This window comes from Salmo salar, chromosome 06 (genome assembly GCF_965601325.2).
Source record: "Salmo salar chromosome 06, fSalSal1, whole genome shotgun sequence".
In the NCBI taxonomy this organism is placed as follows: Eukaryota; Metazoa; Chordata; class Actinopteri; order Salmoniformes; family Salmonidae; genus Salmo; species Salmo salar.
This window is the reverse complement of record NC_138296.1, coordinates 11013790-11138047: the sequence shown is the minus strand read 5'-3', so window position 1 is coordinate 11138047 and position 124258 is coordinate 11013790. Positions and strand designations below refer to the sequence as shown.

The following is a 124258-nucleotide window of genomic DNA, read 5'->3' as shown; positions in this document are numbered from 1 at the left end:
AGGGTTCTTCAAAGGGTTCTCCTATGGGGACAGCCAAAGAACCATTATCGGTTCTAGATAGCACTTTTTTCATAACAATTAAATATGTTACATTTATCAGTAAAGATCTCACCTCTTTTCTTGAAGGACTGAAGCAATTCCCAGCAATGTATTGGTGTCAAATTGTATTTTATGTCCTCCAGCTGAACATATTCAAGGTCTTTAAGCTCTTGCCCAGAGCCTGTTGGCTTCGCATGTGGACATAACCTTGCTGAGCAATCAAATATGAGCTTATTCTTATCATTAAAGGTAATACAATCAAGCTGTTTCAGTGCTTAGGAACTATAATGGTTCGACCACACTATGGCCTCCAGTCTCCTCTCTCAAGCAAAGTAAATTTATCAGAAATAACGAGTCTACAAGGCTTGATCTCTAAATGTGTTTCTCTGTAGGCTACATACTGAAGCCTTAAAGCTAGAATCCTTAGGTGCTAAACCCATTATTGGACGGTTAAATGTTGCAGGCAGGATCAGCTGCAGAAGATATTATTTTATTTAAAGATGTCAATGGTGATCTAGAGGTTCAAATTATAATATCTATTGATATTTACAAACTACACAACTAACAGGTCAACGAAAAGACAATACTTTGGAGGAAGCAAACCTGTCTATTCCATTAGACTCAGGTTGGGGTATACCAGGCTCACTTCATAGTCATTATCCTCATCCACTTCCTCGATGTCCTCCACTTCTAGCTTTCTGCCACTGCCCTCAAAAAAAGCTTGTCTGAACAATTCACATTGTCCTTCTGCATGCTGGTACTCATCAAGCTTTCCAGCAAGGACAGCTCTTGCCCCAAGAGAAAATCCATCTTGCTCTCATTATGTTGTAAGGCCTCGACGATCAGTTCCTGCTCATGTGAGTAGAACTTCTTGACAGTGAATACATCCTCAATGTAGCTCTTCTCTTCACACGGCCACTCTCTGAGGGAATGGAGCACAAAGAGACATGAGGTGAAACTCCCATCATCCTCTGCTCACCAGGACCAAACAGTGATGTCCACCTGCATTGCATCCTCATACACCAGGGCCTGTGGGAGCTGTGAGGACAAACCTTGTCTCCTTAGGTTGTAGTCCTTCACATTTTGTATGCTACTACCCACTGTGGCAAGGCTTTCGGACAGGCTGTTGGCAATACCTTTATCATCTATTGATAACGGAAAATACAGATTTAAAAAAAGGTAATCTAATCGAAACATAAAAACAAAAAAATGACATATGCTGCTATACAATTGCTCTTACATTGCAATGGTATGTTGCTGGGGCATTGCAACATATTGCTCCCCCCAAGACAGAGTAGGTTTTTGCCTCTAAAGGGTGACACTGACACTCCTGCTCCAATCCCTAATGGTGTCCAGTGTTTTTCCTAAAACATAACAACAGTGACAGATGTAACAACATTTATTTTATTTTGAATGTAACCTTTATTTAACCAAGTCAGTTAAGAACAAATTCTTATTTACAATGACGGCCTACCAAAAGGCAAAAGGCCTCCTGCGGGGATGAGGGCTGGGATTCAAAATATAAATAAATGAAATAAAAATATATGACAAAACACACATCACGACAAGAGAGACAACACAACACTACATCAAGAGACACCTAATAAAACAACACAGCATGGTAGCAACACAACATGACAACAACATGGAAGCAACACAACATGGCAGTAACACAACATGGTAGCAGAGAGTCCCGAGTGTGGAAACAAACTTGGTCTGTCCCACGGTTGGGTAAACAAGAAAGTTCATAGTCAACAAAGCATGCAGGAGTCATGAGGCAACTAGCAAAATAGCAAACTGCACAAGAAAAAATATATAATGACTTGGGGCTAGCCGTTGTAAGTTCACAGTCACTCGCCCCAACAGTGCCTGTGTGCTGGGAGAGAAAGCTCGGGAGAGAGGAGGGATTGTGGTGGGGGTACCGGTACCAGACAGGGGGAGACAAGCCAGGGCTGACGGTGAACAGATCGCCAGGTGGAATCCAAGCAGCAGTGCAGCAGGCAACGGAAGTAGTGGTCACCCACTTGGGAGTAGCTTTTATTTCTGGAGGCAGATTTCTTGTAGAAAATGGCAGTGGATGGTCTCTGAACAGCTTCAAAGGCCTCTGGATTTGGGATGGGGTAGCCTGTGATACGCCTGCCATTTGTTGGGCTCAAAGGCTTCAACACCTCTCACTTCACACCTCACTGCTAATTGAAGTTGTATCTGGTCTGTCTCAGTTCTAGGTTCTCAGGTCTCTGCTGTTTGTTTGCCATCGCTGGAAAAAGGAATACTTGGTAGATCTAATCCTTCCAGGTAGTTTTGTCCAAAATTATGTTGTAGACTTGGAGTTTTGATCTGGAGTGAAGGTTATGCTGTAGAGGGTAGGATCCTGTATAAGTCCCTGCCCGAAAAATCCAAGTTTATCTAACTCCAAATCTATCTTTTTGTAAAAAAAAAAACATGTTGAAAAATGCGAGAGCTCACATGCAGCTGTGTCTCTCTCTCCCTGGAGCACTCCCCTTCGAGGATCCCATTTCTAATCAATACTGAAATTCTATGCTTAGATTATTGATACAGTGGTTTACCTGGAAGAGACTGTGCAATTTCTGCCATTTCCCTTTCTGCCTCTGTTGCAACTTCTGTTGCTTGGGAAAGCCTCTGTGGCAGAGAGTCCACTAAAACAAAAAACAGGAAATGTTAGGAACATCACTATAGTCAACCAGCATAAATTAATAACGATTCCAAGTGTACAATTTTTGCCTCTGGTGCATCTTTTTCCCATGGCGGAGAAGTGCATCAGTCAGGAGGTCAATACGATGGGACGGAGTCATCATGGTAAAAGGGTTATTTGGTTAAACCTTATAAAATATGAATAAATACCTACTGACAATATAATGATCATGTTCATGTGCCTGACATGGCAAGTCCTATCCATAAGCATGGAAATCTGGCACAATGAATTTGGTCCCATGATTCAATTCAGGAAGGTTTCTCTATACAGTTATGTACAAAATGTTCATGTTAAAACTATTTTTGGTGAAAACTGCTATTCAAATGTTACAGTCAATGAGATCGTGAATAAAAAAAGGTTAATTACTTGCACGTGTGGCTGCATCTGCCATCAATGTTTTCCATGAAGATGAGATTGATCTTCTTTCCTTTCAACTCCTCCTTCATCATCTCTCAGCAGGTACACTGCATTTGACAAACTACTGTAGAGATACATCATTATTTGCAAACTAAATGAATCAAACACTGCAAAAAATATGGAAAAAGAAAATGAAAAACCCTCATTATTACTGCATCCCACCTTTCACCCTTTTCTATGTTCAAGAAGTGAAGTGGGGGCTGATGCTTGCAGCAAACCCCCCCAACACGCCAGTCTCATCCAATTTCCTTGCTTTGGGTTTGGACCTGATGGTGTTGCCCGCCTGAAATCTATGGTAACCCTAAACATTTGTTTTTATATCAAGTACAGTACAGGTATACCGTACTGAGCTGTTGCCTGAAGCAGATCACAGTTGTACCAGGTTCAGTGTCTAAGTGGATGTTGCATGAGACAACCAATAATATTACATTCAACATACACAATACCAACATACCGTCTCCAACCATAAGACCACTGAGTTAAACAGATGAAGTGGAGGGACAACTTCATCATTTAAATATGAATTAGTGGCCAGGTTTGATATCATGACTTCAAAAAATTATAGATTTCATTCGCATTCCCTTCCAGTTGTGCATAAGGAAACAATGGAAGGTGTCCTTAAAATGCAGCTCATATTACATTCAGGCATAATGTTATCACTTTACCTCTGTTGGTGATATGGGCTTACAAATGAATCGATCCACATCAGCTTGGTTGGCAAAGTGCTTTTCCCCATGTTTTGGTGGCTCATAACTTGATCCAGATGACTTTCTCCAAGGCAAACCAAAAAGCCCATCAACTGCTACCACCACTGTTCCCCTGTCCTGTAAAGAGATGTCTAATATACTTGGATACAACTTTAGAGTGTCTGGACCCCAGGAAGAGTAGCTGCTGATTTGTAACAGATCATGGGGATCCCAATAATAAATAACATGAAAGACTAGAAGTCTGTTAGTCTGTACAATTGTTTGACAAAAATGGAACAGATTATTGGCATTGTTGCATCACTGGCAGGAGAGAACATTTTGGAACTCCCAAGAATGGCTGAATTTACCAACTACCTCTGAGAATGAGTTTATTACAGAGAATGAAATAATGTTAGTTAGGGAGCCAATAAGCCTACTGAAGCCGTTCATGTTTGAGACGATCGTTGCTCCAGATTAATGAGTTTGTTCTCGTAGCAGTAATTACACAGACACGCCTGAAACACCTCAGCTAAAGGGTCTGCGTAGCCAAACACAAACAGGTGTGAGTGGGGGTTGTAACGGCTGTCTTCTTCGTCAGACGAAACAGAGAAGTCATCGTCTGAGAACGTGGACCAATACGCAGCGGAGTTAGTGTTCATCTTTGAATTTAATTCAGCAAGAACACTATACAACAACAACAACAACAACAACAACAACAACAACACAACAAAACAAGGAAACCGACAGCCAAACAGTCCTGTCAGGTGCAAAACACTAAACAGAAACAATCCCCCACAAAACCCAAAGGAAAAACAGGCTCCTTATGTGTGACTCCCAATCAACAACAACGAACTTCAGCTGTGCCTGATTGGGAGCCACACACGGCCCAAAACAAAGAAATACAAAAACATAGAAAAAGAACATAGAACGCCCACCCAATGTAACACCCTGGCCTAACCAAAATAAAGAACAAAAACCCCTCTCTATGGCCAGGGCGTTACAGGGGTGCTGCCAGATAATGGCTAGAGTAGGAGCCAACTGGGTACATGGTAGTGGAAACAGATCAGGATTACAATTTTGATATCATGGATGGTCAGTCCTTGCAGATTTTTACCGAAAGAGGAGCAGGGAGACACTGTGTTATTATTTCTACTGCTGATTGCCACTTTAAGAAGTTAAGATGCAGCAGTCGTTACTATGGCAATTTAAAATGGCGCTGACCATAGCTCAAATAAACCTGGTCGGCGATCAAAATACTAAATATAGAGATGTTTTTATGTTAAATGCACATGTTTAGTATTAGTGGATTGAATACATCTCTTTACTTAGATTTACTTCCTAAACTGTTTCCATTCCCCTTTAAGTGCTGTCAATCAATAGCAGTAACATAGCAGCTCTGACTGACTGTAACTGGGAACAGGGTTACAGAGTCTGTCTGCCTGCCTATTGGCTCTTTCGCTGCAGATATGATTACACTGCCTGTGCGCTTTGGCTAAACTCAGCAGTGAGTTAAACAATGGACTCTGTTATGGCTTTCATAAACTTTATCTGATCAACATTTATCCTTCAACATGGCTTGTTTCGTAGTCTGCTGAGCATCATGATCTACTTTTACATAATGATGTTAGGTAGCTAAGTAAGGGTAGGCCTAATGCACTCAAGAGAGTATGTGAGTTTAGGGAGGAGATAATTGCTTTACTCTGCAATTGCCGCCACAACAAACCCAACACATACTAGTGTAAACTGTTGATGAGGAGTAACATACCTTACCGCCACAACAAACCCAACACATACTAGTGTAAACTGTTGATGAGGAGTAACATACCTTACCGCCACAACAAACCCAACACATACTAGTGTAAACTGTTGATGAGGAGTAACATACCTTACCACCACAACAAACCCAACACATACTAGTGTAAACTGTTGATGAGGAGTAACATACCTTACCGCCACAACAAACCCAACACATACTAGTGTAAACTGTTGATGAGGAGTAACATACCTTACCGCCACAACAAACCCAACACATACTAGTGTAAACTGTTGATGAGGAGTAACATACCTTACCGCCACAACAAACCCAACACATACTAGTGTAAACTGTTGATGAGGAGTAACATACCTTACCGCCACAACAAACCCAACACATACTAGTGTAAACTGTTGATGAGGAGTAACATACCTTACCGCCACAACAAACCCAACACATACTAGTGTAAACTGTTGATGAGGAGTAACATACCTTACCGCCACAACAAACCCAACACATACTAGTGTAAACTGTTGATGAGGAGTAACATACCTTACCGCCACAACAAACCCAACACATACTAGTGTAAACTGTTGATGAGGAGTAACATACCTTACCGCCACAACAAACCCAACACATACCAGTGTAAACTGTTGATGAGGAGTAACATACCTTACCGCCACAACAAACCCAACACATACTAGTGTAAACTGTTGATGAGGAGTAACATATCTTACCGCCACAACAAACCCAACACATACTAGTGTAAACTGTTGATGAGGAGTAACATACCTTACCGCCACAACAAACCCAACACATACCAGTGTAAACTGTTGATGAGGAGTAACATACCTTACCGCCACAACAAACCCAACACATACTAGTGTAAACTGTTGATGAGGAGTAACATACCTTACCGCCACAACAAACCCAACACATACTAGTGTAAACTGTTGATGAGGAGTAACATACCTTACCGCCACAACAAACCCAACACATACTAGTGTAAACTGTTGATGAGGAGTAACATACCTTACCGCCACAACAAACCCAACACATACTAGTGTAAACTGTTGATGAGTAACATACCTTACCGCCACAACAAACCCAACACATACCAGTGTAAACTGTTGATGAGGAGTAACATACCTTACCGCCACAACAAACCCAACACATACTAGTGTAAACTGTTGATGAGGAGTTTGTAGCTGAGGTTTGTTTGAGTGACATTTTGAAATCCCTTGAATGGACTTAACTGGGGACTACAGGGGAGGGGTAAAACAGTTTTTGGCATGCTTGAAAAATGTATTGCTTTTCAAAATACCTTTGTTATTGTCTCCTCTGATTTGAGCCCAGAACAAAATCATCAATTTCCCTACAGCGCGTAACTATTTCCAGTCATCAGTACAGATGACTCCCGTGATGTCAGAGTTTTTAGTTAAACTGAAAGATAACTTTGAAACAAGATTTGATGAGTTTAGTCTCCCCACAGAGGTGATGCAGATTGTTAGGGACTCTGTTCTATGCTGATCAAGACGGGAGACTTCTCTGCAAAAGCTAAACAGGTGCCGATGACACATGATGAGGGTTCCCTCTACCTAAAGTTCGTAGACATGCAAGCGTCTTATCTGAGGCAGGCAGTTCTGTCTGTGCAAAGTTTTGGACTGAGCATAATATTGCAGAATAATTCTCAAACATACAGGTGCCAATGTTTTGTATTCTCTACAATACAACAATATACAAACAGCACAACTAAAGAATAATGTGTGGGTAGATTGTGTGTGTTTGAGTGTGAGAGAGTGCACGTTTAACTTTACTTGTGGGGACCAGAAGTCCCCACAAGTAAACTAATAGAAATTCGACCAACTGGGGACATTTTGCCGAAACCCAAAAGGAAAAAGGAAATTTCTAGGGGGTTTAGGGTTAGAATTAGAGTTAGAATTAGGGTTAGGGTTAAGGTTAGGTTTTGACATGGTCTGCCTTATTGGGATAATTATTTTGTCCACAGTTTGTCAAGACGTCCCCACACGGGATGTGTGCAAACAGTTCAATGTCCCCATAAGGTCAGCACAACAATTCATGTTTTTGATTTAATCAACCTGGAATACCAGGTGTGTTGAATTTAGGCAATCACTGAATTGATCAATTAGGTCAGTTGGTCAGGTATGAGGCCAAGTTGGATCAAAATCCTGCTGTAGGCTACCTGCTGTACTCTATGAAACGGGTTTACCCCGGAGGAATGTAAATGTTTCCTGGAGACAGGACCAGCTCTTGATAACGTGTTGTTGTGCTGTTTGTATTCTGTTTTTCCTACTGCTGCCTTCTTGGCCAGATCTCCCTAGCCAAAGAGACGGTGTCATAATGTGTGTGTAGATTGTGTGTGATAGAGTGTGATAGAGTGTGTGTGTGTGTGTGTGTGTGTGTGTGTGTGAGTGAGTGAGTGAGTGAGTGAGTGAGTGAGTGAGTGAGTGAGTGAGTGAGTGAGTGAGTGAGTGAGTGATAGAGTGAGTGAGTGAGTGAGTGAGTGAGTGAGTGAGTGAGTGAGTGAGTGAGTGATAGAGTGAGTGAGTGATAGAGTGAGTGAGTGATAGAGTGAGTGAGTGATAGAGTGAGTGAGTGATAGAGTGAGTGAGTGATAGAGTGAGTAGAGTGATAGAGTGAGTGAGAGTGATAGAGTGATAGAGTGATAGAGTGAGTAGAGTGAGTAGAGTGAGTGAGTGAGTGAGTGAGTGAGTGAGTGAGTGAGTGAGTGAGTGAGTGAGTGAGTGAGTGAGTGAGTGAGTGAGTGAGTGAGTGAGTGAGTGAGTGAGTGAGTGAGTGAGTGAGTGAGTGTGTGTGAGAGAGAGAGAGAGAGAGAGTAAATACCCAGATAATGGTAAGAAAGATAAACAAAATATAGAAATAATCGCTATCATAAAAATAATGACAGCATTGATAGTAATACAAAGCCAAATATTTATTAAGTATGAACATTCTCCGTGATTAAATAACCTTATGGATAAAAAAAGCTTGAGGGTTACGACAATATAACAGTCAAAACATGACAACACAACTACAAAACACCATTGATACAGTTGAGGGTTACTACAATACAACAGTCACAACATGACAACACAACTACATAACACCATGAAATACAGTTGGTTACTACAATACAACATTCACAACATGACAACACAACTACAAAACACCATTGATACAGTTGGTTACTACAATACAACATTCACAACATGACAACAACTACAAAACACCATTAAATACAGTTAAGGATTACTACAATACAACAGTCACAACATGACAACATAACACCATTAAATACAGTTAGTTACTACAATACAACATTCACAACATGACATCACAACTACATAACACCATTAAATACAGTTAAGGATTACTACAATACAACAGTCACAACATGACATCACAACTACATAACACCATTAAATACAGTTGGAATGTAGTTAGAACTCTCAAACTGTTTCCATCAAACAGAAAAACAATGTTGGATCGACACATTTAGAATTCTAGATACTGCACTTAGCTTTTTCAATTCCCATATAGCTGATAAAGGTCATACCAAGGCAGAGTGCAGTATCAGTATTTTAGGGGTTATCAGTATTTTAGGGGTCATTTATAGGAATGTTTTTTCTGCAGTGAGTGTAATGCAAGTCAAGGTCTCCTTGGATGAATGTCAACAATATTTATAACCAGCATTGTTAAAATAACTGCTGTAATTCAATCAGACCATACCAGTTCACACCCTAAAACAAGACAATGTTCAACTGTAGTCGATGAAGAGGAATTAGGATTATGTACACAGCTATTCTACCATACAATTGCTAACTGCTGCTACACATTTGGTCAAAGATGAGTTCAGACTGAAATCAGGCTTAGTAGTATCTGTTAAATCTTGTGACAAAGTGTCCTGGTTCTATTACCTTCTGTTTCAGAGAACATGGAGTGTTAAATTTGCTGTAACTACAAAATCTAAGTTAAAACCAAGGCAAACAGCAGTAAGTGAAGTTACTGCCAGCTGGCTTTATTCCACCATGTTTTACTGCAGTTACAGTGGTTTTCCTTGGTATTCTATCAGACTCTGAGTTCAGGCCATCCCACCATGACACCCACTCTCACACTCTCCATGAGACAAGCAGTGATCCAGTTATCCAGGTGCACAACTTTTACTGGGGACATGTCCCCTCCACATTCTGAAATTGCATTTTTGCCCCCCCCCCCCCAGTTTTATCATTGGAATGTGATACAAAACAATGCAACAGTGTGGTTTAAGACCATGCAGATTCCTCCAAGTGGTCTGGTAGGGTGTTTGGAGTGATTATCCAACAATTCTTTAAATAATAATTACAAAAATTATGCCCCCCCCCACTTCTAAAACTAAAGTTGCGCCCCTGCAGTTATCACCAGAATTTACATGACAATCCCACAGAAAATGTATGGTTACATTTACTTTTTTTTTTTAACTCACATTGAAATGCAATTACCCAGATAATGGTCAGAAAGATAGCTTTTAAATATTTTATTGGCTAGCTAACATAAAGAAAATGACAGCGGTGATAGTAATACAATGTCAAATATTTTATAAAAGTATAAACATTTTCCGTGATTAAAAAGTTCTTAGCTTATGGCTAAAAAAAGCTTGAGGGTTACTACAATACAACATTCAAAAAATGAAAACACAACTACAAAACACCATTAAATACAGTTGGAACTCTCAAACTGAAAAACAACAAGAAAGTTGAATCAACACATTTAGATTTCTAGATGCTGCACTTTGCTTTTGCATTTCCCATATAGCTAGGTGTCTGGTTAGACTGTAAACTCTCCTTCCAGACTCATATTAAACATCTCCAATCCAAAATTAAATCTAGAATCAGCTTCCTATTTCGCAAAACAAAGCCTCCTTCACTCACGCTGCAAAACATACCCTCGTAAAACTGACTATCCTACCGATCCTTGACTTCGGCAATGTCATTTACAAAATAGCCTCCAACACTCTACTCAGCAAACTGGATGTAGTCTATCACAGTGCCATCCGTTTTGTCACCAAAGCCCCATATACTACCCACCACTGTGACCTTTATGCTCTCGTTGGCTGGCCCTCACCACATATTCGTCGCCAAAACCACTGGCTCCAGGTCATCTATAAGTCTATGCTAGGTAAAGCCCCACCTTATCTCAGCTCACTGGTCACCATAGCAACACCCACCCGTAGCACGCCCTCCAGCAGGTATATTTCACTGGTCATCCCCAAAGCCAACACTTCCTTTGGCTGCCTTTCCTTCCAGTTCTCTGCTGCCAATGATTGGAAGGAAATGCAAAAATCACTGAAGCTGGAGTCTTATATCTCCCTCTCTAACTTTAAGCATCAGCTGTCAGAGCAGCTTACCAATCACTGTACCTGTACACAGCCAATCTGTAAATAGCACACCCAACAACCTCATCCCCATATTGTTACTTAACCTCTTGCTCCCCAGTATCTCTACTTGCACATCATCATCTGCACATCTATCACTCCAGTGTTAATGCTAAATTGTAATTATTTCACCTCTATGGCCTATTTATTGCCTTACCTCCCCACTCTTCTACATTTGCACACACTGTATATAGATTTTTCTATTGTGTTATTACATTTACATTTTTACATTTTAGTCATTTAGCAGACGCTCTTATCCAGAGCGACTTACAGTAGTGAATGCATACATTTCACTTCATACATTTTTTTTTGATTATTTTTTTTTTTGTGCTGGCCCCCTGTGGGAATCGAACCCACAACCCTGGCGTTGCAAACACCATGCTCTACCAACTGAGCTACAGGGAAGTTGTTATTGACTGTACGTTTGTTTATGTGTAACTCTGTGTTGTTGTTTCTGTCGCACTGCTTTGCTTTATCTTGGCCAGGTCGCAGTTCTAAATGAGAACTTGTTCTCAACTGGCCTAGCTGGTTAAATAAAGGTGAAATAAAACATTAAAATAAACTGGTGTTCCATCCCTGCGGCATCCACAATGGATAAGTCCACGCAGACAGGTGTGAATCAAACAGCTGTCTCACGTGCCGTAACATTTTACATATATTTGCCACTGCTTGACTAAATAAATCTTGGCTGACCAACAGCCTATCGACCAGTCGACTAAATGGGGTCAGCCCTACACCTGACACAGGGACACTGAGGTGTCATAGTAAAACCTAAACCCTGGATAGAGGGGCTCAGTGAATGTAGTGTGGAATGTGTACAGCTGGGTCAGTGTGTCAGAGGAGACTCTGTAGAAGGACAGAGTGCCGGCTGGCCAGTCCAGATACACTCCTACTCTGTGGGAGCTGGAAGAGGGGACGGCTATGGTATTCGAGTTATTATTGTGCCATGCAGTGTAACTGTTGTCACAGCAGAGCAGACTCCAGGACTTCTCATTTAATCCAATCACACAGTCATTACCTACTCCTTTCCTGCTGATTCCTTTATATGTCACTGCTATGTAAGCCCCTCTCCCACTCCACTCTACCTCCCAGTAACAGCGCCCAGTCAGACCCTCTCTACACAGCACCTGTTTCCAGATCTCAAATCTCTCTGGGTAATCAGGATACAGCTGCTTGTCTCTCCTACGTGTCGCCTTTCTGTTGTCCTCAGACAGAGAGAGCTGTTGGTTTGCTGTATTTGGGTCCAGTGTGAGATCACAGGCATCTGATGGGAGACACCAAGACACAATATATTGTAAATCTTCATATAAAGTTAATTTAAGACTTATTTATCAGTACTTTCAGAAAGTATTCACACCCCTTGACTTGCTCCACATTTTATTGTTACAGCCTGATTTCAAAATTGATTAAATAGAGATTTTTTTGTCAATGGCCTTGTTAGGTTTTAATTTTTCAGAGTAAATAACTCACGGACGCTAGAGAAGCTTAACCAAGTTTAATTCTTCCCAAAGGGCCGACACAGCTGTATTCAGACAAAGACATGTTCCCACCATTACAAGTATATATATGCTCCACTTTAGGCACTCCTCCCTCTCTCCAATCCTTACATCTTATGGTTCCACAGGAAGAGGGTAACAGGATACTAAACCCTTATTACTCCCTTCAGGGGATCTGACCTGACCTCCTGACCTCAACCCCTCCTTCCCCTAATCCAAAGATGTCCTCTCTCTTATCACCTATCACACTCCTGTGACTCCCTCCCGTCCACCCAGCACATTTCATAGCCACTCTCTCTTTCTACAGAGAACCATTTACTTCTCACTCCTTTATATACTATGCGTCTGATCTATCATGTCTTTAATATCTCAATGTTCAAAGTTTACCCCGAATCCAACAGCCTATACACAATAACACATAATGTCAAAGTTTTTCTTTTCTTTTTTTTACAAATTAATTAAATGAAAAGATGAAAATCCTAGAGGAAAACCTGGTTCAGTGTGCTTTCCACCAGACACTGGGAGATTAATTCAATAACCTAAAACACAAGGCCAAATCTACACTGGACTTGCTTACCAAGAAGACAGTGAATGTTCCTGAGTGACTGAGTTCCAGTTTTTACTGAAAACTACTTGAAAATCTATGTATGACCTGAAAATGGTTGTCTAGCAGAGAGCTCAAAGACTTTTGAAAAGAATAATGGGCAAATGTTGCACAATCCAGGTGTGAAAAGCTCACAGCTGTAATCGCTGACAAAGGTGCTTCTACAAAGTATTGACTCAGGGGTGTGAATACTTATGTAAATTAGATATTTCTGTATTTAATTTTCAAAAAATATGCAAACATTTCTAAAAGCATGTTTTCACTTTGTCATTGTTATTTTTTTATCACTGTTGAATTCTGGCTGTGGCACAACAAAATGTGGAATAAGTCAACGGGTATGAATACTTTCTGAAGGCACATACTCTATGGTCATATAAAGCACACGCATCAAAATATAACCACAAAAGAGTGAAGTCCTATTAGTGTGTAACCACACATGCATAACTCACTTATCAAGCTCTGAAACAATATATTTATTTGAATCATCTTGAAATAAGACTGAGTAATAACAAGCTAATTCTTCACAGCAGTCAACACTCACATTTTCTAGGCCAAGGTTTGATTGTTTCCACTCCACCAGGTTCCACACTGTAGGGGGAGCAGGAGAACAGACAGTAAATGTACACACTCGCACACAAACGAACACACAGGCAGACATTTTATTTGGATTCCCATTAAGGCGTCCCATTAAAGCATCTGCTTCCCAGCCGGAACAGTTCAGAAGAGTTCATGCATATATTATGACAACACTGTGACATTTATTTTTTGGGAGGGGGGGGGGACTTCGGTAAGGTTTTTCTTTTAGCTGTTCGGGCACACAAGCCGAAGTTCGGGAGCCAAAGTCTACTCCCCTTTGTCCATGATTGGTCAACTGTAGGAATTCTTCAATAAAGTCTTTGTTGACATTCGTTCATTGAGAAATACTGCACCAAACATCGTAGTTAGATGTAAAACTGCGCGACTAAGATCTCCTCTGCAAAAAACGTAAAAATGTATGGCAGATTTGAGTTATTTTAGATTAATTCTGACTACTTTGAGGCTACGGAGTCTCAAAATGGACAAACAGTACTATTGCCACTTTTTCTTGTTTTTCAAGCAAAGGTCTTTAAGGGAGTATGTGAGCACTCGTTCGGTTCGCCTAGCAAACTTTGGTTAGCTGCCAGCTGAACTGAAGCAAGATGAGGCCTTTAAAGGCGATGCACAGTCAATCCGATGTCTGCATTGGCCGTGCAGCATTTACAGTGATACGGCCTGTGCAGAAGTCAGGGCATTCATACTTCTTGCGTTTCGACGAGCAGCGCAGAGCTGTTGTGAAGGAAGTTTTCACGGAAGTGAGCTTGTTTATACAGGACCTCCCGCCCCCACCTACTGTCAACCAATCATGACAATTCAGAGCTATACGGAGCCCCCGCATTGTTACAAAATTTGGGAGGCGTATAGCGATGCGGTATGGAGCTCAATTTGGCCTCGGCGAGCCTCCGGAGGCTCCACAATTGCATCAGACCCTCCATATGAAGTCTCCAACCACATTTTCAGATCAAGGATAAATTGGCTCTTAGCTGACGCCAATGGCGATAACCTTACTGGGATCTGACACGTAACTAAAAAGACATTACAGACAAAAGACAACAATTTATACTGAACAAAAAATATAAACGCAACATGCAACAATTTCAAAGATTTTACTGTGTTACTGTTCACATAAGGAAATCAGTCGATTCAAATAAATTCATGGGAGCCAGGCCCAGCCAATCAGAATCCTTTTTTCCCCACAAAAGGGCTTTATTACAATCAGAAATACTCCTCAGCAGGATGTAGAGGATCTGGGCTGGCGTGGTTACACGTGGTCTGCTGTTGTGAGGCCAGTTGGACATATTGCCAAATTCTCTAAAACAACATTGTAGGCAGCTTATGGTAGAGAAATTAACATTCAATTATTTGGCAACAGCTCTGGTGAACATTCCTGCGGTCAAAATGCCAATTGCACGCTCCCTTAAAACTTTAGACATCTGTGGCATTGTGTTGTGTGACAAAACGGCACATTTTAGTGTATTTGGTCAAACAATTATTTTCCAAAAGTTTGCCAAGAGCTGGCAGCAAGTTGATAGGTCAGCTGTTAGAACCAGTAAAGGCCGCTTTACCATTCTTGGGTAGAATGACTTTGGCTACCCACCAGGCCTCAGGACAGATATGACTGACAGGAGTGGCTATATAGTCAGCTACCATCCTCTGTAGCTTTGCATACAAGTTGTCAATGCTAGGAGTTTAACAATATTGCTAGATTTTTTTTTAAATCCACCTCTCCCACACTAACTTTACAAAATTAAAACTTACAATGCTCTTTTTTTTTCATTATTAGTTTTTTTAATGCATGAATACGATGGCTCACTGTTTGTTGTTGACATTTCCTGCCTAAGTTTGCCCACTTTGCCAATGAAGTAATCATTAAAATAATTGGCAACATCAAATGGTTTTGTGACGAAAAAGCCATCTGATTCGATGAAAGATGGAGTTGAATTTGTCTTTCTGCCCATTATGTCATTCAAAGTACTCCAAAGTTTTTCCCATCAATCTTTATATCATTGATCTTGGCTTCATAATACAGTTTATTTTTCTTCTTGTTGAGTTTAGTCACATAATTTCTCAATTTGCACTATGTCAGCCACTCAGATGTGCAGCCAGACTTATTAGCCACTCCTTTTGCCTTATCTCTTTCAACCATACAGTTTTAAAATTCCACATCAATCCATGGAGCCTTAACAGTTCTAACAGTCAGTTTCTCACAGATGCATGTTTATCAATAATCAGAAGAAGCAATGTCATCAAGTGCAGCGTCTGGATGCTCCTTATTAAGAACAAATTCTTATTTACAATGACGGCCTAGGAACTGCCTTGTTCAGGGACAGAATGACAGATTTTTACCTTGTCAGCTCAGGATTCGATCTAGCAACCTTTCGGTTACTGGCCCAACGCTCTAACCACTAGGCTACCTGCCGCTCATGAGGAAGCTTCTCACTGTGCCTGTAAACCAGTGCCTGTAATCTGGTTCAGGCTATTAATCAACCTACCATGGTGTTTACAAACACTACAGGAACTATATCATCCACATGTATTGATTACATTTTTACTAATACTGAAGATCTTTGTTCTTAAGCTGTATCAATTCCCATTGGATGCAGTGATCACAGTGGCTATATCCAGGAAAGCCAAGATTCCAAAAGCTGGGCCTAAAATAGTTTATAAGAGATCATACAAAAGAGTTACCTGTGACTCTTATGTGGATGATGATAAACATATTTGTGGGTCTGATGTGATTAACTGACTTGCCTGGTTAAATAAAAAAAATTGTGGACAGCTTGATGAAAACCAGTCCACATTCAGGTCCCCAAGAAAGTAGACCCCTCCATTTAGTTGGATTCTAGCTTGGAAGAATAGCTTATTTTTACTATTTTTATAGAAGACATCAAAACTATGAAATAACACATATGGAATCATGTATTAACCAAAAGTGTTAAACAAATCAAAATATATTTTATATTTGAGATTCTTCAAAGTAGCCACCCTTTGCCTTGATGACAGCTTTGCACCCTAAATATATTTTGTTTTGTTTAACACTTTTTTGATTACTACATTATTCCATATGTGTTATTTCAATGTAGAAAATAGTAAAAAAATAAAGAATAACCCTGGAATGAGTATAAGTGTCCAAACTTTTGACTGGTACTGTATATATTTGCCCCTGTCTGTAAATGTACTTTCTGCCAGTGTCGGTGTGTGCTAAGTTGAGGGTCTTAAATTTGAGTGATAGATTCAACGTGAAGAACTAAGGACTGTCATTCTAAATTTGGTTTGGATAATTTATCAACAGTTCTAACGATTCGGAAAGGCGAGAAGGAGAGACAGAGCACTGCTCTTAGACCACAAAGTGAGAGGGGTTGCACTGCTCATCCTGCAGGTGGTTTCTAAAACTAATTAAATATTTGTAAGAATCCAGTGAGTCTAGGGAGGGTTCCTCAGAGGAAACCTTATCTTTTTGTGTCCTCTGAGAGGGAGGTTTTCAGAAAACCCACTAGATTGTAACTTGGGCTAACCATTATTGGAACACTGATACTATGGGCTTTGTTATAAGATGCCATCAGAATCCTAATGTTGAAGCGCATTAATACATATGGCTTTCTGGACAATACGGTCCAATGAATTACTATCAAGGCTCGTAGTCTGAGTCTTGCTTTGACACCTGAGGATGAGGATGAAGGAGAGGGTGCTAGTGAGCTGTCTCTGATGATCTGAAGTCGATTGGCAAAGACTGAGTAGAAGTGAGAGGGATATCCAACAGGGAACAACTTTTCATGGAGCCCAGTGAAGATCTAGCGTCACATTGACATAGAAGAGATCGGATGGAAGGTCTTTGCCCCAATCTCATTCTCATCAAAGGTGGTGTGAAATGATTAAACATGTATTCTCTATCTTCCTGTTCAAGTCAATATGTATTCTAGGTGGCGTGGAACATGTGAATGATCATTGTTCCAGATGAGGGACTGTTGGAAACTGACTAATTGACTTGAGCAAGTTTTAGTATGTTTATAACTATATAATTGGCCTTGCAGTAGTGATAAACATGTTATGAGTTAGATGGAATGATCTCCCTAAGGGTGAGATAGGAGTCATATGATAGAGCTAATACTATAGATTGTGAACTATTGCCCTACAACACTGTCTTATCGCTTCACTGTTTTATATTATTGTATTCTCTCTACGTTTTGCATCATGATATTCACTTGAGTAGGAATGGGTTGCTTATTCTCAAATAGCTCTGTGTATGAGTCTGGGTAATTAACAATGGACTGAGGCAAGGTGCATTAATGTATACTCCCTACTGATAAGAAGAGATGGACGTGTGGAGGAGCACCAAAGGCTCTGGACTCTGGCTGGGACGATAACACCACCAGCCTAGCCACAGTGATTCATTGTACATCCTAGACTCAGGAGGGGGGAGGGTTTATCTGGGAAACAGAGGCGAAGTGAGGATGACATTGCGTCCGAACACATGTAAAACCGGCAGCCTGAGGGGAAAGGCTGGGTATAAGTATAGAGTCTTCATTTTTGTGGACCCCAACAGAACAGTATCCCAAAGGTATGGAGTCAGGCTAAGGGAGAGTTGGAATCGTCATGTTATCAAACTTTGGTTTTTGCCATATACATGCATTCAGAAAGTATTCAGACCCCTTGACTTTTTCCAAATATTATTACGTTACAGCCTTATTCTAAAATTGATTAAATTACTAAAAATCCTCAATCTACACACAATACTCCATAATGACAAAACGAAAACAGGTTTTAAAATTCTAGCAAATATATAAAAAATATAAAACAAAAATAATATTATTTACATAAGTATTCAGACCCTTTGCTTGAGACTTGAAATTAAGCTCAGGTGCATACTGTTTCCATTGATCATCCTTGAGATGTTTCTACAATTTGATTGGAGTCCACCTGTGGTAAATTCAATTGATTGGACATGGTTTGGAAAGGCACACACCTGTCTATATAAGGTCCCACAGTTGACAGTGCATGTCAGAACATAAACCAAGCCATGAGGTCGAAGGAATTGTCTGTATAGCTCCGAGACAGGATTGTCTCGAGGCACAGTTCAGGGGAAGGGTACCAAAAAATTGCTGCAGCATTGAAGGTCCCCAAGAACACAGTGGCCACCATCATTCTTAAATGGTCTCTGGTCTGATGTAACCAAGATTGAACTCTTTTGCCTGAACGCCAAGCGTCACGTCTGGAGGAAACCTGGCACCATCTCTACGGTGATGCATGGTGGTGCAGCATCATGCTGTGGGGATGTTTTTTTGGAGACTAGTCAGGATTGAGGGAAAGATGAACAGAGCAAAGTACAGAGAGATCCTTGATGAAGATCTGCTCCAGAGTGCTCAGGACCTCAGACTGGGGTGAAGGTTCACCTTCCAACAGGCCAACAAGCCTAAGCACACAGCCAAGACAATGCAAGAGTAGCTTCAGGACAAGTCTCTGAATTTCCTTGAGTGGCCCAGCCAGAGCCCGGACTTGAACCCGATCGAACATCTCTGGAGAGACCTGAATATAGCTCTGCAGCAACGCTCCCCATCCAACCTGACAGAGCATTGGCAGGATCTGCAAAGAAGAATGGGAGACACTCCCCAAATACAGGTGTGCCAAGTTTGTAGCATCATACCCAAGAAGACTCGAGGCTGTAATCGCTGCCAAAGGTGCTTCAACAAAGTACTGAGTAATGGGTATGAATACTTATGGAAATGTGATATTTCAGTTTAGAATTTTTTTATAAACTTGCAAAAAATTCTAAAAGTGTTTTTGCTTTGTCATTATGGGGTAGTGTGTAGATTGATCAGGGATTTTTTTATATTTTTAATACATTTTAGAATAAGGCTGTAACTTAACAAAATGTGGAAAAAGTCAAGGGGTCTGAATACTTTCTGAATGCACTGTATGATTATGCATAGCTTAATGCATTACTAACACTTGTCATATTTGGTGTTTTCTTTTGTTTTTCAAGTCTTTTTCTATCACTCTCTCAGGAACCCGAAAGAGGAAGAGAAAGTCAAAAGCTCCAGCTGAAATGTCATTATCAGTTGTACAACAGGAGGGGTAATGGCAGATAGGGGGGGGGGGGGGGGGAGTAAGAGTGTGTTTCGTGTGATTATAAAGCCATGGAAGATTAAGCCATGGAAGAAGATTACATAGTCAGAGGCCATAAGTCTCGAAAGTGTAAACATACAAATCAACTGAGAATATGAATCATGTTTTATTTTCTGTTCATTTATAAGTCATTTCAAAGTTTGTATAATATTGAACAGTGTGGAGTTACTATTCAAAAAGGAAGGACTGTTGGATTTTAGCTTAAAAATATACTTATTCAAGTTACCATACTAAAACTTACTGATTACTTTCCATGTATAAGGAATATATGTTGGGGTTAATGAAGGGTGGATAAGAATTTGGTGTATGGAAAGGTACTGTGTGAGACAAGGGGAAGTCCAGAAAGTTCATATTCTGTTCCTAAGGAGGGAGGCAACAGGCAACACTTTCAGTTCCTGATAAGGCAGGCCAGCTACGGAACTAGGGAGGAGTGAGGAATTCAGCTCGAGGTCAAGTCAACAGATGAAGTGAGAAGATACCTATGGGAGGGCTGCCAGAGGGGCCCACCCCAACGACCCTCCTACTACAGTCCTATCTCACATGCATACACTTTAACTCCCACAAAGGTTCTAGCATCAGGCAGGGCCATGACTACACCAGTGAAAGGAACCACTTAAGTTCCTGCCTCGCAACAGAGATGTATTGGCTGTCTAGTTGTGCAGGGAGTTGACTCCGTCTAGTAGGAGGGTATAAATATATGTGCTGGTGTAATCATGCTTTGTCTTTGCAGCTGTTTGACCCAGTGGGTGAATAAACTTGGTTTGATCTTTTTCTACACGTCTATTTGAGTTTTTACTTTGTTTGTTCATAAACAGTTTACATCACATACTCTAACAAGCATTTCACAAACATTATCTAGATACTGACTGTTAGCACTTGGTGGCCCATAGCAACACACCCCAAAAATAGGCATTAGATGAGGCAGATGAACCTGCAACCACAACACTTCAATAACATGTCAAGTTGTGATTACAGCTTTGCGAGGAATGACGACATCACCAAATCCTTAAATAATTGCTTGCCAACTTTGCCTGGGACTCTGAGAAACTTGTATTGTGCTTTGAGGAAAGTTGGGTTTCATAAACTTTGCAGGTATCTGTATTGCACTCACTCTAATGGTGGGAGGTTGTCGTTCGCTGCTGGGTAGGGCTGCTGGCGACAAAGACAGGTAGTGAGGGGGAATTTGGGGACTCTAGAAACCTCATGGAGTATCAAAGGAAGAGAGTGATGGCGAGAAGAACGATTAAGACAGCGAAAAGGGAGACACGACAGGAATTTTTCTCCACTATTGGTAGAGGGACCGAGATTGGTGCGGTTTATTAAAACGTAGACTGTGTATTTTACAGTGGGCTGGGTCCTATATAACTATAGTGGAGGGTTGTTGTAGACTGTGTATTTTACAGTGGGCTGGGTCCTATATAACTACAGGGGAGGGTTGTTGTAGACTGTGTATATTACAGTGGGCTGGGTCCTATATAACTACAGGGGAGGGTTGTTGTAGACTGTGTATATTACAGTGGGCTGGGTCCTATATAACTATAGGGGAGGGTTGTTGTAGACTGTGTATTTTACAGTTCTAACAACTTCTTGTAGCAGGCATTAGACTATAGAAAATTAACACAGGTCTCATCAACAATCTCTCAAGCCCACGGGCTAGTGATTAGCCAGTTAATCTTTATATTTCAAGTTTAGCCAACTTGGATCTATCTGCTAGCTAACCATGTTGAACAGTTGAATTGTTATGAACACACCCTTCTGTCCGTCTCCAGCTGTTTGAATAGCATGCTAGGTTGTCCACTTTGTTCAGATGTTGAAATCAAGTTGCCTAGCTGATTTATCAGAATGAGAACGAGTTGCCAATTCCTTATATAATTGTGTTTTATGCGTATTGCACATTTATAAAACACTGACCAGACAGCTAGTATAACAGTCTGGCTAAAATGCTGCTAGTGGTATGTGGTACCCCAACACGAGACAAACTGAGCATTCATTTTCCAGAATCAATGTTCAGATACTCCTGTTGTAGTAGTGTCTGCTCTGCTCTCAATCTGAGGAGTTGAGACATAAACAGGGTTTCATTAGGAAGGTTAACTTCTCCTCTATTACAGTATAATAATGTCTCTGTGTTGTGGTGTCCATATGACCCATTCTGTTGGACCAAACCTCAAATGCAAATAGAGAGTTGAAAACGCTTGTCAGAGAGGAAGATTTGATCTCTCAACTTTGTTGGCGTGAGAGGCTGGGGGAGGGGCTTAGTGTGTGTGTGTAATGTAAACCAGAGGAAGAGGCGAAGCGAGATTTTTCACTTTCACTAAAATCTGTCCAAAATAAGGCGAATGCGTTTCTATGAACTTATTTTAAGCTTGTCGTCTGCCTTCCCAACTTTGAGACAACGACTCCTATTAGGGCGGAGACATGAACATCTCGACATTATATACAGATCTCTGGTGTAAATGGGAAGGTGCACAGCAGAGAAGGAGCGAACGAGACCAAAAAGACAACATGAAAACAAGCGGACATAAACACTCATGAAAATGAAAAATACAAAATTCTTGATTCTGCAATTCAAGCATTTGAAATATTGCGCAACATTTTTTATTTGACATTTAATAGGCAACCTCACATTTTATCCATGTTATCCTATGAACTTGAAAGTAATGAAGTATTTAAATGTTTTTTCTCAGGTTGTGGTTTGTGTGTTCAGACCTCTGACGCCGGCCCATACTGGTTAATGCAAAGATGGTGATAGCGCTATGCTACTCTGATCTACCAGTACTTGTCCCTCCACACAGGTGGTCTACCCTGATTAATCCAGTACCTGTCCCTCCACTCAGGTGGTCTACTCTGATCTAACAGTACTTGTCCCTTCACTCAGGTGGTCTACTCTGATCTAACAGTACTTATCACCACTCAGGTGGTCTACTCTGATCTACCAGTACTTGTCCCTCCACTCAGGTGGTCTACTCTGATCTACCAGTACTTGTCCCTCCACTCAGGTGGTCTACTCTGATCAACAGTACTTGTCCCTTCACTCAGGTGGTCTACTCTGATCTACCAGTACTTGTCCCTCCACTCAGGTGGTCTACTCTGATCTACCAGTACTTGTCCCTCCACTCAGGTGGTCTACTCTGATCTACCAGTACTTGTCCCTCCACTCAGGTGGTCTACTCTGATCTACCAGTACTTGTCCCTCCACTCAGGTGGTCTACTCTGATCAATAGTACTTGTCCCTCCACTCAGGTGGTCTACTCTGATCAACAGTACTTGTCCCTCCACTCAGGTGGTCTACTCTGATCTACCAGTACTTGTCCCTCCACTCAGGTGGTCTACTCTGATCTACCAGTACTTGTCCCTCCACTCAGGTGGTCTACTCTGATCTAACAGTACTTGTCCCTTCACTCAGGTGGTCTACTCTGATCAACAGTACTTGTCCCTCCACTCAGGTGGTCGACTCTGATCTACCAGTACTTGTCCCTCCACTCAGGTGGTCTACTCTGATCAACAGTACTTGTCCCTCCACTCAGGTGGTCGACTCTGATCTACCAGTACTTGTCCCTCCACTCAGGTGGTCTACTCTGATCTACCAGTACTTGTCCCTCCACTCAGGTGGTCTACTCTGATCAACAGTACTTGTCCCTCCACTCAGGTGGTCGACTCTGATCTACCAGTACTTGTCCCTCCACTCAGGTGGTCTACTCTGATCTACCAGTACTTGTCCCTCCACTCAGGTGGTCTACTCTGATCAACAGTACTTGCCCCTTCACTCAGGTGGTCTACTCTGATCTACCAGTACTTGTCCCTCCACTCAGGTGGTCTCAAGGTTTATTACAGTATGTTAATCATCAACACATATTGACATAAACCCTCTACATACTTGAGTTTCTCCAGTCTCCAGTGTGGATCCTCCAGTCCAGCAGAGAGCAGTCTGACTCCTGAGTCTCCTGGGCGATTGTTACTCAGGTCCAGCTCTCTCAGGTGTGTGGGGTTTGACCTCAGAGCTGAGACCAGAGAAGCACAGCCTTCCTCTTCAACTCCACAGAGCGACAACCTGCAGATTTGAACATGATATAAAACTGCTATTTTTTGGCGGTGAAAAGAAAGTGGCAGCTTTATTGTCAGTCAAAGGGAGTGGATTGTCAGATTTCATTGAATTGTGTATTTTAGTCCTTTATAAACACATAAACACAAGGATCTGGTGAACAGTTATCACTTGTTGACCAACTACAGCAATATTGACCTCAGAGTCTCCAGTTTACAGTGGGGATTCCCCAGTCCAGCAGAGAGTCGCTTCACTCCTGAATCCATCAGGTCATTGTTACTCAGATTTAGCTCTCTCAGGTGTGAGGAGTTTGAGCTGAGAACTGAGGTCAAAACTTCACAGGACGTGTCTGTGAGTTTACAGCCAGCGAGTCTATGAACACAGAGTAAACATTTTAATATAAAACATTACATTTGGATCTGATTAAAGGTTATCACCTGTTGACCAACTACAGGAATACAGACCTCAGAGTCTCCAGTTTACAGTTTGGGTTCCCCAGTCCAGCAGAGAGATGCTTCACTCCTGAATCCTTCAGGTCATTGTTACTCAGATCCAGCTCTCTCAGGTGTGAGGTGTTTGAACTGAGAGCTGAGGCCAACACTTCACAGGATGTGTCCGTGAGTTCACAGTCAGTGAGTCTGCCAACACAGAGGAAATACCATGACAGACAGGTTGTATTACAATGGTACGTTTAGCTTTCCCTGCTAACCCTGTTATCGTGCAAGACTAATGTGAACACTGTGCATACAACTTTATTTGATCAGTTTGTATTGTAATTTGTTCAAGAGTTTTCAGCTCATAGACAATCTATTCAGCCAATTCAGCCAATTATCTTTGTGGGAACAAAGATAATCTCGGAACCACAGAACTAAATCTTACGTAGATGCTTGATTAAGTTCTGGGGGAGACGTGTTAAAAATATTCTAGAATGAGGAGTGGAAGCAGGGCGGTAGCTCCACCCACCTCTGCAAGTTACGGTCAAGTCTATGGCCCAAATGAAAATCAAAAGATGCGAACTTCTGCGAATTTGTGATTTGCCAAAATGATCATTGATGAAAAATCTGTGTACCATAAAAAAGTTTCTCGTTAGTCGTCACATCCCAGTCTGTTGACAGACAGTACGATACCAGTTATGTTACGTGCGTCATTCCACGATAGATTACAAAAAAGGTAATTTGATCTGTGTGATAGTATTTACAGGGCTTTTCTGCAGCACTCCAAAACTGGGCCCAGTCTCCAACGTCCCTCCTCTAATTTGGATTTAAAGCTGATAACAGGAGCAGTAATACTATTGTAAAGCTGGGGTAAATAATGATCCACTTTAACGTCAGATATAGACATCCAGGTTTAATTAGAGCAACACAACGTCAGGTATAGACTCCAGGTTTAATTAGATCAACACAACTTCAGGTATAGACTCCAGGTTTAATTAGAGCAACACAATGTGAGGTATAGACTCCAGGTTTAATTAAATCAACACAATGTCAGGTATAGACTCCAGGTTTAATTAGAGCAACAAAACTTCAGGTATAGACTCCAGGTTTAATTAGAGCAACACGATGTCAGGTATAGACTCCAGGTTTAATTAGAGCAACAACTTCAGGTATAGACTCCAGGTTTAATTTGAGCAACACAACTTCAGGTATAGACTCCAAACCATCCAAGATGAACATAGCTTTACAGGCTGTGAGTTTAAATAAAAGTCACTAAATTAAGGCCCATTATTATATTAGAAACACATGGATTTACTGAACAGTTATCACTTACTGATCAAGTGAAAGAACACTGACCTCAGAGTCTCCAGTTTACAGTGGGGATTCCCCAGTCCAGCAGAGAGCAGCTTCACTCCTGAATCCTTCAGGTCATTGTTACTCAGATCCAGCTCTCTCATGTGTGAGGAGTTTGAACTGAGAGCTGGGACCAACATTTCACAGGATGTGTCCGTGAGTTCACAGTCAGTGAGTCTGTCAACACAGAGTAAATACCATGACAGACAGGTTATTATAATGGTACGGTTAGCTTTCCTTCCTTACACAGTTACCAGTGCATGACTAATGTTTACACCATTCATACATGGTGTTACATCCTGATCTGTTTCACCTGTCTCCGTGCTTGTCGCTCATTTTCCCCATTATCCCCTGTGTATTTATACCTGTGTTCTCTGTCTGTTGACAGTTCTTTTTGTTCGTCAGACCTACCAGTGCTTTTCCCTTGCTCCTGTCCTTCCTATAGTTCCGGTTTTTCCCAGTTTCCTGGTTTTGACCATTCCTGCCTGACCTGACCCTGAGCCTGCCTGCCATCCTGTACCTTTGCCCCACTACTCCGGATTACCGACCTCTGCCTGACTTGACCCTGACCGCCGTCCTGTACCTTTACACCCTCGCTGGATTATTGACCCCTGCTTGCCTTGACCTGTCATTTGCCTTGCCCTGTTATAGGAATAAACTTTTGTTTCTTCAACCTTGTCTGCCTTTGGGTCATATCTTAAAACGTGATACACGGCTTGATGCGGCAATTTTATTTCATTTTAATTGTTTTCTTTTTTTTTATTGTATTTCTTTTTTCACCCCTTTTTCTTCACAATTTTGTGGTATTCAATTGGTAGTTACAGTCTTGTCCCATCGCTGCAACTCCCATATGGACTCGGGAGAGACGAAGGTCGAGAGCCGTGCGTCCTCCGAAACACGACCCTGTTAAGCCGCATTGCTTCTTACACACTGCTCGCTTAAACTGGAAGCCAGCCGCACCAATGTGGCGGAGGAAACACCGTACAACTGGCGTCCGTGTCAGCGTGCATTGCGCCCAGCCCACCACAAGAGTCGCTAGAGCGCGATGGGACAAGGACCCATCGGCCGGCCAAACACTCCCCTAACCCGGATGACGATGGGCCAATTGTCCGCCACCTCATGGGTCTCTACGGTCGTGGCCGGCTGCGACACAGCCTGGGATCAAACCAGGATCTGTAGTGATGCAGCGCCACTAGGGAGGCCCGCAACAACTTTTTTTTTAAATCAGTTTTAATTATAGTTTAAGAGTTTCTTTTGGTGTACGTTATTTACATGAATACTTACAGAGCTTTCCTGCAGCCTCTCACAGCTGGCAGCAGTCTCCTACGACCCTCCTCTGATGTCTTGTATTCCTTCAGGTCAAGCACATCCAGAACCTCCTCTGATATCTGCAGCATGTAGGCCAGCGCTGAACACTGAGTATGGGAGAGGTTTTTGGATCTGTCCTCTGATCTCAAGTACCCTTGGATTTCCTCCTGTACTGAATGGTCTTTCATCTCTATCAGACAGTGGAAGAGATTGATGCACCTCTCAGGGGAGATGTTCTTCCTCTGCATCACCTTAAGGGATCGGATTGTTTTCTGGATGCTCTCTGGACTGCATTCTGTCTGTGTCACCAGACGTCGTAAGAGTTTCTGATTGGACTCCAGTGACATGCCATGAAGGAAGCGGACAAAAAGGTCCAGGTGTCCATTCTTACTCTCCAAGGCGTCATCCACGGCACTCTTCAGCAGCTCATGCAAGGTTAGCTCTTCAGACACAGCTCCAGACTTTCTCTTGAGGAAGGGCTTCAGTGCATCCATGTTCTTGGTTGTGTAACAATGGTAAATGTAGACAGCTGAGAGAAACTCCTGAATGCTCAGATGAATAAAGCAGTACACCACTCTCTGAAATAACACAGACTCTTCTTTAACGATTTGTGTGCACACTCCTGAGTACACTGAGGCTTCTTTGACATCAATGCCATACTCTTTCAGGTCTTCTTCATAGAACATGAGATTACCCTTCTCCAGATTTTCAAACGCCAGCTTCCCCAGCTTCAAAAGAATGTCCTTATCTGACTCCATGAGCTCCTCTTGACCCATCTCATCTCGTCCATGATACTTCTGGTTCTTCAGGCTGGTCTGAATGAGCAGGAAGTGTATGGACATCTCAGTCAGAGTCGTGGGCATCTCTCTCCTCTTGTCTGTCCTCAACATGTGTTCAAGGACTGTTGCAGAAATCCAACAGAAGACTGGAATGTGGCACATGATGTGGAGGCTCCTTGATGTCTTTGTGTGAGATGATTCTGCTGGCCAGGTCCTCATCACTGAATCTCTTCCTGAAGTACTCCTCCTTCTGTGGGTCATTGAACCCTCGTACCTCTGTCACCTGGTCAACACACCCTGAAGGGATCTGATTGGCTGCTGCAGGTCGAGTAGTTATCCAAAGGACAGCAGAGGGAAGCAGATTTCCCTCGATGAGATTTGTTAGCAGAACATCAACAGACGATGCCTGTGTGACATCAGACACCCTTTCAATGTGCTGGAAATCCAATGAAAGTCTGCTTTCATCCAAACCATCCAAGATGAACATAGCTTTACAGGCAGTGAGTTTCTTTGCATTATCTATGTCTAGTTCTGTGTGGAAGTCATTTAAAAGTCTGAGAAGACTGTACAGCCGATCTTTAATCAAGTTCAGCTCCCGGAAAGGAAGCACAAATATGATATCCACATCTTGGTTTGCCTTCCCTTCAGCCCAGTCTAGGATGAACTTCTGCACAGAGACTGTTTTTCCGATGCCAGAGATACCCTTCGTCAGCACAGTTCTGATGCTTCTCTCTTGGCCAAGTAAGGGTTTAAATATGTCATTGCAGTGGACTGCTGTGTCATGTGAGGTTTGTGTCCTGGGTGCGGTCTCTAGCTGCCACACCTCATGTTCATTGTTAACCCCTTCACTCTCTCCTTCTGTGATGTAGAGCTCTGTGTAAATCCTGTTGAGGGGAGTTTGATTCCCTGCTTTTTCCATGCCTTCTATCACACATTCATACCTCCTTTTCAGACTGTCTTTGTGGTTTATTATAGCTCTCTGCAGGCTGTCATCCACTAAGAGGGAAGAGTAAAAAGGATGTGCATCAGACACATTCATTGGCGGGATGAAATGTGGGCCTTCCACAACTACAGTAATTTATAATCTCTCATATTATTGCAGTTAACTACTGTAAATCATAATGAGGTATTGACTTAGCACACGTGTACAAGTGGTATTACTGTTTTCAGAGCCTCTTGCATCATTGGGTTCCCTCAGGTGCTGTAGTACAGGAAGTGTTCTGGATCTCTTTCTACACTGAGGACAGTCATAGTCTCCTGAAGGAGCAGGTTGCTCCCAGTATCTGGTGATACACTGTCTGCAGAACTTGTGTCCACAGGTGATAGAGACGGGATTCCTCAGCACCTGCTGACACACTGCACACCTGGACTGATCCTCTTGCAGAGTAGACCATCCACTGCAGAGATAAAGGAGAGGGAGAGATACTGATCCTCTAACAGAGTAGACCATCCACTACAGAGATAAATGAGAGAGAGATTGTAGATGGTACTACTGATCCTCTAACAGAGTAGACTATCGACTACAGTGATAAAGGAGAGAGAAAGACTTCTAGATGTTACTACTGATCCTTTGGCAGAACAGACAGACAGAGAGAGAGAGAGAAAGAGAGAAAGAGAGAGAGAAAGAAACGTAATAGTGATCCTCTGGAAGAACTGCAAAAAGTTTGATGTTTGGAGTCATACAGTATGAATCAGGACCTTAGCGATGTTTGGAGTCATACAGTATGAATCAGGACCTTAGCGATGTTTGGAGTCATACAGTATGAATCAGGACCTTAGCGATGTTTGTATTCATACAGTATGAATCAGGACCTTAGCGATGTTTAGAGTCATACAGTATGAATCAGGACCTTAGCGATGTTTGTATTCATACAGTATGAATCAGGACCTTAGCGATGTTTGGAGTCATACAGTATGAATCAGGACCTTAGTGATGTTTGGAGTCATACAGTATGAATCAGGACCTTAGTGATGTTTGGAGTCATACAGTATGAATCAGGACCTTGACATTTACAGTAGATGGACCTCCAGTAACACCATTAATGTTTTAATGATCAGAATGGAACAAAGAACTAGATTGATTTGTAGATGGGTTTGTTAATCCATGGAAATATCTTAATGATAAATCACAATCTTGACTTTTCAGTTCTTACCCTGGATCAGTTGTACAATCAATATCAGTTGTAAAATCAATATTTGTGAGAGGAATCCATGAAGTAGTAGTAGTAGTAGGAAGAAGTAGTAGTAGTAGCAGCAGTAGTAGGAATTGGTCGTAGTAGTAGTAGTATACAGTGCCTTCAGAAAGTACTCAGGCTGAATTTTTTCTTACCCATCTACACAGAACACCCCATTATGACAAAGTGATATAGATATATAGATATATATATATATATATATAATGAAATATATATATATATATATATATAATGAAATATAGAAATATCTCCTTTACATAAGTATTCACACCCCTGAGTCAATACTTTATTTATGCACCTTTGGCAGTGATTACATTGACATTTTAGTCATTTAGCAGATGCTCTTATCCAGAGCATTTAATTTCATATATATATATATTTTTTTTCATACTGGCCCCCCATGGGAATCGAACCCACAACCCTGGCGTTGCAAACACCATGCGTTGCAAACACCATGCTCTACCAACTGAGCTACAGGGAAGATTACAGATGTAAGTCTTTGTGTGCAACATTTGCCCATTATTCTTTAAAAAAGAATTTAGGTTATTGTCCTGATGAAAGGTGAATTCATCTCCCAGTGTCTGGTGGAAAGCAGACTGAAGCAGGTTCTCCTCTAGGATTAAATTTTTTGGGCCTGAAAAAACTCCCCAGTCCTTAACAATGTATAAGCATACCCATAACATGATGTAGCCACCAGTATGCTTGAAAACATGGAGTGGTACTCAATAATGTGTTGTATTGGATTTGCTCCAAACATAACGCTTTGTATTCAGGACAAAAAGTTAATTGCTTTGCCACATTGGTTTGCAGTATAACTTTAGTGCCTTGTTGCAAATAGGATGGATGTGTTGAAAAAGTTTCATTCTGTACAGCAGGGGTTCTTAAACCTTTTCAGCTCAAGACACAAATTACAAATGTACCGTCTTCCCATGATCCAACTCTTCCTCCAACGACCCAAATTAAGAAGAAATATTGTGTTAGTGTAGATGTATTCTAGTAGTAGCAGTAGTAGTAGCAGTAGAAGTAGCATTAGTAGTAGTAGTAGTAGCATTGGTAGTAGCATTAGTAGGAGCATTAGTAGTAGTAGCATTAGTAGTAACATTAGTAGTAGCAGTAGTAGCATTAGCAGTAGTAGTAGCATTAGTAGTCGTAGCAGAAGTAGTAGCAGCAGCAGTAGTAGCAGCAGTAGCAGCAGCAGTAGTAGCAGCAGCAGTAGTAGCAGCAGCAGTAGTAGCAGCAGCAGCAGTAGTAGCAGCAGCAGCATTAGTAGCAGTAGTAGTAGCATTAGTTGTAGCAGTAGTAGCAGTAGTAGTAGTAGCAGTAGTAGTAACAGCAGTAGTAGTAACAGCAGTAATAGCATTAGTAGTAATAGCATTAGTAGTAGTAATAGTAGCAGTAGTAGCAGCAGTAGTAGTAGTAGTACCAGTAGTGTTAGCAGCAGTAGTAGCAGCAGTAGTAGCAGCAGTAGTACCAGTAGTAGTAGCAGCAGTAGTACCAGTAGCAGCAGTAGCAGTAGTAGTAGCAGTAGTATTAGTAGCAGTAGTACCAGTAGTAATAGCAGTAGTACTAGTAGCAGTAGTAACAGTAGCATTAGTAGTCAAAGTAGTAGTAGCAGTAGTAGTAGCAGTGGCAGTAGTAGTAGTAGTAGTAGTAGTACCAGTAGCAGTAGTACCAGTAGCAGTAGTACCAGTAGCAGTAGTACCAGTAGTAGTGACAGCAGTAGTAGTAGCAGCAGAAGTAGTAGCAGCAGAAGTAGTATTAGTACCAGTAGTATTAGTAGCAGTAGTAGCAGTAGCAGCAGTAACAGTAGCATTAGCAGTAGTAGTAGCAGTAGCAGTAGTACCAGTAGTAGTAGTACCAGTAGTAGTAGTACCAGTAGTAGTGGCAGCAGTAGTAGCAGTAGTAGTGGCAGCAGTAGTAGCAGTAGTACCAGTAGTAGTACCAGTAGCAGCAGTAGCAGTAGTAGTAGTAGTACCAGTTGTAGTAGTAGCAGTAGTAGTAGTAGCAGCAGTAGCAGTAGTAGCAGCAGTAGCAGAAGCAGTAGTAGTAGTAGTAGTAGTAGTAATAGTAGCAGTAGCAGTAGCAGTATGTAAAACACTGCCACATTTTTCAATTCTTACCCTGGATCAATGGTACAAGCTCCTTTTCTGAATTTGATTGGCTGCTCCATAGATGAGTCACTCTTCATGGATACACAGCTGGGTTCAGGTGAGTCTGGTCTCTTCTGCTGGACCCTGGCAAACATAGTGATTTTAGTTTAAAAACTAAGAGGATTCCACCTAGTAGTAGTAGTAGTAGTAGCAGTAGCAATGATAGTAGCAGCAGTAGTAGTAGTAGTAGTGGTAGTAGTAGTGGTAGTAGTATTAGTTGAAGTAATATTGCTGGAAATTAATTGCCAGACAATGTGTTAGGTTTGGCTTCTTAAGCCAATTGTGGCTAACCAGAGGTGGGATAATGTCAATGTAGAGTTGATGAGATAGTAGCTTGCGCTGTCTGATACTTGTGAGATTTGTTAATGACAGTTTGTGGTGGAACACGTGAAAACGGCAAGTACTTTCAGAATTGTTTGGCGAGATACTGGTAGCTCATGATCGACCTGTTGGAGACCCCTGTGGTACAGGTAGTAATAGTAGTAATAGAAGTATCAGTAGTAGTAGTAATATCAGTCGTAGTAGCATCAGTAGTAGTAGCAGTATCAGTAGTAGTAGTAGCAGTAGTAGCAGTTGTACTAGTGGCAGTAGTAGTGGTGGTAGTAGTAGTAGTAGTAGTAGTAGTAGTAGTAGTAGTAGTAATAGTAGTGGTAGCAGTAGTGGTGGTAGTAGTAGTAGTAGCAGTAGTAGTAGTGGAGGTATTTGTTCATTTTTAATTTAACGAGGTGTTGGATTCGGGCTAAACTTTGAACATTGAGATATTAAAGACATGATAGATCAGACGCATAGTATATAAAGGAGTGAGAAGTTAATGGTTCTCTGTAGAAAGAGAGAGTGGCTATGAAATGTGCTGGGTGGACGGGAGGGAGTCACGGGAGTGTGATAGGTGATAAGAGAGAGGACATCTGTGGATTAGGGGAAGGAGGGGTTGAGGTCAGGAGGTCAGGTCAGATCCCCTGAAGGATTGGAGAGAGGGAGGAGTGCCTAAAGTGGAGTATATACACTGCTCAAAAAAATAAAGGGAACACTTAAACAACACAATGTAACTCCAAGTCAATCACACTTCTGTGAAATCAAACTGTCCACTTAGGAAGCAACACTGATTGACAATACATTTCACATGCTGTTGTGCTAATGGAATAGAGAACAGGTGGAAATTATAGGCAATTAGCAAGACACCCCCAATAAAGGAGTGATTCGGCAGGTGGTGACCACAGACCACTTCTCAGTTCCTATGCTTCCTGGCTGATGTTTTGGTCACTTTTGAATGCTGGCGGTGCTTTCACTCTAGTGGTAGCATGAGACGGAGTCTACAACCCACACAAGTGGCTCAGGTAGTGCAGCTCATCCAGGATGGCACATCAATGCGAGCTGTGGCAAGAAGGTTTGCTGTGTCTGTCAGCGTAGTGTCCAGAGCATGGAGGCACTACCAGGAGACAGGCCAGTACATCAGGAGACGTGGAGGAGGCCGTAGGAGGGCAACAACCCAGCAGCAGGACCGCTACCTCCGCCTTTGTGCAAGGAGGAGCAGGAGGAGCACTGCCAGAGCCCTGCAAAATGACATCCAGCAGGCCACAAATGTGCATGTGTCTGCTCAAACGGTCAGAAACAGACTCCATGAGGGTGGTATGAGGGCCCGACGTCCACAGGTGGGGGTTGTGCTTACAGCCCAACACCGTGCAGGACGTTTGGCATTTGCCAGAGAACACCAAGATTGGCAAATTCGCCACTGGTGCCCTGTGCTCTTCACAGATGAAGCAGGTTCACACTGAGCACATGTGACAGACGTGACAGAGTCTGGAGATGCCGTGGAGAACGTTCTGCTGTCTGCAACATTCTCCAGCATGACTGATTTGGCGGTGGGTCAGTCATGGTGTGGGTTGGCATTTCTTTGGGGGGCCGCACAGCCCTCCATGTGCTCGCCAGAGGTAGCCTGACTGCCATTAGGTACCGAGATGAGCTCCTCAGACCCCTTGTGAGACCATATGCTGGTGCGGTTGGCCCTGGGTTCCTCCTAATGGAAGACAATGCTAGACCTCATGTGGCTGGAATGTGTCAGCAGTTCCTGAAAGAGGAGTAGTAGTAGTAGTAGTAGTAGTAGTAATAGTAGTGGTAGCAGTAGTGGTGGTAGTAGTAGTAGTAGCAGTAGTAGTAGTGGTTAACACAGTGACAACTAAACAGAGATCCAGCATGTTGGTTGTGGTTAACACAGTGACAACTAAACAGAGATCCAGCATGTTGGTTGTGGTTAACACAGTGACAACTAAACAGAGATCCAGCATGTTGGTTGTGGTTAACACAGTGACAACTAAACAGAGATCCAGCATGTTGGTTGTGGTTAACACAGTGACAACTAAACAGAGATCCAGCATGTTGGTTGTGGTTAACACAGTGACAACTAAACAGAGATCCAGCATGTTGGTTGTGGTTAACATAGTGACAACTAAACAGAGATCCAGCATGTTGGTTGTGGTTAACACAGTGACAACTAAACAGAGATCCAACATGTTGGTTGTGGTTAACATAGTGGCAACTAAACAGAGATCCAACATGTTGGTTGTGGTTAACACAGTGACAAGATAGTCATGAATATCAATTGTTCTCTATTATTCATAACATCTATTAGAAATTAAACATTTACCAACAGATACTGCATAATATTTGACTAAAACAATCATTTCAAACCTTGTATACAATCACATTTTCTTTAGAATTTTATACCAACAGGTTGTTCACCATGATAAAGGACCATATCACATGCCTGGAACTATTGAATTATTGAATGTCCTACAACTTATCATCCTCACAGGTGGCTTTTTTACATTTTAATTTAACCTTTATTTAACTAGGAAAGTCAGTTAAGAACAAATTCTTACTTACAATGGCGGCCTACCCCAGCCAAACTCAGACGACGCTGGGCCAATTGTGCACCGCCCTATTGGACTCCCAATCACAGCCGGATGTGATGCAGCCTGGATTCAAACCAGAGACTGCATTAATCCCTCTTGCATTGAGACGCAGTGCCTTACACGGAACCCAAACCGGCTGTGCGCGTGTGCCATCGTGCATCATCTTGCATACATTTATTTTGTCCCTCCACACCAAACGCGATCACAACACGCAGGTTAAAATATCAAAACAAACTCTGAACCAATTACATTAATTTGGGGACAGATCGAAAAGCGTTAACCTGTTGGGGATAGGAGGCAGTATTTGCACGGCCGGATAAAAAACACGTACCCGATTTAATCTGGTTACTACTCCTGCCCAGTAACTAGAATATGCATATAATTGTTTGATTTGGATAGAAAATACCCTAAAGTTTCTAAAACTGTTTGAATGGTGTCTGAGTATAACAGAACTCATATGGCAGGCCAAAACCTGACAAGATTCCAAACAGAATGCACCCTCTGACCATTTCTTAGCCTTCTTTGTCATCTCTATCCAAAACAAAGGATCTCTGCTGTAACGTGACATTTTCTAAGGCTCCCATAGGCTCTCAGAAGGCACCAGAACGTTGAATGATGACTCTGCAGTTACTGTCTGAAAAACAGTAGCGCATTTGGTAAGTGGTCGATCTGAGAACAATGAGACGGGTGCGCGCGTGCACGTGAAGAGTCCATTTTACTTTCTCAGTCTTTGAACGAAAACAACGACTCCCGGTCGGAATATTATCGCTATTTTACGAGAAAAATCGCATAATAATTGATTTTAAACAGCGTTTGACATGCTTCGAAGTACGGTAATGGAATATTTTGAATTTTTTTGTCACGAAACGCGCCGGGCGCGTCACCCTTCGGATAGTGTCTTGAACGCACGAACAAAACGCCGCTATTTGGATACAACTATGGATTATTTGGAACCAAACCAACATTTGTTGTTTAAGTAGAAGTCCTGGGAGTGCATTCTGACGAAGAACAGCAAAGGTAATCAAATTTCTTACGTTACGAACCGGCTCAGAGTTCGCAACAAAAGGGAGACAACGTGGAGACAAGGAGTATCAAAATATATATTTATTAAATAATGTAACTAAGTAATTAACAATGGTGTGTGTAATCAGTAGTGTAAGTGAGTGTTTTGCATACTTGAATGTAATAATGCAGGGTGTTGAAAAGTGCCAAAGCAAATAACCAAAAAGCCACAAAACTACACAACCAAAATCAACAAAGTGTCTGCGTGGAGAGAGTCTCCTCAATGACTGTGGAAGAGGTGCCTTTATGCTGGGACACACCCGAGCCCAGGTGTTTCCCATTTAGCTGACGACCCTTCCAACTCCGCCCACCGGCATCCTAATAAAGAAACAAGAACAAAGAGAGAGAATACGGCAGACAGAGTGGGAGGGTCGTCACACTTATAGTAAATCTGAGTTTGGTGAGTACCAAACTTGGTGGGTGTCAAAATAGCTAGCCTGTGATGGCCGGGCTATCTACTCAGAATATTGCAAAATGTGCTTTCACCGAAAAGCTATTTTAAAATCGGATAAGTAATTTAGTAAATTCACCGGAAGTGTTCGGTGGGAATGCTAGTCACATGCTAGTCACATGCTAATGTAAAAAGCAGTTTTTTGATATAAATATGAACTTGATTGAACAAAACATGCATGTATTGTATAACATAATGTCCTAGGAGTGTCATCTGATGAAGATCATCAAAGGTTAGTGCTGCATTTAGCTGTGGTTTTGGTTTTTGTGACATTATATGCTAGCTTGAAAAATGGGTGTCTGATTATTTCTGGCTGTGTACTCTGCTGACATAATCTAATGTTTTGCTTTCGTTGTAAAGCCTTTTTGAAATCGGACAGTGTGGTTAGATTAACAAGAGTCTTGTCTTTAAAATGGTGTAAAATAGTCATATGTTTGAGAAATTGAAGTAATAGCATTTCTAAGGTATTTGAATATCGCGCCACGGGATTCCACTGGCTGTTGACTAGGGTGCCAGAGAGGTTAAACATGTATGGTAATTTAGCTAGCTAGCTTGCACATGCTAGCTAATTTGTCCTATTTAGCTAGCTTGCTGTTGCTAGCTAATTTGTCCTGGGATATAAACATTGAGTTGTTATTTTACCTGAAATGCACAAGGTCCTCTACTCCGACAATTAATCCACACATAAAACAGTCAACCGAATCGTTTCTAGTCATCTCTTCTCCTTCCAGGCTTTTTCATCTTTGAACTTATATGGTGATTGGCATCTACACTTTCATAGTATTACCACGACAACTGGCAAAACAGTTCGTCTTTCAATCACTCACGTGGGTATAACCAATGAGGAGATGGCACGTGGGTACCTGCTTCTATAAACAAATGAGGAGATGGGAGAGGCAAGACTTGCAGCGCGATCTGCGTCAGAAATAGAAAGCACTTCTATTTTAGCTCTTGGCAACGCAGACGCTCGTTGGTGCGCGCGAGCAGTGTGGGTGCAATAATTGAATAACATGGATTTCAACATTTATTTTGCAATGCTCGCGCACGCGACATTTAAGGTCTGGTCAGCATGTTAGACCTCTGCGTCACTCGGGAGCCCATACAATGTGGAGGCCATAAAAATAGGGAATCTATTCGGCAAAACATTTCAGGGGGTTACCAATTGTTTCCGATAAATCTATTACTGAAGGGATATCTATAATCCGTGACTCATTCCTAATCCGGATTGTTTGTGTGGATATCTGTATAGAAACCGTCTGAACCTAACTTTTTTCCAAACCGGCTGTTATAACTGGGCTGTGTAGGTTAAGGAGAAACGTGTCTTGGGCAATGTCTACCCCAGCAACCTGGTCGCCACACAGTCGAGTCGTGGCTCCGCATTGTAGTCACCTATACACGGCACCCTATATAGAGCTAATGACGACTCACATTTATAATAGTATGTCTTGGGCGATGTCTACCCCAGCAACCTGGTCGCCACACAGCCGGGGTCGTTCCACAAAACGAGTCCTTTTTGATGTAGTGATTTTTTGTCTCAATTCGATAAAATAATAAGGATTCCGATTTTGACACACAAAACCATTCACACCATGTCTGATGTGGTCCCCTCCCCCTTTTTACAAAATATTTGCATGATGTCACAAAAATTGAGACAAGTAGCAGCGAACAGGGCTGCCAACTTTTGAAGAATGCCTGGTGTGAGATTTGCTATGTGAATTTCATTGCCCACTGGCACAACCCCTAGAAGGGTCAATGTAATAGTCCTGTGGCCATTTGATTAATTGTTCAGCAGTCTTATGGCTTGGGGGTAGAAGCTGTTAAGGAGCCTTTTGGTCCTAGACTTGGCGCTCCGGTACCACTTGCCGTGCGGTAGCAGAGAAAACAGTCTATGACATGGGTGACTGGAGACCTGGGGGACAATTTTATGGGCTTTCCTCTGACACCGCCTATTATATAGGTCCTGGATTGCAGGAAGCTTGGCCCCAGCGATGCACTGGGCCGTACGCTCTACCCTCTATAGCGCCTTACGGTCAGATGCCGAGCAGTTGCCATACCAGGCGGTGATGCAACCGGTCAGGATGCTCTCGATGGTGCAGCTTTAGAACTTTTTGAGGATCTGGAGAACCATGACAAATCTTTTCAGTCTCCTGAGGGGAAAAAGGTTTTGTCGTGCCCTCTTCACGACTGTCTTGGTGTGCTTGGACCATGATAGATCGTTGGTGATGTGGACACCAAGGAACATGACGCTCTCGACCCGCTCCACTACAGCCCCGTTGATGTTAATGGGGCCTGTTCTTCCATGGGCACAGGGACTATGGTGGTCTGCTTGAAACCTGTAGGTATTACAGACTCAGTCTGGGAGAGGTTGAAAATGTCAGCGAAGACACTTGCCAGTTGGTCCGTGCATGCTTTGAGTACACGTCCTGGTAATCCTTCTGGCCTGCGGCTTTGTGAATGTTGACCTGTTGAAAGTTCTTGCTCACATCGGCTCCCGAGAGCGTTATCAAACAGTCATCCAGAACAGCTGGTGCTGTCGTGCATGCTTCAGTGTTGCTTTCCTCAAAGCGAGCATAAAATACATTTAGCTCATCTGGTAGGCTTGCGTCACTGGGCAGCTCGCGTCTGGGTTTCACTTTGTAGTCCGTAATAGTTTTCAAGCCTTGCCACATCTGACGAGTGTCAGAGCCGGTGTAGTAGGATTCAATTCTAATCCTGTATTGACGCTTTGCTTGTTTGGTGGTTCGTCTGAGGGCATAGCAGGATTTCTTATAGGCATCCGAATTAGTGTCCCGCTCCTTGAAAGCGGCAGCTCTAGCCTTTAGCTCGATGCAGATGTTGCCTGTAATCCATGGCTTCTGGTTGGGATATATACGTACGGTCACTGTGGGGACGACATCGTTGATGCACTTATTGATGAAGCCGATGACTGAGGTGGTACACTCCTCAATGCCATTGGATGAATCCCGGAACATATTCCAGTCTGTGCTGGCAAAACAGTCCTTTAGCGTAGCATCCGTGTCATCTGACCACATCCGTATTGAGCGAGTCACTGGTACTTCCTCCTTTAGTTTTTGCTTATAAGCAGGAATCAGGAGGATAGAATTATGGTCAGATTTTCCAAATGGAGGGCGGGGGAGAGCTTTGTATGCATCTCTTTGTGTGGAGTAAAGGTGGTCTAGAATTTTTTTTCCTCTGGTTGCACATGTGACATGTGACATGCTGGTAAAAGTTTGCCTGCATTAAAGTCCCCAGCCACCAGGAGCGCCGCTTCTGGGTGAGAATTTTCTTGTTTGCTTATGGCCTTATGGAGTTGGTTGAGAGCAGTCTTAGTGCCAGCATCGGTCTGTGGTGGTAAATAGACAGCTACGAATAATATAGATGAGAACTCTCTTGGTAGATAGTGTGGTCTACAGCTTATCATAAGGTACTCTACCTCAGGCGAGCAATACCTCGAGACTTCTTTAATATTAGACATCACGCATCAGCTGTTAATGACAAAAAGACATCCCCCCCCCCTCGTCTTACCAGACGTAGCTTCTCTGTTCTGCCGGTGCATTGAAAATCCCTCCAGCTCGATATTATCATACCACTACACCAAGGTTCTACATATGCCAGAGAGTGTTACCACTACAACAAGGTTCTACACATGCCAGAGAGTGTTACCACTACACCAAGGTTCTACACATGCCACAGTGTTACCACTACACCAAGGTTCTACACATGCCAGAGTGTTACCACTACACCAAGGTTCTACACATGCCAGAGTGTTACCACTACACCAAGGTTCTACACATGCCAGAGTGTTACCACTGCAACAAGGTTCTACACATGCCAGTGTTACCACTGCAACAAGGTTCTACACATGCCAGAGTGTTACCACTACACCAAGGTTCTACACATGCCAGAGAGTGTTACCACTACACCAAGGTTCTACACATGCCAGAGAGTGTTACCACTACACCAAGGTTCTGCACATGCCACAGTGTTACCACTACACCAAGGTTCTACACATGCCAGAGAGTGTTACCACTACACCAAGGTTCTACACATGCCAGAGTGTTACCACTACACCAAGGTTCTACACATGCCAGAGTGTTACCACTACACCAAGGTTCTACACATGCCAGAGTGTTACCACTACACCAAGGTTCCACACACGCCAGAGAGTGTTACCACTACACCAAGGTTCTACACACGCCAGAGAGTGTTACCACTACACCAAGGTTCTACACATGCCAGAGAGTGTTACCACTACACCAAGGTTCTACAAACGCCAGAGAGTGTTACCACTAAACCAAGGTTCTACACATGCCAGAGAGTGTTACCACTACACCAAGGTTCTACACATGCCAGAGAGTGTTACCACTATAGCAAGGTTCCACACACGCCAGAGAGTGTTACCACTACACCAAGGTTCTACACACGCCAGAGAGTGTTACCACTACACCAAGGTTCTACACACGCCAGAGAGTGTTACCACTACACCAAGGTTCTACACATGCCAGAGAGTGTTACCACTACACCAAGGTTCTACACATGCCACAGTGTTACCACTACACCAAGGTTCTACACATGCCAGAGTGTTACCACTACACCAAGGTTCTACACATGCCAGAGTGTTACCACTACACCAAGGTTCTACACATGCCAGAGAGTGTTACCACTACACCAAGGTTCTACACATGCCAGAGTGTTACCACTACACCAAGGTTCTACACATGCCACAGTGTTAATACTACACCAAGGTTCTACACATGCCAGAGTGTTACCACTACAACAAGGTTCTACACATGCCACAGTGTTACCACTACACCAAGGTTCTTCACATGCCAGAGTGTTACCACTACAACAAGGTTCTACACATGCCAGAGTGTTACCACTACACCAAGGTTCTACACATGCCAGAGTGTTACCACTACAACAAGGTTCTACACATGCCAGAGACTGTTACCACTACACCAAGGTTCTACACATGCCAGAGTGTTACCACTACAACAAGGTACTACACATGCAAGAGAGTGTTACCACTACACCAGGGTTCTACACATGCCACAGTGTTACCACTACACCAATGTTCTACACATGCCACAGTGTTACCACTACAACAAGGTTCTTCACATGCCAGAGTGTTACCACTATACCAAGGTTCTGCACATGCCAGAGTGTTACCACTACACCAAGGTTCTACACATGCCAGATTGTTACCACTACACCAAGGTTCTACACATGCCAGAGAGTGTTACCACTACAACAAGGTTCCACACACGCCAGAGAGTGTTACCACTACACCAAGGTTCTACACATGCCAGAGAGTGTTACCACTACACCAAGGTTCTACACATGCCAGAGTGTTACCACTACACCAAGGTTCTACACATGCCAGAGTGTTACCACTACACCAAGGTTCTACACATGCCAGAGTGTTACCACTACACCAAGGTTTTGCACAGGAAATTGTTATATTAATGGTTGGTGGCAGTCGGTAACCAAATCATAGATTGCAGTCTGCTTGTCCATAGACTGCTTTCAAGGTAAGTACACAAACATTTTATATTTTGTAATTAGTGGGTAACCAAATTATAGATATAGGGCTGGAAGAAAATCCTGCTTGCTCTCCAGGAGGGTTGCTCACCCCTGATGTGTTTCTAGTGCTGGGTGTTTGAAAATGTTATTGTTATAACAATGAATTTTTAAAAATCACCAAATCTTCAAGAAAAATCGAATGAACTTAAAACTATGCGAGTTTGTTATCTGTGTCAGCCAATTGCAACTCAATAAAACGTGAAACTGGTTCCGGCTGCTCACTTGACGTGCGCCTGCTGCTGAGGAGAAAGAGAGGGAGTGAACGGAGCCTTGGCCTATGTGAGTGCGAAGATAGAGGCCTTTTTCATTTAAATAAAACAAAAATTAGAGGAGAAGACCTGTACCCTGCACAGATACTTTATTTTCAGTTTCAACTGTCGTCACGGCGTCACTCCTTTATATAACAGTAACCAGAGGGTGGAGCTAACAGTCAGTCGCATGCAGTAACTCGTGACATTGTTTCGAATCTTGCTTCAGTTTATTTTATTATTTGTAGTCCTTCTTCAATACATAATTTTAGCTAAATGTATAATTTACTCGAGAACAGATTTAGCTGTGTTTTTTCATAATAAAATGTGAATTACTCTAGGCATATAATTGTAAACAGGCCTACAAACCCAACATGTTTTAATTCGACAATGTTCATTTAACTCGAGACATAATTTTAGCTAAATGTATAATTTATTCGAGAACAGATTTAGTTGTGTTTTTTCATTAAAACATGTGAATTACTCTAGGCATATAATTGTAAACAGGCCTACAAACCCAAAATGTTTAAATTTGAGAATGTTCATTTAACTTATATGCCTCAAATATTAAACTCTTAAAATATTGTATTATTAGTTGAATCAGGTGTGCAAGTGCTGGGCAATAACCAAAATATTAAGAAACCCTGGGATAAACATAAAACCCTATAATTTAAGAGCTCCACCATCTTTAGCAGACTTTTGACTGATAACGCGTAGGATTAAATGATTCGTTTCCACATTGAAAACTGCTGTTTGTCAGCAACTAAGCCCAAGTAGCAGTTCTACTAACTAGTAATATCTCATTCCAGATATTCATTCTCTTACTCTGTCCTTTAGATTGTTCAGAAATACTTACTTTATTTTCTACTCTGCGAATAGTGGTTTCTGCTGTCGTCTCAAAATAGATCCTGTACAAAACAACAAATATACTTTCGGTTTCATCTCAGCAGTCTCCACACACTCATAAATGTGTTTATTGGTATATTCCACTAGATGGGAGTAAACACCTGCTATAGACTAGACTTTACAACAATGACCACGTTTATGCGCATGGTATTATGATAGTAGCTCATATTCCAGTTTTATTCGGGATAAACTGTTTAAATGCACCTTTGATATCCCGCTCACGAGTATCCCTGTATCCCTGAATAAACAGAATATTCCTAATTTAATTTGGGTTAAATGGAATAGTAACTAAAACAGAGATACTGACTGTAGGCCTGTAACCTCTCACTTGTAGCAAATTTAATATTAACTCCTGCAGAACAATGGATTTTTTTTTAAAGTAAAATGATACAACAAATGCCAATGTTGTCTTGGGAACAGGAGTGAAGAAATATGATTTATTTTGGAATGGGCATGTAATGTGTTATCTTTGATTATGTTATTCAAGCAGACAGTATTTCAACTACATAAAATATGCACCCAATATTAAACGTATTTAATCGTTTCTCAGCTTTTCATTTCCTTAAAACCGGTCAAACTGATGACATTTGGACATTTTACACAGGACCAATCTTTCCACTGTTTTGGAGTTAATGCGTCCCTAAACAAAACAGACAACTTTACCTGTGTTAACTAGATTACTAATGCATTCATTCTATCGATGTAAAACATTATTCTGCTGAGCACTACTTTATTAAGTCTTCTGGGGCAACAAGACAGAAGAGAAGCTGCATGTATCTAACTATAGTTGACAAACAAATGGGCTACCAAATGTGGGAAATTATAATATGGCCTACCAAATGTCAGAAATTATAATATGGCCTACCAAATGTCAGAAATTATAATATGGCCTACCAAATGTGGGAAATTATAATATGGCCTACCAGATGTGGGAAATTATAATATGGCCTACCAGATGTGGGAAATTATAATGTGGTCTACCAGATGTCAGAAATTATAAAATGGCCTACCAAATGTGGGAAATTATAATATGACCTACCAGATGTCAGAAATTATAATATGACCTACCAAATGTGGGAAATTATAATATAATATATACTGCTCAAAAAAATAAAGGGAACACTTAAACAACACATCCTAGATCTGAATGAAAGAAATAATCTTATTAAATACTTTTTTCTTTACATAGTTGAATGTGCTGACAACAAAATCACACAAAAATAATCAATGGAAATCCAATTTATCAACCCATGGAGGTCTGGATTTGGAGTCACACTCAAAATAAAAGTGGAAAACCACACTACAGGCTGATCCAACTTTGATGTAATGTCCTTAAAACAAGTCAAAATGAGGTTCAGTAGTGTGTGTGGCCTCCACGTGCCTGTATGACCTCCCTACAACGCCTGGGCATGCTCCTGATGAGGTGATGGATGGTCTCCTGAGGGATCTCCTCCCAGACCTGGACTAAAGCATCCGCCACCTCCTGGACAGTCTGTGGTGCAACGTGGCGTTGGTGGATGGAGCGAGACATGATGTCCCAGATGTGCTCAATTGGATTCAGGTCTGGGGAATGGGCGGGCCAGTCCATAGCATCAATGCCTTCCTCTTGCAGGAACTACTGACACACTCCAGCCACATGAGGTCTAGCATTGTCTTGCATTAGGAGGAACCCAGGGCCAACCGCACCAGCATATGGTCTCAAAAGGGGTCTGAGGATCTAATCTCGGTACCTAATGGCAGTCAGGCTACCTCTGGCGAGCACATGGAGGGCTGTGCGGCCCCCCAAAGAAATGCCACCCCACACCATGACTGACCCACCGCCAAACCGGTCATGCTGGAGGATGCTGCAGGCAGCAGAATGTCCTCCACGGTGTCTCCAGACTCCACAGGGCGCCAGTGGCGAATTTGCCAATCTTGGTGTTCTCTGGCAAATGCCAAACGTCCTGCACGGTGTTGGGCTGTAAGCACAACCCCCACCTGTGGACGTCGGGCCCTCATACCACCCTCATGGAGTCTGTTTCTGACCGTTTGAGCAGACACATGCACATTTGTGGCCTGCTGGAGGTCATTTTGCAGGGCTCTGGCAGTGCTTCTCCTGCTCCTCCTTGCACAAAGGCGGAGGTAGCGGTCCTGCTGCTGGGTTGTTGCCCTCCTACGGCCTCCTCCACGTCTCCTGATGTACTGGCCTGTCTCCTGGTAGCGCCTCCATGCTCTGGACACTACGCTGACAGACACAGCAAACCTTCTTGCCCCAGCTCGCATTGATGTGCCATCCTGGATGAGCTGCACTACCTGAGCCACTTGTGTGGGATGTAGACTCCGTCTCATGCTACCACTAGAGTGAAAGCACCGCCAGCATTCAAAAGTGACCAAAACATCAGCCAGGAAGCATAGGAACTGAGAAGTGGTCTGTGGTCCCCACCTGCAGAACCACTCTTTTATTGGGGGTGTCTTGCTAATTGCCTATAATTTCCACCTGTTGTCTATTCCATTTGCACAACAGCATGTGAAATGTATTGTCAATCAGTGTTGCTTCCTAAGTGGACAGCTTGATTTCACAGAAGTGTGATTGACTTGGATTTACATTGTGTTGTTTAAGTGTTCCTTTTATTTTTTTGAGCAGTGTATATCTTTTTTTTTATTTCACCACGAAATTGTTGCAACCTCTATTACTAGCCTGTTCAACCTCTCTTTCGTGTCGTCTGAGATTCCCAAAGATTGGAAAGCAGCTGCGATCATCGCCCTATTCAAAGGGGGGGACACTCTTGACCCAAACTGCTACAGACCTATATCTATCCTACCCTGCCTTTCTAAGGTCTTCGAAAGCCAAGTCAACAAACAAATTACCGACCATTTCGAATCCACCGCACCTTCTCCGCTATGCAATCTGGTTTCAGAGCTGGTCATGGGTGCACCTCAGCCACGCTCAAGGTCCTAAACGATATCTTAACCGCCATCGATAAGAAACAATACTGTGCAGCCGTATTCATTGACCTGGCCAAGGCGTTTGACTCTGTCAATCACCACATCCTCATCGGCAGACTCAATAGTCTTGGTTTCTCAAATGATTGCCTCGCCTGGTTCCCCAACTACTTCTCTGATAGAGTTCAGTGTGTCAAATCGGAGGGCCTGTTGTCTGAGCCTCTGGCAGTCTCTATGGGGGTGCCACAGGGTTCAATTCTTGGGCCGACTCTCTTCTCTGTATACATCAATGATGTCGCTCTTGCTGCTGGTGAGTCTCTGATCTACGCAGACGACACCATTCTGTATACTTCTGGCCCTTCTTTGGACACTGTGTTAACAACCCTCCAGACGAGCTTCAATGCCATACAACTCTCCTTCCGTGGCCTCCAACTGCTCTTAAATACAAGTAAAACTAAATGCATGCTCTTCAACGGATCGCTGCCTGCACCTGCCCGCCCATCCAGCATCACTACTCTGGACGGTTCTGACTTAGAATATGTGGACCACTACAAATACCTGGGTGTCTGGTTAGACTGTAAACTCTCCTTCCAGACTCACATTAAACATCTCCAATCCAAAATTAAATCTAGAATCGGCTTCCTATTTCGCAAACAAAGCATCCTTCACTCATGCTGCCAAACATACCCTCGTAAAACTGACCATCCTACCGATCCTCGACTTCGGCGATGTCATTTACAAAATAGCCTCCAACACTCTACTCAACAAATTGGATGCAGTCTATCACAGGGCCATCCGTTTTGTCACCAAAGCCCCATATACTACCCACCACTGCGACCTGTATGATCTTGCTGGCTGGCCCTCGCTTCATACTCGTCGCCAAACCCACTGGCTCCCGGTCATCTACAAGTCTCTGCTAGGTAAAGCCCCGCTTTATCTCAGCTCACTGGTCACCATAGCAGCACCCACCCGTAGCACGCGCTCCAGCAGGTATATCTCACTGGTCACCCCCAAAGCCAATTCTTCCTTTGGCCGCCTCTCCTTCCAGTTCTCTGCTGCCAATGACTGGAACGAACTACAAAAAATCTCTGAAGCTGGAGACTCTTACCTCCCTCACTAGCTTTAAGCACCAGCTGTCAGAGCAGCTCACAGATCACTGCACCTGTACATAGCTCATCTGTAAATAGCCCATCCAATCTACCTCATCCCCATACTGTATTTATTTATTTATTTATTTATTTATCTTGCTCCTTTGCACCCCAGTATCTCAACTTGCACATTCATCTTCTGCACATCCTACCATTCCAGTGTTTAATTGCTATATTGTAATTACTTTGCCACCATGGCCTATTTATTGCCTTACCTCTCTTGTCCTACCTCATTTGCACATGCTGTATATAGATTTTTCTACTGTATTATTGATTGTATGTTTGTTTATTCCATGTGTAACTCTGTGTTGTTGTATGTGTCGAACTGCTTTGCTTTATCTTGGCCAGATCGCAGTTGCAAATGAGAACTTGTTCTCAACTAGTCTACCTGGTTAAATAAAGGTGAAATAAAAAATAAAATCCCTGAGACTAATGTTATATTTTATGTTGTAAAGGCCTCATGATCCCTGAGACTAATGTTATATTTTATGTTGTAAAGGCCTCATGATCCCTGAGACTAATGTTATATTTTATGTTGTAAAGGCCTCATGATCCCTGAGACTAATGTTATATTTTATGTTGTAAAGGCCTCATGATCCCTGAGACTAATGTTATATTTTATGTTGTAAAGGCCTCATGATCCCTGAGACTAATGTTATATTTTATGTTGTAAAGGCCTCATGATCCCTGAGACTAATGTTATATTTTATGTTGTAAAGGCCTCATGATCCCTGAGACTAATGTTATATTTTATGTTGTAAAGGCCTCATGATCCCTGAGACTAATGTTATATTTTATGTTGTAAAGGCCTCATGATCCCTGAGACTAATGTTATATTTTATGTTGTAAAGGCCTCATGATCCCTGAGACTAATGTTATATTTTATGTTGTAAAGGCCTCATGATCCCTGAGACTAATGTTATATTTTATGTTGTAAAGCCCTCATGATCCCTGAGACTAATGTTATATTTTATGTTGTAAAGGCCTCATGATCCCTGAGACTAATGTTATATTTTATGTTGTAAAGGCCTCATGATCCCTGAGACTAATGTTATATTTTATGTTGTAAAGGCCTCATGATCCCTGAGACTAATGTTATATTTTATGTTGTAAAGGCCTCATGACCCCTGAGACTAATGTTATATTTTATGTTGTAAAGGCCTCATGACCCCTGAGACTAATGTTATATTTTATGTTGTAAAGGCCTCATGATCCCTGAGACTAATGTTATATTTTATGTTGTAAAGGCCTCATGACCCCTGAGACTAATGTTATATTTTATGTTGTAAAGGCCTCATGATCCCTGAGACTAATGTTATATTTTATGTTGTAAAGGCCTCATGACCCCTGAGACTAATGTTATATTTTATGTTGTAAAGGCCTCATGATCCCTGAGACTAATGTTATATTTTATGTTGTAAAGGCCTCATGATCCCTGAGACTAATGTTATATTTTATGTTGTAAAGGCCTCATGACCCCTGAGACTAATGTTATATTTTATGTTGTAAAGGCCTCATGATCCCTGAGACTAATGTTATATTTTATGTTGTAAAGGCCTCATGACCCCTGAGACTAATGTTATATTTTATGTTGTAAAGGCCTCATGATCCCTGAGACTAATGTTATATTTTATGTTGTAAAGGCCTCATGATCCCTGAGACTAATGTTATATTTTATGTTGTAAAGGCCTCATGATCCCTGAGACTAATGTTATATTTTATGTTGTAAAGGCCTCATGACCCCTGAGACTAATGTTATATTTTATGTTGTAAAGGCCTCATGATCCCTGAGACTAATGTTATATTTTATGTTGTAAAGGCCTCATGACCCCTGAGACTAATGTTATATTTTATGTTGTAAAGGCCTCATGACCCCTGAGACTAATGTTATATTTTATGTTGTAAAGGCCTCATGATCCCTGAGACTAATGTTATATTTTATGTTGTAAAGGCCTCATGATCCCTGAGACTAATGTTATATTTTATGTTGTAAAGGGCTCATGATCCCTGAGACTAATGTTATATTTTATGTTGTAAAGGCCTCATGACCCCTGAGACTAATGTTATATTTTATGTTGTAAAGGCCTCATGATCCCTGAGACTAATGTTATATTTTATGTTGTAAAGGCCTCATGATCCCTGAGACTAATGTTATATTTTATGTTGTAAAGGCCTCATGATCCCTGAGACTAATGTTATATTTTATGTTGTAAAGGCCTCATGACCCCTGAGACTAATGTTATATTTTATGTTGTAAAGGCCTCATGATCCCTGAGACTAATGTTATATTTTATGTTGTAAAGGCCTCATGATCCCTGAGACTAATGTTATATTTTATGTTGTAAAGGCCTCATGATCCCTGAGACTAATGTTATATTTTATGTTGTAAAGGCCTCATGATCCCTGAGACTAATGTTATATTTTATGTTGTAAAGGCCTCATGACCCCTGAGACTAATGTTATATTTTATGTTGTAAAGGCCTCATGACCCCTGAGACTAATGTTATATTTTATGTTGTAAAGGCCTCATGACCCCTGAGACTAATGTTATATTTTATGTTGTAAAGGCCTCATGATCCCTGAGACTAATGTTATATTTTATGTTGTAAAGGCCTCATGACCCCTGAGACTAATGTTATATTTTATGTTGTAAAGGCCTCATGATCCCTGAGACTAATGTTATATTTTATGTTGTAAAGGCCTCATGATCCCTGAGACTAATGTTATATTTTATGTTGTAAAGGCCTAATGATCCCTGAGACTAATGTTATACTTTATGTTGTAAAGGCCTCATGATTTCTGAGACTAATGTTATATTTTATGTTGTAAAGGCCTCATGATCCCTGAGACTAATGTTATATTTTATGTTGTAAAGGCCTCATGACCCCTGAGACTAATGTTATATTTTATGTTGTAAAGGCCTCATGATCCCTGAGACTAATGTTATATTTTATGTTGTAAAGGCCTCATGATCCCTGAGACTAATGTTATATTTTATGTTGTAAAGGCCTCATGATCCCTGAGACTAATGTTATACTTTATGTTGTAAACGCCTCATGATCCCTGAGACTAATGTTATATTTTATGTTGTAAAGGCCTCATGATCCCTGAGACTAATGTTATACTTTATGTTGTAAAGGCCTCATGATCCCTGAGACTAATGTTATACTTTATGTTGTAAAGGCCTCATGATCCCTGAGACTAATGTTATATTTTATGTTGTAAAGGCCTAATGTTTCTTTTGATTGTTGTATATTACATTGACATGTAGTTGTTTTCTCTCTCGTCTAGACAATAAAGACTGGTTTCCTACAGGATCGCTTCGGAGTGGATGCTGAGGGGAGAATATCTTGGTCGACGCCAGGTACTCCCAGTGTAACGGCCGTCGTACGTAGAGGACCAAAATGCAGCGGGTTGAGTGCTCATAATGACTTTTATTGAACACGTAACAAACAAAACAAGAAAACGATCGAACGAACAGGATTACAGGCTACACACAGCTATGCAATCACACAAAGGGACAGGTGAAACAGGGATACCTAAGTGTGACTCTCAATCAGCAACAACGATGTACAGCTTTTCCTGATTGAGAGCCATTCCAGGCCAACACAAAGAAATACACAACATAGAAAACCATAGAAATACAAAACAAGAACATTACCCAAAAACCCCGGAACACATAAATCAAACTCCCCTCTTACATAAATACATATACCATTAAACCCCGAACCACATAAAACAAATACCCCCTGCCACGTCCTGACCAAACTACAATAACCAATAACCCCTTATACTGGTCAGGACGTGACACCCAGCTTGTGTGGTCGCAGCAATTCAATATAAATACCCAGACCCCAACGCTGACCCCAAGCTACGTTGGATTCCAGGATGTAGAGGAGGCTCACGTCATAGTATACAAATAAATGTTTTAAAGAAAGGACGTTGTATTCCACACTTTAAACACATAATCAACTATAAACACATTGTAAAACATATAAAACAACAATTACTGTCACTCAGCATTAGTTATGTTCTATTCATAACCAATATATCATGCTTGTTTAACAATTTGTGTTCAAAAACCATATAAAAACATCACATTTTATAAATAATATGTTGTTGTTGTATTTGTTGTTTGTTGGAAAGGGGCTGAGTCAGAGCTGCAGTTATCACTAGTACTAGAAGCAGAGCTGAGTGGATGGAAACAGACATCTTTTTCATCTAATGGTGTTTCTAATGAAGTGTCCAGGAACAAGCGCCTCCCTACTGGGGTTGATACAGTCACAGGTGGGAGGAGTCCTGTTTCCATCTCACAAATCGACTCAGGCAGGCTGTTCTAGATCAACTCATACAAACTTTGTTAGAGACACTTGACAACAGTTATGCTAAAACATCCTGAGATATATTGCATGGCCTGGCAGCCCAAAGCCTGGACCCTGGGACAACTGTACCTGGTGGTCGCCTGCCGATGACATCACCTGGTCTTGGGTGTGGAAGCCTCCAACAACCGAAGACAACAGACACCATGGTCACTATTGACCCCAACCATGCTGTGCCCACTGACCACCAGAGGAGGCTGGTAAGGTGAGAATAATAAGGGCTGGAATGAAGTGAGTGGAAATGTACCTGTGTGTTTGATGTGTTTGATACCATTCTATTCATTTTATTCCAGCCATTTTTATGAGCCTGTCCTCCATGCCACCAGCCACCACTGCTGACCACATACCAGAGACCAGACAAACAGTCTAACTGGCAACCCACGGATACATTAGTCTGGTCCCAGATCTGTGCGTGCTTTAGCCAACTCCTTTAGATATACATGACATGACAATGACAGTCAGAAGAGTTGGTTTAAACAGATCTGAATCAGGAAAATAAGAGTTGGTTTGAACAGATCTGAATCAGGAAACTAAGAGTTGGTTTAAACAGATCTGAATCAGGAAAATAAGAGTTGGTTTGAACAGATCTGAATCAGTACACTAAGAGTTGGTTGAAACAGATCTGAATCAGGAAACTAAGAGTTGGTTTAAACAGATCTGAATCAGGAAAATAAGAGTTGGTTTGAACAGATCTGAATCAGGAAACTAAGAGTTGGTTTAAACAGATCTGAATCAGGAAAATAAGAGTTGGTTTGAACAGATCTGAATCAGTACACTAAGAGTTGGTTGAAACATGTCTGAATCAGGAAACTAAGAGTTGGTTTAAACAGATCTGAATCAGGAAAATAAGAGTTGGTTTAAACAGATCTGAATCAGGACACTAAGAGTTGGTTTAAACAGATCTGAATCAGGAAACTAAGAGTTGGTTGAAACAGATCTGAATCAGGACACTAAGAGTTGGTTTAAACAGATCTGAATCAGGAAACTAAGAGTTGGTTGAAACAGATCTGAATCAGGACACTAAGAGTTGGTTTAAACAGATCTGAATCAGGAAACTAAGAGTTGGTTGAAACAGATCTGAATCAGGAAAATAAGAGTTGGTTTAAATAGATCTGAATCAGGACACTAAGAGTTGGTTTGAACAGATCTGAATCAGGACACTAAGAGTTGGTTTGAACAGATCTGAATCAGGACACTAAGAGTTGGTTTAAACAGATCTGAATCAGGACACTAAGAGTTGGTTTGAGGGTGTCAATAATTTGGGACCCCACTGTATACTTCAAAGTTAGAGATATGTTGAAACTGGATCCATCATAATGATTCTATATGTTATAATCTGCCATGGCCTTTACTGGCCAAAGGTTAAACTACTGTTATGTTTATGATATACTATGGTGTTTTATCACTAGACTTTGACCAGATATTATTGCATCCAAAGAGCAACTGTACCTAAAACATAGATACAGAGCCACTTGTCATCAGGAAGGTGCTCCCTCAGCACAACGGACAATATCTCAATGACTTGACATGTTCTGGTTGTGAATTCAGGCTACAAGGTAAGAATCTTCCCAGGGATTATTGTAAAGTGTGTAGGGACATTAAATGTATGGTGTTGTCTTAGTATAGAGAATGAGAGTAAAACAGTCAGATCTAACAGTCCATTTCACCTGGGAGAGGTACGTGACAGTTCAATCATACAAAATGGCGCTAACTGGGCTTAGGCAATACAATTCAAAACATCTCGTATTACAGGATTCATATATCGTGGTTATTTTACAATTTGTAATGTAATGTATCATAGTTCTAAATCATCTGACAGAATATCAGAACATTTGTTGTTTTCAAAATTACAATGATTTCCTGTTTCTTGTGTAATTTGGTATGAAACCACTGAACATACTTTTCTTAACATTGTTATTATGAATTATATTTAGTAATAGCATAATAATAGCATACCTGTTGAACAAAGCAACACACTAGAATGAGTGAAATGATTAAAAGAGAAAGTGAGATATTATTATCAACAGCTCCACTACATGGAGAAGAGGTGAAACCTATCAGTCACAACTACATGTTCATGTGATTCATTAAATCACCTGACTGTTTGGATGTGTCTGTTAGGAAATGTTTTATTTCTAAGAGATAATGAATAAAAGAGAACAATTGACATTCAAGAATTAGTTGTCACTTTGTTAACCACAACCAACATGTTGGATCTTTGTTTAGTTGTCAGTGCTCTGAAATGAGTCTCTCTGGGGACAGAGAGGAGGGGGGCCCTGCCTCTAAAATGAGTCTCTCTGGGGAACATGACACCAAGGCTAAGAGGTGAGATGACAATGTTGTTTAAGAACTTATAAAGAGTTTATTTCCAATACGTTATATTTCACATTTGTCATTTTTCATCAGAAATTATTTATATGGGTACCTTCATGTGTCTGTAAAATACTGTTGTTCTAAGAATTTAATTCATAGATTTGTGTATGAATTTTTGTTTTGCAAAATGCTATATAGCTGGAATGAAATGTTTGTATCCTGTATATTTGACTGTGATATGTGGTTGTCTCACCAGCACACACACATAATTTTGTCTACTCTTAATTATTTCCTAGTTTGTTGGCATGCATTACCTTATTGTTTTTACTAATTCTGATCATTGTTACAAGCAGAATTCGGACAATATTACCGTTACATTTACATTTTAGTCATTTAGCAGACACTCTTATCCAGAGCAACTTACAGTAGTGAATGGATACATTTCATTTTCATGCATTTTTTTTTTTGTACTGGCCCCCCGCAGGGATCAAACCCACAACCCTGGCGTTGCACACACCATGCTAGCGTTGCAAACACCATGCTCTACCAACTGAGCCACAGGGAAGGCGCCGTTATATCAACACGCTGTTCACTCCTGTTTAAACCAAAAAGGGTTCTATCTTGCTTAATGTATGGAATCACTAAAAGTTCTATATAGAATCCCTTTTATAGTGTTCTTTGATCAGAACTCTAGAGGTTCTTCTTCACTGAACCAAAATGGTTCCATATAGAACCCTGCATGGTGCCATTTATGAATTATTGCTATTACTATTAAATAGTAACATTTTTAGCTAAGAATATAATTCATAGGAAAATAGGAATGGAGGAAAAATCACAATATTAGTTTAAAATGATCTTTATAAATAGCAGTGCTGGGGTATTTGGAAAGCCATAGTCAGTCAATCAACAATAGAATAATACTCTTATGAAAAATCAGTATCTTTAACTTACAGTCTGTGGATACTATGAGACTAGAAAGGTTAAAATGCATGTAACTCACAGCACAGTTGAAAAATATATGTCAGGTGGACATCAAAAGAGGATGTTCTACAGAGATAGGTGGGCTGGGCTGAGAGGAGCAGAGGGGTGGGATTACATTTACATTTAACATTTAAGTCATTTAGCAGACGCTCTTATCCAGAGCGACTTACAAATTGGTGCATTCACCTTATAATATCCAGTGGAACAACCACTTTACAATAGTGCATCTAAATCTTTTAAGGGGGGGTTAGAAGGATTACTTTATCCTATCCCAGGTATTCCTTAAAGAGGTGGGGTTTCAGGTGTCTCCGGAAGGTGGTGATTGACTCCGCTGTCCTGGCGTCGTGAGGGAGCTTGTTCCACCATTGGGGTGCCAGAGCAGCGAGCAGTTTTGACTGGGCTGAGCGGGAACTGTGCTTCCTCAGAGGTAGGGAGGCGAGCAGGCCAGAGGTGGATGAACGCAGTGCCCTTGTTTGGGTGTAGGGCCTGATCAGAGCCTGAAGGTACGGAGGTGCCGTTCCCCTCACAGCTCCGTAGGCAAGCACCATGGTCTTGTAGCGGATGCGAGCTTCGACTGGAAGCCAGTGGAGAGAGCGGAGGAGCGGGGTGACGTGAGAGAACTTGGGAAGGTTGAACACCAGACGGGCTGCGGCGTTCTGGATGAGTTGTAGGGGTTTAATGGCACAGGCAGGGAGCCCAGCCAACAACGAGTTGCAGTAATCCAGACGGGAGATGACAAGTGCCTGGATTAGGACCTGCGCCGCTTCCTGTGTGAGGCAGGGTCGTACTCTACGAATGTTGTAGAGCATGAACCTACAGGATCGGGTCGCCGCCTTGATGTTAGTGGAGAACGACAGGGTGTTGTCCAGGGTCACACCGAGGCTCTTAGCACTCTGGGAGGAGGACACTGGCGAGTTGTCAACCATGATTGCGAGCTCATGGAACGGGCAGTCCTTCCCCGGGAGGAAGAGCAGCTCCGTCTTGCCGAGGTTCAGCTTGAGGTGGTGATCCGTCATCCACACTGATATGTCTGCCAGACATGCAGAGATGCGATTCGCCACCTGGTTGTCAGAAGGGGGAAAGGAGAAGATTAATTGTATGTCATCTGCATAGCAATGATATGAGAGACCATGTGAGGATATGACAGAGCCAAGTGACTTGGTGTATAGCGAGAATAGGAGTGGGCCTAGGATTACACGTGGTTACTACAAAAGATCATGATCGGTAATAGTCATTACTGTAAACACTGTAGCTGTCTGAGTACTATCTATCCAAAATAATATATTATTATTATTATAAAAATAAAAATAAATCATTACTGTGGATTAGGGGGGAGGGGGGGTAGAATTGATCTTAATTATATGCAAACCCAGTGGTGTCCAGGGAGGCATCTCTTCGTTTGAATGAAGGCCCACGTTCATCTCTGGCTGACTTCTTTACAATACAGTACAATACAATACAGTACAGTACAACTTTGTTCATTAGTTACAGCAAACAACAGCAATGTGTGTTCTGCTCCATTCTCAACCCCCCAAACAGCAGACCTCACACATACAGTTGAGACGACCACAGGTTCAAGCTGCAGTTCAGCTCCCCTGGATGGAGAACATGTTGTGGGGATAAAGGGCCTTGCTCAATGGACCAATAAAAGGTGGTTGTTTTGAGGATGTGAACACAGCAGCCCTCCAGTGGTCATATCAATTCCGCCCGTATTTTCCAGCTACTGGCCCGGGATTCAAACCGAACACTTTTCGGCCGCAGGTCCAACGCCTGCCAAAGCTCCAACTCATTTGCCGTTGGGCGAAAACCTGAGTTAATCTTCAGAAATAAGCATGAGTTAATCAGCCAAAATGATGCCAAAATGAAGCCAAAATGCTATGCAGACATCATTATTATGATGTAGAACAACAACTTATATGCAGTTGTCATCAGCAGCAGCCACAAGAGAAAGCCTCTGATAGTTCTGGGTAACTGCCAGACTGAGCAAAACATAGATACTGTGTTAGAAGTAATCTAATGATTAACTAGGCTATTGAACATTTCTTCAAGTGCAGTAGATGTGTACAAATTTTGGACTGGTGCTATATATATATATATATATATATATATATATAAAATGAGAAGAGATATAGATGTATATATATCTTCTCATTTTATTTGGTTTACTTTAGTCCCCTCAGGTTTTTACCTACAGAAGGACTATAGTATGTAGTAGATACTTTAGTCTCCAGAGGTCTTAACCTACAGAAGGACTATAGTATGTTTAGTCCCCACAGGTCTTAACCTACAGAAGGACTATAGTATGTAGTAGATACTTTAGTCTCCAGAGGTCTTAACCTACAGAAGGACTATAGTATGTTTAGTCTCCAGAGGTCTTAACCTACAGAAAGACTATAGTATGTTTAGTCCCCAGAGGTCTTAACCTACAGAAGGACTATAGTATGTTGTAGATACTTTAGTCCCAGAGGTCTTAACCTACTGAAGGATTATAGTATGTTGTAGATACTTTAGTCTCCAGAGGTCTTAACCTAGAAATGGACTATAGTATGTTGTACATACTTTAGTTCCCAGAGGTCTTAACCTACAGAAGGACTATAGTATGTTTAGTCACCAGAGGTCTTAACCTACAGAAGGACTGTAGAATGTTGTAGATACTTTAGTCCCCAGAGGTCTTAACCTACAGAAGGACTATAGTATGTTATGGATACTTCAGTCCCCAGAGGTCTTAATCTACAGAAAGACTATAGTATGTTATGGATACTTCAGTCCCCAGAGGTCTTAACCTACAGAAAGACTATAGTATGTTTAGTCCCCAGAGGTCTTAACCTACAGAAGGACTATAGTATGTTTAGTCCCAGAGGTCTTAACCTACAGAAGGACTATAGTATGTTGTAGATACTTTAGTCCCAGAGGTCTTAACCTACAGAAGGACTATAGTATGTTTAGTCCCAGAGGTCTTAACCTACAGAAGGACTATATTATGTTGTAGATACTTTAGTCCCCAGAGGTCTTAACCTACAGAAGGACTATAGTATGTTGTAGATACTTTAGTCCCCAGAGGTCTTAACCTACAGAAAGACTATAGTATGTTGTAGATACTTTAGTCCCCAGAGGTCTTAACCTACAGAAGGACTATAGTATGTTGTAGATACTTTAGTCCCCAGAGGTCTTAACCTACAGAAGGACTATAGTATGTTATGGATACTTCAGTCCCCAGAGGTCTTAACCTACAGAAAGACTATAGTATGTTTAGTCCCCAGAGGTCTTAACCTACAGAAGGACTATAGTATGTTTAGTCCCAGAGGTCTTAACCTACAGAAGGACTATATTATGTTGTAGATACTTTAGTCCCCAGAGGTCTTAACCTACAGAAGGACTATAGTATGTTTAGTCCCCAGAGGTCTTAACCTACAGAAGGACTATAGTATGTTTAGTCCCCAGAGGTCTTAACCTACAGAAGGACTATAGTATGTTGTAGATACTTTAGTCACCAGAGGTCTTAACCTACAGAAGGACTATAGTATGTTGTAGATACTTTAGTCCCCAGAGGTCTTAACCTACAGAAGGACTATAGTATGTTGTAGATACTTTAGTCCCCAGAGGTCTTAACCTACAGAAGGACTATAGTATGTTGTAGATACTTTAGTCCCCAGAGGTCTTAACCTACAGAAAGACTATAGTATGTTGTAGATACTTTAGTCACCAGAGGTCTTAACCTACAGAAGGACTATAGTATGTTGTAGATACTTTAGTCACCAGAGGTCTTCCTACAGAAGGACTATAGTATGTTGTAGATACTTTAGTCCCCAGAGGTCTTAACCTACAGAAGGACTATAGTATGTTGTAGATACTTTAGTCCCCAGAGGTCTTAACCTACAGAAGGACTATAGTATGTTTTTTTGAAGGGTCATAGTTTGGCTATTGGAGGCATTTGTACTTCTTGTTCATTGATGGAAAAAGCTCACTAGATCCCTATTGTCCAAACCTGTTGTGTTAAACCTGTTGTTTATTCTATTGTAATGGTTTTAAATCAGTTATATCTACTGCAGTTGAAATATGATTGCTCTGTCTCCCTAACTGTTGTTCTGGTTCCATTACTGTATTTGACCTCTAGGTGGAGACATTGACCACAGTAGCCCTCACCCTGAGACCAACCTGTTTAGTCTACCACACCCTCTCTCATTAGCACCACCAGCTGAAGAGTTTCTCCCTAATTGTCTTCCCCATGCCCTACATGAACTTGTTCATTCCCTTTGTGTGATTATTCTGCTGAAGGTCGGAGTGTTAAGCTTTTTAAACTTGCTTAAATAAAACAATTATTTATTTATGGTGAGCGAGCATTGTACCTTTTCCTTTTCAATGATAATTAAACATTTTGGTTGGACCTCGACTCACGGTGGTTGAGCGTCCTCAACTTAATTCCAGGCTAAACATCATAAAATATATTGAGACAAATTACAGACAGTAAGTAGCAAAATAGAACTCAATTGATTGAATATGAAATGTTCTTCAATATGTTTCAAATAGGCTTAACTGTTTAACGCAGTCATCTCGGTTTTCATTTGATACTTTATACGTCGCTTGTTTGTATCAATTGCAAAGACAACTTTGGCAACTTTGTAGTTGTAGTCAACTTTGTTCTGAAGTTATCAGCGGTCACTGAGAGACGGATAAACCATGTGATTCTATGTTTAGCGGAGATCTTCTGTGTATAAAGTGACAAGGGAGGGCTAAAAAACATTTAAAGACTCACTTAGCTGTTCTACGAGTGGTCTGAGGCAGGCGTTAGATTATGAGCGTATTCAACTTCATCATTCATAACGATGGTTTTGGGAAAAGACTCTGTTATGAATTCCCTGTTGCTGAGGGTGACTGTTATCAGCACCTCACAACCCCAAGCTGTACACTCCACTCCCCTCCCCATCCCCCACGACTGCAGCCTGAGAGTCTATGACAGGCCTGGGCAAATATTTTCCATGGAGAGCCACATTCGAATATTTTTGGGCCATCGCGGCCAGAATCATATTACAGCTCAATACATCATGTTTATGACTGTGTTGGCAGATACAGTTGAAGTTGGAAGTTTACATACACTTAGGTTGGAGTCATTAAAAATCGTTTTTTCAACCACTCCACAAATTTCTTGTTAACAAACTATAGTTTTGGCAAGTCGGTTAGGACATCTACTTTGTGCATGACCCAAGTAATTTTTCCAACAATTGTTTACAGACAGATTATTTCAATTATAATTCACTGTATCACAATTCCAGTGGGTCAGAAGTTTACATACACTAAGTTGACTGTGCCTTTAAACAGCTTGGAAAATTCCATAAAATGATATCATGGCTTTAGAAGCTTCTGATAGGCTAACTGACATCATTTGAGTCAATTGGAGGTGTACCTGTGGATGTATTTCAGGGCCTACCTTCAACCTCAGTGCCTCTTTGCTTAACATCATGGGGAAATCAAAAGAAATCATCCAAGACCTCAGAAAAAAATTGTAGGCCTCCGCAAGTCTGGTTCATCCTTGGGAGCAATTTCCAAACGCCTGAAAGTGCCACGTTCATCTGTACAAACAATAGTACGCAAGTATAAACACCATGGGACCACGCAGCTGTCATACCGCTCAGGAAGGAGATGTGTTCTGTCTCCTAGAGATGAACGTACTTTGGTGCGAAAAGTGCAAATCAATCCCAGAACAACAGCAAAGGACCTTGTGAAGATGCTGGAGGAAACAGGTACAAAAGTATCTATAGCCACAGTAAAACAAGTCCTATATCGACATAACTTGAAAGGCCGCTCAGCAAGGAAGAAGCCACTGCTCCAAAACCGCCATAAAAAAGCCAGACTACGGTTTGCAACTGCACATGGCGAAAAATATTGTACTTTTTGGAGAAATGTCCTCTGGTCTGATGAAACTGTTGGCCATAATGACCATCGTTATGTTTGGAGGAAAAAAGGGGACGCTTGCAAGCTGAAGAACACCATCCCAACCGTGAAGCACGGGGGTGGCAGCATCATGTTGTGCGGTTGCTTTGCTGCAGGAGGGACTGGTGCACTTCACAAAATAGATGGCAGCATGAGGAAGAAAATGATGTGGATATATTGAAGCAACATCCCAAGACATCAGTCAGGAAGTTAAAGCTTGGTCGCAAATGGGTCTTCCAAATGGACAATGACTCCAAGCACACGACCGTGACACCCAACTTATTGTGGGAAGCTTGTGGAAGGCTACCCGAAACGTTTGACCCAAGTTAAACAATTTAAAAGCAATGCTACCAAATACTAATTGAGTGTATGTAAACTGTACATACAGTTGAAGTCGGAAGTTTACATACACCTTAGCCAAATACATTTTAAACTCAGCTATTCACAATTCCTGACATTTAATCCTAGTAAACATTCCCTGTCTTAGGTCAGTTAGGATCCCCACTTTATTTTAAGAATGTGAAATGTCAGAATAATAGTAGAGAGAATTATTTGTTTCAGCTTTTATTTCTTTCATCACATTCCCAGTGGGTCAGAAGTTTACATACACTCAATTAGTATTTGGTAGAGGTACCTCAGGTACACCTCCAATTGACCCAAATGATGTCAATTACCCTATCAGATGTTTCTAAAGCCATGATATCATTTTCAGGAATGTTCCAAGCTGTTTAAAGGCGCTGTCAACTTAGTGTATATAAACTTCTGACCCACTGGAATTGTGATACAGTGAATTATAAGTGAAATAATCTGTCTGTAAACAATTGTTGGATAAATCACTTGGGTCATGCACAAAGTTGATGTCCTAACCGACTTGCCAAAACTATAGTTTGTTAACAAGAAATTTGTGGAGTAGTTGAAAAACAATTTTTAATGACTCCAACCTAAGTATATGTAAACTTCCAACTTCAACTGTAGGTTGACCCAAACAGTACAAACATCTTCTTCTGAGCATGACTCCTAATCTTTGGAAAGTTTTGTTCATCGAGGGATGCATAGAACCTCGTCAGTGACATTGTTTTGAATAGTTCTCCAATCACTGCATCAGACAGAAGATCGATAAGCTCAAATTGCAGGTCAGTGAGAGCGTTGTCCACATTGAAGGTGAAAGGAGAGGAAACCAACAGCATGTCATTTTCCAACACTTTGAAATCCTCAAAACGACGAGAAAACTCACTGTTCAAAGCACGTAGCAGTGATGTATACTTCTCCCGCTGGTCATCTGATAGGGAACAGACTAGTAGTGTCGGAAGGTGGGTGAGATTGTTAGCTTCTACTTGGCGGGTCAGGAGGAGTCATTAACCCTTGAAGGCTTTGACAAGGCTGTACATCTGATTTGCAAAAAAGCCCTTCCCTTGTAGTTTGGAATTCAGTTCATTCATGAGGGCCATGATGTCCACGGTGAAGGCAAAATCAGCCAACCATTCTTTATCTTGCAGTTGAGGGACATCCACATAGGTTTTACTCTTATGAAGTTTACAAATTTAGTGACTGTATCCACAACATGGCTCATTTTCAGAACACATTTACAGAGCACCTCCTGATGAATAATGCAATGCAGGAAAATCATTTTCTGATCTGGGTTCAGCTCAGTTACTTGATCTTGTATCCTTTTCAAAAGGCCAACGTTTTTTCCTGACAAGTTTGGGCGCCCATCAGTGGTCACACTGGTGAACTTCTAAAAACTCAGTCCCAGCTTTGCCACACACTTATTAACCTCCTCCAACACATCTTTCCCTGTGGTTGTGCTCTTCATTGACTGAAATCCTTTACCTTGTCAATCAACTGTTGTTCCATATTCTCTGCAATGTCCTCAACACGCTGTGTCACTGTTCGTCTTGACAGGGCAACATTTTCAAACAGCTCTGTTTTTTCGTGGCAAAGTTTTGCTGCACAGTCAATTAAACATTATTTTATGAATTCTCCCTCAGTGAATGGCTTGCTATGCTTAGCAATTTTGTGGGACAGTACATACGTACAGTGAGGGAAAAAAGTATTTGATCCCCTGCTGATTTTGTACATTTGCCCATTTACAAAGAAATGATCAGTCTATAATTTTAATGGTAGGTTTATATGAACAGTGAGAGACAGAATAACAACAAAACAATGCTGAAAAACGCATGTAAAAAATGTTATAAATTCATTAGAATTTTAATGAGGGAAATAAGTATTTGACCCCTCTGCAAAACATGACTTAGTACTTGGTGGCAAAACTCTTGTTGGCAATCACAGAGGTCAGACGTTTCTTGTAGTTGGCCACCAGGTTTGCACACATCTCAGGAGGGATTTTGTCCCACTCCTCTTTGCAGATCTTCTCTAAGTCATTAAGGTTTCGAGGCTGACGTTTGGCAACTCGAACCTTCAGCTCCCTCCACAGATTTTCTATGGGATTAAGGTCTGGAGACTGGCTAGGCCACTCCAGGACCACCTGTTGGGGCTCGGGGGCAGTATTGAGACATTTTGAAAAAAATATGTGCCCATTTTTAACTGCCTCCTACACCAACTCAGAAGCTAGGATATGCATATCATTAACACATTCGGATAGAAAACACTCTGAATTTTCTAAAACAGTTTGAATGGTGTCTGTAAGTATAACAAAACTCATATTGCAGGCAAAAACCTGTGAAAAATAGATTAAAAAAAAATGTGAATTTTGTGACTGTACTATTTAGTGTCATTGTTTTATAGATACCATAGTGAGAAAGGATTCATTTCGCAACACCTACGGCTTCCACTAGATGTCAACGATCTTTATAAAGTTGTTTGAAGCGTCTATGATAAACAGAGAGCAAATTAGAATCCAAGGAAGTTGACATGTCATCACTTCATTTTTTTGCGCCTGCGCATAAATCTGAGAAACGTGAGTTTTGTCTTCATTGTTTATCTAGACATAGGATAGGTTGTGTGAAAATATTACTGATGTTTAACGTTAAAAATGGACCAAAAGATTAATGCTAAACAACATTTGACATGTTTGAACATACATAAATAGATTATTTACTAGGTTTTTTTAGCTTTTCGGCGTGATTTTACAGTCCCCCCACCACGTTTTGTGGGAGCATAATGAACGCTAAGTACTTGGTGTTGTTTGGACATAAATTATGAACTTTGTCAAAAGAAACCACATTTGTTCCGGACCTGGGATGCCTTCCGGACCTGGGATGCCTGCCTTCTGATGGAGATAATCAAAGGTAAGGGGATATTTACAATGTTATTATCGATTTTAGATGATGCTAACTGTATAGCATAGCCTGTTGTTCTTAGCATAGCACCCCGTTTATTGCAAAATGTGATTTCCCAGTAAAGTTATTTTGAGATCTGGCCATTCGGTAGCAATTACGAGATTATAATATATTATTCTTTGAATGACAATATTATAATTTACCAATGTTTTCGAATAATAATTTTGTTATGTTCACCGGAAGCATTTCAGAGAAGAAAAAAATCTGAATTTCACGCTACTGTAAAATGCTGTTTTTGGATATAAATATGAACTTGATGGAACAAAAAATGCATGTATTGTATAACATAATGTCCTAGGAGTGTCATCTGATGGAGATTGACAAAAGTTAGTGCATAATTCAAGCTGGTTTCTGCTTTTGGTGACACCTGACCTTGAATTGAAAATGGATGTTTGTACTTTTGTGGCTATGTACTGTCCTAACATAATCTAACTTTATGCTTTTGCCGTAAAGCCTCTTTGAAAATCGAACAATGTGGTTAGATTAAGGAGATGTTTATCATTTAAATTGTGTAAAATAGTTGATTGTTTGAGAAATTTAAATTATTAGATTTTTGATGTTTTGAATTTCCAGCCTTGTTAGCAATCCCGGCTCGGGGTTCATTGCTAACCTGTAGCCCCAACAGGTTAATGTGCTTCTTCTTGAGCCATTCCTTTGTTGCCTTGAACGTGTGTTTTGGGTCATTGTCATGCTGGAATACCCATCCACGACCCATTTTCAATGCCCTGGCTGAGGGAAGGAGGTTCTCACCCAAGATTTGACGGTACATGGCCCCGTCCATCGTCCCTTTGATGCAGTGAAGTTGTCCTGTCTCCTTAGAAAAAAACACCCCCAAAGCATAATGTTTCCACCTCCATGTTTGACTGTGGGGATGGTGTTCTTGGGGTCATAGGCAGCATTCCTCCTCCTCCAAATACGGCGAGTTGAGTTGATGCCAAAGAGCTCCATTTTGGGCTCATCTGACCACAACACTTTCACCCAGTTGTCCTCTGAATCATTCAGATGTTCATTGGCAAACTTCAGACGGGCATGTATATGTGCTTTCTTGAGCAGGGGGACCTTGCGGGCGCTGCAGGATTTCAGTCCTTCACGGCGTAGTGTGTTACCAATTGTTTTCTTGGTGACTATGGTCCCAGCTGCCTTGAGATCATTGACAAGATCCTCCCGTGTAGTTCTGGGCTGATTCCTCACTGTTCTCATGATCATTGCAACTCCACGAGGTGAGATCTTGCATGGAGCCCCAGGCCGAGGGAGATTGACAGTTCTTTTGTGTTTCTTCCATTTGCGAATAATCGCACCAACTGTTGTCACCTTCTCACCAAGCTGCTTGGTAATGGTCTTGTAGCCCATTCCAGCCTTGTGTAGGTCTACAATCTTGTCCCTGACATCCTTGGAGAGCTCTTTGGTCTTGGCCATGGTGGAGAGTTTGGAATCTGATTGATTGATTGCTTCTATGGACAGGTTGTCTTTTATACAGGTAACAAGCTGAGATTAGGAGCACTCCCTTTAAAAGTGTGCTCCTAATCTCAGCTCGCTACCTGTATAAAAGACACCTGGGAGCCAGAAATCTTTCTGATTGAGAGGGGGTCAAATACTTATTTCCCTCATTAAAATGCTAATCATTTTATAACATTTTTGACATGCGTTTTTCAGGATTTTGGTGTTGTTATTCTGTCTCTCACTGTTCAAACAAACCTACCATTAAAATTATGGACTGATCATTTCTTTGTCAGTGGGCAAACGTACAAAATCAGCAGGGGATCAAATATTTTTTTCCCTCACTGTATAGTGCATTCGAAAAGTATTCAGACCCCTTGACGTTTTCCACATTTTGTTACGTTACTGCCTTCTTCTAAAATTGATGAAATTGTTGTTTTTTCTTTCACCAATCTACACACAATACCCCATAATGACAAAGCAAAAACAGTTGAAGAAATGTTTGCAAATGTATAAAATATAAAACTGAAATATCACATTTACATAAGTATTCAGACCCTTTCTGAATGCACTGTATAGCGGTTTTGGAATGAAACTCTTCTTATGTTACCCATCTGAGCTTGGAGTAGATGAGAGACGTAATGTTTGTCTCTGTTGTGTTGAAGCCCAATCAAGCAGGAGAGACCAGCCTCCCCTGTACCCAGCTGTGTGTCCATGAAGAGTGACCAGTCTATGGAGCTACCTATACTCTTTAGAGAGGGAGACTTTTCTACTGAACAAAGGTAAGAAGAACTCATGGGTCATGGTCAGTGAGTTAAACAACACTCTAGTCATTTCTCCTCTCCCATTTTCCCATTGCTGTTTGTTGTTTTCATAATCCATAGGCTAATCGTTTTTTCCATTTTCATAGTCCTAAAACAATATTAAACACAACATTCCCTCCCTGTGTGTGTACGTGCGTGCGTGTCTGTGTGTGTGCAATCCTTGAATGTTTTGTCCACAGAAACCAACAGGAGAGATCAGAGTCAGAGATTCTCAGTGGTCAGTCTTCCCAGAGTCATCAAACAGATGACCTGGCCTCCATATTCAGTGTATGTGGTCCTGTTATGTACATTTGTTTTTGTTTACCTCCATAAGTTTATCTGTCAATCATTCATTAACGTGTTATTGAGAAAGCATTTATTCTCTTGCTTAACTTATTTACTTTATTTATTTCAGTTGCTTGAAGAGAATATTATGACATTTGTGAAGAACGAGCTGAAGATGTTCAAGAGGATTCTTAGTCCAGAACTCCCAGAAGGCTTTGAGAGTCAGAAGCAGGATAAGGAAGTGGTGGACGCTGAAGATGAGAAGCAGGAGAGCAGTGCCAGAGAAGGAGCTCTGAAGATCACACTGCACTTCCTGAGGAAAATGAACCAGAAGGAGCTTGCTGACACACTGGAGAAAAGTAAGAGCTGTCTCTCTCATTTTGAATGTTGTTTTATAAGAAACATTAAAAGCTGTCACTTAAGTACAGGGAGAGCGAGAGTTTAAAAAACAAAAAATGATTCCTTGTTTTCCAGGCAAGTTGACTGAACACATTCTCATTTACAGCAACAACCTGGGGAATAGTTACGGGGGGTGAGACAATTGGGGATGATTAGATGACCATGATGGTATGAGGGCCAGATTAGGAATTTGAGAACATTAATAAAACCAATAATAATATAATCAATATATATACACCGGTGTGTCATGCATCATGAAAACTTTTACACATTTATACAGGCAGTTATCAATTATTATTATTATGTACAACTTTCTAACACAGTCCTACAATACTGTATTAAAACAGACACATTAAAACAGACTAAATATTAATATTCTCCGTGTTATTTCTTCATTCAGAAGAGCTTGCTGTGATTTGCCAACGTGAACTCAAATCTAATCTAAAGAAGAAGTTTCAATGTGTATTTGAGGGGATCGCTAAACAAGGAAACCCAACACTTCTCAATAAGATCTACACAGAGCTCTACATCACAGAGGGTGGAACAGGAGAGGTCAATAATGAACATGAGCTGAGACAGATTGAGAAAACAACCAGGAAACAAGCAAGACCAGAGACTGCAATCAAATGTAACGACATCTTCAAACCCTTAACTGGACAAGACAAACTTATCAGAACTGTGCTGACAAAGGGAGTCGCTGGCATTGGAAAAACAGTCTCTGTGCAGAAGTTCATTCTGGACTGGGCTGAAGGAAAAGCAAATCAGGATGTCCAATTTGTATTTTCATTCCCTTTTCGGGAGCTCAATTGTATGAAAGGGGAAAAACACACTTTGATTGAACTTCTCAATCACTTCTCAATGGAAACTAAACAATCAAGAATCTCCAACTATGACAAGTACAAAATTCTGTTAATCTTTGATAGTCTGGATGGGTGCCGACTCCCTCTAGACTTCCAGAAGAACAAGATCTGTTGTGACGTCACACAGTCAACCTCAGTGGATGTTCTGCTGACAAATCTCATCAAGGGAAATCTGCTTCCCTCTGCTCTCCTCTGGATAACTACCCGACCTGCAGCAGCCAATAAGATCCCTTTAGTGTGTGTTGACCAGGTGACAGAGGTTCGAGGGTTCAATGACCCACAGAAGGAGGAGTACTTCAGGAAGAGATTCAGTGATGAGGACCTGGCCAGCAGAATCATCTCACACATAAAGACATCAAGGAGCCTCCACATCATGTGCCACATTCCAGTCTTCTGTTGGATTTCTGCAATAGTCCTTGAACACATGCTGAAACATAAGAGAGAAGAGATGCCCAAGACTCTGACTGCTATGTACACACAGCTTGTGGTGTTTCATACCATTAAGAAGAATGAAAAGTATCTTGGGAAAGAAGAGACAGGTCCACACTGGAATAAAGAGAACATTCTGTCACTGGGAAAACTGGCTTTTCAACAGCTTCTGAATCACAATCTGATTTTCTATGAAGAAGACCTGAAAGAGGCTGGCATTGATGTCAATGAAGCCTCAGTGTACTCAGGATTGTGCACACAGCTCTTTAAAGAGGAATGTGGGCTTTACCAGGAAAACGTGTACTGCTTCGTGCATCTAAGCATCCAGGAGTTTCTGGCTGCTGTATATGTGTTCCTCTCATTCATCAACAACAATGAAAATCTAATGGCCGAACCGCAGTCAACGTCCAGTAACGATTTTCTACTGAAGCCAGAAGTTACTGTCTACAAGAGTGCTGTGGATAAAGCCTTACAAAGTGAGACGGGAAACCTGGACCTTTTCCTCCACTTCCTTCTGGGCCTCTCACTGGAGTCCAATCAGAAGCACTTACGAGGTCTACTGACAAAGACAAGAAGCAGCTCACAGAGCCTTGAAGAAACAGTCGACTACATCAAGGAGAAGATCAGGGAGAATCCCTCTCCAGAGAGGTGCATCAATCTGTTCCACTGTCTGAATGAACTGAATGACCATTCTCTAGTGGAGGAGATCCAAAGATACCTGAGATCAGGAAGTGTCTCCAGTGAAGAACTCTCACCTGCACAGTGGTCAGCTCTGGTCTTTGTGTTGCTAACTTCAGAAAAGGAGCTGGGTGTATTTGACCTGAAGAAATACTCCAGATCAGAGGAAGGTCTTCTGAGGCTGCTGCCAGTGGCCAAAGCCTCCAGAGCTGCTCTGTGAGTACATCAAATGACATTTAAGTACTAATCATCAGGAAGAAATATTCAGTTTAGAGAAAAATATGTATTATTGAATAACATATTGAATCAGTGCATTGTTGTTCACATTAGTATAATAATATGACCATACACTTCTAAGAGACAGAAGACGAATCTGTATTTTGTTTGAGAGAATAAACCAAATGCATTTGCCGTTGTCCTTCTACACTACTCCTGTTAAATGAACAGTGTGTTTGTGAAATCATGATGATCTCTTTGTCAGGCTGTCAGGCTGTGGACTCACAGAGAAAGGCTGTGATTCTCTGGTCTCAGCTCTGAACTCAAACCCCTCACAGCTGAGAGAGCTGCATTTGAGTAACAATGACCTGAAGGATTCAGGAGTGAAGATGCTCTCTGCTGGACTGGGGATTCCCCACTGTAAACTGGAGACTCTGAGGTCAGTATTTCTGTATTTGGTCAACAAGTGATAACTGTTCACCAGATCCACGTGTTTACCAGGCATACACAGTCCACGCCATATGTGTGTTTACAGTGAAGTTTACAGTTTTGAATTTGGCACAATGCTCCAACATTTTGGATTTGAGATCAAATTTTTCATATTAGGCGACAGTACAGAATGTCACCTTTTTATTTGAGGTTAATGATGAGAGGCTGGCATGTTTTGTTGTATTCTCTGTAACTCTCTCACTCATTATTAATGATTAATTCATGATTTTTCTTAATCATAGCAGTCACAAGCTTGATGTAGTCATTGTAGGCAAGGATTTTGGGACCAAATACTGAACCTTTGACTACTTTAATACACTATAAGTGAATTGGTCAGAATACTTATGACTTCTTAAAATGGGGGGGAATAGATACATAATGTGCTTTCAGTTCTAAACAGTAACATAGATATGTATGAAAATAACCTCAAATAAAAGGTGACATTATATACTGTCATCTCATATGAAACATTTGATCTGAAATCTAAAATGCTGGAGTATAGAGCCACATTTAAAATGTTAGCTTTCCTGTCAAACTAGATATGGTGTGGACAGAATAATCAATACAATCTAAATCTGATACCTCACTGTTTGTCTTTTGACTGATTGTAACGATCGTCGTGCAGGAAGGAAGAAGTGGACCAAGGCGCAGCTGGGAGCGAACTCATGTTATTTATTACAGACTGAAATAACACGGTCAAAAACAGAGAATAAACGTATCGCTACTGCTCCAACAAAAAGAGACAACAACCCACAAACATCGTGGGGGGAAAAGGAACTTAAATATGATTCCCCAATCAGAGGCAACTAGTGACAGCTGTCTCTGATTGGGAATCGACAGAACCCAACATAGAAATACGCCCCAAAGCAAGGCTATACCAAAAACATAGAAAATAAACTATAGAAATGCCACACCCTGACCAAAATAGAAGAGTTCACCTGGTCAGGGCGTGACAGTACCCCCCCTCCAACGGTGCGTACTCCCGGCGCACCAACCTAAAGTCTATTAGGGGGGGGGACCCGGGTGGGCGCCTCACCCTCGGTGGAGGCTCTGGCCCCGGGCGTGTTTCTCCCCCTGCCTCCACCCTAGCCCCACCCCTCTGGCCCGGACTGGACCACGGTGGAGCGGCATGCTCAGGCTCCGGAGCGGAGCCGCCGACCGGAACAGGACTGGTCACCGGTGGACCGGACACAGGCCGTGCCGGACTGTGGACACGCGCCGTGGGCCTGGTGCGGGGAACAGGGACGGGCCGGACAGGACCGGGGACACGCACCACCAACCTGGTGCGGGGAGCAGGGACGGGCCGGACAGGACTGGGGACACGCACCACCAACCTGGTGCGGGGAGCAGGGACGGGCCGGACTGGACTGGGGACACGCACCACCGGCTTGGTGCGGGGAGCCAGGATGGGCCGGACAGGACTGTGGACACGCACCACTAACCTGGTGCGGGGAGCAGGGACGGGCCGGACAGGACTGGGGACACGCACCACTAACCTGGTGCGGGGAGCAGGGACGGGCCGGACTGGACTGGGGCCACACACCACTGGCTTAGTGCGGGGAGCAGGGACGGGCCGGACTGGACTGGGGACGCGCACCACTAACCTGGTGCGGGGAGCAGGGATGGGCCGGACAGGACTGGGGACACGCACCACTAACCTGGTGCGGGAAGCAGGGACGGGCCGGACTGGACTGGGGCCACACACCACTGGCTTGGTGCGGGGAGCAGGGACGGGCCGGACTGGACTGGGGACGCGCACCACTAACCTGGTGTGGGGAGCAGGGATGGGCAGGACAGGACTGGGGACACGCACCACTAACCTGGTGCGGGGAGCAGGGACGGGCCGGACTGGACTGGGGCCACACACCACTGGCTTGGTGCGGGGAGCAGGGACGGGCCGGACTGGACTGGGGACGCGCACCACTAACCTGGTGCGGGGAGCAGGGATGGGCCGGACAGGACTGTGGACACGCACCACTAACCTGGTGCGGGGAGCAGGGACGGGCCGGACTGGACTGTGACCGCACACCGGCGACACAGTGCGCATAAGCGGCGCCGGATATCCTGGACCGAGGAGGCGCACTGGAGGTCTGGAGTGCACAGCTGACATCACCCGTTCTGGCTCAACACCCACCTTAGCCTGGCAAGTGTGGAGCGCTGGCACTGAACGCACTGGGCTGTGCAGCCGTACCGGAGACACAGTGCGCGTCCTCGGCGCAGGATACATCGGACCGAGAAGGGGCACCGGAGGCCAGGAGCGCTGAGCCGGCACAACACGTCCTCGCTGAACACTCCCCCTAGCCCGGCAAATGTGGGGCGCTGGCACAGAGCGCACTGGGCTGTGCAGGCGCACTGGCGATACCGTGCGCACCTCTGCCACCCAAGGCTCTTCCTCCACGCTGTCCCTACGCAGGTCCTCCAGGACCTGCCACATCTCTGCCTCCTCCTTCGCCGTTATCCCCCACGAGAGCAGTGGTCTGGGCTCTTCCTCTGCCCTTCCGGACCACCCCATTAGCCCCCCCAAAAAAATTCTTGGGGGTGTCTTCCGGGCCTCCTCGACCGCCGCCTGCGACTCCTTCCACCGGCTGGCATCACCTCCTCGACCTGGGAATCCTTCCGCCAGGGTCCTTTCCCCGACATGATCTCCTCCCAGGTCCAGAACTCCTTTCCCTCGCGAGCCCATCTCTCGCGCTCCTTTTCCTCCCGCTGCTTGGTCCTGGTTTGGTGGGTTGTTCTGTAACGATCGTCGTGCAGGAAGGAAGAAGTGGACCAAGGCGCAGCTGGGAGCGAACTCATGTTATTTATTACAGACTGAAATAACACGGTCAAAAACAGAGAATAAACGTATCGCTACTGCTCCAACAAAAAGAGACAACAACCCACAAACATCGTGGGGGGAAAAGGAACTTAAATATGATTCCCCAATCAGAGGCAACTAGTGACAGCTGTCTCTGATTGGGAATCGACAGAACCCAACATAGAAATACGCCCCAAAGCAAGGCTATACCAAAAACATAGAAAGTAAACTATAGAAATGCCACACCCTGACCAAAATAGAAGAGTTCACCTGGTCAGGGCGTGACACTGATACTGCTTTTTAAACTGGTCTGGTCAGTCTACTCAAATATTCATACATTACATTTTTCTCTCTTCAAGCAATATTATGATAATTTATAATAATGATGCATTCATCCATTTATGAATAGATACGGCAGGTTTCTGGACACTGATATTTCTGAATATGAAAAATATATACTGTCACTATTTTCACCACCAAAGAATAGCAGTGGTTTTAATATGATTTTACTCTTTGCAGGCTGTCAGGCTGTGGAGTCACAGAGGAAGGCTGTGCTTCTCTGGTCTCAGCTCTGAAGTCAAACCCCTCACACCTGAGAAAGCTGGATCTGAGTAACAATGACTTGAAGGATTCAGGAGTGAAGCTGCTCTCTGCTGGACTGGGGAATTCACACTGTAAACTGGAGACTCTGAGGTCAGTATTCCTGTAGTTGGTCAACAAGTGATAACTGTTCACCAGATCCACATGTGTTTACCAGGCACACATAGTCCACACCATATGTGTTTGGAACGTGAAGCTTACAATTTTAAATTTGATGCTATGCTCCAGCATTTTGGATTTTAGATAAAAAGTGTCACATTAGGTGACAGTACAGAATGTAACTTTTTATTTGTTGTTAATGGTGAGAGGTTAGCATGTTTTGTTGTATCCTCTGTAACTCTCTCACTCATTATTATTACAGTTTTTCCCAATTGCTAAAACACAATTTTGCAAACTAGGCTGGTTTTATCAAAATATTTAACACAATTCACAAAACCACACACCCAAACTGCAAAATACCTCATATATCCTGCAAAATGAAGCATTGCAACCAAAACTACATATAGCATTATCAAAATCAAACGTTTGCACGAAATGGCACACACTTCATTCATATTACCAGATTTTTGTCTAACCAACTACACACTGTTGGGCATAATGAAAAGCATTCTCATCTTTAGTATGCTTTGCCATAATACTAAAATAGTTCAAATTGTAGAAAATTCTTCAGATGCACAGAAATATTTGCAGATGCTGTTGAAACATTTTATTTTTTATTTTTCACCAAACAAGTCAGTGCAACATATGCACAGCAGATATATTTACATTGGACTGAACAAAAATATGCTCACAAAAAAAACAGTAAACTGAAAAAGAAAATTGCAGAAAAAATGTGTAGAAAAAAATTTTTTAAAAAAAAAGAGTAAAGAAATATAATTAGGTAGCATCTTGCCGCACAGCTGGGTCTGGCCACAACATTTACATTTTAGTCATTTAGCAGACGCTCTTATCCAGAGCGACTTACAGTAGTGAATGCATACATTTCATTATATGCATTTTTTTTTTGTACTGGCCCCCCGTGGGAATCGAACCCACAACCCTGGCGTTGCACACACCATGCTGGCGTTGCAAACACCATGCTCTACCAACTGAGCCACAGGGAAGACAACAACTCATCCACATCAAAGGCAATATCTTCCCTTGCCAGACATCAAGGGAAGAAGCTCCTTGAGTGTCTTATCCATCCCTGAATCACACCCACATCAATCTCATCACATGCCTCTTCCATAGCCTGCACAAGAGGCATGCGCACAAAAGGCTGCCGGTCGTATACCTTCCACCGCCATGCCGAAAGAACTCTTCTATGGGGTTCAGAAAGGGTGAGTATGGTGGGAGGTATTGCACGAGAAATGGTGGGTGGTCAGCAAACAAGTTTTGGACTGGGGCTGCACGATGAAAGCTCACGATGTCCCATACTACAACGTACCGGGTTCTTTGATGGTCTGCTTCATTAATACGCTCTGGTGGTATGAGAATGTTGTGGAATCTGTCCAGAAATGTGAGAATATGGGCTGTGTTGTATGGTCCAAGGTTGGCATGACGGTGGAGGACACCATGCGTATTGGAGATGGCAGCGCACATTGTGATGTTCCCACCACGTTGGCCAGGAACATCTATAATGGCTCTGTGGCCAATGACGTTTCTCCCCCTTCTTCTGGTCTTTGCTAGGTTGAACCCAGCCTCATCTATAAAGATGAACTCATGTGGGATTGCATGAGCATCCATTTCCAGTACTCCCTGAAAACAAAGAACAAAAGCAGTCAATATGGTGTTATCCAGTACACTGGGAAACAATGTTGCGTGTAGTGTACTGCAGTCAATATTGTACTTACACATATGCTCGTCTGACCTCTTTGTTTCTTTGAGAGTTTCTCTCAAATGGCACCTTATAAAGTTGTTTCATTCTGATTTGGTTTCGCTTGAGAATACGAGCCAATGTGGACAGACTGACTCGTTGAATGTTGTTGAATATGGTGTTGTCTTGGATGATGTGGCTTTGAATTTCTCGTAATCTGATTTCATTATTTTCCAAAAACAAGTTTACAATGGCAGCTTCCTGTACCCCGGTGAACATTTGGCCCCTTCCTCCACCATGGTTGAGTCTTTCAGTCCTTTAGAAAAACTAAAAAACTAAAATCTAGGGCTTGGACAATGCAGCCTAAGGATATTTCCCCCACAGTAGAGTCAATTCTACAGGACATTTGTGCAGTTAGTGTATGACATCAGCCATTCATGAAGTAAACAGGTGTCACCCAACTGATACACTATGACATGGGGTGTACTACATAGTGTGAAAGAAATTTTGGTTACATACAGTGGGGGGGGAAAGGGTTTGATCCCCTGCTGATTTTGTACGTTTGCCCACTGACAAAGAAAGGATCAGTCTATAATTTTAATGGTAGGTTTATTTGAACAGTGAGAGACAGAATAACAACAAAAATATCCAGAAAAACGCATGTCAAAAATGTTAGAAATTGATTTGCATTTTAATGAGGGAAATAAGTATTTGACCCCCTCTCAATCAGAAAGATTTCTGGCTCCCAGGTGTCTTTTATACAGGTAACGAGCTGAGATTAGGAGCACACTCTTAAAGGGAGTGCTCCTAACCGCAGCTTGTTACCTGTAAAAAACACACCTGTCCACAGAAGCAATCAATCAATCAGATTCCAAACTCTCCACCATGGCCAAGACCAAAGAGCTCTCCAAGGATGTCAGGGACAAGATTGTAGACCTACACAAGGCTGGAATGGGCTACAAGACCATCACCAAGCAGCTTGGTGAGAAGGCGGCAACATTTGGTGTGATTATTCGCAAATGGAAGAAACACAAAAGAACTGTCAATATCCCTCAGCCTGGGGCTCCATGCAAGATCTCACCTCGTGGAGTTGCAATGATCATGATAACGGTGAGGAATCAGCCCAGAACTACACGGGAGGATCTTGTCAATGATCTCAAGGCAGCTGGGACCATAGTCACCAAGAAAACAATTGGTAACACACTACGCCGTGAAAGACTGAAATCCTGCAGCGCCCGCAAGGTCCCCCTGCTCAAGAATACATATACATGCCCATCTGAAGTTTGCCAATGAACATCTGAATGACTCAGAGGACAACTGGTGAAAGTGTTGTGGTCAGATGAGACCAAAATGGAGCTCTTTGACATCAACTCAACTCGCCGTGTTTGGAGGAGGAGGAATGCTGCCTATGACCCCAAGAACACCATCTCCACCGTCAAACATGGAGGTGGAAACATTATGCTTTGGGGGTGTTTTTCTGCTAAGGGGACAGGACAACTTCACCGCATCAAAGGGACGATGGACGGGGCCATGTACCGTCAAATCTTGGGTGAGAACCTCCTTCCCTCAGCCAGGGCATTGAAAATGGGTCGTGGATGGGTATTCCAGCATGACAATGACCCAAAACACACGGCCAAGGCAACAAAGGAGTGGCTCAAGAAGAAGCACATTAAGGTCCTGGAGTGGCCTAGTCAGTCTCCAGACCTTAATCCCATAGAAAATCTGTGGAGGGAGCTGAAGGTTTGAGTTGCCAAACGTCAGCCTTGAAACCTTAATGACTTGGAGAAGATCTGCAAAGAGGAGTGGGACAAAATCCCTCCTGAGATGTGTGCAAACCTGGTGGCCAACTACAAGAAACGTCTGACCTCTGTGATTGCCAACAAGGGTTTTGCCACCAAGTACTAAGTCATGTTTTGCAGAGGGGTCAAATACTTATTTCCCTCATTAAAATGCAAATCATTTTATAACATTTTTGACATGCGTTTTTCTGGATTTTTTGTTGTTATTCTGTCTCTCACTGTTCAAATAAACCTACCATTAAAATTATAGACTGATCCTTTCTTTGTCAGTGGGCAAATGTACAAAATCAGCAGGGGATCAAATACTTTTTTCCCCCACTGTACCTGTACTCCAGTCTAAATGTCCAGATGACACAGGCGACAGTAAAACGGCTCAAGTTGGGCTGCACTCTCTGTCCAGCCTCTCGCATTGTCAGCCCATGGTTGATGACATGATCAACTAAGGTTGCTCTGATTTCATTTGAAAGTTGTTGTCTTCTTTGGCCATGAACTCCTCTACCAGCTCTACCCCTACCTCTCACTTTTCCTCCCCCTCTCATTCTCACCCTCCCTCTTCCTCTTCCTCTCTCTGCAACGGCTCCCATTGTTGTTGTAAAACAAAAGGTGCTCACCTGTGGTCTTTTCATAGTGCTTACTTCCTGATTGAAGTGGTAACAATTAACCATTGAGGTGTTTGGCCAGTTGGCACATGTATTGGCCAATTAACTCATGTAGTGTCATTTTGAATGGCAGTGTTTTGAAATGGCAAACATGTGACTTTATGTCAGATTGTTGTGTCTTATGCAGAGAACCGTGTGCAGTGCATTTAAAAAGTGCCATTTTGAATTGCAAAATGTGTGTAAAGCAGAAAATGTGTTTAGACTTTTGGAGACTTGAGAAGAGGTTTTGCTCTCTGTGTGTCAGTTTAAATAATTGTGCTGTGCATGTCATTTTAGTGTGTTAGCAATTGGAAAAAACTGTAATGACTCATTCATTATCTGTCTCAATCATGGCAGTCACAGGCTTGATGTATTCATTGCTTTCAAAGAATATGGGACCAAATACTATACTTTTGGCTACTTTAATATACATTCATTCCTTTATGAATAGATATGACAGGTTCAAAAAAATATACCGCCACTTTTTTCACCACCAAAGAATAGCAGTGTGGTTTAAATATGATTTGACTCTTTGCAGGCTGTCAGGCTGTCTAGTCACAGAAGAAGGCTGTGCTTCTCTGGTCTCAGCTCTGAAGTCAAACCCCTCACACCTGAGAGAGCTGGACCTGAGCTACAATCACCCAGGAGACTCAGGAGTCAGACTGCTCTCTGCTGGACTGGAGGATCCACACTGCAAACTGGAGAAACTCAAGTATGTTGAGGGTTTATGTCAATTTTCATATCAGACATGTTTGATTTATCAGGCTAGTTAAGACAAACATTCTTTCCACCACTTGGACAAAGTTATATGCTGACTGTGTGTGTTTACCCGTGCGTGCGTGCGTGCGTGTGTGTGTGTGTGTGTGTGTGCGGTGTGTGTGTGTGTGTATGTGCACGTGTGTTAATTCACGTGTATCACTCAATGACTGTCTGTTCTTCTGCTTACCGCTACAGTGTGGAACATGGTGGAGAGAACACAATGAAACCTGGGCTTAGAAAATGTGAGTGTTGACTGCTGTGAAGAATATGACTAAGAATAAGTCTTAACTTGAATTAAGACAAAGACCACCATCATGACTTACTTGGTCATATTACATATCAGCTGTAGTTCTACTGAAGCAGAAATCATGGACACCAAAGTTTAGAAAGAGTTGCTTTGACAATGTGTGTGTCTGTGTGTGTCTGTAGTGTGTTCTTGTTACGTTAGAAATGTGTGTGTGTTCATGCATGCATACATGAAGGTGTGTGTGTGTTCAGCGTGTGTGTGTGTGTGTGTGTTCAGCGTGTGTGTGTGTTCAGGATGTGCGTGTGTGTTCATCAATCCATACAGGTGTTTGAGTGTGTGTGTAATTCATGTGAATAAGTGTGTTTTATAATATATAACATATGATCATTTTTACAAGTCTCAAGTTACCTTAACTTCTCCTTTTGATTTCTAATATTGTGTCTGGTTTCATTCATCAGATGTCTGTGATCTCACACTGGACCCAAACACAGTAAACAGACTCCTCTCTCTGTCTGAGGAGAACAGAAAGGTGACATGTAGGAGAGAGGATCAGCCGTATCCTGATCACCCAGAGAGATTTGACTACAGGAAGCAGGTGCTGTGTAGTGAGGGTCTGACTGGATGCTGTTACTGGGAGGTAGAGTGGAGTGGGAGAAGGACTGGTATAGGAGTGACATATAAAGGAATCAGCAGGAGAGGAGAGGGTGAGGACAGTCTGATTGGATGGAATGAAAAGTCCTGGAGTCTGGTCTGCTCTGACAACCTTTACACGGCCTGGCACAATAATAATCCCACTACCATAGACGTCCCCTCCTCCAGATCCCACAGAGTAGGAGTGTATCTGGACTGACCAGCCGGCACTCTGTCCTTCTACAGAGTCTCCTCTGACACACTGACCCACCTGTACACATTCTCCTCCACATTCACTGAGCCCCTCTATCCAGGGTTTCTGGTTTATGACTCCTCAGTGTCCCTGTGTCAGGAGGTCTTTGTGTCAAACACAACATGGACCTGCTGACGTCATCTGAGCGCGACTTATGTTTGTTGTTGGACGCTGTTGGAAGCTGAAAGCTGAACGAGAAGTTTATTGTTTTTGTAAAGCTGACCGTGTTTTTATATACTTTTATTTTATGATGGATCCTGCGGCTCTGCTGGGCTTTATATGCTGTTAGTGCTGCTGTCTGTCCCGGGATCCTGCGGCTCTGCTGGGCTTCATATGCTGTTAGTGCTGCTGTCTGTCCCGGGATCCTGCGGCTCTGCTGGGCTTTATATGCTGTTAGTGCTGCTGTCTGTCCCGGGATCCTGCGGCTCTGCTGGGCTTTATATGCTGTTAGTGCTGCTGTCTGTCCCGGGATCCTGCAGCACTGTTGGGTTAGTTGCTGTGAGCGCTGCTGTCTGTCCCGGGATCCTGCAGCACTGTTGGGCTAGTTGCTGTGAGCGCTGCTGTCTGTCCCGGGATCCTGCAGCACTGTTGGGTTAGTTGCTGTGAGCGCTGCTGTCTGTCCCGGGATCCTGCAGCACTGTTGGGTTAGTTGCTGTGAGCGCTGCTGTCTGTCCCGGGATCCTGCAGCACTGTTGGGTTAGTTGCTGTGAGCGCTGCTGTCTGTCCCGGGATCCTGCAGCACTGTTGGGTTAGTTGCTGTGAGCACTGCTGTCTGTCCCGGGTATTGTAATGTTTTTAAAATTGTATAAACTGCCTTAATTTTGCTGGACCCCAGGAAGAAGAGATGTTGCTTTGGCAGCAGCTAATGGGGATCCACAATAAATACAAATACAAAATAAAAATACATGATGTTTTACTCTAATCAGGGTCATGTTCAGTAAGACACACTGGAGCAACAATGTAGAATATCTCTCTAGTCATGTTCAGTAAGACACACTGGGGCAACAATGTAGAATATCTCTCTAGTCGTGTTCAGTAAGACACACTGGAGCAACAATGTAGAATATCTCTCTAGTCATGTTCAGTAAGACACACTGGAGCAACAATGTAGAATATCTCTCTAGTCGTGTTCAGTAAGACACACTGGAGCAACAATGTAGAATATCTCTCTAGTCGTGTTCAGTAAGACACACTGGAGCAACAATGTAGAATATCTCTCTAGTCGTGTTCAGTAAGACACACTGGAGCAACAATGTAGAATATCTCTCTAGTCATGTTCAGTAAGACACACTGGAGCAACAATGTAGAATATCTCTCTAGTCATGTTCAGTAAGACACACTGGAGCAACAATGTAGAATATCTCTCTAGTCATGTTCAGTAAGACAGACTGGAGCAACAATGTAGAATATCACTCTAGTCATGTTCAGTAAGACACACTGGAGCAACAATGTAGAATATCTCTCTAGTCATGTTCAGTAAGACAAGCTGGAGCAACAATGTAGAATATCTCTCTAGTCATGTTCAGTAAGACAGACTGGAGCAACAATGTAGAATATCTCTCTAGTCATGTTCAGTAAGACACACTGGAGCAACAATGTAGAATATCTCTCTAGTCATGTTCAGTAAGACACACTGGAGCAACAATGTAGAATATCTCTCTAGTCATGTTCAGTAAGACAGACTGGAGCAACAATGTAGAATATCTCTCTAGTCATGTTCAGTAAGACACACTGGAGCAACAATGTAGAATATCTCTCTAGTCATGTTCAGTAAGACACACTGGAGCAACAATGTAGAATATCTCTCTAGTCGTGTTCAGTAAGACAGACTGGAGCAACAATGTAGAATATCTCTCTAGTCATGTTCAGTAAGACACACTGGAGCAACAATGTAGAATATCTCTCTAGTCGTGTTCAGTAAGACAGACTGGAGCAACAATGTAGAATATCTCTCTAGTCATGTTCAGTAAGACAGACTGGAGCAACAATGTAGAATATCTCTCTAGTCATGTTCAGTAAGACACACTGGAGCAACAATGTAGAATATCTCTCTAGTCATGTTCAGTAAGACACACTGGAGCAACAATGTAGAATATCTCTCTAGTCATGTTCAGTAAGACAAGCTGGAGCAACAATGTAGAATATCTCTCTAGTCGTGTTCAGTAAGACACACTGGAGCAACAATGTAGAATATCTCTCTAGTCATGTTCAGTAAGACAAGCTGGAGCAACAATGTAGAATATCTCTCTAGTCGTGTTCAGTAAGACACACTGGAGCAACAATGTAGAATATCTCTCTAGTCATGTTCAGTAAGACACATTGGAGCAACAATGTAGAATATCTCTCTAGTCATGTTCAGTAAGACACACTGGAGCAACAATGTAGAATATCTCTCTAGTCATGTTCAGTAAGACAGACTGGAGCAACAATGTAGAATATCTCTCTAGTCATGTTCAGTAAGACACACTGGAGTAACAATGTAGAATATCTCTCTAGTCATGTTCAGTAAGACACACTGGAGCAACAATGTAGAATATCTCTCTAGTCGTGTTCAGTAAGACACACTGGAGCAACAATGTAGAATATCTCTCTAGTCATGTTCAGTAAGACAGACTGGAGCAACAATGTAGAATATCTCTCTAGTCATGTTCAGTAAGACACACTGGAGCAACAATGTAGAATATCTCTCTAGTCATGTTCAGTAAGACACACTGGAGCAACAATGTAGAATATCTCTCTAGTCATGTTCAGTAAGACAAGCTGGAGCAACAATGTAGAATATCTCTCTAGTCGTGTTCAGTAAGACACACTGGAGCAACAATGTAGAATATCTCTCTAGTCATGTTCAGTAAGACAAGCTGGAGCAACAATGTAGAATATCTCTCTAGTCGTGTTCAGTAAGACACACTGGAGCAACAATGTAGAATATCTCTCTAGTCATGTTCAGTAAGACACATTGGAGCAACAATGTAGAATATCTCTCTAGTCATGTTCAGTAAGACACACTGGAGCAACAATGTAGAATATCTCTCTAGTCATGTTCAGTAAGACACACTGGAGCAACAATGTAGAATATCTCTCTAGTCATGTTCAGTAAGACAAGCTGGAGCAACAATGTAGAATATCTCTCTAGTCGTGTTCAGTAAGACACACTGGAGCAACAATGTAGAATATCTCTCTAGTCATGTTCAGTAAGACAAGCTGGAGCAACAATGTAGAATATCTCTCTAGTCGTGTTCAGTAAGACACACTGGAGCAACAATGTAGAATATCTCTCTAGTCATGTTCAGTAAGACACACAGGGGCAACAATGTAGAATATCTCTCTAGTCATGTTCAGTAAGACACACTGGAGCAACAATGTAGAATATCTCTCTAGTCATGTTCAGTAAGACACACAGGGGCAACAATGTAGAATATCTCTCTAGTGTGTAAACATATGATTGTAAATATTCATGAATACACACCATTGAAGTTGACAGATATTGTCAACTAGAGTCATTTATTAATAGAATGAATCACCACACTGTCTTGTAAAACCTGGTTTCATTTACAAATCACTGATCTTGTTGTTATTGGGCTTCTTGGTGTTTGTAAATATTGTCTGTAAATTGTTTATTTGTCAAATTCTTGATACAACAATCTTGTTTCTGTATGAACTCAATTCCACTGAATGAAATGTACATGTGACAGATGTGACTAATAAAAGTTAATCAACCAGATGAAAGAAGAAAGGTGTAAATGTTTTAATATTGATCAGAATATGACAGTACAGTAAATGGAGTACAGTAATAGGGGTTGTGTTCAGTATATAAAAATGGGACTTATTCAGTTAAAGTACATTTTTATCACCACACACACACAGACCTTAACTGTGTAAAATGTCAACTTCAATGGGGTCGTAGCTGTATCTTAGTAATGTGTTTTTAGTGAATCTCCTTTCTCTAACATCTCTGGTACAACACCCTCTGTGGGATCAGAAACAGCAAGGGGAGATGGAAAGAGATACAGTGATGTGATTTCCTCTTTTGTACAGGTATTCCTTTTAAGGCTGCTACGTTACTGGTTGTCTACAATGACGACTCCTGTGGAAATATATACACGCTTGTTACGTTGCAGCATCAGGAAGTGATACTGTGCATTCAGTGTTAACATTATAATATCCACTATTCTGTCATTATAATATCCACTACATTATAATATCCACTATTCTGTCATTATACTATCCACTATTCTGTCATTATAATATCAACTATTCTGACAACATAATATTCACTACATTATAAAATCCACTATTCTGTTGTTATAATATCCACTATTCTGTCATTATAATATCCACTATTCTGTCATTATAATATCTACTATTCTGTCATTATAATATCTACTATTCTGTCGTTATAATATCCACTATTCTGTCATTATAATATCCACTACATTATAATATCTACTATTCTGTCATTATAATATCTACTATTCTGTCATTATAATATCCACTATTCTGTCATTATAATATCCACTACATTATAATATCCACTATTCTGTCATTATAATATCCACTATTCTGTCATTATAATATCCACTATTCTGTCATTATAATATCCACTACATTATAATATCCACTATTCTGTCATTATAATATCAACTATTCTGACAACATAATATTCCCTACATTATAAAATCCACTATTCTGTTGTTATAATATCCACTATTCTGTCATTATAATATCTACTATTCTGTCATTATAATATCTACTATTCTGTCATTATAATATCCACTATTCTGTCATTATAATATCCACTACATTATAATATCCACTATTCTGTCATTATAATATCCACTATTCTGTCATTATAATATCAACTATTCTGACAACATAATATTCACTACATTATAAAATCCACTATTCTGTTGTTATAATATCCACTATTCTGTCATTATAATATCCACTATTCTGTCATTATAATATCTACTATTCTGTCATTATAATATCTACTATTCAGTCATTATAATATCCACTATTCTGTCATTATAATATCCACTACATTATAATATCCCCTATTCTGTCATTATACTATCCACTATTCTGTCATTATAATATCAACTATTCTGACAACATAATATTCACTACATTATAAAATCCACTATTCTGTTGTTATAATATCCACTATTCTGTCATTATAATATCCACTATTCTGTCATTATAATATCTACTATTCTGTCATTATAATATCTACTATTCTGTCATTATAATATCCACTACATTATAATATCCACTATTCTGACAACATAATATTCACTACATTATAATATCCACTATTCTGTCATTATAATATCCACTATTCTGTCATTATAATATCCACTATTCTGTCATTATAATATCTACTATTCTGTCATTATAATATCCACTATTCTGTCATTATAATATCTACTATTCTGTCATTATAATATCCACAATTATGTCATTATAATATCCACTATTCTGTCATTATAATATCCACTATTATGTCATTATAATATCCACTACATTATAATATCCACTATTCTGTCATTATAATATCCACAATTCTGGCATTATAATATCCACTATTATGTTAATATAATATACACTATACTAACATTATAATATCCACTATTATGTTAATATAATATACACTATACTAACATTATAATATCCACTATTCTGTTATTATAATATCCACTATCTGTCATTCTAATATCCACTATTCTGTTATTGTAATAACCACTAAATTATAATATCCACTAAATTGTAATATCCACTATTCTATCATTATAATATCCACTATTCTGTCATTATAATATCCACTATTCTGACATTATAATATCCACTATTCTATCATTATAATATCCACTATTCTGACATTATAATATCCACTACATTATAATATCCACTATTCTGTCTTTATAATATCCACTATTCTGTCATTATAATATCCACTGTTCTGTCATTATAATATCCACTATTCTGTCATTATAATATCCACTGTTCTGTCATTATAATATCCACTACATTATAATATCCACTATTCTGTCTTTATAATATCCACTATTCTGTCATTATAATATCAACTATTCTGTCATTATAATATCCACTATTCTGTCATTATAATATCCACTATTCTGACATTTTAATATCCACTATTCTGACATTATAATATCCACTACATTATAATATCCACTGTTCTGTCATTATAATATCCGCTATTCTCTCATTATAATATCCACTACATTATAATATCCACTATTCTATCATTATAATATCCACTATTCTGTCATTATAATATCCACTATTCTGACATTATAATATCCACTATTCTGACATTATAATATCCACTATTCTATCATTATAATATCCACTATTCTGACATTCTAATATCCACTACTCTGTCATTATAATATCCACTATTCTGTCATTATAATATCCACTATTCTGTCATTATAATATCCACTATTCTGTCATTATAATATCCACTATTCTGTCATTATAATATCCACTATTCTGACATTATAATATCCACTATTCTGTCATTATAATATCCACTATTCTATCATTATAATATCCACTATTCTGACATTCTAATATCCACTACTCTGTCATTATAATATCCACTATTCTGTCATTATAATATCCACTATTCTGTCATTATAATATCCACTACATTATAATATCCACTATTCTCTCATTATAATATCCACTATTCTGTCATTATAATATCCACTATTCTGTCATTATAATATCCACTATTCTGACATTATAATATCCACTATTCTGTCATTATAATATCCACTATTCTGTCATTATAATATCCACTATTCTGTCATTATAATATCCACTACATTATAATATCCACTGTTCTGTCATTATAATATCCACTATTCTGTCATTATAATATCCACTACATTATAATATCCACTATTCTATCATTATAATATCCACTATTCTGTCATTATAATATCCACTATTCTGACATTATAATATCCACTAATCTGACATTATAATATCCACTATTCTATCATTATAATATCCACTATTCTGACATTATAATATCCACTACATTATAATATCCACTATTCTGTCATTATAATATCCACTATTCTGTCATTATAATATCCACTATTCTGTCATTATAATATCCACTATTCTGTCATTATAATATCCACTGTTCTGTCATTATAATATCCACTACATTATAATATGCACTATTCTGTCATTATAATATCCACTATTCTGTCATTATAATATCCACTATTCTGACATTATAATATCCACTATTCTATCATTATAATATCCACTGTTCTGTCATTATAATATCCACTACATTATAATATCCACTATTCTGCCATTATAATATCCACTGTTCTGTCATTATAATATCCACTATTCTGACATTATAATATCCACTACATTATAATATCCACTATTCTGTCATTATAATATCCACTATTCAGTCATTATAATATCCACTATTCTGTCATTATAATATCCACTATTCTGTCATTATAATATCCACTACATTATAATATGCACTATTCTGTCATTATAATATCCACTATTCTGTCATTATAATATCCACTATTCTGACATTTTAATATCCACTATTCTGACATTATAATATCCACTATTCTATCATTATAATATCCACTGTTCTGTCATTATAATATCCACTACATTATAATATCCACTATTCTGCCATTATAATATCCACTGTTCTGTCATTATAATATCTACTATTCTGTCATTATAATATCAACTATTCTGACAACATAATATTCACTACATTATAAAATTCACTATTCTGTTGTTATAATATCCACTATTCTGTCATTATAATATCCACTATTCTGTCATTATAATATCTACTATTCTGTCATTATAATATCTACTATTCTGTCATTATAATATCCACTATTCTGTCATTATAATATCCACTACATTATAATATCCACTATTCTGTCATTATACTATCCACTATTCTGTCATTATAATATCCACTATTCTGTCATTATAATATCCACTATTCTGTCATTATAATATCCACTACATTATAATATCCACTGTTCTGTCATTATAATATCCACTATTCTGTCATTATAATATCCACTACATTATAATATCCACTATTCTATCATTATAATATCCACTATTCTGTCATTATAATATCCACTATTCTGACATTATAATATCCACTAATCTGACATTATAATATCCACTATTCTATCATTATAATATCCACTATTCTGACATTATAATATCCACTACATTATAATATCCACTATTCTGTCATTATAATATCCACTATTCTGTCATTATAATATCCACTATTCTGTCATTATAATATCCACTATTCTGTCATTATAATATCCACTGTTCTGTCATTATAATATCCACTACATTATAATATGCACTATTCTGTCATTATAATATCCACTATTCTGTCATTATAATATCCACTATTCTGACATTATAATATCCACTATTCTATCATTATAATATCCACTGTTCTGTCATTATAATATCCACTACATTATAATATCCACTATTCTGCCATTATAATATCCACTGTTCTGTCATTATAATATCCACTATTCTGACATTATAATATCCACTACATTATAATATCCACTATTCTGTCATTATAATATCCACTATTCAGTCATTATAATATCCACTATTCTGTCATTATAATATCCACTATTCTGTCATTATAATATCCACTACATTATAATATGCACTATTCTGTCATTATAATATCCACTATTCTGTCATTATAATATCCACTATTCTGACATTTTAATATCCACTATTCTGACATTATAATATCCACTATTCTATCATTATAATATCCACTGTTCTGTCATTATAATATCCACTACATTATAATATCCACTATTCTGCCATTATAATATCCACTGTTCTGTCATTATAATATCTACTATTCTGTCATTATAATATCAACTATTCTGACAACATAATATTCACTACATTATAAAATTCACTATTCTGTTGTTATAATATCCACTATTCTGTCATTATAATATCCACTATTCTGTCATTATAATATCTACTATTCTGTCATTATAATATCTACTATTCTGTCATTATAATATCCACTATTCTGTCATTATAATATCCACTACATTATAATATCCACTATTCTGTCATTATACTATCCACTATTCTGTCATTATAATATCAACTATTCTGACAACATAATATTCACTACATTATAAAATCCACTATTCTGTTGTTATAATATCCACTATTCTGTCATTATAATATCCACTATTCTGTCATTATAATATCTACTATTCTGTCATTATAATATCCACTATTCTGCCATTATAATATCCACTATTCTGTCATTATAATATCTACTATTCTGTCATTATAATATCTACTATTCTGTCATTATAATATCCACTACATTATAATATCCACTATTCTGACAACATAATATTCACTACATTATAAAATCCACTATTCTGTTGTTATAATATCCACTATTCTGTCATTATAATATCCACTATTCTGTCATTATAATATCCACTATTCTGTCATTATAATATCTACTATTCTGTCATTATAATATCCACAATTATGTCATTGTAATATCCACTACATTATAATATCCACTATTCTGTCATTATAATATCCACAATTCTGGCATTATAATATCCACTATTATGTTAATATAATATACACTATACTAACATTATAATATCCACTATTCTGTTATTATAATATCCACTATCTGTCATTCTAATATCCACTATTCTGTTATTGTAATAACCACTAAATTATAATATCCACTAAATTGTAATATCCACTATTCTATCATTATAATATCCACTATTCTGTCATTATAATATCCACTATTCTGACATTATAATATCCACTATTCTGACATTATAATATCCACTATTCTATCATTATAATATCCACTATTCTGACATTATAATATCCACTACATTATAATATCCACTATTCTGTCTTTATAATATCCACTATTCTGTCATTATAATATCCACTCTTCTGTCATTATAATATCCACTATTCTGTCATTATAATATCCACTGTTCTGTCATTATAATATCCACTACATTATAATATCCACTATTCTGTCTTTATAATATCCACTATTCTGTCATTATAATATCCACTATTCTGTCATTATAATATCCACTATTCTGTCATTATAATATCCACTATTCTGACATTTTAATATCCACTATTCTGACATTATAATATCCACTACATTATAATATCCACTGTTCTGTCATTATAATATCCACTATTCTCTCATTATAATATCCACTACATTATAATATCCACTATTCTATCATTATAATATCCACTATTCTGTCATTATAATATCCACTATTCTGACATTATAATATCCACTATTCTGACATTATAATATCCACTATTCTATCATTATAATATCCACTATTCTGACATTCTAATATCCACTACATTATAATATCCACTATTCTGTCATTATAATATCCACTATTCTGTCATTATAATATCCACTATTCTGTCATTATAATATCCACTACATTATAATATCCACTGTTCTGTCATTATAATATCCACTATTGTGTCATTATAATATCCACTACATTATAATATCCACTATTCTATCATTATAATATCCACTATTCTGTCATTATAATATCCACTATTCTGACATTATAATATCCACTAATCTGACATTATAATATCCACTATTCTGTCATTATAATATCCACTATTCTGACATTATAATATCCACTACATTATAATATCCACTATTCTGTCATTATAATATCCACTATTCAGTCATTATAATATCCACTATTCTGTCATTATAATATCCACTGTTCTGTCATTATAATATCCACTACATTATAATATGCACTATTCTGTCATTATAATATCCACTATTCTGTCATTATAATATCCACTATTCTGACATTTTAATATCCACTATTCTGACATTATAATATCCACTATTCTATCATTATAATATCCACTGTTCTGTCATTATAATATCCACTACATTATAATATCCACTATTCTATCATTATAATATCCACTATTCTGTCATTATAATATCCACTATTCTGACATTATAATATCCACTAATCTGACATTATAATATCCACTATTCTGTCATTATAATATCCACTATTCTGACATTATAATATCCACTACATTATAATATCCACTATTCTGTCATTATAATATCCACTATTCAGTCATTATAATATCCACTATTCTGTCATTATAATATCCACTGTTCTGTCATTATAATATCCACTACATTATAATATGCACTATTCTGTCATTATAATATCCACTATTCTGTCATTATAATATCCACTATTCTGACATTTTAATATCCACTATTCTGACATTATAATATCCACTATTCTATCATTATAATATCCACTGTTCTGTCATTATAATATCCACTACATTATAATATCCACTATTCTGCCATTATAATATCCACTGTTCTGTCATTATAATATCCACTATTCTGTCATTATACTATCTACTATTCTGTCATTACAATATCCACTACATTATAATATCCACTGTTCTGTCATTATAATATCCACTACATTATAATATCCACTATTCTGTCATTATAATATCCACTATTCTGTCATTATAATATCCACTACATTATAATATCCACTGTTCTGTCATTATAATATCCACTACATTATAATATCCACTGTTCTGTCATTATAATATCCACTACATTATAATATCCACTATTCTGTCATTATAATATCCACTATTCTGTCATTATAATATCCACTACATTATAATATCCACTGTTCTGTCATTATAATATCCACTACATTATAATATCCACTATTCTGTCATTATAATATCCACTATTCTGTATTTTTTTATCCTCTATTCTGTCATTATAATGTCCACTATTCTGCCATTATAATATCCACTATTCTGTCTTTATAATATCCACTATTCTGTAATTATAATATCCACTGTTCTGTCATTATAATATGCACTACATTATAATATCCACTATTCTGCCATTATAATATCCACTATTCTGTCATTATAATATCCACTATTCGGTCATTATAATATCCACTACATTATAATATCCACTATTCTGCCATTATAATATCCACTGTTCTGTCATTATAATATCCACTATTCTGTCATTATAACATTTACTATTCTGTCATTATAATATCCACTATTCTGTAATTATAATATCCACTATTCTGTCATTATAATATCCACTATTCTGCCATTATAATATCCACTATTCTGTCATTATAATATCCACTATTCTGTCATTATAATATCCACTATTCTGCCATTATAATATCCACTATTCTGCCATTATAATATCCACTATTCTGTCATTATAATATCCACTATTCTGTCATTATAATATCCACCACATTATAATATCCACTATTTTTCCATTATAATATCCACTATTCTGTCATTATATCTACTATTCTGTCATCATAATATCCACAACAGCATACAAACGTACCTTCACTTTCATAATATTAGCAAATGACATGGCTTGTTCCACGACATTAGTCCCTTTTGGGTAGTGAAACTTGGTGAAAAAAAACAGTTTGATTTCACCTAATTTTTACATTCTGTCATGAAGAGTACATATTCAACTTAATAAGCATGTTTTTCCATCTCAAGAGGTTAAATAAAATAAAAAATCCATTGTGCCTATTAAGTGCCAAATAAAGTAAAATGGTTAACCATAACAGGGTTAACGATTCCATGTCATAAATCCATCCGGCACAGTGGACGCGTCATAATACCCATAAAATGGTTCCAATGGTTTTTACGCCATTCATTTTTCACATTGTGAATTTGGCAATTTTTTAAAATTAATTGTGTGTTTGGTGTAGGCTTACCTTGGCGTGATGTTTTGATAGCCATGTAATTCTCTCTTGGATAAGGTGAGCTTTAGCAACATATTCACCTCAATTTACTCTAATAAATTCGTTATGATAATTACTGTTAAAAGTTACCTTGTAGGAGAGAGATTTGTGTGGTTATCAAAACATCACGCCAGGGTAAGCCTACATGAATCACGGACCTCAAAAGTAGTTCTGAAATCCCAGATGGAAAAATGAATGGTGAAAAAACTATTGGAACCATTTCCGTGTTTTATGATTCATACTGTGGTACTCAATGGAAGCTTTTTATGAGCAACAAGGTGGGCCAATTAAATGCGAAAAATCTATCTATGGGTAACAGGGTTGACGTGTTATGCTCGACCCACTCAGTTTTCCACCACAAAACACCAGAACATGTCCAGAAAGAGTGCAACCAGCTCACCTGCTTTTACACTAGGATATGAATATTAAAGGTTATTTTGAAAAAAATAACATCTAAATAATTATCACCACATGTTAAAACTGGAGTTCAGGTCACGTAACAGGGTTCACCTTAAAATGAGGTACAGATTGTTGTTTTTTACATTAAAATGAATCACTAATCACATGAAATAAATAATAATCTTCAGCAATGGTTTTGTTAAAACAACAAAATAAACAAAGGCTTTACAATCATGGTGAAAACTTGTTGGGGTTAGGGGTGGGTTAAAATCTTCCAGAGTAAACCGAGAGAATTTTGCCACTTTCACTCATTCTATTGGGTCTCTTTGTTCAAAGACAGGGCAGGGAAGTGAACCCAGGTCCCTGGCGAGAAAGGAAAACACCCTACAGGGTTATAGGGTTAACCCACATGGTGGGAAAGGCGTGTCCCCATGGTTCGACTACTCAGTCCTTCACACGTCCGGGCCATGCAATCTGATGGCCTCCCACTTCTGACACCAATGTAGCGAACGGCAGGGAAGCGAAGCAGGGTCTCTGGCTAAAAAAGCAAACTCCCTACGCAGCAGGCCATTAGGGTAATTCTTGACTAAGCAAATACAACTCTGCCTCTTCCAGATAGGATAACTGTCAGAAAGTGGTGACAGGTACGATCTTAAAGATGGAAGCACTATTTCAAAAATGATCTTTCAAATAAATAAATAAATATATATAAAAAATGAAGTGTTCTGATCAATCTGATATGTAATAAGTGCAATACGCCAGCAGGCGGCAGCAACCCAAATCCACGGTGTAGTTTCTCGTCGAGATTATTTCTGTCACTTCCGTGTCCGGTGAACCATCTTCACATTTGGAGTAACTTGTCCATTGTACGGTATGTTCTATCTTCAAATGGCATCTAAACGTCGATATTTTAATGTTTGCATCGTATATTGGGACAGATGATAAAGTTTGATATAAAAATAAAACTCGAATTCTGTTTGGTCGACGATCGGTGATATCCACTGCAGCTGGGCTCTGACCTTGCCTTGTTGGCTAGCCAACAAACGTTAACTAGCTAACTGCTAGACCTTCAGTGGACTCTTGCTCTTTGAACGTCATATGATGTTATATGTCTAAAATATAACTAAATAAGATGATATAGCTAAATATAAAATATCCACTTAGCTACATTGTTAGATTGTAGTAGCTAGGCAAAGCTAACGACTATTTGTTAGTTAGCCTAGTTTAGTAGCTTGAGAGCTAGCTAAAACGTTAACTAGCTTGCCATCTGTCAGCAAACTTGAGTTTGGTGCTGTCAGAACTTCTATTGGCTTTTTTGTTGGTTAGGACTCAGATCAGTTAGCCAGATAATAGCTACATCGCTAACAGTAACCACTAAATGACCGTGTTGAGTCAGGCTAACTAGTTTCTCTATCTCAGTGCACTGCCAGTCAAATGATCACCTGTGTGTGACCGGAACCTGCCTGATCAAGGGTGGACATGTCATGCATTGGCGTGCAGTAGGACATGCATGTACAATCCATCCCCTCAAGTGTTTTTTAACGGTTTTCTTCTTTCATGTTATGATCTGTATCTCTCTTGTGGGTTTTAGCAGCTACGGTATATTGAATATCGCATGACCGTTATTTACCCCTTTTCCAATTTTTGACTGACAGACAAATATGGCTGGGAAACGTGCGGCATTGAAAGCCATTGACTGGTTGGCCTTTGCAGAGAGGGTTCCCCCCAACCAGAGGGCCATGTTCAACAACCTCAAGACGCGCTCAGATGCCATCGGTGCCAAGTATGTAGCCAACCCAGAGTTAACATTTAGGCCTTGTTCATGACTAGCACTTCAGAGCCAGCCAATAGAGGTCAAACTTTCACTTGCATTGATGTCAATGGGAAAATGAGTAAAACATTTTTAGGATTCTCCCATCTAGCTATTTATATGCCTATGTGAAAGGTGTGTAGTTGGAATTTAATTAAAGTATTGTTAACTAAGACACAGGTTGCTGCAAACTGAGTGGGTCTCGTACATTCATGTTAGTGTAAATGAAAAGCTCCACAATCTCACTCCCACAATTATTGTTTTATAAGTGACATCAATGAGCTGTTGTTGATGGCTCTGTCTACAGGCTGTCCTCTCTGCCAGAGAAGCCTGTTACCATCGACTGGAGCTTCTACAAGACCAATGTGGCCAGAGCCGGCATGGTGGCTGAGTTTGAATCCAAGGTGAGATCCTAAGGCCTGTGATGACTTTCATATGAGCTCTACCTGGGAAAATAAAGTTACACACTTAACTATACTGAACAAAAATATAAAAGTTCCATGCAAAATGTTAACCATTTTACTGAGTTACAGTTCATATAAGGAAGTCCCTAATCTATGGATTTCACATGACTGGCCAGGGGTGCAGCCATGGGTGGGCCTGCACTTGGGAGACAGGCTCACCCAGTGGGGAGCAAGACCCAGCCAATCAGAATGAGTTTTTCCCCACAAAGGGGCTTTATTATAGACAGAAATGGTCCTTGGTTTCATCAGCTGTCTGGTTGGCAGGTCTCAGACAATCCCGCAGGGGAAGAAGCCTGATGTGGATGTCCTGGGCTGCCGTGGTTACACATGGTCTGTGTTTGTGAGGCCGGTTGGACGTACTGCCAAATAAAAAATGATGTTGGCTTATGGTATAGAAATTACAATTTAATTATCTGGCAACAGCTCTGGTGGACATTCCTGCAGCCAGCATGTCAATTGCACGCTGCATCAACACTTGAGACATCTGGGGCATTGTGTGACACAACTGCACATTTTAGAGTGGCCTTTTATTGTCCCCAGCACAAGGTGCACCTGTGTAATGATCATGCTGTTCAATCAGCCTTTTGATATGCCACACCTGTCAGGTGGATTAAATATCTTGGCAAAGAAGAAATGATCAGTAACAGGAATGCAAAAAAAACATTTTGCATATAGAAAAGTTTAGGTGATCTTTTATTTCAGCTCATTAACCTCTCTTGGGCAGGTGGCGTCCCACCCACGGGACACACTATTCAACAGCCAGTGAAAAATCAGAGCGCCAAATTCAAAACAACAAAATGTCATAATTCAAAGTTCTCAAACATACGACTATTTTACACCATTTTAAAAGGTACACTTCTCCTTAATGTAACCACATTGTCCGATTTCAAAAAGGCTTTACGGCGAAAGCATAAAGTTAGATTATGTTAGGACAGGTACAACACAAGAAAAACCACACAGCCATTTTCCAAGCAGGAGAGGGGTCACAAATACCAGAAATACAGTTAAAATGAAGCATTAACCTTTGACGATCTTCATCAGATGACACTCCCAGGACTCAATGTGAGACAATACATGTATGTTTTGTTCGATAAAGTTCATATTTATATCCAAAAACAGCATTTTACATTGGTGCGTAATGTTCAGAAAATATTTAGCCTCCAATACTGCCGGTGAATCAGCACAACAATTTACAAAAATACTCATCATAAACGTTGATAAAATATTAAACTGTTATTCAAAGAATTTTAGATAACCATCTTCTTTATGCAACCACTGTGACAGATTTCAAAAAAGCTTCACGGGGAAAGCACACTTTGCAATAATCTGAGTACTGCGCTCAAAAAACAACATCAGGCAATACAGATACCCGCCATTTTGGAGTCATCTAAAATCATAAATAGCATTAGAAATATTCCCTTACCTTTGATCTTCATCAGAAGGCACTTCCAGGCATCCCAGGTCCACAATAAATGTTGTTTTGTTCGATAAAGTCCATAATTTATGTCCAAATACCTCCTTGTTGTTTGCACGTTCAGTAAGCTACTCCAAATGTAGGAAGCGCACCCAAAATTTCATGACGAAAAGTTTAAAAAACAGTTATATTTACGTTCGTTGAAACATGTCAAATGTTGTATAGCATCAATCTTTAGGGCCTTTTTAACATAAAACTTCAATAATATTCCAACCAGACGATTCCAATGTCTTGAAAAACGTTTTGGAACACAGCTACCTCATGTGAATGCGAGCCAATGAACTCATGTCCTTTCCCGAGTCACCAAATTCCCGGCCTTCTTGTTCGCTCTCTGTTCACTGCAAAAGCCTGAAACTAGGTTCTAAAGACTGTTGACATCTAGTGGAAGCCTTAGGAAGTGCAAAATGAACCCTAAGTCACTGTGTTGGATAGGCAATGACTTGAAAAGACTAGAAGCACCAGATTTCCCACTTCCTGGTTAGATTTTTCTCAGGTTTTTGCCTGCCATATGATTTCTGTTATACTCACAGACATAATTCAAACAGTTTTAGAAACTTCAGAGTGTTTTCTATCAAAATCTACTAATCATATGCATATTCTAGTTCCTGGGCCCGAGTAGTAGGCCGTTTTAATTTGGGTACGTTTTTCATCCGGCCGTGAAAATACTGCCCCTTACCCTAGAGAAGTTAAACATAGGACCAGCACTTTACATGTTGCGATTATATTTTTGTTCAGCATATTAGTATGGTATGTAGTATTCTGTCCACTGTGTGGTACTGTAACACTGGTTCAGTCACAACAATATTAGTCTGGTATGTACTATTCTGTCCACTGTGGCGTGCTGTAACGTTGATTCAGTCACAACATAACTAAGTTGTTTCAGAGTAGAACATGTCATCATCGATCCCTATTAGACATTGGTGTGATTATTATGATGAAAAACGTTCTTGAACCAGGAATGGTTCTGGAACTTCATGCTTCAATCAATCAAATGAATTTATATTTGTGTTGTCAAGATACCAGTATCGCAATACTAGGAAGTAAGGAAGCCAAGGAAACTACATGAAGCGGACAACATTTCTTGAGGAACACAGTCCTGTTGCCTTATGTTGTCACCCAGAGTCACATTTGTTTATTTTTCAAGCTGTAACACACAATAATAATTTAAATGACTCCTCACTGTGCTCCAGTTCATTCCTGTATTAATATTACAGCAGCTAGCTAATTAATAAAACACTAAAGGACCATATAGTTAAGTCTCCTTCATGTTTTCTTTTTTGCCAAGGAAAATCTGATGTGGTAGTACTGCGATAGTGGTATTGTGATGACACTAATTTATATAGCCCTTTCTACAACAACATTTGTCCCAAAGTGCTTAACAGTATTGGTCTATTCTATTCCTCTCCTGTCCTCATCTCACCCCTCTCACCATCTCCCGTCTCCCTCATCTCACCCCTCTCTCCATCTCCCGTCTCCCTCATCTCACCCCTCTCTCCATCTCCCGTCTCCCTCATCTCACCCCTCTCTCCATCTCCCGTCTCCCTCATCTCACCCCTCTCTCCATCTCCCGTCTCCCTCATCTCACCCCTCTCTCCATCTCCCGTCTCCCTCATCTCACCCCTCTCTCCATCTCCCGTCTCCCTCATCTCACCCCTCTCTCCATCTCCCGTCTCCCTCATCTCACCCCTCTCTCCATCTCCCGTCTCCCTCATCTCACCCATCTCTCCATCTCCCGTCTCCCTCATCTCACCCCTCTCTCCATCTCCCGTCTCCCTCATCTCACCCCTCTCTCCATCTCCCGTCTCCCTCATCTCACCCCTCTCTCCATCTCCCGTCTCCCTCATCTCACCCCTCTCTCCATCTCCCGTCTCCCTCATCTCACCCCTCTCTCCATCTCCCGTCTCCCTCATCTCACCCCTCTCTCCATCTCCCGTCTCCCTCATCTCACCCCTCTCTCCATCTCCCGTCTCCCTCATCTCACCCCTCTCTCCATCTCCCGTCTCCCTCATCTCACCCCTCTCTCCGTCTCCTATCCTCCTCAGTTCTCATCCCTGACCATCCCTGAGCCCAAGGACACAGCCACAGCTGCCATCAACACACAGGAGGCAGAGGCGGTGAGTAGTAGCTCTGGGTTAAAAGTTACTGATTCAGAATGACTCTTCACTGTTCTGCTGTAGTGATTCAGAATGACTCTTCACTGTTCTGCTCTACTGATTCAGAATGACCCTTCACTGTTCTGCTCTACTGATTCAGAATGACTCTTCACTGTTCTGCTCTACTGATTCAGAATGACCCTTCACTGTTCTGCTCTACTGATTCAGAATGACTCCTCACTGTTCTGCTGTAGTGATTCAGAATGACTCCTCACTGGTCTGCTGTAGTGATTCAGAATGACTCCTCACTGGTCTGCTGTAGTGATTCAGAATGACTCCTCACTGGTCTGCTGTAGTGATTCAGAATGACTCTTCACTGGTGTGATGTAGTGATTCAGAATGACTCCTCACTGGTCTGCTGTAGTGATTCAGAATGACTCCTCACTGGTCTGCTGTAGTGATTCAGAATGACTCTTCACTGGTGTGATGTAGTGATTCAGAATGACTCCTCACTGTGCTCCAGTTCATTCCTGTATTAATATTACAGCAGCTAGCTAATTAATAAAACACTAAATGTGTATTATGGCACTTTGACACAGACACTGTTATGTTGTGTTGTTCTCTGTCCTGGAGGAAGTGGTGATGAATGAGCTCAGAGTTCCATTTCAAGAGGTAACGCCTCATTATGCAGAGCACTCACTGCTCTTGATGCTTCCTTCATTGTTATTGGTTTTCTTTCTTCTTTGTTTCAGAACAAAGCTGCTGTTGCCTACGTGGAGGCTTCCAAAGCTCGTATCGGCCAGTACGAGAAGGAGGTGAGTTACACACACACTCCCCTACACCCGGATTTCCTTAGAATGTCTCTTCATATTTCAGGATATTAGTACACAGTCAGCAGTAGACCCCCTGAGGAAAAACTCCACTATTTAGAGATATGTACAGTACCAGTCAAAATTTGGACATACCTACTCATTCAAGGGTTTTTCTTTATTTTACTGTTTTCTACATTGTAAAAATATATTCATTTGTTTAACACTTTTTTTGTTACTACATGATTCCATATGTGTTATTTCATAGTTTTGATGTCTTCACTATTATTCTCCAATGTAGAATATAGTAATAATAAAGACAAACCCTGGAATGAGTAGGTCTGTCCAAACTTTTGACTGGTACTGTAGTTCTCTCTGTTGATCCACCTTCCTCTCTTCCAGTATTTAGACACATGTAGTTCTCTCTGTTGATCCACCTTCCTCTCTTCCAGTATTTAGACACATGTAGTTCTCTCTGTTGATCCACCTTCCTCTCTTCCAGTATTTAGACACATGTAGTTCTCTCTGTTGATCTACCTTCCTCTCTTCCAGTATTTAGACACATGTAGTTCTCTCTGTTGATCCACCTTCCTCTCTTCCAGTATTTAGACACATGTAGTTCTCTCTGTTGATCCACCTTCCTCTCTTCCAGTATTTAGAGACATGTAGTTCTCTCTGTTGATCCACCTTCCTCTCTTCCAGTATTTAGACACATGTAGTTCTCTCTGTTGATCCACCTTCCTCTCTTCCAGTATTTAGACACATGTAGTTCTCTCTGTTGATCTACCTTCCTCTCTTCCAGTATTTAGAGACATGTAGTTCTCTCTGTTGATCTACCTTCCTCTCTTCCAGTATTTAGAGACATGTAGTTCACTCTGTTGATCCACCTTCCTCTCTTCCAGTATTTAGACACATGTAGTTCTCTCTGTTGATCTACCTTCCTCTCTTCCAGTATTTAGACACATGTAGTTCTCTCTGTTGATCTACCTTCCTCTCTTCCAGTATTTAGAGACATGTAGTTCTCTCTGTTGATCCACCTTCCTCTCTTCCAGTATTTAGAGACATGTAGTTCTCTCTGTTGATCCACCTTCCTCTCTTCCAGTATTTAGACACATGTAGTTCTCTCTGTTGATCCACCTTCCTCTCTTCCAGTATTTAGACACATGTAGTTCTCTCTGTTGATCCACCTTCCTCTCTTCCAGTATTTAGACACATGTAGTTCTCTCTGTTGATCCACCTTCCTCTCTTCCAGTATTTAGACACATGTAGTTCTCTCTGTTGATCCACCTTCCTCTCTTCCAGTATTTAGACACATGTAGTTCTCTCTGTTGATCCACCTTCCTCTCTTCCAGCTGGAGAAGTTCCAGAACATGATTCCCTTCGACCAGATGACCATCGATGATCTGAACGACACGTTCCCTGAGACCAAGCTGGACAAGGAGAAGCACCCGTACTGGCCCCACAAGCCCATCGCTGAGCTGTAAACTGGCCCTCAGCGCTTCCTAGATAATATTCTACTTTCCTCTGGTGAAAGGTTGTATAGTGTCCTATGTATAAAGTCAAGTCCTGTTTCATCTACAGACAGTTTGTGAAATAACTGCTTATTGTTATTGAGCAACTGAGTAAGGTCATCTGGTCCTTTGAATGGAAATAAACATTTATGGAAATTGAATATGATTTGTGTTATTATTTTGTGTAATGTTTATTTAACAAAAGACTTAAGGGGTTATAGTAGTTAAAACTATTTTGCGAGGGCACAATTTATATGTTCATCAACTCATGTGAAATGATTTTCCATAATCACTTAGGATGTTTAGAGTATATCCTGATGGTTTGTGTTGATTCAGTAATATAGGACTGTTGTTTTAGGCTACGACAGACTTCCTGTTGGACAATCCTCTCTGTCCATCTGTCCAAGTGAGTTCCCTCCAGAGTAGATCCCACCATCTCCTGGGAAGCAGGAAGGGAATCTACTGGTGCTTTGTGTTGATTCACTAACATACAGTATAACTGTTGGACAGCATATAGACAATGTCTAACAATGGGCATGTCCCAAACTGCACCCTATTCCCGATACAGTGCCCAACTTTTGACCAGAGCCCTATGGCACCCTATTCCCTATATAGTGCACTACTTTTGACTGGGGCTCTTGTCAAAAGTAGTGCAATATTTAGGAAATAGGGTGCTATTTTGGATGTAGCCACTAATGAGACTGTTGGTATACATCAGAACACATCTCTCCCCTCCTACAACTGTACTGGTTTCATCCCCTGGTGACTTTTATTTGGAGAAACTCTAAATGACTTGTCTGTGTCAATCCAACTCCCTAGTCATGGGAAGAGGTCTTGTTTCCTGTCCTCTGGGTTTTCTCATGTCTACAGGTAGGTAGCCATGATCTTCCTCTCGGGTGTGACTGGCCTAGTTCAGAAACAACCCCCACCCATTCTCCCATGACCTTCTCAATCCTTTCAAATGGCATCCTAATCCCTTTCTAGTGCACTACTCTTCTTGACCAGAGCCCTGTGGGTCCTGATGAAAAGTATCCCACTAAATAGGGAACAGGGAGCCATTTCGGGTACATCCACGGTGGTACGGGCTTGATGTTGTTTCTGGACAGGGCAACCACCTCTTATGTTCTGATGACTATAGGATGACCCAATGTTCTGATGACTATAGGATGACCCAGTGTTGTCTCAGTGTTCTGATGACTATAGGATGACCCAGTGTTCTGATGACTATAGGATGACCCAGTGTTGTCTCAGTGTTCTGATGACTATAGGATGACCCAGTGTTCTGATGACTATAGGATGATCCAGTGTTCTGATGACTATAGGAGATGACCCAGTGTTGTCTCAGTGTTCTGATGACTCAGTGTTGTCTCAGTGTTCTGATGACTATAGGATGACCCAATGTTGTCTCAGTGTTTTGATGACTATAGGATGACCCAATGTTGTCTCAGTGTTCTGATGACTATAGGATGACCCAGTGTTGTCTCAGTGTTCTGATGACTATAGGATGACCCAGTGTTGTCTCAGTGTTCTGATGACTATAGGATGACCCAGTGTTGTCTCAGTGTTCTGATGACTATAGGATGACCCAGTGTTCTGATGACTATAGGATGACCCAGTGTTGTCTCAGTGTTCTGATGACTATAGGATGACCCAGTGTTCTGATGACTATAGGATGATCCAGTGTTCTGATGACTATAGGAGATTACCCAGTGTTGTCTCAGTGTTCTGCTGACTCAGTGTTGTCTCAGTGTTCTGATGACTATAGGATGACCCAATGTTGTCTGTGTTTTGATGACTATAGGATGACCCAATGTTGTCTCAGTGTTTTGATGACTATAGGATGACTCAGTGTTTTGATGACTATAGGATGACCCAGTGTTGTCTCAGTGTTCTGATGACTATAGGATGACCCAGTGTTGTCTCAGTGTTCTGATGACTATAGGATGACCCAGTGTTCTGATGACTATAGGATGACCCAGTGTTGTCTCAGTGTTCTGATGACTATAGGATGACCCAGTGTTCTGATGACTATAGGATGACCCAGTGTTGTCTCAGTGTTCTGATGACTATAGGATGACCCAGTGTTCTGATGACTATAGGATGACCCAGTGTTGTCTCAGTGTTCTGATGACTATAGGATGACCCAGTGTTCTGATGACTATAGGATGACCCAGTGTTCTGATGACTATAGGATGACCCAGTGTTGTCTCAGTGTTCTGGTGACTATAGGATGACCCAGTGTTCTGATGACTATAGGATGACCCAGTGTTCTGATGACTATAGGATGACCCAGTGTTGTCTCAGTGTTCTGATGACTATAGGATGATCCAGTGTTCTGATGACTATAGGATGATCCAGTGTTGTCTCAGTGTTCTGATGACTATAGGATGATCAGTGTTCTGATGACTATAGGATGATCCAGTGTTGTCTCAGTGTTCTGATGACTATAGGATGACCCAGTGTTGTCTCAGTGTTCTGATGACTATAGGATGACCCAGTGTTGTCTCAGTGTTCTGATGACTATAGGATGACCCAGTGTTCTGATGACTATAGGATGACCCAGTGTTCTGATGACTATAGGATGACCCAGTGTTGTCTCAGTGTTCTGATGACTATAGGATGATCCAGTGTTGTCTCAGTGTTCTGGTGACTATAGGATGACCCAGTGTTCTGATGACTATAGGATGATCCAGTGTTGTCTCAGTGTTCTGATGACTATAGGATGATCCAGTGTTCTGATGACTATAGGATGATCCAGTGTTCTGATGACTATAGAATGACCCAGTGTTGTCTCAGTGTTCTGATGACTATAGTATGACCCAGTGTTGTCTCAGTGTTCTGATGACTATAGGATGACCCAGTGTTCTGATGACTATAGGATGATCCAGTGTTGTCTCAGTGTTCTGGTGACTATAGGATGACCCAGTGTTGTCTCAGTGTTCTGATGACTATAGGATGACCCAGTGTTGTCTCAGTGTTCTGATGACTATAGGATGACCCAGTGTTCTGATGACTATAGGATGACCCAGTGTTGTCTCAGTGTTCTGATGACTATAGGATGATCCAGTGTTCTGATGACTATAGGATGATCCAGTGTTGTCTCAGTGTTCTGATGACTATAGGATGATCCAGTGTTCTGATGACTATAGGATGATCCAGTGTTGTCTCAGTGTTCTGATGACTATAGGATGATCCAGTGTTCTGATGACTATAGGATGATCCAGTGTTGTCTCAGTGTTCTGATGACTATAGGATGATCCAGTGTTGTCTCAGTGTTCTGATGACTATAGGATGTCCCAGTGTTGTCTCAGTGTTCTGTAGCTCATCCATCATGACTTGAGTTGGACAGCATTCCTGTACTTCACATGGCTGTGGCCACGACCCCAAGTCTTTTAGTGTGTGTGTTTCACTGTTGTTCCTCCTCTGTTATGACTACAGTATAAATCTTCATGTCGTCATGGTTGGAAACATGAGAGGTCTCCAGGGCCTTTTCTACATGAAGCTCAGTCTCAGTGTTATTCTGGGTTCTCTGTCAGACTGCAGACTGGCTGCTGATGTTAGGGGTTTGGGCAGTGGGTTGAGGCAAGCCTTTGATTCAGTCAGTGTCAGCAATGTAATATGGTGATGGAGCAATGTGGGCTAATATGGCCAAATTAAGTGACCCATGTTTCACATTAACCAAGTTGTCCACAGTGAAACCCTGACCTACTGACCTTAGTTAAGAATGTTCATTGAAACTAATTGGAACAAACACGTATATCATATTCATAACTTTTTCTCTTTCCTATCTTCTTACTGTATATTCTTACTGTGTGTTCTTACTGTATGTTCCTACAACATAAATGAATACGTTTTTCCAGTAGGGGGCAGCATTTGTCTGTTATACAGACGATTGGCTTAATAGTATTGGTTAATAGTATTGGTTAACTATCAGATACTTTAGCTGTGCTTCATTGATCTTGCCTGGTGCAATTTAAGCAATAGAATAGTCCCATATGGCACTCCAGGCAAGCTCAATCAAACAGTCAAATTAAAGAAAACAAATTCTTATTTGAACCCAGGTCTGCTATGAAACCCTGGTCCCCTGTCTTTCTCCATCTCACTATAGGTTGATGGGGAACCAGGACAGAGCGGAGTCTTCCTCCCCAGCCGGCAGTGAGGACTCCGGGGTTAGCACGTCACCGTGTGTCCAGGCTCTGCTCTCTCATTAGGCCACAATAGGGGTTGCATTGTCTCACTCTCTCTTTCTCTATCTGGCACAAACAAAGGTGTGATTGTTGCATGATTTTTACACCCCAATGAAAATGCAAGTGAGGAGGGAGGGAGGAGTTTACCAGACCGTTCCTGTCTAATGGACACAGGTCTGGTTGTTGACTAGGAATCAGTCTGATATTGCATTACATGTTGTACTATAATATGATTCATTTTATTAAAGTGAAAATACATTTTATCCAGGGGCCTTTACAGCTAAGACACTACATCACTTATTCATATGCACACTGAATGAAAAATAGCCTTTTTATATCTGTGCAGTTTGCGGCTGTGGCATTTAGGATATTTTATTTTGTCCAACTTTTTGTAATTGAGTGTACTTCCGTAACAGTTAGGGATTCTACTCTTATACTAGCATATTCATTGAGTAATATAATAATGCTATCTTAGTAATAGCATTAGTAATGTGGCACCACCCTTGTGACACAGGCCTTCTGCTTTAACGCACACACACACACTTAGAGAGCTCTATACTGACCAACCATATAGAATAGATTAGAATATAATAGATTAGATTAGAACAGAGTATAATATATTAGAATAGAATAGAATATATTACAATAGATCAGTGGCCTATATTAGAATATATTAGAATTGAGTAGAATGTAATATATTTTAATAGATTGGAATATAATATATTAGAATAGATTAGAATATATTAGACTATAATATATTAGAATGGATTATAATGTATTATAATACATTAGAATATAATGGAATAGAATAGATTAGAATATATTGGATTGCAATAGATTACAATAGAATAGATTGGAATAGAACATATTAGAATGTAATGTAATATAATATATTAGACTAGACTAGAAGGTAAAATAATGTATTAGAATAGAATAGAAGGTAATAGAATATAATAGATTAGAGTAGACTAGAATGTAACAGAATATATTAGGATAGAATAGACTAGAATAGAACAAGATTGTTCCCAGAGGGAACTTCAGTAGATGCTTAGACCAGCTGGATGGACTGAGGTTCAATACGCAGCTCCTTGATAGAAGAGCCTTTTCTCTAGTCTGAACCGACTGGTTCTTTTACAGTATCCATAGTTATAGTACGGACACTGACTTTTGTCATGGAGCGGATTCTGTCCCTAGTCTGCCTGCTAACAGGTGATCCAGAGCGTCTGGCTTCCCCTACAGGGAGGTGAAGAAAGAGAGTTCAGCCTGTCCCTGCCTCTTCACACGTACACCAGCCCACGTTCACATCACCCTCACCCTCCCTGGGTGTTAGGTTAGTGTGGTGGTGCTGGTGGCGGAGGCCGGGTTTCAATATTGCTCCACACTCTCCAACCCTCCATCAGTAATTCTACTTTAATTAATTCCCTGCCAGATGGAAATTCCTGTGTTTTTTGTTGTTTCAATGAAATGCTGTGTGATGTGTTTTATGAAGTCAGATTGGATTGGTGGTGAACTGATCTGCTTTGCTACAGTGCTGCGCGGAAGGAGGCAGGAATGCTGATAACTCTAGAAGGTTTACAGTTCTCAAGCAGTAACCATGGCGATAGCTCTCACACAATGGTGTCCTTTTAAAGCCACAGAGAGGGAGTGAGGTGGAGGGGGGTTCTCATTGAGTCACTGTGGTCCTGTGGTGTGATATTAGGAAAGAGCTCTTTCCCCTTTCCTCTGTTCTGTTAATTACTGGTTGAAGTGGTGACCATAGCGATTTACCCAGACTCACATTATTATTGACTGGCCAGAGTAGTAACTAGTAGTAACTAGAGTAGTAACCAGAATAGTAACTAGAGTTTAATAAAGTCAAAGCTTCTCATGATTGGATGTAAAAGGGATAAGTCATGTAAAGTAGCTGGGATTCATCAATGGACTATTTTGGGTTCACACACACACACACACACACACACACACACACACACACACACACACACATACAGTACACACAGTGGTGGAAAAAGTACTCAATTGTCATACTTGAGTAAAAATAAAGATACCTTAATAGAAAATGACTCAAGTAAAAATGAAAGTCACCCAGTAAAATACTACTTTAGTAAAAGTAAAAGTATTTGGTTTTAAATATACTTAAGTATCAAAAATAAAAGTATAAATCATTTAAAATTGCTTATATTAAGAAAACCAGACAGCACTATTTTGTTGTTGTGTTTTTTACGGACATAATTTCCATATGAAGCATGTGTGTTTAGTGAGTCCGCTAGATCAGAGGCAGTAGAGATGACCAGGGATGTTTTCTTGATAAATACATAAATTGGACCATTTTCCTGTCCTGCTAAGCATTCAAAATGTAATGAGAACTTTTGGGTGTCAGGGAAAATGTATGGAGTAAAAAGTACCTTATTTTCTCTGGAAATGTAGTGAAGTAAAAGTTGTCAAAAATATAATTAGTAAAGTAGAGTTCAGATACCCCAAAAAACGACTTAAGTAGTACTTAAAAGTAGAGGTTAAGTACTTTACACCACTGCATACACACACACACACACACACACACACACACACACACACACACACACACACACACACACACACACACACACACACACACACACACACACACACACACACACACACACTCATGCACATGGCAGTATAACAGGGAACCTCTAAACCACATGATTTTAATAATGATTTATTGTCATATCTTTGTTTGCTTTTCTGTTGTCTTTCTCCTGCGTCATCTCAGAGTGGGTCTGTTGAGTTACGAAGAGGACAATGTGAGGGCTTGTGTTGTTGTTAAGAGAAACCAATTGGGTATAGCCATCATGTCTCCCTCTCTTTCTCCTCTCTCTCTCTCTCTCTCTCTCTCTCTCTGTGAGAAGTTATTATTATTGCCAAAGAGAGAGAGAGAGAAAGAGAGACAGAGAGAAGTTATAATTCTCCTCATATGATCCAGAGATTGCTATCAGGAAACAAAACCTAATTTCCTTCTCACAATACCATCAATGGCCTTCCTACCTGGTTCTGGTCTGGCTGGTGCTGGTGCTGGTCTGGCTAGGGGACAACCACTGTTAGTGCTGGTCTGGCTAGGATACAACCACTGTTGGTGCTGGTCTGGCTAGGGGACAACCACTGTTGGTGCTGGACTGGCTAGGGGACAACCACTGTTGGTGCTGGTCTGGCTAGGGGACAACCACTGTTGGTGCTGGTCTGGCTAGGGGACAACCACTGTTGGTGCTGGTCTGGCTAGGGGACAACCACTGTTGGTGCTGGTCTGGCTAGGGGACAACCACTGTTGGTGCTGGTCTGGCTAGGATACAACCACTGTTGGTGCTGGTCTGGCTAGGATACAACCACTGTTGGTGTTGGTCTGGCTAGGGGACAACCACTGTTGTTGTTGGTCTGGCTAGGAGACAACCACTGTTGGTGCTGGTCTGGCTAGGGGACAACCACTGTTGGTGTTGGTCTGGCTAGGGGACAACCACTGTTGGTGTTGGTCTGGCTAGGGGACAACCACTGTTGGTGCTGGTCTGGCTAGGAGACAACCACTGTTGGTGTTGGTCTGGCTAGGGGACAACCACTGTTGGTGCTGGTCTGGCTAGGGGACAACCACTGTTGGTGCTGGTCTGGCTAGGGGACAACCACTGTTGGTGTTGGTCTGGCTAGGGGACAACCACTGTTGGTGCTGGTCTGACTAGGAGACAACCACTGTTGGTGTTGGTCTGGCTAGGGGACAACCACTGTTGGTGCTGGTCTGGCTAGGATACAACCACTGTTGGTGCTGGTCTGGCTAGGGGACAACCACTGTTGGTGTTGGTCTGGCTAGGGGACAACCACTGTTGGTGTTGGTCTGGCTAGGGGACAACCACTGTTGGTGTTGGTCTGGCTAGGGGACAACCACTGTTGGTGTTGGTCTGGCTAGGGGACAACCACTGTTGGTGCTGGTCTGGCTAGGAGACAACCACTGTTGGTGTTGGTCTGGCTAGGGGACAACCACTGTTGGTGCTGGTCTGGCTAGGATACAACCACTGTTGGTGCTGGTCTGGCTAGGGGACAACCACTGTTGGTGTTGGTCTGGCTAGGGGACAACCACTGTTGGTGTTGGTCTGGCTAGGGGACAACCACTGTTGGTGCTGGTCTGGCTAGGAGACAACCACTGTTGGTGCTGGTCTGGCTAGGATACAACCACTGTTGGTGCTGGTCTGGCTAGGAGACAACCACTGTTGGTGTTGGTCTGGCTAGGGGACAACCACTGTTGGTGCTGGTCTGGCTAGGGGACAACCACTGTTGGTGCTGGTCTGGCTAGGGGACAACCACTGTTGGTGCTGGTCTGGCTAGGGGACAACCACTGTTGGTGTTGGTCTGGCTAGGGGACAACCACTGTTGGTGTTGGTCTGGCTAGGGGACAACCACTGTTGGTGCTGGTCTGGCTAGGATACAACCACTGTTGGTGCTGGTCTGGCTAGGGGACAACCACTGTTGGTGTTGGTCTGGCTAGGGGACAACCACTGTTGGTGTTGGTCTGGCTAGGGGACAACCACTGTTGGTGTTGGTCTGGCTAGGGGACAACCACTGTTGGTGTTGGTCTGGCTAGGGGACAACCACTGTTGGTGCTGGTCTGGCTAGGAGACAACCACTGTTGGTGTTGGTCTGGCTAGGGGACAACCACTGTTGGTGCTGGTCTGGCTAGGATACAACCACTGTTGGTGCTGGTCTGGCTAGGGGACAACCACTGTTGGTGTTGGTCTGGCTAGGGGACAACCACTGTTGGTGTTGGTCTGGCTAGGGGACAACCACTGTTGGTGCTGGTCTGGCTAGGAGACAACCACTGTTGGTGCTGGTCTGGCTAGGATACAACCACTGTTGGTGCTGGTCTGGCTAGGAGACAACCACTGTTGGTGTTGGTCTGGCTAGGGGACAACCACTGTTGGTGCTGGTCTGGCTAGGGGACAACCACTGTTGGTGCTGGTCTGGCTAGGGGACAACCACTGTTGGTGCTGGTCTGGCTAGGGGACAACCACTGTTGGTGTTGGTCTGGCTAGGGGACAACCACTGTTGGTGTTGGTCTGGCTAGGGGACAACCACTGTTGGTGCTGGTCTGGCTAGGATACAACCACTGTTGGTGCTGGTCTGGCTAGGATACAACCACTGTTGGTGCTGGTCTGGCTAGGGGACAACCACTGTTGGTGCTGGTAGCATGACAGGGTAGAATGACAGGGAAGCATGACAGGGTAGAATGACAGGATAGCATGACAGGGTAGTATGACGTTAGAATGACAGGGTAGGATTACATGGTAGTATGACAGGGTAGTATGACAGGGTAGTATGACAGGGTAGTATGACAGGGTAGAATGACAGGATAGCATGACAAGGTAGTTTAACAGGAGAGCCTAACAGGGTAGATTGACGGTAAGAATGACAGGCTAGCATGACAGGGTAGATGACAGGCTAGCATGACAGGGTAGTATGACAGGGTAGTATGACAGGGTATTTCCACTCAGGGCATTTTGCTAGTACGTGATTTTCTGCTTAAAATATGCAGTGCATTCGGAAAGTATTCAGACCTCTTGACTTTTTCCACATTTTGTTACGTTATAGCCTTATTCTAAAATTGATTAAATACATTTTTGTCCTCATCAATCTACACACAATACCCCAAAATGACAAAGCAAAAACAGGTTTGATGAATTATAAACAGAAATACTATTTAATACTATTAGTTACATAATTATTCAGACCCTTTGCTATGAGACTCGAAAATGAGCTCAGGTGCATCTTGTTTCCATTGATCATCCTTGAGATGTTTCTACAACTTGATTGGAGTCCAGCTGTGGTAAATTCAATTGATTTGATATGATTTGGAAAGGCATACATCTGTCTATATAAGGTCCCACAGTTGACAGTGCATGTCAGAGCAAAAACCAAGCCATGAGGTAGAAGGAATTGTCTGTAGAGCTCTAAGACAGGATTGTGTTGAGGCACAGAGAAATATCTGCAGCATTGAAGGATCCCAAGAACACAGTGGCCATCGTTCTTAAATGGAAGAAGTTCAGAACCATCAAGACTCTTCTAGAGCTGGCCGCCCGGCCAAACTGAGCAATTTGGGGGGGGGGGGGCCTTGGTCAGGGAGGTGACCAAGAACCAGATGGTCGCTCTGACAGAGCTCCAGAGTTCTCTGTGGAGATGGGAGAACATTCCAGAAGGACAACCATCTCTGCAGCACTCCACCGATCAGGCCCAGATGGAAGCCACTCCTCAGTAAAATACACATGACAGCCTGCTTGGAGTTTGCCAAAATGCACCTAAAGACTCCCAGACCATGAAAAACAAGATTCTCTGGTCTGATTAAACCAAGATTGAACTTTTTGGCCTGATTGCCAAGCGTGATGTCTGGAGGAAAACTGGCACCATCTGTACGGTGAAGCATTGTGGTGGCAGCATCATGCTGTGGGGATGTTTTCCAGCGGCAGGGACCGGGAGAATAGTCAGGATCGAGGGAAAGAAGAACGGAGCAAAGTACAGAGAGATCCTTGATGAAAACCTGCTCCAGAGAGCTCAGGACCTCAGACTGGGCGAATGTTCACCTTCCAACAGGACAATGACCCTAAGCACACAGCCAAGACAACGCAGGAGTGGCTTCGGAACAAGTCTCTGAATGTCTTTGAATGCCCAGCCAGAGCCCGGACTTGAACCCGATCGAACATCTCTGGAGAAACCTGAAAACAGCTGTGCAGCGATGCTCCCCATCCAACCTGACAGATCTTGAGAGGATCTGCAGAGAAAAATTGGAGAAACTCCCCAAATACAGGTGTGCCAAGCTTTTAGCATCATACCCAAGTAGACTCGAGGCTGTAATCGCTGCCAAAGGTGCTTCAAGAAAGTACTGAGTAAAGGTTCTGAATACTTTTATTAATGTCATATGGATTTGTAATACACTTGCAAACATTTCTAAAAACCTTTTTTTGTTTCGTCATTATGGGGTATTGTGTACAGATTGAGGGGAAAAAACTATTTAATCCATTTTAGAATAAGGCTGTAACATAACAAAATGTGTAAAAAGTCAAGGGGTCTGAATACTTTCGGAATACACTGTACATGTTTTGTATATTATTGATGCTTTACATTAGTCTACACATCAGCATAACACATAATTGTCTTTGATGAAATACTGCTACTGATTGTAGTTTGCACCAAACATAGCCTTCATGGTAAACATATTGTTGTGTTTACCATGTGAAGTGTGTGGTCAGTGGTCTACATATTGTTGTGTTTACCATGTGAAGTGTGTGGTCAGTGGCCTACATATCGTTGTGTTTACCATGTGAAGTGTGTGGTCAGAGGCCTACATATCGTTGTGTTTACCATGTGAAGTGTGTGGTCAGAGGCCTACATATCGTTGTGTTTACCATGTGAAGTGTGTGGTCAGAGGCCTACATATCGTTGTGTTTACCATGTGAAGTGTGTGGTCAGTGGCCTACATATCGTTGTGTTTACCATGTGAAGTGTGTGGTCAGTGGCCTACATATCGTTGTGTTTACCATGTGAAGTGTGTGGTCAGTGGTCTACATATCGTTGTGTTTACCATGTGAAGTGTGTGGTCAGAGGCCTACATATCGTTGTGTTTACCATGTGAAGTGTGTGGTCAGTGGCCTACATATCGTTGTGTTTACCATGTGAAGTGTGTGGTCAGTGGCCTACATATCGTTGTGTTTACCATGTGAAGTGTGTGGTCAGTGGCCTACATATCGTTGTGTTTACCATGTGAAGTGTGTGGTCAGTGGTCTACATATCGTTGTGTTTACCATGTGAAGTGTGTGGTCAGAGGCCTACATATTGTTGTGTTTACCATGTGAAGTGTGTGGTCAGTGGCCTACATATCGTTGTGTTTACCATGTGAAGTGTGTGGTCAGTGGTCATCATATCGTTGTGTTTACCATGTGAAGTGTGTGGTCAGTGGCCTACATATCGTTGTGTTTACCATGTGAAGTGTGTGGTCAGTGGTCATCATATCGTTGTGTTTACCATGTGAAGTGTGTGGTCAGTGGCCTACATATCGTTGTGTTTACCATGTGAAGTGTGTGGTCAGTGGCCTACGTATCGTGCATCGTTCCCACAGACCCAGTACATTAGAGTCATAATAGTTCTCCTGGTACCAGTAAATGTCAAGTGGACACTGAGTCATGGACTTGGCCCGCCAGTGTGATGTGAAGGCCTCAGACCAATGGCTGTATCTCAAACGACACCCTGTTCCCTACATAGTGCACTACCCATAGGGCTCAGGTCAAAAGTAGTGCATTATAAAGGGAATAGGGAGCCATTTGGGATGAACCTCAAGGTTCACTCATGTGTAGCCTAGCCTGTGTTCCTTCCAGCAGCTGCTGGCAGAGAGAGGAGTGGAGGCTGGGTGGTTACCCCCAGCAGCTGCTGGCAGAGAGAGGAGTGGAGGCTGGGTGGTTATCCCCAGGTGTTGTTGGCAGAGAGAGGAGTGGAGGCTGGGTGGTTATCCCCAGCAGCTGCTGGCAGAGAGAGGAGTGGAGGCTGGGTGGTTATCCCCAGCAGCTGCTGGCAGAGAGAGGAGTGGAGGCTGGGTGGTTATCCCCAGCATTTGCTGGCAGAGAGAGGAGTGGAGGCTGGGTGGTTACCCCAGCAGCTGCTGGCAGAGAGAGGAGTGGAGGCTGGGTGGTTATCCCCAGGTGTTGCTGGCAGAGAGAGGAGTGGAGTCTGGGTGGTTATCCCCAGCAGCTGCTGGCAGAGAGCGGAGTGGAGGCTGGGTGGTTATCCCCAGCAGCTGCTGGCAGAGAGAGGAGTGGAGGCTGGGTGGTTATCCCCAGGTGTTGCTGGCAGAGAGAGGAGTGGAGGCTGGGTGATTTTCCCCAGCAGCTGCTGGCAGAGAGAGGAGTGGAGGCTGGGTGATTACCCCCAGCAGCTGCTGGCAGAGAGAGGAGTGGAGGCTGGGTCGTTATCCCCAGCAGCTGCTGGCAGAGAGAGGAGTGGAGGCTGGGTGATTATCCCCAGCAGCTGCTGGCAGAGAGAGGAGTGGAGGCTGGGTGGTTATCCCCAGGTGTTGCTGGCAGAGAGAGGAGTGGAGGCTGGGTGATTTGCCCCAGCAGCTGCTGGCAGAGAGAGGAGTGGAGGCTGGGTGATTACCCCCAGCAGCTGCTGGCAGAGAGAGGAGTGGAGGCTGGGTCGTTATCCCCAGCAGCTGCTGGCAGAGAGAGGAGTGGAGGCTGGGTGATTATCCCCAGCAGCTGCTGGCAGAGAGAGGAGTGGAGGCTGGGTGATTAACCCCAGCAGCTGCTGGCAGAGAGAGGAGTGGAGGCTGGGTGATTATCCCCAGCAGCTGCTGTCAGAGAGAGGAGTGGAGGCTGGGTGATTAACCCCAGCAGCTGCTGGCAGAGAGAGGAGTGGAGGATGGGTGATTATCCCCAGCAGCTGCTGGCAGAGAGAGGAGTGGAGGCTGGGTGGTTATCCTCAGGTGTTGCTCCTGCTGAGACTTCCTGTGTGTGTGTGCGTGTGTGTGTGCGCGTGCGTACTTGTGAGTGTACCTGTGCCCATGTCCATGTTGGTGTGTGCGTACAAGTGCAAGTGTGTGCGTTAGTGTGTGTGCATACCTGCGCGTGTGTGTCTGTGTGCATGCATGTGTGTGTAGGACCACTATGCCCCAACACCTGGGGCAGTAGACTTGACATGGCTCCTCCGACTCTTTAGTATAGGGTGTAATGAGCCCAGGATCGTTAATGGAGGGTGTAATGAGCCCAGGATCGTTGGCAGAGTCTAATTATCCTCTGTTTATAGAGCTATTAGACAGGACCTCAGGGTGGCTATTAGACAGGACCTTAGGGTGGTTATTAGACAGGACCTCAGGGCGGTTATTAGACAGGACCTCAGGGCGGCTATTAGACAGGACCTCAGGGTGGCTATTAGACAGGACCTCAGGGTGGCTGTTAGACAGGACCTCAGGGTGGCTATTAGACAGGACCTCAGGGTGGCTGTTAGACAGGACCTCAGGGTGGCTGTTAGACAGGACCTCAGGGTGGTTATTAGACAGGACCTCGGGGCAGCTATTAGACAGGACCTCAGGGTGGCTATTAGACAGGACCTCAGGGCGGCTAATAAACAGGACCTCAGGGTGGCTGTTAGACAGGACCTCAGCCATAACTCAGCCTTATTATCCTGTTACTGCCAAACAAATAGCCTTAACACACAGTTAGAATGTGTTTGTCGTAGCTCAGGCTTGTTAGGACTTCCCTGCAACATATCGTAGTGTTGTCATTATTGTGCCCCCTCCAAATGAAGCCCAGTCATATGATAATAATATATCCAGTATGTAGCTACAGCACATTTAATATGGCATCGTTTGGCATCATAGTTTTCCTTGATGTAGACAGAGATTTTGAAGTCAGTAGAACCCATAGAACTAATCATTAGAATGTTAACATTCTAGTGATTCTAATTCTAGTACTTCTAATTCTATGGTAGCACCTCTGTAATGTTGACGCTGCCCTCTGGCTAGGAAACACTGTACTGTATGATGTGCATGCCTAGACATGCTGTGTGTGGATAGAGTCTGTTAGTCTTCCTTGGTGCTCATGCACCCTTGTCCCTCTTTAGTTCATTGCTTTTGACAGGATACATAGGGCTCAATAGGGTCACATTTGGGAAGCACCCTTTGTCTCTGGCCTATCTGGAGCCCTGTGTAAAACAAGTAAAGCTGTCTCCTTTAGAAATGGAGCACTGAGGCCAGATGAACTGGAGCACTGAGGCCAGATGAACTGGAGCACTGAGGCCAGATGAACTGGAGCACTGAGGCCAGATGAACTGGAGCACTGAGGCCAGGTAAACTGGAGCACTGAGGCCAGATGAACTGGAGCACTGAGGCCAGATGAACTGGAGCACTGAGGCCAGATGAACTGGAGCACTGAGGCCAGATGAACTGGAGCACAGAGGCCAGATGAACTGGAGCACAGAGGCCAGATGAACTGGAGCACTGAGGCCAGATGAACTGGAGCACTGAGGCCAGATGAACTGGAGCACTGAGGCCAGATGAACTGGAGCACAGAGGCCAGATGACTGGAGCACTGAAGCAAGATGAACTGGAGCACTGAGGCCAGATGAACTGGAGCACTGAGGCCAGATGAACTGGAGCACTGAGGCCAGGTAAACTGGAGCACTGAGGCCAGATGAACTGGAGCACTGAGGCCAGATGAACTGGAGCACTGAGGCCAGATGAACTGGAGCACTGAGGCCAGATGAACTGGAGCACTGAGGCCAGATGAACTGGAGCACAGAGGCCAGATGAACTGGAGCACAGAGGCCAGATGAACTGGAGCACTGAGGCCAGATGAACTGGAGCACTGAGGCCAGATGAACTGGAGCACTGAGGCCAGATGAACTGGAGCACAGAGGCCAGATGACTGGAGCACTGAAGCAAGATGAACTGGAACTCTGAGGCCAGATGAACTGGAGCACTGAGGCCAGATACCAGAGGGAAGAAACAACAACATGGACTGTGATGAATTGTTTGCCTGCGAGCTAGAAAGAAGAAGTAGGAAATTGTACAAAAAGTAGAGGTTGGTCCAAGACTAAACTATGTCCCAGATGGCCTCCTATTCCCTATGTAGTGCACTACTTATGGGACTCTGGTCTAAAGTAGTGAACTGTATAGGGAATAGGGTGCTATTTAGGACACAGCCTAGAACTGGGGAAATAATATAATTATATGATTTATAGAGATATGGTACTTATATAATTACACCATTATGACAGGAATAGCAGAAAGCAACGCTGTGATTATCAATGTGACAGCTGATGTGTTTTTTTGCTTCAGGAAACCACAGTCTTTCTATGTTTCCAACAAGCCCCTAATCAACAGTTCTGGAGGCATGCGATCCATGTGTTCCTCGCTCAGGAAAATAGCACGTTGTTGTTTGGAATTATAGTGATTTGGGAACGGGAGGTTGGGAATGCCCGGCAGGCTGTGTGTGTATATGTGTGTGTGTGTGCAGGCAGCTGGACAGCAGGAGAATGTGGGTTAATTGCTGAGTGGAGCTGCTTTGATAGACGCAGGGTTAATGGGCAATGTGTTTTTATATTGTGTGTGTACGTGTGCGTGTGAGTGTGTGTGTTTGTGTGTGCGTGCGTGTGTGCTGAGGGGACTGTAATAGATGGAGAGAGAAGAGGTCAGAGGCTGGTGCATTGGTGATGAGTTGGACCACAGAGTGAAGGAAAAGCAGCCAATTAGTGCTCAGCGTATGTGGGAACTCCTTCAAGACTGTTGGAAAAGCATTCCAGGTGAAGATGGTTGAGAGAATTCCAAGAGTGTACAAAGCTGTCATCAAGGCAAAGGGTGGCTACTTTGAAGAATCTCAAATATTTTTTTTTTGGTTACTACATGATTCCATATGTGTTATTTCATGGTTTTGATGTCTTCACTATTATTCTACAATGTAGAAAATAGTAAAAATAAAGAAAAACCCTTGACTGTGTAGTTGACTCCAAAGTTTTGACTGGTATTGTACATTGGTGGAAAAAGTACCCAATTGTCATACTTGAGTATTAGTAAAGATACCTTAACAGAAAATGACTCAAGTAAAAGTGAAAGTCACCCAGTAAAATACTACTTTAGTGAAAGTCTAAAAGCATTTGGTTTTACATATACTTAAGTATCAAAAGTACATTTAATTGCTAAAATATACTTAAGTATCAAAATTAAAAGTATAAATAATGCTCCAACACGACATAATTTACAAATGAAGCATTTGTGTTTAGTGACTCCGCCGGATCAGAGGCAGTAGGGATGATAAGGGATGTTCTCTAGATAAGTGTGAGAATTGGACCTGTCCTGCTAAGCATTCAAAATAATAACGCGTACTTTGGGTGTTAGAGAAAATGTATGGAGTAAAAAGTACATTATTTCCTTGTCACGTTTGTCGTATGAAGAAGGGGACCAAAGCGCAGCGTGTGTATCGTTCCACATTTTATTATCACTGTGAAACTATGCAAGACATATAAATAGACTAATAAACAAAAAAACAAACCGTGACGAAGAGGTGCAACAAACTGTGACGAAAACTCAAAATACAATCTCCCACAAACCCAGGTGTAACGCCCCGGCCATAGAGAGGTTTTTTTTTTGTTCTTTATTTTGGTTAGGCCAGGGTGTTACATTGGGTGGGCGTTCTATGTTCCTTTTTCTATGTTTTTGTATTTCTTTGTTTTGGGCCGAGTAGGGTTCCTGATCAGAGGCAGCTGTCTATCGTTGTCTCTGATTAGGAATCATACTTAGGCAGCCTGTTTTCCTTTGGGGTTTTGTGGGTAGTTGTTTCTGTTGTGTGGTTTGCACCGACAGAACTGTTGGCGTTCGTTTGTGTCTTATGTTCAAGTGTTTTGTATTATTAAAATTCAATATGAACACTCACCACGCTGCATCTTGGTCCCCTCTTCCAGACGATCGTTACACCAGCTGGGAAAAACAACTACTTAAGTATGATCTCCAATTAGAGACAACGATGACCAGCTGCCTCTAATTGGAGATCATCCCAAAAAACAACAACATAGAAATACAGAAACAAGAACATGACAACATAGACAATCTAAACTAGACACAACCCCGTCACGCCCTGACCTACTCTACCATAGAAAATAAAAGCTTCTATGGTCAGGACGTGACATTTCTTTAGGAATGTACTGATGTAAAAGTTATCCAAAATATAAATAGTAAAGTACAAAAAAAAAATGACTTAAGTAGTACTTTAAAGTATTTTTACTTAAGTACTTTACAACACTGTGGGTGGTAATTGTATTTATTGTAATAATCCGTCAATGTTGCCACCTCTCAATGATTTTAGAGGGCAGAATAAGGATGATTTATGTGGTTTCTCTGTCCAGATCTATCTATACTTGTAAGATATCCAGACACAATCTGTGTCTGACTATGTCCAGAGGTGGGCAGGATGATCTGATCACAATCAGATCATAAGGTATCTTTTAATTGTCTACACCGCCTAAAAATGTAGGCACAATCAGAATGTGGACAATAAGAACAAAGGACGCAAGTTAGAACCAGGTATAAACGAGGCTAGTGTGTGTTGTGTGTGTATGTGTGTGTATAACTAGATGCTTGGCTTCTGGAGGGAGAGAGGGAGGGAGGGAGATGCTCTTGAGTTATCTCTGTGTGTTGGGGACAGAGAGGAGGTTGTGAGCCAGGAGGACCAGCTGTCCTGTCACTGTTTGAGTTGAGCTGATACTGTATCATAAACTCTGGAGAGAGAGAGAGAGACAGGGCTTCAAGGACCTCTGGGCAGTGTCTCTGTCTCTATCTGTCTGGTGAGAGAGGGAGAGGGAGAGAGAGAGAGAGAGAGAGAGAGAGAGAGCAAGAGCTTCAAGGACCTCTGGGCAGTGTCTCTGTCTCTATCTGTCTGGTTGGAGTTAGAGAGGCCTGTATCTGTCTGGTGAGAGTTAGAGAGGCCTGTATCTGTCTGGTGAGAGTTAGAGAGGCCTGTATCTGTCTGGTTGGAGTTAGAGAGGCCTGTATCTGTCTGGTGAGAGTTAGAGAGGCCTGTATCTGTCTGGTTGGAGTTAGAGAGACCTGTATCTGTCTGGTTGGAGTTAGAGAGACCTGTATCTGTCTGGTGAGAGTTAGAGAGGCCTGTATCTGTCTGGTTGGAGTTAGAGAGGCCTGTATCTGTCTGGTTGGAGTTAGAGAGGCCTGTATCTGTCTGGTTGGAGTTAGAGAGGCCTGTATCTGTCTGGTTGGAGTTAGAGAGGCCTGTATCTGTCTGGTTGGAGTTAGAGAGACCTGTATCTGTCTGGTTGGAGTTAGAGAGGCCTGTATCTGTCTGGTGAGAGTTAGAGAGAACTGTATCTGTCTGGTTGAAGTTAGAGAGGCCTGTATCTGTCTGGTTGGAGTTAGAGAGGCCTGTATCTGTCTGGTGAGAGTTAGAGAGGCCTGTATCCGTCTGGTTGGAGTTAGAGAGGCCTGTATCTGTCTGGTTGGAGTTAGAGAGGCCTGTATCTGTCTGGTTGGAGTTAGAGAGGCCTGTATCTGTCTGGTGAGAGTTAGAGAGGCCTGTATCTGTCTGGTTGGAGTTAGAGAGGCCTGTATCTGTCTGGTTGGAGTTAGAGAGGCCTGTATATGTCTGGTTGGAGTTAGAGAGGCCTGTATCTGTCTGGTGAGAGTTAGAGAGGCCTGTATCTGTCTGGTTGGAGTTAGAGAGGCCTGTATCTGTCTGGTGAGAGTTAGAGAGGCCTGAATCTGTCTGGTTGGAGTTAGAGAGGCCTGTATCTGTCTGGTTGGAGTTAGAGAGGCCTGTATCTGTCTGGTTGGAGTTAGAGAGGCCTGTATCTGTCTGGTTGGAGTTAGAGAGGCCTGTATCTGTCTGGTTGGAGTTAGAGAGGCCTGTATCTGTCTGGTTGGAGTTAGAGAGGCCTGTATCTGTCTGGTTGGAGTTAGAGAGGCCTGTATCTGTCTGGTTGGAGTTAGAGAGGCCTGTATCTGTCTGGTTGGAGTTAGAGAGGCCTGTATCTGTCTGGTTGGAGTTAGAGAGACCTGTATCTGTCTGGTGAGAGTTAGAGAGGCCTGTATCTGTCTGGTTGGAGTTAGAGAGGCCTGTATCTGTCTGGTGAGAGTTAGAGAGGCCTGTATCTGTCTGGTTGGAGTTAGAGAGACCTGTATCTGTCTGGTTGGAGTTAGAGAGACCTGTATCTGTCTGGTGAGAGTTAGAGAGGCCTGTATCTGTCTGGTTGGAGTTAGAGAGGCCTGTATCTGTCTGGTTGGAGTTAGAGAGGCCTGTATCTGTCTGGTGAGAGTTAGAGAGGCCTGTATCTGTCTGGTTGGAGTTAGAGAGGCCTGTATCTGTCTGGTTGGAGTTAGAGAGACCTGTATCTGTCTGGTGAGAGTTAGAGAGGCCTGTAGCTGTCTGGTGAGAGTTAGAGAGGCCTGTATCTGTCTGGTGAGAGTTAGAGAGGGCTGTGGTTGGAGTTAGAGAGGCCTGTATCTGTCTGGTTGGAGTTAGAGAGGCCTGTATCTGTCTGGTTGGAGTTAGAGAGGCCTGTATCTGTCTGGTTGGAGTTAGAGAGGCCTGTATCTGTCTGGTGAGAGTTAGAGAGGCCTGTATCTGTCTGGTTGGAGTTAGAGAGGCCTGTATCTGTCTGGTTGGAGTTAGAGAGACCTGTATCTGTCTGGTTGGAGTTAGAGAGGCCTGTATCTGTCTGGTTGGAGTTAGAGAGGCCTGTATCTGTCTGGTTGGAGTTAGAGAGGCCTGTATCTGTCTGGTGAGAGTTAGAGAGACCTGTATCTGTCTGGTTGGAGTTAGAGAGGCCTGTATCTGTCTGGTGAGAGTTAGAGAGAACTGTATCTGTCTGGTTGAAGTTAGAGAGGCCTGTATCTGTCTGGTTGGAGTTAGAGAGGCCTGTATCTGTCTGGTTGGAGTTAGAGAGGCCTGTATCTGTCTGGTTGGAGTTAGAGAGGCCTGTATCTGTCTGGTGAGAGTTAGAGAGGCCTGTATCTGTCTGGTTGGAGTTAGAGAGGCCTGTATCTGTCTGGTTGGAGTTAGAGAGGCCTGTATATGTCTGGTTGGAGTTAGAGAGGCCTGTATCTGTCTGGTGAGAGTTAGAGAGGCCTGTATCTGTCTGGTTGGAGTTAGAGAGGCCTGTATCTGTCTGGTTGGAGTTAGAGAGACCTGTATCTGTCTGGTTGGAGTTAGAGAGGCCTGTATCTGTCTGGTTGGAGTTAGAGAGGCCTGTATCTGTCTGGTGAGAGTTAGAGAGGCCTGTATCTGTCTGGTTGGAGTTAGAGAGGCCTGTAACTGTCTGGTTGGAGTTAGAGAGGCCTGTATCTGTCTGGTGAGAGTTAGAGAGGCCTGTATCTGTCTGGTTGGAGTTAGAGAGGCCTGTATCTTTCTGGTGAGAGTTAGAGAGGCCTGAATCTGTCTGGTTGGAGTTAGAGAGGCCTGTATCTGTCTGGTTGGAGTTAGAGAGGCCTGTATCTGTCTGGTTGGAGTTAGAGAGGCCTGTATCTGTCTGGTTGGAGTTAGAGAGGCCTGTATCTGTCTGGTTGGAGTTAGAGAGGCCTGTATCTGTCTGGTTGGAGTTAGAGAGGCCTGTATCTGTCTGGTTGGAGTTAGAGAGGCCTGTATCTGTCTGGTGAGAGTTAGAGAGGCCTGTATCTGTCTGGTGAGAGTTAGAGAGGCCTGAATCTGTCTGGTTGGAGTTAGAGAGGCCTGTATCTGTCTGGTGAGAGTTAGAGAGGCCTGTATCTGTCTGGTGAGAGTTAGAGAGGCCTGTATCTGTCTGGTTGGAGTTAGAGAGGCCTGTATCTGTCTGGTGAGAGTTAGAGAGGCCTGTATCTGTCTGGTTGGAGTTAGAGAGGCCTGTATCTGTCTGGTGAGAGTTAGAGAAGCCTGAATCTGTCTGGTTGGAGTTAGAGAGGCCTGTATCTGTCTGGTTGGAGTTAGAGAGACCTGTATCTGTCTGGTTGGAGTTAGAGAGACCTGTATCTGTCTGGTGAGAGTTAGAGAGGCCTGTAGCTGTCTGGTGAGAGTTAGAGAGGCCTGTATCTGTCTGGTGAGAGTTAGAGAGGCCTGTGGTTGGAGTTAGAGAGGCCTGTATCTGTCTGGTTGGAGTTAGAGAGGCCTGTATCTGTCTGGTTGGAGTTAGAGAGGCCTGTATCTGTCTGGTTGGAGTTAGAGAGGCCTGTATCTGTCTGGTTGGAGTTAGAGAGGCCTGTATCTGTCTGGTTGGAGTTAGAGAGGCCTGTATCTGTCTGGTTGGAGTTAGAGAGGCCTGTATCTGTCTGGTTGGAGTTAGAGAGACCTGTATCTGTCTGGTTGGAGTTAGAGAGGCCTGTATCTGTCTGGTGAGAGTTAGAGAGAACTGTATCTGTCTGGTTGAAGTTAGAGAGGCCTGTATCTGTCTGGTTGGAGTTAGAGAGGCCTGTATCTGTCTGGTGAGAGTTAGAGAGGCCTGTATCCGTCTGGTTGGAGTTAGAGAGGCCTGTATCTGTCTGGTTGGAGTTAGAGAGGCCTGTATCTGTCTGGTTGGAGTTAGAGAGGCCTGTATCTGTCTGGTGAGAGTTAGAGAGGCCTGTATCTGTCTGGTTGGAGTTAGAGAGGCCTGTATCTGTCTGGTTGGAGTTAGAGAGGCCTGTATATGTCTGGTTGGAGTTAGAGAGGCCTGTATCTGTCTGGTGAGAGTTAGAGAGGCCTGTATCTGTCTGGTTGGAGTTAGAGAGGCCTGTATCTGTCTGGTGAGAGTTAGAGAGGCCTGAATCTGTCTGGTTGGAGTTAGAGAGGCCTGTATCTGTCTGGTTGGAGTTAGAGAGGCCTGTATCTGTCTGGTTGGAGTTAGAGAGGCCTGTATCTGTCTGGTTGGAGTTAGAGAGGCCTGTATCTGTCTGGTTGGAGTTAGAGAGGCCTGTATCTGTCTGGTTGGAGTTAGAGAGGCCTGTATCTGTCTGGTTGGAGTTAGAGAGGCCTGTATCTGTCTGGTTGGAGTTAGAGAGGCCTGTATCTGTCTGGTTGGAGTTAGAGAGGCCTGTATCTGTCTGGTTGGAGTTAGAGAGACCTGTATCTGTCTGGTGAGAGTTAGAGAGGCCTGTATCTGTCTGGTTGGAGTTAGAGAGGCCTGTATCTGTCTGGTGAGAGTTAGAGAGGCCTGTATCTGTCTGGTTGGAGTTAGAGAGACCTGTATCTGTCTGGTTGGAGTTAGAGAGACCTGTATCTGTCTGGTGAGAGTTAGAGAGGCCTGTATCTGTCTGGTTGGAGTTAGAGAGGCCTGTATCTGTCTGGTTGGAGTTAGAGAGGCCTGTATCTGTCTGGTGAGAGTTAGAGAGGCCTGTATCTGTCTGGTTGGAGTTAGAGAGGCCTGTATCTGTCTGGTTGGAGTTAGAGAGACCTGTATCTGTCTGGTGAGAGTTAGAGAGGCCTGTAGCTGTCTGGTGAGAGTTAGAGAGGCCTGTATCTGTCTGGTGAGAGTTAGAGAGGGCTGTGGTTGGAGTTAGAGAGGCCTGTATCTGTCTGGTTGGAGTTAGAGAGGCCTGTATCTGTCTGGTTGGAGTTAGAGAGGCCTGTATCTGTCTGGTTGGAGTTAGAGAGGCCTGTATCTGTCTGGTGAGAGTTAGAGAGGCCTGTATCTGTCTGGTTGGAGTTAGAGAGGCCTGTATCTGTCTGGTTGGAGTTAGAGAGACCTGTATCTGTCTGGTTGGAGTTAG

General features: G+C 41.7%; 3 protein-coding genes across 3 annotated transcripts; 2 read left to right on the top strand and 1 right to left on the bottom strand.

Annotated features, from left to right (window-relative positions):
• Window positions 1-8539: 8539 nt before the first annotated feature.
• On the bottom strand, window positions 8540-33504 carry LOC106606277 (NLR family CARD domain-containing protein 3-like). The gene is given in 10 exon segments (XM_082976300.1): window positions 8540-12303; window positions 13681-13727; window positions 23713-23886; window positions 24076-24249; window positions 24342-24515; window positions 25668-25841; window positions 26949-27938; window positions 27940-28747; window positions 28913-29148; window positions 32067-33504. Coding segments are annotated over 10 exon segments (3435 nt in total). The 5' UTR covers window positions 32192-33504; the 3' UTR covers window positions 8540-11770.
• Window positions 33505-52770: 19266 nt separating this feature from the next.
• Window positions 52771-83068, top strand: LOC106606276 (NLR family CARD domain-containing protein 3-like). The gene is made up of 11 exons (XM_082976301.1): window positions 52771-53260; window positions 53931-54029; window positions 66328-66444; window positions 66666-66753; window positions 66881-67109; window positions 67550-69332; window positions 69598-69771; window positions 73138-73311; window positions 77989-78162; window positions 78405-78451; window positions 78915-83068. Exons 2-11 carry the CDS (start codon window positions 53947-53949, stop codon window positions 79304-79306), a joined length of 3261 nt encoding a protein of 1086 aa, XP_082832427.1. The 5' UTR covers window positions 52771-53260; window positions 53931-53946; the 3' UTR covers window positions 79307-83068.
• Window positions 83069-93532: 10464 nt separating this feature from the next.
• atp5h (ATP synthase, H+ transporting, mitochondrial F0 complex, subunit d) lies at window positions 93533-101022 on the top strand. Its single transcript, NM_001139687.1, has 6 exons — window positions 93533-93571; window positions 94356-94483; window positions 94818-94914; window positions 98491-98562; window positions 99294-99356; window positions 100703-101022. Exons 2-6 carry the CDS (start codon window positions 94362-94364, stop codon window positions 100832-100834), a joined length of 486 nt encoding a protein of 161 aa, NP_001133159.1. The 5' UTR covers window positions 93533-93571; window positions 94356-94361; the 3' UTR covers window positions 100835-101022.
• The last annotated feature ends 23236 nt before the right edge of the window (window positions 101023-124258 follow it).

Excerpts from the sequence above, each read along its gene's own strand:
- LOC106606276 (XM_082976301.1), top strand. The coding sequence starts at position 53,947 with ATGAGTCTCTCTGGGGACAGAGAGGAGGGGGGCCCTGCCTCTAAAATG. Across the intron at positions 54,030-66,327 it reads CATGACACCAAGGCTAAGAG|CCCAATCAAGCAGGAGAGAC; the intron begins GTGAGATGACAA and ends GTTGTGTTGAAG. Across the intron at positions 66,445-66,665 it reads GACTTTTCTACTGAACAAAG|AAACCAACAGGAGAGATCAG; the intron begins GTAAGAAGAACT and ends TTTTGTCCACAG.
- atp5h (NM_001139687.1), top strand. The coding sequence starts at position 94,362 with ATGGCTGGGAAACGTGCGGCATTGAAAGCCATTGACTGGTTGGCCTTT. Across the intron at positions 94,484-94,817 it reads TCAGATGCCATCGGTGCCAA|GCTGTCCTCTCTGCCAGAGA; the intron begins GTATGTAGCCAA and ends CTCTGTCTACAG. Across the intron at positions 94,915-98,490 it reads TGGCTGAGTTTGAATCCAAG|TTCTCATCCCTGACCATCCC; the intron begins GTGAGATCCTAA and ends TATCCTCCTCAG.